The following is a 126,464-nucleotide window of genomic DNA, read 5'->3' on the forward strand; positions in this document are numbered from 1 at the left end:
ATTTCCGATTTCTAAACATACCTATCATTTGCAGTAGATGTCTGATCAACTATAATTCTGTATACAATTTAAAATTATTTAGGTAACTTTTATATTTTTGTACTTATTTTTTAAGTTTTGCTAGTATCTATATTTTATGTATATAAAATATTTATATTTTGATATTTTTCAATAGGGATTTACTTTAAATAGAACCGCAATACAATTTTAACACAAACGATCGTCGTAACTATACGGACGAATATCTTATAAATATCAAAAATCGAAATACATGTACTGGCTGGTAAGTAACGGACTGGCGGATGGACAGATACAACAAGAATATACGTAAGCTGTTCTAAAGTTTAGTTTAGAAATCTAAAAGCAATAAATTTGACTCGATTGTTTCGAAAAACATTTGAATCATATTTTTAATCGACAGAAGACATTCGAAATCTTATTTGTATACGATACACGTCGTAATTCCTTATCAAAAATCGTATTTTATGATAGAATTAAATACGTAAAACTACTGAAATATATGGTAATTTTGCACGCGTATAAGCACCACAATATATATATATATTATAATATCCTAATTACATTTATTTAAGCGCCTTTCACGATGCGCCGGGCATTATTTTTTTATACACTATATATTATCACCGCCATGAATTGATTTATAGTTATAATGATATAATATTATCTCATCGGCCTCGTCCCATTTGCATATCATATCTCTCCGTCGAATCGAACATACACCTACCTACAACTGCAGTACGGACAAACGGGATAACGCACGACGCGCTTGTAAAATATATCGATATATACCTATACGGTCATCTCGCGATAATTACATTTCGAGAAATCTCGTCGTGCCCGACGGGTGTATGTGTGTGTGTATGCTGTGTGTCATTATAAGTTACACAGTTCGGCAAAAACGACCAATACATATAGGTACCTACTCAATAATACCTACTTAGGAGTCTATCCGTATATATAGGGTGTTTCGTGAAGCGCTTGCTACTGCTTTTTATAATATTTATGTTTTAATTGTGCATATTTATTCGAATTCCGATTTTCAAGTACATTTAAAGATCACAGGTTTGAATAATTTGATTTTAATACCATCTAAGAGGCATTATGCGATAATAAAAACTTGATTCTATAAATAATAAATTTCATATATTTTATTATGTTAGGTGCAATACTTTTTATGAAAATTATGTTAAACTAATTCGAAATTTGAATGAGCAATAGTTTCTGAATTTTTAAACTCATCAATACTTGTGTTTAATTCGAAAGGATAATTGTATAATACTTAGTGGTTTTATATGAAATATAAAATAAATGTAATATTTAGCGTATAGTAAATGCAAAGGTTAGGTATATATATTAGTAAACACCAGAATATTAAAATCCAGAATATTTTTAAAAACTATAAAATTTAATAAGTTAATATTAGTCGTTAAAATGTTTGCATGATATTATTGTCCTTATTCTTTATGTATAATTTGACTATTTAGAAACTATTTGTTTAAATTTTAATTTATATACTCGTTTTAAATTTTCAAAAAAAATAAATGTTTAACAATTGACAAGGAACTTAATAGAGTAATTCATAATTAAAAAAAAATAATTTAAATAATTAAATTTTTTAAAAAACATAAAAAAAACTAAATACTTGAAAAGTTACAATTTTAAAAATATATTTAATTAAAAATTTCAATACGTTTATCATTAAAATAATAGTGAGTTAGCTTGACCAACACCCTATACATACACACACGCGCACGTTCTTACACGAGTGTATAATATATCGAGAGCTTTCGCGTTTTGTCGGTAAAAACCGGTCGAAAATCCACGGCGGCGGCGAAATTGTAGCCGAAAGCAAAAACGGCGAAAGTAAATTTATTCCCATTGTTGTCCGTCCGGCTGCCCGCCACTCCGTAGTTCAGGTCGTTGGCATTTGTTTTTATGTTTTTTTCTTCTGATTTTTCTTCCCCTATCAGACATCGCACTATCAGTACGTACCGTAGTATAGTTTTATACGTACTTATAAAAATATAATACTACCTTAGCATATCGATCTTGTCGATCTCGATGCACCCGTAACGAAAGATCTACTCCGCGCTGCTATAATCTAACACGTAGTCGTGTTGTACACTACCTACTTAAATAATATATAAGAGCATTGCCAAGATTTATTTTTAGGGAGAAGGATGTTCTCTTTTTATATATTTAATTATAAAACATAAGGGAGAGGGGTACTTTATCCGTTATAATAATCAATATTCATATTCAAAATATCAAATATACAATATATGACAACATATTTTATAGAAATCCAAACAAAACCTGACCTTATTGGGTGTTTCAGCATCCAAAACGCATCCTCCTCCCCCTAGGTAAGCCGTTGCTCGTACACGGCGGCCGGCTTGCACATAGGTAAATAATATAAGTGAGTATACGCATCATGATTAAACTATCATCATTATATACTTCTATCGTTATAGCGGACCATTCGGGAGAAGACGTATAGCGTAATAATATAATAATGTTAACACAATAATATAAATAATAATCGTATACATGTGAGAAATGATAGAGGATTGCGACATCACCTCGGTCTGGGACTCGGAGAATCACGACGAAATCTCGACCGTGCAGTGATGTACAAATATGATGTATGCGTAGGTATAGGCCGCAGATATAGGTACTTGTGTCCGATGGTCGTTTTTTTCTTTTTCTTTTTCTATTCACCGTACAGCCGCAGGCCGACGATGACGATAAAAGCCGAAGGACGGACTGGCGGCGGAGAACGTTTTCACCGGAGAAGAGACCGCATCACACACACACACACACGCACACATGATGACACGGCGTTGACCCCGTCTCTTCTACGGGAGGAGACTTTAACGCTTCGGGTACCTATATAATATACGTTTATTACGATTTTACTTGCCGAGTATTTACGTCCACGCCCGCAGTAATCTAAGTACCAGGCGACGACGACGACGACGACCTGACTGTAATCCGGTGCATATAACATGATATTAATATTACGTTCTATCCACGCGACTCGGACATTGGCAAATCTCTGCTATTATACGCTATAATGCTCGTACAACGTTATTATTATTATCATAATTGTTATTTTGCCGTTGTTGTGCGCGGTATGCAGACCGTCGTATATATACACTGACGGATAATAATTATTTTCCGATACGTTTTCGTTGCAGCGTGTTACGCGCGTACTAAATAATAATTGCGCTAGTATATTTGTCCCCCGGGCAAATTATGTTGTTTATATATATTTTTTTTAACGAAAAAATACGTAATACGCGCATGTTTCGAAACGTTTATCGTGGTCTAGCATTATTATTTGATTCATTTTGTTTACGTATACGTCTTATAATCCCATTACAAGAACAATAGTACAACATATATTATAAATTTGTTAACGTTATGGGCTTATATGAGTTATAGCAACGATTAGAATAGCAATCAGTATCGTTGTATTTGTCCACGACGTTTTTAATGTTGTCGAATTATCTGCGTTCTATAGTTAAAGTCGTGTCAACAGTTGAACATTTGCTATTTAAATATATTATAGATGAGTGATAATAAAAATAATTAATAAATAGCGTCAACATAACATATAAACATTGAAACGTAGGCAAAGTACCGTTTCTCAACAGAATGATATTATGATTTTTTTTTTTTTTTTGTTATTTATTATAACATCACATTCACATTCACAAATAAATATGATAATTTTAATACTAACTTACCTATTTCAGTCGAAAAATGTCGAGGTGTGTACAAAAGTGACAATAATATATTACGTGCTTCTCTATTCCCGTACGTAGTAGTATTGAAAACCCGAAATCAGTTGAAAACTAGAAATGATTTGTTAAAACCAGTTATCCCAAAGGATATTTGTTGAAGAACAAGTTTTTAGTTTTTACTCGATTTACCTAGTTTTTACTCAAATGCTAATATTAGATGTCGTGTATATTAGAGAAACCGATTTCCAACCACGTAAGATGTAATACTAGTTTTTTTCTATACCTAATATACCTACTAATTTCGAATTTTCATTTACCTATCTTGTTGACTTTTTTAATGTCACTCTAATGGAATACACGTACCTAAATATTTTTTTTTTATATATATATTATACATATAATTTATGTTATTTTTTTCTTATTAATGCCTGTAACAGTTTAACCGTTCGAATTTCATTCAATCAATCATTATCAAGGTACAAATATAGAGTCGTATAAAAAAATTACTATAAGGATCCAATTTATTTACTCGTTGTTAAGTGGACATCGTACGAAGTAAACTCCATCGTGTACACAATGTTTTTAAATGCGTACATATGACGTCCCGTGTAAAATATAAATAAGTATCTTAAATTTTTTAGTAAACAAATATTACGTTACACGACAGTCAACATTATAACTATTTGGTTATACTTACCTAACTATTAGGTAATATTTATTTTAATGAGTAACTGAAATACTCATTATTCGACTATATCGGGAAATTTACTTGTACGTATTTGAAGATGATAGCGTAAAAGTAAAAAAAAAGTCCATTAGAATCGCACCCACACTAAACATATACTTATGTATACCGTATACGCACGCAGAAAACCACACCATTCACAAACACCACACCCGCAAGTTTGCTAATATAACCGATGGAAATATCTGATTGTTGCTAAAAAAAAATGTATAAAATATAATATATAATGTACCTATATAAATGCTGTGTTTGTAATAATAAAACCCACACGATTTCTGAACGGAAAAGGAAAAATGAAATTATTAAGAAGCACCACACAGTCCATTTTGCCACTGCAATTATTATCTATTGACGATTAAACGCACGACGACGCTACAAAGTTGCGTTATTGGTTTCGCAAACGGAATAATATTTTAAATTTTAATTGAAAACATATGGCGTTAAAAACGGTATATTTGTAAATCGAAAAATAAATACGTTTTACTAAATAAAATAAGTATGCAGTCTTCATTTGTCGAAGTCGATTCCATGCCATATTTTTTTTTTTATTCATTTAGTAACCTACCTATACTGTACAGTAACTTTTCATATTAAATTTTCTTTATACGATTTATTCGTTTATTTACGTCACGTGTTTACCGCTGTAGGCTATTTCGGGTCGAATGTCTGTACATTTTAAGGTGTCTCGACGGTCTGTTTGTTATTTTCATAATTTAAACGAAGATGATCTCAAACAAACGAGAACTACTAACCGGTGTGGATCCGGTTAACCGTTAATATTTTTACAATGTGATATTATTTGTATTTACATTTTAGAAAAAAAAAATATATATATAATAAATAGTCTTATACAAACACGCGAGGCTGGTGTACGTACGCGTTATCGTACTCGATTGGAAAAATTATTAGCGACTCGCCCGAAAACGTTGCTCGAACTCAAATATGTAATATTATTATGGTATTATTTATTATAGCTATAGGTACCCAACTCTAGCGAGAGCGTCTCGCTCTTGTTGATTAATTTTTGCGCTCATATTTAAACGTAACGTCCGACTCGTTGAAACCGGTTCATAACTGTAAAGTATTATAATATTCTGTACACTATACGCATATCGCAAAAACATAATATAATATATTACGCACAAAACGACTTTATCGAACACGTCACATGCTCCACCGGGTCCCTGGACCGCATTTTAAGGATTTGGCAGAAGACGAAATTCGCGATCGCAACGATACGTATATTCCAGCAGTGTTCTACCTGTATGGTCGTACATTCGATAATATATTATTCTCTTTCGTGCACTCCGAATACTTAACGCATGTTCTTACTATTATTATTATTTCGTATTTATATTATGCTGTACTCCGTGAACGTACGACTTGTCGTGATGTTACGCGCTTTACATCACGGTGTACCTGCAGTAATGGTGAAAAAAATAATAACGATAATTAAACAATAATTGCTCACAAATAGTAATCAAATACACGCCAATGCTGACGTGACTACGAACACAACGACAGCAGAATTCTCGGCATTCGAGAGATCGGTTAAGCGGTAGGTAACGCGTCGTGAATATCTGTATGGTATGTTATATAACTCACATCATATTATGTGACATGCATTAACTTAAAAAAATAAAACAATACAAATAGGACTAATAGGAATGATGATAATGTGAGTGTGACCAGTTATTCTCTGACCTAACCCTATCGTCGTACTATAATAGCGGTAAAGCAACGAATTGATCGTTATCACCTGCACGGGTGTGTGATATTGCTTATTATACTTAAGTGTTATCAAGACAGCCGCCGCTGCCGTTCCGCAAATAACGAACCAAAAATGTATCCACCATGGTTATTACGATTTGTTTTTTATTTTTATTTTTTAATTCACATGCGCATCGCTGTTATCACAGTTACTCATCAGTCTATACCCGTCACTCGTCGAATTCGGAAAAAAAAGTATTCTGGTACAATGAATTTGATAAAAACGTGAATATGTAAAATGTTACTGAATACAGTAAAATTCATAATACCAAAAATAATACACTTCAAAATTGTAAGTTCACACGAATAATGTTTACAAATTATAACTTAATAAATAACATCGTTATTTATCATTTAAATAAGTAATTTCATCAACATTTCAACTTGAAATTTCTTTGAAAAATATTTGTTTTTTATATATTTTTTTAAAATTGTATGATCTTAGTTTAACTACTATTAATATTAGTAATCTTGTATTAAAAACTAAGATACGAAAAAAAAAGTTTTTATGAATGTCAATCTATTAATGTTATCGTATTTCTAATTTCTATTAAGACCATTAAAAAATTGTGCCAATGTATTTTTGATATTTTTATGCAAATATAAGAATAACTTGCATTTAATTTACTAGAATTTTGGCAAATAGATTTATAAACTTTTATAGAAAAAAAAACTAAAAACAATGTATCGTATTAACAAAAAATGACAATATGAATTACGCATGTGTGTATAGTGTATACGTAAGACATATAACTACTTTTAGTATATTTTAGTATTTATATGTGCTTTTATTGCAATATGTGTAAATTGTATTTTAATAATGTGATACCGAACAAAAATATGGAATAAATTAAAAAATAATTATAATAAAACCCGAAAACTCATCACTCAACAATTATAATAAAAAATGTCTAACCAATATATATAGTATATATATATTATATACAATTATACACTATAATAGATTATATAGATAATAAATAAAATGTATCAAAACGGAAACGCGGGTCCACACACATAAAGACAAAGATAGCACGCAATCTCTTCCGGTCAAAGGCGCGTGTTGCCTAGATACTGAATAAATTATTCGTGAATATCAAATACAAATAAATTATATAATTGACGCTTGTGAATACTCCTGTCTGACATATTCTATAATATTTGATCTGTCAGTGATCATGTCGTCTATGTCCGGTCGTCGTTGACGTTGCACACTTGCACTGTACCCGGAAACTGCTGACATTTTTATTCCAAGCGACTCACCTGTACACTTTTGGCTGTCAACATCACCGTCGTTGATACCTGTGTCGCTGACGTTGTCGTCCATCATACCGGAAATGCCTGCCCACTATTTTCCGTCGTTTCAAGCGACAAATCAGCTGAGCCAAAATTTATTTTTTCTCGTTCATATATCGTTTATGGCATCGGTTACGTATTCCTTTCGTTTCTCATCATATACCTATTGATATTACACAATGCACAAAATATGTACATTTAAGGCGATTGTATTATACTATGTATTATTTTACCGGCGCTATATGGGACTGAAGTTCTCAAAACCGTTATAAAGTTCACCCATAACTGTGATAAATATGCATATGATGGAAAGTAAATATAATATATACTCAATATAATACTATAGCTATTGCTAAAACTAACGAAATTGAGTGTTATGTCGATTTGTATTTAAAAAAAACATTTAAAAATCGATTGGTGACCTCAAAATTGATTAAAACATTCAAAAATAACTGATTAATCCAAAGCAAACCTTTTCCACGTAAATAAAAATGTGTTAACATTTTATTTTTAAAGTTTTTTCAGTGTTATGTTAAAACGTACTATTCTTCAAGTTGAATGGATAGTACCAATATGCCATATTTATTATATAGACACCAATTATTATAAGAAGACGGTCGTCGTATCCGCGTATTCAGCGTCTGTCTATCTAATTCATACCATACCAAAATATATGTTTAGCTTAAATATTAGAGTGAAATTATTTGAAATCAACTTTGAAGATAAGATAATTATCTATGTTCTCTCTTCAATATTTTACGATATTTTAATTTTTATGTAAATTATGACCTGCAATTTTAAATATTTATATTTTACATAATACCCCACACAAAATCGAATACTGATATTATATTTTAGTATGATATATACGTTAGTATGACCTAAACGTACTATTTCTGTACATTTTTCTTAAACAAACTTATTTTTATTCTACACCATAATTGACTAAACGATTTTGTCATATTTAGTTAATCTCGGAGTTTACAGATCCGAACCAGAACACAAACTATTGAAATTTCTCAAGGTTCAACCCACATAAGAAAACAATAACGTATAAACACTACATTTTGGTTCATCCCATCTATATGGACAATATTTAAGGTCACTGTGACAACATATATACACGTCTGCATGTAACCTAATAATATTTTTTCGTTCTTTCTTACCGGAAATAACATATTTTTCTCGACATCACAGAATCCATTATTCATCATATCCATAATAATCAACTGGTTAAACAACAGCAATCTTTCCTCCATTGCAGAAATAACCATGTTGATTTAATTCGTTTAAAGATGATTATTATTTTTTTCGTTAATTGTTTATTGTTTCATTGTGCGTGAGTATATATACATATATAATATGTGTGTGTGTAAATAATAAAATTTATTATTATTGTATATTTAATATACATTTATAAATACAAAAATACTTTTTTTTTCAAAATATTACTTTTTGTGTACACAAAATATTATATAGAAAAATAGGTGAGCCGTCGTAATATGTTTCCGTTTTGGCGTTATAGTGCAAGGTAAATACAGAAAAATCGAAACAAATAGTGTCCTACCCCATACAAGATACAAAAAAATAATATTATACGTTCTTTCGTGTAAATAATATATTAAAATGATAATAGTTTTAATGACATAAACATGCTAGCTATTGAGTTATTACATCGAAGAATTTAGTTGCTATAGTGCTAAATAGTACTAAAATGGTTTGCGATTAGACTTTGCCATTAGATTAATTAACGTTGTTTAAGAAATTTTAAGGCTTGGCTGACTTTTAAATAACTTATTTTTCATTTAAGTCTGTCAAAAGTTCTTAAATCTAAAAAAAAAAACTCATAAATATTTTAGCAGACTACATTTTTTATGTTGGTGGCTATTTGACTGATTAAACACCGTTGTTTTTTCCTGTTTAATCGAAACCAGAGGAGGCTCTATGTGAAAAATTATTGAACTCCTCCCAATATCGAGTATTAATAATAACACTATAACTATATAATATAATATATTAATATTTTTTTGAATATATTTTTAATTTTTACAAATTATAGTATACAATTTGTTACATTCTATGTATACATATTGTACATGATACACTGATAAACACTCATAGGCGCTCGCAGAAATTTTTCTAGGAGGGGGCAATATTAGGATGATTCGTTATGTAATAAATAGTAATTTATCTTTAAATATTCAATTCAAAACACATTTTTGAAAAGCCAGGGGGGAAATGCCAAAGCTTGCCTCCCCTTCCGGGCGCCTATGAACACACTACATATAGTTTACCACCACCAAAAATACACTCTCAACTGTTATTGACTGTTCAAATTATTATTTAATATTAAAATGATACATATGGCAGATAGTGTAACAATAACTATCTACACGAGAATAAACTTAAATATATAATATTATGAACTGCCATCTACACGTTGGAAAATAGTGTAACTATATATTTAAGTATATTAATAATTATATTTTTGTATAATATAATAGCTGACCCCGTGCACTTTTTTGTTCGTTAAAAATACCAATTTTATAATACAATTCAAACTTTGTTTTATTTGTTATTTAATATTCTGTAAAGAATAGTTGTTGAAATCAGAAACTTTTGAAATCTGAATCGATATTTTTGTAGATGAAGAAATTATTCTTGGATAAAAATTGAAATAGTAATTATTACTACTATCATTCTTATTAATTACTCGTTAATTATTATATCGCATATAGGGTATATTATACACATTATAGTTGGTCTAAAAAATAATCGATCTATACAATAATTACTGTTATTATAGTATTATAGGAATTTAATTTTTAAAATTTCAATTTTTTTTTTTGTAATATACTTAAATATTTATTTAATCATAAAATGATAAAACCCTTACCTAACATACTAAAGTATAATTCGTTAATATTGTAATTTAAAAACGTATGGACCGTGGTCAGGAAGTGTAAAATAAAAGCGCCAGTCACAACTATGAAATAACACACTAACTTCGTTGCAATATCGCATGTGCAAGTGTTCGCCTAGCATATTATATCTATGTGTACGGTGTTTAGCACTGAACTAAATACATTATTTACGCTAATTACAATGCGTTTAGTATAGGTCAGCGAGTGTGAGCTCAATCGGCAGCATATTATAATGCAGTGGTCAGGTTTGCCCGACTAATAATATAATGACGATGAGTTAATTGAGTGAATTGTGTTTGTATACGATACACATAATCGTACATGTAGGACATAGCCACATAAGTGTTTTTACGTGTACACTTGCCGTATTACATATTATTGAACACGAGACAATGATATTTCGGTTACAACAATACGGAAATAGAGTAATGAATGATATTCACTAATAAACAATACGGACAATAAGAACCTCGTGACCTTTGTGACTCAACAATCGTAATAAAAAGGTCTATTGATGTATACGATTACATTATATAGGTAGATAGGTTATCGGAAACACGACTTTTACGTGGTACAGCACTCAAACAATTAGCGCGCAGTCTCTTCCTTTCAAAGTTGTCGCATATTATAGTCTTGTAGTCCGTCGGTGGTCATATAATATCGTCTATATCCGATTGTCGTCGAATTGCACCTTACCCGAAAACTGCTACTTGATCGGCAATGTTAACATATTTATTTCTAGCAATACTCACCCGTATACGGTCTTCTGTCAATAAGTCACCGCCATCACCGTCATCGAAGTCATAGGCATCAACCGACATCGTTTACGGCACCGGTCACGAATTCCTCCCGTTTCTCGTCATTTCTTCACAACGCGCAGACGAAAAGCTGGCCGTGACGGTATACTAAAATCGTATCGGCGGCGGCGTGGGATCGAAGTTATCAAACACTAATCGCGTTCATTAATCGCCGTGAAAATATATTAAAACGGTTTTTAATTACTGTATGTAAGTGGCATCTGATTCCGTAAACAAAAGTATTAAAGTATATCTTCAATCTTGTACAGGTGTAAAAATCGACCAAAACTTAAAATTGAACACCCATACATGATAACGTGTTGTAAAGTTAAATCGACCCACTAATTTTTTCATAAAAACCCAAACAATATACTAAATAAGTATTTGGTACCATTCGTCTAGTACGGTATAATATTGCTATGCAGTTATAATGACATTTAAAAGTGTAATCTTTAGTGGTATGTAAAATATAAAAAAGATAGTTAAGTGGTTAACGCTTTACTGTACATTTTTAGTTATCGAATGAGTCACTACTTTTATGGATGTGTTAAATTTTAATTCAATTATAAAATATAATTACAATAATATATACAAAAAACGATTCTGATTGAAGACGGTCAAAGTGTCTTATCAATAAACATATTTTATGATATAATAAAGTAATTTATTTTATTTTTAATATTACGGTAGGTTTGATATAATTTTTACCGAAAATAATGCATTTATTATATTAAATCGTTTATACTACTAATTAAATAATATTTAATAACATTTATTATACCAATATATTATGTCAACTTATTTTACAACTAAAAATTTAATAACAAGTTTCTGTAAATATAATGTAAATAGCATAAAACAGCAATAAAGTATGATCATAGAATAAATAGATAATATCTTAAAATAATTTAAAAAACTTCATTGCGTATAGTAAAATTCATAATGATATAAATGTATAATATACGTATAGGTAGTTGCCACAAATGTTTATAAATTGTAACAAAATAATAAATAATTAAAAAAATAATGAAATTAATACTGTTGTTTACTCTTATGTTTATTGTTATATAAGTATTGTAGCTGCAGTATTTGAGATTTAAATTTATGTTGTATTTATGTATTTTTTTTAGATTTTATGGTTTTAGTATGAACTCATGCTACTATGACTTAAGAGTAATTTTATAGTAAATTCTTAAGACTTATATACATAAGGATAATTTTTATGAACATCTAACTATAAAAAAGTTAAAAATTTGTTTGTGGTTTTAACGAATTTCGTTAAAATTCTTACTTAATAGTAAATATATAACGAAATACAAGTACAAAATATCATAATGCGAATGGATATTTATGAATTTATAACATAAATTTACAAATGTTTTCCAATAAAATTTAACAAAACGATAATAATAATTTTAAAAAAGTGTAGTATTTTGAATTATATGTGTATATTATACGTAGGAAATTATAGCCAAATAAGTTTTAGTATGTGTGCTGTTATTGTAAAATGTGTGTTATAAAAAAAACAATAGATAATGGTATTTTGATAATTTGTTACCGTACAAAAATATAGAAATAAATTAAAAAATAGCATTAAAAAATAATTATAAAAAGAATCTGAAAATTCATCGATCCATAATTATAATAAAAAATGTCCAACCATATGCAATCATATACAATAATACAATATAATAGATTAAATAGATAATAAATAAAATTATGTATCAAAACGGAAACGCGGATCCACACACACACAAACAAAGATAGCGCATCGTCTCTTCCGGTCAAAGGCGCGCGTTGCCTAGATACTGAATACATTATTCGTGAACTATCAAACATAAATAAATTATATAATTGATGCTTGTGAATACTCCTGTCTGACATATTCTATAATATTTGCTCTGTCAGTGATCATGTCGTCTATATCCGGTCGTCGTCGACGTTGTGCATTTGCACTGTACCCGGAAACTACTGACATTTTTATTCCAAGCGACTCACCTGTACACTTTCGGCTGTCAGCATCACCGTCGTCGATACCCATGTCGCTGACGTTGTCGCCCATCATACCGGAAAAGCCTGGCCACTATTTTCCATCGTTTCAAGCAGCAAATAAGTTGAGCCAAAATTTGTTTTTTCTCGTTTATATATCGTTTATGGTATCCGTCACATATTCCTTCCGTTTCTCATCATATTTCATGATGTATAAATGAACATTTTATCGTGACCATATTTTACTAATTATTATCTTACTGGTGCTATGGAACCGAAGTTATTAAAACCGTTATAAAGTTCATCTATCAATGTAATAAATATGTATATAATGGGAGAAAATTCAAAATGTACATTGTCAATGGAATTTTTTGTACATTACAGACTCCGTTATTTATCATATCAGTGTTTGTACTACTAATTTTTCTAGTTTTTGAAATGCGTTTTAATGCATACGTCGTTTACCGCCGTTATATTATATATTTAATGTATACTTGTGAATAATATGAGTATCTATATAACAATTACAAATTATTTGATAATTCAAATTTTACTAAATTGTATAAAAGTTTTAATTTGACTTTTAAATTCCTACAAGAGTAATGCATACATTATAAACTGTAAAAATAAATAAGAGGTATTATTGGTTGTTATAGCCACAACTATTAATTGTATATTTTATTTTATATGTATAATTTATATCGGTTGTTACATTTTACATTTTTCTATGCAAACAATTAATATCATCGTATGCAACTTGTAGACGAAAAATTTACATTTAATGTTAAAATATAAATTAAAACTGTGCTTTCAAAATGTTATAGTGTATTCTGATCGGTAGCTGCAGTTATAGGTCTTTGAACCATTCCTTCGTTTATGATCATTTGCGTTTGTATAGTGATAGTGGTGACATAGAAAACAATATTGTAATAGACAATTTATATTACAAAATAATATGTATATTGTATTTTATGTATTCATTAAATATTTTAGAAAATTATTAGAATGGTTCAATAGATTATACCATTGGTGGGAGTAAATTAAGCCTACCCACGGTTAAATGTCATAAATGGTTAAGTTTCTCGATTTCTACCCACAATTACGAAAAACTAGCTGATAGGGATAGCGTTGTAACTATAAGCTAGGTGACGTAAAAACGAAGATCGCTCATCTTTCGTAACAGCAATAATAATACATTTTTATTATTAATAATTATAATCGCATAATTTTATCTGCATATTGTATTTTATTTATTATTTACGTCACCGGCGTATAGCATTTGAATGTAATATAGTGTGATGGAATGTGATGGAGTACCGCTATCTACCGCTGCTTTCAAGTATATGTTATTTATGTGGGTGAACTTTATATTTGATATAAAAGTTATTAATGCGTATTAAATTATAATATTTATTGTTGGCATTCGTCAACGGGTGCTGTTATACAACACGCGAGAAGGCAATGCTATTAGTTTATTCTTAAATGCATCATATAAAGCCATACTCTTTGTATACTTATATACTATATATGCTATACTTTCTACTTATCGCTAATTTCTTATTGTTCGCACACTGTGTTCTGCAATGTGTTCGACCAAAAGCAATCGTGTCGACGTCATCGGGTGGATAGAAGCTGACTGTTAAAAGAGAGTATCATACTATTATGAACGAACGTAGTATTTGCACTTAACCGCAGTTATCATAGTTAGATGCTGGAAAATTATAACGATTGAGACATAATTTTACAATACTGTCTGTAAAATTCGAAATACTAAGGGAAACGCGGAAAACAAAAACCGACGACCGAGAGTCGACGGCAGGAACGATTACAGACGATAATATTATTATAATATAGTTTGCGTTTTGGTCGGAGACGACGGTTTATTATTGTAGCCACCGATTCAGTTGAACGGATAAACGCCGATGTAGTTTATGTACGCGTCTTCGACTTGTTTCGTCATTCGGAGCTGAGTGAATTCGAATACAAACATCGTAAACTGCGTAAAACCGATCAGTGTATAGGAATCGTTGGAGTGTGCGACGAAAATGCGCACGACCTAATCAAATATACATAGATATAGACGTATGCACACTTTTGTAGGTAGTTTTCGACGGTGACGACATCAGTGACAAAAGCGCTCGGTGTACAAGAGTTGACGATCGAATGCATACCGCAATAGGTACTCGTTTGTGTCGGATAGTATATACGTTATCGTAATACATTATAAAAGAGACACATTTTGGCAATACTTGTGGTTAACTCGGCAATTCTATAGGGACGGTTTTATTATTAATTTTGTTTATAAAGTGTCAAGGACGAGTTTTTTGTGTGTTAAGAGCAAACAATTATCTTGTCGCTGCACTCGTGTTTCGTATTACAATAATGTAATAATATGTCATCTCGACGATTATCGAACACAATTATTATTATTATATACCTATGAAATCAAAATATAAAAATGTCTATATTTTCGACTCTTTTCACGCCCGCCTGCAGACCAACAATATATAATATTCCTTTTCACTATATAATCTTATATTGTACGCGTGTAACACATTTGTATAATGCTTTCGCGTTTGTGTTAATATTGTTACCTAATGAATCGGATTAAGTTAAGAAATGAAAAATAAACAAAAAATTATCAAAATATTTAATAACATATATTGTATATGATAAGAATAGAATAAAGTTAACGCGTGTGTTTGAATACCTTACAACTCGATACATTCAAATTTTTTCAAAATTATAAAATAAATTTAGTGATTATTCAATAAATCGACATGAACTAGAAAGGGTAAGAAATATCTTTATAATAAATTGTCAAATAATATTAAACAAGATTAGGTTAATAATAATACTACTCTCGTACGTGCACAGTAATATTTTTATATAATTCGATTTTTTGTCACATAAAATGTATAAAAAATCCATACTATTCTAATATCATTCATCAAATTGAACGAATTTAAACGTTTCAAGCGTCCCGATACATCACTCCGAATTATCGAGACCCAGGAGACGAGTAATGAGACCGGTATTAAATATTAAGCCGTAAATGGTTTAAAAACGGCCTTTTCCAACAGACTCGCAGGTAAACCTAACCGTTTGCTGTCAGAATATAATATGATGTACACTGGTCTTAGCTAAATAACAACTTACGGTCGTATACATGATATTATATAGTAACATATAAGTATATAATATTATAACCTAGTGCGCTCGTGTACAAGAGGTTTCTCGATCGTTGCCGAACGGATTTTGCGTAACACTATACGTCATAAACAGGCCCTTACTTGGTTTAAAGTTCTCGTATGTGTGAGTATTAAACATAATACATTGTGTAGGTACAGGTACAATGGGTATGTAGGTAAGTACCTATATACCTAAGGCCGCGGTGAGACTGTTTTGAAAACTACCAATTACAGCAGTATTGTATTATATTTGTAACTGTTTGTTTTTGATGTAGTTATATAGAAATGCATTATACGCCAATTTTATCCATAAAAGGGCCTCCTCGAACGACTACGGACATAGATATATTTGGAAAAATATGATTTTTGCTTTGTATAATATGTATGGGTATATTATTTTTATTATATAAATATGTATAATTACGTGACGTTATGTAAGATAACTGCAAGTATTATACGATGACCATCGAAACAATATGACGTGTTATACAATAATATATTATAATTTAGATTCAGGGTGTGTAAAATTTAATAATATATTATTTATATTGGAATTATTTTAAACCGATTGAACGCGTTTTCACTGTGTCACGAGAACAGTTTTGTATTTATTTTTTCAAATCAATTATTTTCTCATTTATTTTTCACGGTTTCGATCAGAACTCTAGGCGACTATACAAGAACGCGAATAAAATCTTTCTACATTAAATAACGTCTAATTTGTATTTTGCGTGGGTGGATTTTTTTTTCAAAACATATTACCTTGTAAATTTAATATATCGTTTCGTAACGAATCGTACGAAAACATACTAGTCATCTGTTAAGTAAATATTTTTCTTTTGGTATTAATTACCACGTATATATTATACGCATACTTATTACTAACCTCTATATGAAGTACTTACGTGTAAAACAAATATTATCGTGTTGTACATATGGACCTGCCCATATTAAAAGGGTCAGGCGGTTACAATAAGTGCATTGTTTCGGCGATACGTGCACATTACGTTATAACATATTCCAATATAGAATTGGTACAATTAGTGTTATTGGAGTCCTTAAAAAATTTGACGGCACGTATTAATATCATGCGCATGTACAGTCAAATTGCGTATAATTAAGGTCAACGACGAATGTTGGATATAGAACCATCTTTGCATTGTAATAGCAGTATTATCAGCGATTATACTTTAACGTCTAGAAATCTCACGACTTCGATAATCGTAATAATTGTTATCATATGCCCACGCGTTATAAATGGCAACATATTATTTTTCATTCATTTGATCGTATTTTTAAGAAGAGTATTTCGACACAATAAAACGTTTTATAATTCATAATGTAAGAAAATACAAACATAATATACTAAGTATATATTATACGTGGAATAAAACGTCCTTTTTCAAAATAACTATACACATCTAAAGTAGTTGTATCATAATAAAAGAATAACTCCGTGTCAGGTTTTAATGTATTATAATATACATTAAACATTTATTGCGCATAATATACAAATAATTACGACATTTATACATAGTACTTTTAAAGATCGTCTTACAAGCATTATGCTCGTTGATATGCGTTTGTTTTTATAATATACATAATATTCTCTAGTTAATTGATAATTTTCGGTTATATGGTCAGTTTATAGTTTTACTTTATAGACTTGTATAATAGTTGTACATTTCGTACGTTGATGGATAAAAAATAATAAAACCGAGATTAGTATAGACGTAATTCATGTCGTTTTCGTGTTACAGCGTGCGATTAATATTTTAATAATAATAAAAGTGAAATACAGGAGTTGGGTGTGTCTATACGGGGCGCGGGTGCATTTCTCTGAATTTGAAAGCAATGATAAATCATTCCGAAAAAACAATTTGGACCGTATCACGTGGTCTATTATATTTTGAAAACGGTGTGAATATTAAAGGGGCGAGTTCACCGCCGGTATTTATATATGTACACTCGGTCACAATTGTCTCGTAAGAGTACAATATTATTATAATAAATGACAACTTCGAATGATCTAGTTATTAGCAGAACGCATTAGACACTAAAATAAGCGTAATATAAAATCTAAAAGTGTATATTAACTAGTGGCAACACAATATTGTTGGTACTTTCGTATAGTGTTTCGAAAATAGGGAAAAAATAAATGTATTGAGTTCTGAACAATGTCAGATGTACATGGTCAGCAAATCTATTATATGATATAGATAGCTCTACAATAAAAATATAGAAAAAAAAAACAAAAAACTAATAAGGACGCGACGGAAGATACGAATATAATATTGTGCGCATAATATAATGTATACCTATATCTACTGTAATATTGACGTGTCCCACAACAATAATAATATATTATAGCCGAGTCCTCGCCAATTCCACACGCAGTCCGCATGCAGCTCCAGTGCTCGCGTGTACAAAGCATATTATGTATATTGTATTATAGTTCGGCACGTCGTTAAGACCGCGTGGGAGACGCCTTGAATCCAAATAAAAAATTATTTACGGCCAATTAATAACGTACGCGTATAGTATACACCCGTACGTGAAAAATCAACTTTCAGTTGCGGCGGCGGCCTCCGTCGGAAACGGGTTTGCCGGCGGGCGGACGTGGGAAATTAGCGTCCGGTGCTGCAGTAAGGAGACGACGACGACCAAGACGACCAAGACGCGAAGATATCGCGTGGGCGTGAAAATGAAACGAGAATTTTTTTAATTCGATATTTCATGACGCGTGAAAAACGGTTTTCTATACTACACATATTATATTTTTTTGTATACGATATAACATTATATATATATATGTATATCCTTTGCACCCTTCATACCTTCTACATCTCACATGGGCGGCCGATTACTCAAATATATATATTATCCACCTTAAGTACTATATAATGACTTGGCCCGCGTTATATCTACCGCCGACGATCGGCCTGGGGCTGATTTTAATTGCATCTGCTTGGACAATTTTTCCTTTTATTATACTTAAAAAATACCCGACTGAGGTCGAAAGACAAATTATTGCAGCCTCCGGTGGCGTGTTATGACCACGCGCAACCGGTAAGGTACCGTATCGCAGGTACCAAACGCAGTATAAAGTTGTCGTCGGTCTATTTATCTTGACGTAGTTATTATACTTATATTATCTTTATAGCACTTGGCGCATAACAATAACAATATATATAATATCCACCTATAATAATAATAATATATAATATACATTGAAGATAATCTCGTGTAATAAAGGTACCTATATCACGAGCGGTGTTCACCACTATTATTATTAATGGTGGTGTACCCCGAAAAGCGGCGCTAATAATCGAACACTTTCTTCGTATTCGGTTCGATATACTTTTTCCCCTTCGACTTTCTATTACATATATATTATACGTAGTACGCACAGGTTTAGGCAAAACTTTTTGGACCATAAATTTTAGTATACGCCCGCGCACACGATACTATTATTATTAATATTATTATTATGTACGCTGACCTATCACACATTATTATTATTATACGATCGTCGCCTATTGTACACACACACACACACACTCGTAATCACCCGCACACGAAATCAACAAACACACACACGATTATTATCAACGAACGCCCTGCGAGTTATAATATGTGCCATTGTTTCCGCCGCCGATTTCACCCAATCTCTTTCATGCCGGAGAGCAACTACGCACACACACACACACCTCACACATTAATATTATATCGTTTTAATATTCGTGAACACGCTGATTATGGGCATTGTTCAATCGACGGACATTTCTGCCGTCGGCCAGACTTCTATATGTATAAATTATTATGAGCCGAGTACAACAACAATATCGTTATTATTGCGGTGCCCCGCGACAGAAAATCTATCGAAATCATTCGTACAATAATAATAATATGTAATACCTATACGACCAATGTTATTATGATATGCGGTACAGACGGAACGATCGAAAATATTTCAAGTCTGAACTCAATGATAATATTATTGTGATACGAACGTTTCTTAAAATTAGTTTATTTTAGTTTTAATCGCACGCGTAAGTAGAACGAAAAGGTCAAAATGTGGCGCGTTCGAAAGTTATATGTATGCGATATGTGGAATATTATTCAACATAAGTCACGGCGGAAACAACTTTTCTCCAGTATTATATACCGGCAGCGACTGTGTTAATTAAAATGTTTACAAAACACATAATATTGTGTTGTCGTCGTCGTCGTTATTATTATAATATAATATAATATATTTTGTGTTGACCACGCGTTACGTTTAAATAGCATATTTTATAATATATGCTCGTGATTTATATAACATATTATAGGTACATTCGGATTTCGGACTATAAACACTCTCACATCAATGATATGGTATTGTGTATGATGTCAGCGTTTATTTCACTATACATATACCATTGTACATTGTTACTGTATATCGTATGTAAGTCGCATTGTGGTACACAAAAGCTCCCTTCTGAAAACAAAGTCTACGAAGTAAAATAAGTTAAGCATAATATCACAACTGCGTCGTAGATATGTATAGTAACTACTGACTGTTATTTAATAAATAACAATACATTGTATAATATAATATATTATATTATTGCAGCACGTTTTTGACGTTATCCAATACGACGACGGACTTTATAATATATTATCATTATACCTACTCTATTTCTTTATAAATTTATATAGATATTTATTTACATTGTTTAATTATTATATAATATGCGTGTGAGACTGAGATGTTGTGTAGATCCGGAAATACATCCGAATTATGACCAAACCGCATACTATATATATCGGTCATCAGTGGCGGACTTTGAAACTTCATATTCCCGTAAAAAAAAATGTATAACAGAATTTGAATACTATGTTATATAGTATACTCCACTCCCTATATCTACTTAATTAAATAGTAACCAATTTTTTATTTTATTATTTTTTATGTTTCGATAGCTGAACTATGGTTAGCTTACAATGTTTTTTTTTCAATACTCTATTGAAAACAATAATTCATGAGATCTGAAATTATTTGAATTTTAGGATATACATGTATCCTTAAACACTATATAGTGTTATATCTATCTATATATCACTACATAACACTATATATTTTTGAAATATAAATTTAATTAACATAACAATGTATGATATTTGATAAGTAATACTTTAAGATTGATTTTAACCATATGTCTTAAATTGCATTTTATATACACCTTTTCTGTATACCACACTTGTCGTGTAGTCCGTAATTAGTTTTGCATTATCATTTTAGATTTTATTGTACAATAATTTGTAGGTACGATGTTTGCGATACGTTTCGTGTATTTTGTATTGTAGGTACTCAAATTGAATTTTAAGAATTTTATTTATTAATATTATTACTATTTTATTTTTATTTACAAGGTTTGCAAATCAGAATTTTAAACAGCGGAAATTTATATATACTTTTTATGTACACAATACGTTCGAAAACTCCATTAACGTATGGAAATCAACAACACGTGTGCTCGCGCGCGAGTGCCCGAAGACCGTATAGTCTGTATATATTATAAAATATATTTTAATAATGATAATTTTATCACATATATTATATATTTCGTATACGTAAGGTCGCATATATAGTGGTGGCCACTAAAAACAATATCACTTGGCATTGAAAGTAGAGGACAAAATTTTATTTTCGTACTCTCGTTAAAAAATGTAATCCGTTCACTGAACAATCGTGAATATACTTATTATTTTATAATACATTACTACATTATCATATAATATTATACACGTGGTGTAAATGAAAACCACACATATTATATCCATTCACACACAAATTCGTACTTGTAAGTTGCTATATTGAGACTATAAACAATAATACATAATATTATATTTCCTCCGATCGGCACGGCGCCATTGTATGTCATTTATCAAATAATCGTACAATATTGTTTTATATCATTGTTAAAATCAATAAAATAAAGCACTATTAACACTACACTCGGTTATTTGATAGAAGTATTTTTTAGGGTACTTGCTACATTTTCTAAACAAGCTTAATTGAATTTTTTAGATTGCTTTACTTTTAATCGGAAAAATACAAAGCCAATAACCATCAAATAGTGCGATTGACTTATGAGGTGATAGTGACTGGTGATATAAGCAATTACCTATACTACCGGGACTTGATTTTCTTTTTTTTATTATTCTAAAGATTAAAAACAATAATTTATGGCAACTATATCAACAGCAATCGTAAAAGTTATAAAACACAACAAGGAAAACGTGTATACCTGTGCACGCTTGAATGAAATATAACAATTGTTATGTCGTGGTACTAAATTTTCCCTTCTTAAAGTTTTAACAGAACCACTACTTGCCATTACTTAGCATAAATTGTGTAGTGGTCAAATACACTCTCAAAATTTCGTGTCATTGAATGCATAAATTTACTTTAACATATTTTCAATCAAAAAATAATCTGTTTAAGGATATTAAAAAGTCTCAATCTAAGAAAAACCCGATTTCTTACATAATTTCTAGAACTGAAACTTGTTTTCAAATCTATTGTATAATAAATTATAATCCTTTGTTTCATGGCATATTAATTCGTGGGCTATGCTTTACAAACCTGCTGCATAAGTCGATAATTTTTAGTGTGTCCTTGTTTAACCAAAAAATTATTTTTGATAAGCAGATTAGCTCGAATTATACTTAACTTCGTTAATATTAATCTTATTGACTATTATTAAAGTTCATGTATATTTTCAAAAGCCAATCTCAAATTTCAAAAATTCCTAGCATAGTTTATAGTTATTTTAATTTGACTTAAAAAGTTCTTAATTATTTATTTATAGATAATTATAATAATACCATAAATATTAATTTACAAATCCAATGAGATATATGTTATCAAATGAAAATCTGATAAAATAAAAGTAAATCATTTTATAAATTTGATTATTTTTATGTATTTTATTGAAATTTAACTTAAATTCTCAGCATTAATTATTCATAATATGTTTCATTTTTTTTTTATTAAATTTTATATAACAAATAAGATCAATCAATTATGTATATATACCATATACCTGTAATCTAACGGGTATATACCTATCTAATCTTAGGTCTTAACTAGTTCTATCACAAAGGAAAAACGAAAGCAATTTATTTTCCACCTGGGGAGTAGATAATATGCGTAATCACTTTTTTGAATCTTTTCGATTTGATATGTCAAAACTTCCGTATCAAATTTCTTGAGTTGTTTACCAATTAGTTGATCATTTTTGCACTCTTTGAATTTACAATCATGTATCAATGTTTCTTCTTGGTTCAGAGTTGTTTATCAGTTTGAGCTAATATAATGCTTGAGTTAATACTCATATTTTTTTTTTCAAATTTTGCTCTCTTTGCTCTCTTATAGTCTCTTCAAACACCATTTTCATGCTTTTGAGTTTAGGCCATAATAGAAACAAGCAAACTGATTTAATATTTTATATACTTAATAACACGACGTATTTAGTTAACCAAACGGGTATAATGTGATTATAGTACCAACTCGATAAAAAATTAATCGAGTCGTGTCGATTTTTCTTGCAGCTTACAAGTCGTACACCGCAACAACCCCGTCGCGTCTGCGGTCTAGCCGTGCAATATTATATATATATTATTATTATTGTTATTTGTTCGACAATAATAATAATATGTTATTCTCGCCAGCGGTCTCTCACGGCAGAGTAACGACTTTAATCGGTGCACGAAAAACGCATATACTCGCTATACGGAAACCACCTAAACATCACAGACGCGAACGCACGTAAAAATAAACGAATAATAAAAAAAAAAAAGGATCGTAGTTTAAACACACGTCGCACGCACATGCGTCTATTATACAAGTATATATAGTCAGTATATATATATGTATCACAAGTATAAATGTGTGCATGCTCTCGTCGTGATCGTCGTGTAAAGGCGACAGCCTACGATGACTGCTCGATGACGACGACGACGATGATGATGTTATTGGCGATGATGAAGACGCTTATATCTACGGACGAGTAGAAAAAAAAAACGTTCGCAATCCTTTTCGACCGCCACGGTACACACATGGTAGCCATGACTTATGCAATTACACACACACACACACACACGATAGTTCCATAAAGATGCAATTACACGTCGTCGTTGCGTAACGAGTCATTCGCACGTATATTATAATAATATAATAATACGACCTGTGTATATATTATTTAATATGTATATACTGTACGGCGGTAGCAGAGTTCGTGCGGCTGCCGAATAATAATGATAATAATGTGTAATATGGTCAACTCGATAATAATAATAATATTATATTATTATTATGATTTATCTCGCGGCCCGGACACGTTGATAATAATAATATTATTATTATTCCCGGCTAGTCCGCGTCCGCGTATATTATATCATATATTATTGTTATTATTACAAACCCGGCGTAAGTCTTGTCATTCGGATCGCCAGTGAAGGGATATTTCATTACGATCATATTGTATTAATATCGCGGGTTGGAAATATAATATAATATAATAATAAAATATAATATAACGGTGAATTGCGGAACCCGTACGCACTATCGTATGCGACCTAACATATTTCACCGACTATATAATATAGTCCGTATCACGTCGTTATAATATATTATGTTTTTAATTTTTATTGTTGTCGTGTGGAAGTTTTTTAAAACTTTTTCTCTCTTTTGAATCGTGTTTTTTTTTTTTTTATCGCCCGCCAGTCAACAAATTCGTATAGATTTTACAATATATAAACGGTCGGCGCACTGTTTGCAGCGTACGCGTATGCTAACGATATTAAGTTTGGCCACTTTCAAAACACATTTGTTTGCAATGTTTTTTTTTTTTTTTATGACGTATGTATATGTTATACACAACGCTCGACTTTATAGGCGAGCGCGTGTACAATGGTACGCCGCTGTCACTTCATTGTAGTACCTATACCGACGTCCGATACAACGATTCTGTTGACTATTATCAATGGTCACTACTATTTATAACAATTTTTTAGACGTTTTTATGCAGGTCTTATTATACTATTCTGCTGTAATATTGCAGTTGTAACAAATTACATTTCACCCGTGTTGGATCTTGCTAATCGATTATTTACTCGAGATAAAATATTACTTTATGTCTAGTATACATTTTATAAATAAAAATAAAAACATCGTGTATGTACTTAACTTAAAGTACGCACTTACGTTTGTTTACTTTAAATAAATTTGTCTTCGTATAATCAACGTCCTATATGCTCTACCAATTCATACTATATCAACGCCTTAAATTTTCTTTATGATGTCATCTATGTTAGTAATTATTTATGGTACTTTAAACACGATAAATTTCATCAGCATATTATATAGACTATATATTATAAGTACAAGAACAGCGGGCTCTTCCGTGTCACGGCTTATGGCTACTGTCTAAATTCAAAAGAAATTGAAAGAATTTTAATTTCCCGTAAATTTCAGATTGATTACAGTATTGATGTCATAATACACAACAATACCATCATCCTTTCTTGGTATTTTTTTTTTTTAAGTGAACTTACCGTGATAACTTTTATTACCTACTTATTACGACCTATCACACTCTCTTTGAAATTCCATCCCATACGATGAACTATGCCTGTTAATGCTCTGTTATATGACGAACAACCACCATCCAGTTTTATGTAAATATTTTTGTTTTTCAGATTAAACTTTTTGGTATTTGTTGATTTATAAATGTTAAGTGAATTCTTGTACATTTTGGATTATGATCTGTATTGGTGTTTTGTCAAAATAAATAAATAACAGCTCATTATCAAGATATTGAATATTCCAGTGTATTAATTTTTAATATTATAAAGATCCGAATAGGCGATTACTTACTGATAAAACTCGCGAATAAAAACTTTGAAAAAATATGTTAGACCCATTATAATACTATAGTAGGTACTCAAAATTCATTAGGTACTATCTACATCTTACTTGATTTTTATCAAAAATAACTATAGTCCATAGAACTATTATCAGCTACAATATTTTGTTAGCTTTTTGTTGAATATTATCATATTGGAAGTATGAACAATATCATGGTTTTTGAGTGCCTAAATTTTATAGCCACACTACAATAAAATGCAAAAGTCTTAAAATCGATTCAAAATCACTTAAAAAATTCTTAAAAATGATATTAAACTATTAAAGACAATTTGAGGAGTGTATTAATTTATTTTTATTAAATGTCATTGAATTTGCCTATACAGCCCCCTTAAATATCGAAACAGTTTCTCAGGCGACTCGATATTCTATGGACACTGTGTAATAGCTAAAAAAGCAACGATTTAAATATAAACAAGTCAACCAAATGTAATCTTTATTAATATTATTATAAAATGCATGAATGGATAAACATTGGTTAGATTAATGCAATTCATTTTTATTTTACAACTACCTATTTATCATTGAATTAAAATGAAATACATATATTACAGTAACTGAGAGACCTATAATAAATGATGAAGTACACTAATATACACTATATAACACAGTGACTCCCCTAACTTTTTATACGATAATATTTTAAAAATATAAATAGCATTGTTATATACATAATATACCTACTGTATATATTAGAATTAAAATTGTATGTAAAATGGTAAATATAATGTAGTATACACATAACATAGTTTTACTACAAAAAACTTAAAAAGCAGTGAGAAAAATAAACATAAACTACTTGAACTGTATAATTTTTATTTTGAATTAAGTAAAAAATATAATGTACTATTATCTTACTATCTATCTTAGACAATAATTTATTGACCTTTAAATTAAATTTGATGTGAAAATATGCCAACATTGGGTTGTGAAAATTTGTATATGATTTGCATACTATCAAAAAATAAAACGTACGTTAAAAATAATTTACTCGATTAAGCAATTAGATAAATTTAAAACATTATACAAAGACTAAACATTATACTACTCACTGTATTTTTCCGCTTTTCGGCGTATAATTTATAACATTATAGGTAACATAAATAAAAACAAACATAAAGATTTGTTTATATATTTTACAACTTTTGCAGTAACCTTGTAGTTTTTAACTAGAATAATAATTGTTTCGCCGCGAAAAGAAAATTCGTTTTAATATTATACTAAGAATCGGCTAATGAATTTATAATGATGGGAATTATTATTTTTTGTTATAGAGTGTATATTATTATATAGTGCGCAAAATATAAAAACGAACATCAATTTATACGGTTTTCATTTCGTACAACGATATATTATTGCTTAATATATTGTTATATTTGTAGTATCAGCAATTAAAATATTGTTGTAAGACTGCATGTCATATTGTTACGGAAGTTTTTCCCGAGCCACAACGATAAACGACACTGTACGTAGGCATGTAATAATACTATACGATGGTATAATTTGTTGTTTCTTTTGCAGTACTCAAGGTTAATTTTTGTCGGTTAATACTTAATTTTCACGTTAATATAAAACCAAAAAACACGCGATACGAATATATAATACAACATCTAAATTTAAGGTTGTTAAGTACAATTTTAAACGTAAAAAGTGAATTTATTCGAGATGTTTGCAGCCGGTATTAAAAATATATTATACACAAAAAATACAAAAATATATGGGTACCTACATAAACGGCACATAATGTTAAAATATATATTTATCGTTGAATATATATATACTTTGTAATGACGTCTTGTAATACTTCTTTTTATGCTTTTACTATAAAACTTAAAAATTTCAAAGTTTTGCGATAACACTATTCCTGTTAATATCCTGATTTAAATTTAAAGTTTATTCAACACAACCTCTCCACTTCTATAAATCGATTTCCACATGATTCGCGTTTAATTTCTCGTACATTCGTCGATCCAAGTTTTTACAAGTCACGTGATTTCGAAAATATAATAAAATACTGTCATAATATTATTCGGATCTCCTGTGGGTGTTTGTAATAATTTATATTTTATAGGTATTTCATGTATACACGAACAAATTTATCACTGACGCCACCATACTATACGGTCCACGGTTGTACAGTAAGACGAAATTATAACAAATCGCATCTGCTGCTCGTTTGACTCGAAGTCATATATTATGCATAAAAATAATCAATTAATATACCGTGTGTATACTCAGGTGGGTGTAATAATGGGCAAAGTAGTTTTATGTTTATCCATTCAAAAGCAGTATTCAGTTGTTCGATTAAATGCGGTTAAGATTTATTTGTTTACAGTAACAATTTACATACAAAAAACTACGTGACAAGCTGTTCTCGTAAAAACAATTACGCCAAGTATACACATACATTACAGTTTACTGCGTTTAGTTATAATACTGTACGTTACCTACCTACTAAACGTTTGTTGCTTTCGGTATATAAAAGCTCTTAACTTGTACCTATTTTGTGAATTTATTGTATGTTTTTTATAATTAACGACGAAACGCGTTACTACTATGAAACGAACATTATATTTATTATTATTTTTATGATTTCGATGTTCGTTGAAACTTGAAATTACATTCTCGACGTATAAGTATTACCCCATCGATGTCTTTAAATCATCCTCGTTAAGATTTTATTATTGGGTACCTTCGATAAAAAAAATATTATAAATTATAATATACTTTCGCAGGATTTACATAAAAATGCTTAATGGCGGACAGGATATTGTGCAGTCATAATAACTTATAGAGGGGTATAAATCTGCTAGGTGCACTTCGTTTTATCACTTTTCTTGTCACATCCACCACGGAACAGTAAGAATAGTGGCACGTTATTGCTATTAGTTTAAAACGAACAGTTTAACGATAAATCGTCACATTATTTATGGTTCTAATAACGCAGCACTATTAAAAATTATTCTCAATTACTTTTCTTTTTATAATTTTAAAATTACCTGATCAAAGCTACACAATCAAGTCGGTATTTTCTTTACAAGTCTCGTATGAACATTTTGGAACTTTTAACAAAAACATATAATAAGTTAAGACAATATTGCGTTAAGTTGGTGACATTTATGATACTTATTAGGCGCATTTAATTTATGCGTTTTAAATGACAGGTGACTTGATTGTAAACTGAACTCGACCGAGTTAAAAAATATCATATCACTAACTTATCAATCATATTGATAATATGTCGCACAGACATAATATTAATATATGCGCATAACGAACCGATTGTGCCGTCTATTGTCTTTACAGTAGACATTTACCCACGTTCGAACACACTAAATAATTAATAATTATCGTATATTGTGCCGATTTAACGACGGAGACTCGGGCGACGTTGTATAGGTATGTACCTATATAATAACGCCTAATTTAGCTTCTTATTTATCGACCGTTTGTCGACAAAGCCCACGGTCTTCGTCCGGTGCCGGTTATATATACGCGAGTACTTACCTAGCCGTATATACGACGATGGTATTACATTATATTATCATGTACCCATTACACACGCGAGAGCCTTTTTTTTTAACGATGACGCACTTGTTCTGCTCTTCTGGTATACACATATCACATATATGTATTGTCATATATAATATAGACCGAACCTACGCCTACTTTTCGTTCTCAACACACTCATGGGCGGTGGAGAAGAGAGGCAGCTAACTGTATTTATTGTATCTTGAACTTGGCTGCGTCGCTGGCGTGTAGTGAACCAAATCGGCGAGTACATAACATAGCACAGTATCATTTCACACATCTATATATATTATTATGTTTATTATATTATAACACACATACTTTTCACCGCGGTTATTGTATTATTATTATTATTATTATTATTACAATTTCCGGTATTATCGGTATCTAAATAACAGACGAAAAGCATATTTTCACGGTCCAAGGTATACACGCAAACGCGAGATGTGTGTTAACAATCCCGACTGGTACTCATTTTTTTCCTCATCGTAGCAATGATTTCGAAAAATTAATCCTTTAATCCGCTATTCGAGAGCTAAAAATATTACAATTCATATTTTTTTTTTCAAGATCTAATGTTTTATGTCTAGACGTTTAAAAAATAATATTACTAATTTTCATCAGGTATTCACAAACAGTTTTGTACACGATTTAAAGATTACGCAAGTAAAGCGCATCCTATAGAGTAGGTGTGGCCAAACAGTCGATCGCGGACAATTTTAATGTCGATCGTATTTGAATTTATTTTTAGGGCCACGCGCCCTATATGTTTCTTAATAATTATAGTTATTCAATAACAAAAAAAAATTTCTATGCAAGTCGGTCCTCAAAGGTAAAGTATATTTTTAGTAAATCATGACCAAAAAGAGTTTGATCACTCCGAGTGTTATCGTTAAATCAAGTGGATACAAGAAAAAATTGTGCCGTTCTGCGGCTAGTAATCTAGTATAATGTTATATATACATATAATTGTACTTTAAGTGCAATAATACAATAAGCCGAAGAGTATTACCGAATTCTACGTCGATGAGCCACTCCAACCCGATAACTTAACCCAACGATAATCTATTATATCTATCTATACTATATATTTACTTGATCGTTTGTCGGGAAATTATACAACGCGGACCCTCGACGTGTTAACGAATCGGCGAATTGTCTTACGTACTTTTGAAAGTCACGGTTTTGGTTCGGAAACACATTATTACCCGCACTGCAAGTCTGCAACAAATTAATGTGCCTATATACAGCTGCCGCGTACAAATATTCTTTTTATGATTTGCGTGGTTTTCTTATTTTTATTTTACAAAGCTTTAGTGGGTATCTCCGCACTTCTTTTCTATACTGTCGGTCTCTCGATTTATTATACAGTAGACGTTATGATTTTTGCAAGTAACGTTTGTTCAATTAGTCCGGTAAAATGTAATATCGCACTCGAGTATGATCTCGAAATTATACTTCGGCTCGGTATTACGCTGTTAGTGTTATACTCGCCCATACATACGTCGATGTATGAATGAAAAAATTATTTCGAGCTTGTGAAAATCATATTACATCGCATGCTGCATCATTCGTATTGCACAATGCCATCATGGAACATCCGACAGTGAATGTAGAATCGTCAAAAGCCTCCGCATTGAACCAACAGTGCTAATCAAACGGAAATAGTAAATAAAAAAACTCTGCAGCCGCGACATTATAGAAAAGCGCAACGACTGAGTCTTTGTCTTAGCTATTAGTATATTATGAACACTATATTATATCATTTTCATATTTTTAAATACTAATTGTTGTACCAATTGTTATATAATAATGATGGTTATACGGCAATTTGTCGACATCGGGCCATCTGGCTGCTTTTAAAATCAGATAGAAGAATATGCTCATCTTGCCACCCCGAAAATGACGCCATTGATTACCGTAGGTTCTTGTATATCAAATGGCCAGACGGTAAAACACACAAACTTCCTGGTGGTGTTCCCAACGCTAACCGCGTTGCAGTGGTTGAACTTGATGTAAACCCAATAAGCCTTTATTTTGTTATATTAGAATTTAGTGTAAAAACACATAAATACAATCTACTTTTTACTCTCGTAAATTATAGGTTTGAATGTATACAATATTGTGTATAAATTGTTGTTTTATAAAAATATTATAATAAAAGTTATATAAATTTATAATATCCGTAGGTATACCTAATTTTGATGCAAACTCCATCATATGGCTGGTTTTGAAATTGACAGGTGGTTTTAAAACTAACATTGAAAAACTTTATAAAATCAAAACATTAATAAATTATTTATGTTTTACTTTAGACAAACATTATTAAGTTTTAATTTACTTTAATTTAAAAGTTATTTAAATATAATTTATAATTTAAAATTATTTTTGATTATTGTTTGTTTTGAAATAGATATCACCAAATGGGCGATTTTGAAACTAAACACAATTCTCCATGGTCAGTTTAGACCAGTTAAAGTCTCATCAATTGCTGTTCAATATTTTTACTGCACTTGTAATAAAAAATAACAATTTAGCAAATGCGAAAAAACCAGTTTCCAAAAAATGCATTTTTGACCGATTCTGAAACTACACACCAATTTAAATAAACGGTTTATTTTCTTATACAATTGTTTTTATATATTTATGGTGGAAGATAGTCTGAGCATACGGTATAGTAGTATTAAGTTTTAGTCAGTAAGTTATTTTAGATGTAGCAAAATTGAAATTAGGTTAAACAATAATATTATATAAGTTAAAAGAATAGACTAATTGGGGTCCTTCAATGGTGTTCGAAGTGATGCGGTCACCTGTGATACTAAGACAATACATACAGTAAATAAAGTGCTATCTTTTAATAATTATTGTGTGTTTTCAATAGTGTTCGTATGAATAAGCGATCGGCATATACAACAAAGTGTCGCTCAACTCGATAGTAATAATAAAATAATTTGATTTAAAAAATATATATATATATCTTATATTGATATAGTATGTAGAATAATATATCTATTTATTTGTAATTCAATTATTTATTAACTTAATTTATGTTTTGTCTATACAAATTAATCGAATTACTAACTTTTTAGAAATGTATATTTTATTTAGCTCATAAACATACCGAAATATTTTATGAAACGTAACTTTTATTACCTACTGCCAATTGTTAATTTTTTTTATTTATAATTGATGTTTACATTTTTGTAATATAAAATTTTAAATTTTAAAACCTTATATAAGTTTTTATTATTATGTTTAAAATTTTTTTTTTTTATTTCAACATATTTCTAATTTTAATATAAAACTATTAGGTAATTCTATCAGTTGTTAAATCGATAAAATTGGTACAAAAGCAAATTATTATTGGAACTATGCATTTATAATTTATTATATTATATGGTTTCTAAATAACTCAATCTTTTGTATTTTATTAGTTGTGTACAAGAATACTGTAAAATTGAACTTATATTAAAAAATTGTAATCATATTGTCGTATTTTTATCTTATGGTTAACTTGAGTTTTATAGATTATTTTATCAATTGTCTAATATTTATATAGGTATACATTTTGCTTATAACCTAGTGATTAATTTTGATATTGACTGTGACGAAATAATAGATCAAACAGGTCACGAGAGATTCAAAATACTATCCTCAATTGTTCATCATCGAACTATTATTAAGTTTATTTATGGTTTCTAATTTAAATGTCAATTTGTCGGATTCAAATTGTATGTAACATATTCACTCACCTATGTTTAATGAACTGCAGTATGTGAATAATTGATTATATTTATTAATTTATTTTATTGATTTTGTAAGTAGTTTATTATCATTTATGGGTCATTATAATATTAATTTGCTATCTTATATTAACTATGTTATTAAACTTGTCAATATTTTAAAAATATTAAACATTTAATTCAGCCAACCCCGTTAACCTAATAGAAAAATAAACCCCTAAAAGTAAATAAGAACTCAGCTATATAATAAGTGTCTACATGTACCTCGTCATTAAGTACTTCTAAATCACTGTTACGATTTGTTCAATTTGAATTCAAAGAATAATCATTGTGTAAAATGTAAAAATATTCTGGATGAGGCTGGTCTTATTTGTTGATAACAAAGATTACCGAACAATTATATAAATAATAATATTATATAATTTTAGCAAATTTTTTTATTTTTATAATTTTACGTATAAAATGTATTTGAAACCGGAATCCATAGATATCCAATCCCATAACCAACTAAAATTATAGCGTTATTGATACTACAAAAACCGCCAATCACATTTATATAATTTAGTTAGGTAGTTATTATTACATTAGTTAGGTTAATTTAGGATGTGAACAGGAATTAATAGTTAATAATACAATTGTATAAACATAAATTCGTTATACACACAATCATGGATTTTTGATAAATATTTAATAATATAATTAATCATTATTTAGTTTATCATTCTCGCGGATTAAGTAAAATTATTTGTAGTAATCTATATTATGATAAAATATTACAATTTTTGTTATTCTTATAGGTTTGTATAGATTAGTTTGTTGGTTCGATCGCGAAAGTGATAGTTGTAATAGAAAAATATATTAAAAAAAATCTTATTAAAAAACATATGATTTACCTATGGTATTATATTATTTATCATCTATGGCAAACGACAATAATCGTCATTATTCCTAGTAGACGATAAACTATGAACTATTCTACTATTCTTAAATGAACAGTCGTCAGATAAAGTACATCTTTAATATATAACAATAGTATTCTCAATATTTGTTCATAAAATACTTCATAATTACTTCTATTTTGAAGTGTGATGAAGATGAAAAAATAACTGTTTCTTCGGCGTTTATGCAGCACGTCTGGACTGTAGATAAATGGCAAAGATTTCACGGGAAGTTTCGACGTTTGCGTAAGTTAAAATTTTCATATCGTTCATCCAATTCATTAGATAAACTGATAGAAAAAAAAATTAAGTCGTCAAATAAACTTTGGATTCTGAAAATAGCTATCAATGTATTGATTTTACAATAATGTATTTTTTTCTGTCTGTCACGATTTTAAACTTAAGATGAGGGGCTCTTTGTTAATCAATAATATGATCTATTTGATATTTTAAGAGATTAAATGTAAAATTAAAAAAAAAAAATCAGGTGTTTTATTAATAACCGATAAAAAAAAATTAAAGAAAAACTAAATTTTTAAGTTGAACTAGTGTCATTTTCATAAAATTGATTTATTTATTTATTTTATAACTCAAAAATGACAATCATAGAAATTTTTAATCATCATCAATAACTGTCTACATTATAATTGCCTATGTATTTTATAATTTTCAAAATAATTTAACTATTTTTAGACAATTGATATTTTTAATTTTTTTGTAAAAGCCGAAAAAAAATATCAATAATCAAATATATGCTTAAAAAGTGAATACGAAGTTCCTCATCAGTTTTTCATATACCAATTTATTATAATCAAAAATATATAATAGTAATATTTATTATACAATTTTAAAGTTAAAATTTTGACAAAATTCATCTAAATCTATAAAATGCACAAATTATTTTTTAGCAAATACTCTATAAAAAATGTCTTTATATCTAAAATTTAAAAATGTAATATAAAAATCCTTGTTAGTTTTATATATACCAAAAATAAAAAGTTGACAGGAAAATAACAATATTTCTTATATTATTTAATATAGGTACTTTATAATTTTACGATATATTGAATATTTATAAATCACTCAAAAATAAATATTTCTTCTCGAACGATTTTGGTGTTTAGTTTTAATTATAAAACGAATAACCATTAATTTTTTATGATAATATTTTTTACACATAGTATCATTTTCAAAATATTTTGTGTTATTAATAGACATTTGAATTTTTCAATATAGTCGTATAAATATATGTTTTTCTATAAAAGATGTTAAAACATTATTCGTTGGTTTAGTATTCTTAGAAATTAAATAAAAGTTTTAACACTAGTTGTTATTATTTTTGAATAAACATTATGAAAATATACACATTTTTTTATATTAATTTAAAGCTCATATTTTTTAAAAAATCGTTAAGATCTAAAACATTTACAAACTGCTTTTTAGTAGAAAAATCTATAAAATCGTTAGGTAGCTTAATTTTCTCGTAAGTTATTTTTACTGGAACTAAAATATCTAAAAATATGTGTGTAAAACGAACAATTTTTTTTTAGATCTAGTTCAAAAAAATCATATATGAAACTGTGTATACGCAAAATTATATTTTTGAAATAATAATATGTAGATTAATTTTAAAATATTTATTTATACTTACAATTTATTCACTATGTTATATGAAATGGGTTTTATTGACTCAAAAGTTAATAATAATATTATAAAATGGTATAAATTATTTTTATTCTTAATATAATAATATAATAAATTTAATGTTTTCCGGTAAAATTTAATCAACTTTTCTAAGTATTTTAATAGCAATATCAATAAACACAATAGGTACTATGACATGTTATTATACTGTGTAGGTCGAGTTAATATAATAATAATAATTATTATTATTATAATAATGTAGAAACGTAAGGCTATAATATTATGGGACCAATAATAATTTTTTTTTTTTTAATAATATACGCTTTATTTTTCTATAGTTTATCGTTTTCATAGCATAAGTTAAATAATTTGTACTTGGTAGTCATCCAAATATCACAAATTTTGCTATTTAAGCTTATGGTCTAGTTCGTATAAATGTTTCAATTTAATATGTGTCAAACAGCTGAAATAGACAAATAGATTCTATAAAAGCATAGAGCTTAATATATACAAAAAAAAAAATATATGTGGTTTATATGTTTTATAATATGTATTATCCATGGCAAACGACAATCGTCGTCATTCGTTGGAGATGATTAACAATTTTAATAGTCATAAATGAACTGCAGTAGCTATAAGCAGTACATTGTTAGTTTATAATAATTATTTTCATTTTTTGTTCTTTTGGTTTATTTTTTATAAAATATCTCAATATTTCCATTTCTTAACGTGATAAAAAAGTACAAATTACTGTTTCTTCGGAGGTGGTGCACCGCTTTAAAGGCTGTTGACAAGGCACAACTCGGGTTTAAGGAAAGATTCGACGACTACTTACGTAAGTTTATTTTCTTATTATTTTTTTTTTATATAGAATTTGTTAGGTAGTATTATTGTATTAAATAAGTTTTATGTATAAATATTGTTGGGGATTGTCTCACCATATTCGACGTGTATAAACTATAAAGTATACTTCGTACGACATCAGTACATCACTAATTGTTTAACAAAATATCGATTTACGATATTATAGCGATTATGGTACTGGTTTGTTATATAGCCCCACCGCGACAAGTTAAAACTTTATCGCCACACCATTCATATTACAATAAATACAACGTATAAATATAAAAAAAATAATGAGTTTATTTATTGATATTCATTAATTTAATAATTCGACGATATAATGATATAATATTAAAAATAATTAAAACTAAAAAATGGAATAATAATAAATTCAATGATAAGAAACGTAAAAAATGTATAAAAGTTCATTTTAAACACGAACAAATGACGGAAAAATACGTGTATAGAGTAGAGATGTTTGATCGATATTATATTACATCGATCCATATTATGTGATAAATATCTATGATAGGTACTATTTATAGTAATTGTCTTTTACGTTGAATTATTTGATTTTAAAAATTGTGTACGATGTATTTATTATTATGGATAGCGGGGCTATATCCAAGGCTGTAAAACGTCATTCAAAAATTCGCATTATTATTTGGACGAAAATAAATCTAGTTTAGATATTATGTTTGAATAAATTAACTTGAAGTTAACACATTAATCTTAAAAAAGCAGGTAAGTGGGTACAGTTCTGTTACACGCCTGTACATTAGATGCCGTGTGCTGTATTATATATTATAGGAGTGTTAAATTTGAATCCAATGATAGGTATCATTGTATATGAAAAACGATTCTGAACGAAGATGATTTATCAGCCTAGGATATAATTTTTAGTGGTTAGTGAAAAAGATAGTTTATGTTTTAATGGCTTTAATAGGTACACCAAAATTTAAGTTATTTTATAATTATTATAAGCTAAACTTATGGAAAATCTTGTATTAAATTTTTAACTACTTATACAAATATTTTTATGAATTAAACCTATAAAATAATTCGCTAATATTCATGATATTTGAACTTTAAATGCTAATTATTGCTAAATTGCTAAATTGTGCATATGTATTCTTATAATTTTTCAATCACTATAAGAATAACTTATGAGGAACTTTGTATTAAATGTTCAAGTATTTTGACTGGGCCAAAAAATTTGTATTGACAATTCAAAAAAAAAATATATCAGGTATCATGATACAGGCGTATCATTGTATACGAAAAACGATTCTGAACGAACATGATTAACTGTCAGTTTAGGATATATATTTATTTTAAGGTGGTTTATAGTTTAATGACCTACACACCTCAAAATTAAATCACGTATAGATAATGTCAATTTAAATTTTGGTGTATGTTTTAAGTCTCTAAGACTAGTAATTTTTATTTTAAACTTAAAATTATTGTACATTTTTCATTTTTTTTTATAATATTTATGCATTTTTAAATTAAAATCTAAAACTATTTGATTAACGATTGTAAATAGGTAATTGTTATTTTACACGTGAATATTTGATTTTATAAAAATTTAAATATTAAGTAAAATTGTTTTAATTGGCTAACGCTCAACTTATTTTATAATTATTGTAAGCCAAGCGCATGTAAAATCGTGTATTCAATTTTCAACTTTTAGCCACTTATACACAATTTTTTTTATAAATTTTTAATTACAAAGTAATTTGCAAATATTCACGATTTTAACGAATTTTGTCAATAATTGAAATTCAAACACTAATATAAAAAAAAATTATTTCTTTGTATTCTTATAATTTCTGAATCACTATAGAATTTTAAATTTTTACGAAATTGCGTAACGATAACGATTTATTATTATTCAAAAAGATTAAGTCGTAGATTCGTAGATACTTGAAAATGTCACCAGTTATTTGTATTGGCATTTTCTTTATATGATTTAATTTTAAAAATATTTCGTTTATTTTAATGCTATTAATAGGCATTTTAAATTGAAATATTCGTTTTTTTTTTGTTTTTTTTTTTACAATTATTGATAACATTTTTTTGGCTGAGTCAAAATACTTGAAAATTTAATACAAAGTTCCTTATAAGTTAGTCTTATAGTGATTAAAAAAAATATAATAATACATAGACACAATTTTTTTTTATTACCATTTGATGTTTAAATATTGATAACAATTCGTCAAAATCATGAATATTTGCAAATTATTTTGTAGGTATAATTCATAAAAATTGTTGTATAAGTAGCTAAAAGTTTTGTGCGCTTGAGTTTTTCTACTATAAATTCAGTTCATCAATTTATTGTTAAATATAATACTGACTGTTTTTTACTTTATGGATGATAGTCGACAATGCAAACGTGCTTAACTGGGAATCAAGTCTTTTAGCTTTTAATAGTTTAGATTATAATATTTACATAAATAGATTTTTGGTGAATATTTTATAGCAGATTCTGATTCGAACTTGACGTCAAGGATCAATTAGTTAGGATTTTTATAAACATTATTTATTATAATTTGTAATGTATGCTCCATAAATGTAATGTATTATAATCAGTGCTATGTATTTTTTTTTCAGTAGGTGTTTAATTATTTTCTTTTTTTATATTGTTTATTGATCATTGGATATTTTAATCTATAATATGTCAATAACCTATATATTAATTTTTATTATTATAACTTCTGGTATAACAATATATACAATTTTATATGTTATATCTATATCGTTTGTACACACGTATTTCACGACGAAAATTCTAATTATTTTTGACAGAAATCATTTCTATATCAATATAAATGTTGATATAATCTTTACAAATAGAAAAATTGTATGTACCTTAATTTGATTTATTAATTTTATAATATAATTATATTTATATAAAATATAATTTTTTTTTAAATAATAATAAATAATTTCATGTTTAGAAATTTATATTATGTTGCCTTGGAATTTTACAGCAGTAATATAGCATGGATGATCCAATTAGTCATGGAACCAAATTCAGATACCGACGTCAGTTGAAAACCTTTAAGAAAAGCCAAATCTTTAAACTATTTAATAGAATGTTCAAATTAACCAGGTAATAATTTAAATGTATATATTTTATTTATAAACTAGTTACTAGTATAATAATTATTTTAACCAAACGTAGATTATTTACGCAAAATCCATTATCCCATAGTCACATTTACCCGGTTTTAAAAACAAAACCAATTACCAACTATCACATTTACCCGGTTTTGAAAACCACTATACCATATACCCGGTTTTGAAAACAAAATCTTTTACTTAACCACTATAACATTTACCCGGTTTTGAAAACAAAACCCTTACCCTATTATCACATTTCCCAGTTTTGAAACCAAAACACATTACTTACCCACTATCACTTTACCCGGTTTTTTAAACAAAACCCTTACCCCATCATCACATTTCCCAGTTTTGGAACCAAAACACATTACTTACCCACTATCACATTTACTCGGTTTTGAAAGCAAAACCCTTAATCCATTATCAATATTACCCGGTTTTGAAAACAAAACCCTTAATCCATTATCATATTTCCCGGTTTTTAAAAAAAAAACCCATTGCTTACCCACTATCACATTTACCCGGTTTTTTAAACAAAACCCTTACACCAATATCACATTTACCCGGTTTTGAAAGCAAAACCCTTAATCCATTAACAATATTACCCGGTTTTGAAAACAAAACTCATAAATCACTACCATATTTACCCGGTTTTGAAAGCAAAACCCTTAATCTATTATCAATATTGCCCGGTTTTAAAACAAAACCAATTACTAACCCACTATCACATTTACCCGGTTTTGAAAACAAAACCCTTAATCCATTAACAATATTACCCGGTTTTGAAAACAAAACTCATAAACCACTATCATATTTACCCGGTTTTGAAAGCAAAAAAAAAAAAAATCCATTAATTCCATTAACAATATTACCGGTTTTGAAAACAAAACTCATAATCACTACCATATTTACCCGGTTTTGAAAGCAAAACCCTTAATCTATTATCAATATTGCCCGGTTTTAAAACAAAACAATTACTAACCCACTATCACATTTACCCGGTTTTGAAAACAAAACCCTTAATCCATTACAATATTACCCGGTTTTGAAACAAACTCATAAACCACTATCATATTTACCCGGTTTTGAAAGCAAAACAAAAAAAATCCATTAAAATCCATTAACATATTACCTACCGGTTTTGAAAACAAAACTCATAAATCACTACCATAATTTACCCGGTTTTGAAAGCAAAACCCTTAATCTATTATCAATATTGCCCGGTTTTAAAACAAAACCAATTACTAACCCACTATCACATTTACCCGTTTTGAAAACAAAACCCTTAATCCATAACAATATTACCCGGTTTTGAAAACAAAACTCATAACCACTATCATATTTACCCGGTTTTGAAAGCAAAACAAAAAAAATCCATTAATCCATTAACAATATTACCCGGTTTTGAAAACAAAACTCATAAATCACTACCATATTTACCTGGTTTGAAAGCAAAACCCTTACCATTAACAATCCATTACAATTACCCGTTTTGAAAACAAAACTCATAAACCACTACCATATTTACCCGGTTTTGAAAGCAAAACCCTTAATCTATTATCAATATTGCCCGGTTTTAAAACAAAACCAATTACTAACCCACTATCACATTTACCCGGTTTTTTAAACAAAACCCTTACACCAATATCACCTTTACCCGGTTTTGAAAGCAAAACTCATAAACCACTATCATATTTACCCGGTTTTGAAAGCAAAACCCTTAATCCATTAAGAATATTACAAGGTTTTGAAAGCAAAACCCTTACACCAATATCACATTTACCCGGTTTTGAAAGCAAAACCCTTAATCCATTATCAATATTACCCGGTTTTGAAAACAAAACTCATAAACCACTATCATATTTACCCGGTTTTGAAAGCAAAACAAAAAAAATCCATTAAAATCCATTAACAATATTACCCGGTTTTGAAAACAAAACTCATAAATCACTACCATATTTACCCGGTTTTGAAAGCAAAACCCTTAATCTATTATCAATATTGCCCGGTTTTGAAAACAAAACCAATTACTAACCCACTATCACATTTACCCGGTTTTGAAAACAAAACCCTTAATCCATTATCATATTTCCCGGTTTTTAAAAAAAAAACCCATTGCTTACCCACTATCACATTTACCCGGTTTTTTAAAAAAAAACCCATTGCTTACCCACTATCACATTTACCCGGTTTTTTAAACAAAACCCTTACACCAATATCACATTTACCCGGTTTTGAAAGCAAAACCCTTAATCTATTATCAATATTGCCCGGTTTTAAAACAAAACCAATTACTAACCCACTATCACATTTACCCGGTTTTGAAAACAAAACCCTTAATCCATTAACAATATTACCCGGTTTTGAAAACAAAACTCATAAACCACTATCATATTTACCCGGTTTTGAAAGCAAAACAAAAAAAATCCATTAAAATCCATTAACAATATTACCCGGTTTTGAAAACAAAACTCATAAATCACTACCATATTTACCCGGTTTTGAAAGCAAAACAAAAAAAATCCATTAAAATCCATTAACAATATTACCCGGTTTTGAAAACAAAACTCATAAATCACTACCATATTTACCCGGTTTTGAAAGCAAAACCCTTAATCTATTATCAATATTGCCCGGTTTTAAAACAAAACCAATTACTAACCCACTATCACATTTACCCGGTTTTGAAAGCAAAACCCTTAATCCATTATCAATATTATCCAGTTTTGAACACAAAACTCATAAACCACTACCATATTTACCCGGTTTTGAAAGCAAAACCCTTTATCTATTATCAATATTGCCCGGTTTTAAAACAAAACCAATTACTAACCCACTAATACATTTTGCGGTTTTGAAAGCAAAACCTTTAATCTATTATCATACTTCCCGGTTTTAAAAAAACCCCATTACTTACCCACTATCACATTAATTACCTGGTTTTCAAAACAAAACCCTTTACTCATTATACCTTTTACCGGTTTTGAATACAAAACTTTAACCCATTATCAAATTTACCCGGTTTTGAAAGCAAAACTCATAAACCACTACCATATTTACCCGGTTTTGAAAACAAAACCCTTCATCTATTATCAATATTACCCGGTTTTGAAAGCAAAACCTTTAACCCATCATTATTTTTTCCGGTTTTAAAAGAAAACCTATAACCCATTCATAATAATTATCAAAACACATAACCCTTTTACAAATTTACCCGGTTTTGATAACAAAATCCATTACATTCAAATAATTATTATACTTGTATTCAGATAAAAAGCCCTTTAATAATATTGCATCATATTTTGAATACATTTAATTTTATAGTTATTTAAAATATTTTAACTTCATGAAGTTCCCCCGATTTGTAACATAATTTAAATACTTAAAATATTTTAGTGGCAGTATCCTCTTTAGCTTATTATAAACTATGACATAGATAATGATAATTTTAATAATAGAAGATAATGATGGGGTTTTGACAAAGTTTAAATTATTCATTAAAACCAAAAGATAAGACACATATTATTTTAATGTGTAATACAATTTTGATTTGTCTATATTGATATATAAGACGTTTTATTCACAACAATTTAATTTAAATAATATAAATTATAATTACTTTATTAATTATACATGGTAGTTAATACTGGTTAAATAAATTGACTGTTCAACATATAATTTGTTTTATATTGGATGGGGTAGAATAAATTACTATTTATTGTGTTAAAGACATTTTTTTTAAAACGAATAAGGGAACGAGTTATTGAAAATCAATATTATCCCTAACAATAAATAAATTAAAATTAAACAATAATTTATAATAATTTAGAATTTAGATAATAAAAAAGTGTTTCTATTTTTAAGCAAAGAAAGATTGATACATATAATAAAATACGGATTTAAATGAAATATCAGGAATTCTATAAATATTAAAGTTAAAGCAGAACAATTAAAATATTATTTATATTTCAGTATTTTTAACTATATATTTATTTTGTAAATGATTTTAAATTAAAATTTTTTTTTGAATGATTTACATAACAGCTATAAATATAAAACTAAATTAAATTAAACTATTTTAAATTTATTTAATTGAATGAGAAGACCGTAGTTAAAAAAAATCAATATGATGAATAATTATAATAAATATTATCAAATCTATAAATTAATATGAAAAACAATTGGTACATTATTATTATTTAATTTTTTTACATAATATATTTAACCATTTACTTATAAAGTCTAACATATAATATTTTATAATTTGTATGCTATTAAGTAGGGGAAAATTGTATTTCTAAATAACTCAAATAAGAATTTGTGAATTAGTTAAATTAATTTATTTTACAATTTTTGGATAGTAATATTATTATTTATGTCACAATTTCTTATTTTTTTTTGGGTGATCTCTTAAAGAAATTAATTCATTTACTCAAGACCTTAATCGCTGCAAAATAGTATTATGTTTATAGTTTATACTCGCCTATAATGGGCTAATCACGGCATTATTTTCTAACCACACTTTTTTGCATATTTTTAAAACCCGATTTCAAAATGTATTACTTTTATTTTATACCTACCTATTATAAACAGTTTGTTATTAGCTTAATTTCTACATTATATTCTACAAGATTTATATAAATCTATACTTAAATTGTTTTTAATGAATTTTCAAAATAAAACATCAGACAATACTATAATATTTTGAGTGTTACTAATATGTGTCCAGAAACAATCGTTTATGTCAGTATAGTATGATGATTTTTGAAGTCTTGTAAATTATTTTATTAAAAGTTAAAATTTATCGTAAATAATTATTATAATTGAACAATTTATTATAACACTATTGAGTATAAATTAATCAGTTATGTATTAATGTCTGTAGAGTATATTATAAGGTAAAAATCATTTTGAAAAAAGTAAAGGTAAATTAAAATTTTTTTATATTTTAAACTTTAACTAATTTAAAACTGTATCTACATTTTAAATGAATTTCAAACTATGTTTTTTTCCTTTACGTAAAAGTAAAAAAGTAATAAAAGTAATAAAAATATAATATTTATTATTATAAATACCTATATAATAATACTAATAACAATAACTGTTTATGTTATCATTGCGCAATGCTACATTGGTAGGTACTTATTATGTATGTAATCTAAACATGACGAGTAAAAAATAAAATCCTCTTATACTTATATAGGTGGAAAAATCAAAGATTATATGGGTCAGAGTGTAGATTGGATTTTTGATATTTCATGTTCATAATGATAATGCTAATATTTGTTGCCAATTTTATTTTTGGCACCAAAAGGAAATATTTAAACCAAAAAAATCGCTAGTATTTAACGCTTGTGTGTGTTATTCAGTATTTCAATAGGACAATGTTCAGAATAAAAAAAAAATCTCATAAAAAAAATGAATGAATTTCCGATTTTGTTATTCCATTTTTATTTTATGATATTTTGTTATTATGTCTTCATTATATTATTGTTATTGGTATTATTAACATGTTTATTTTTCGACTGTTAGAATATTAATAAGGTCCATAGAATTTATAACAAAGTAAATTAGAAATGCTGAATATTGGTACTTTTCAAAATTTCATTTTCAGTAGTCCTAAAATACTTATAATGTTTATTTAGTTTTAACAAAGAACCATTCGTCAATTATTTTAATTTAAATAATATGTTAAAAACAAATAATTAAAAAATAATAGCAGTATTATAGTATAAAATAGTCAATCAAAATAAACATATAACAGAAATTCATAAAAAGTAACAGATAAATAAAATAATTGTAAAATAATAAATAAATAATATTTATATATAATTTATGAACAATAATAATTACTAATATTTATACATTTAGCTATATTACATACTTTCACTGCTCTCACGTTCTTTGTGTAGTTGATCTTGCTTTTTTTTTTTGAACTTTTAGGCGTTAAAATATTGTATACATTGAATTAAAAACGGGGTTTTTCAATCCGCGTTGCTTCTTCATCTTGTAGTTAGGTGATATAATTAACAACCATGATAGATAATTTGTTCCTACAAGTTAATTGAAATAGATATTCCACCCTTAATAAAAATTGTTTGTTTATTGACATAATTTAAAGTGATTTTGTGAATGTTTTATAAATGTCAGTAAAAAAAATTAAAAATAAATATTTAATTCTTTTTAATTTTTTTGATTTTTAATTTTCGCACTATACGTGGGTAAGACTGGCTTTATATATTATGAGTCTATTTTATTTTCATAGTTTATGACTGTTGAGACTTGAGAATCATAACAGTAATCCACGTTAATAATTATCGTACCAGTTTTCTGTCAAAAGCAAAAGATTTACATACAATCATTTTTCTTCAACTAAATTGCATCCATTTATAAATTTATTTTTTAATTAATAAAAAGCATTTCATAGTAGATACCTGATGTAGTATACAATAAGGATACAAGAGATTTCGTTTCTTTTTAATTCGTTGTGTTTTGAATTGAAAATCAATGTCTTCGAATTATATTTATACTCATAGTATATATACGAGTTGCATGTCGTTTACTTTAATATACAGTCTTACTATAGTGATATATTTATATACATAGTACACAACCATACAACATATATTTTACCCTGAAATGATTTTTATTAAAAAACCGTGTGTAATACGCATATATTTATATTCGTACAATCGTACTTTTACCCGAGTGTGTATGCCTGTTAAATCTGGGCGGGTGATCAATCAATACAATAAAACCGTATAGCAAAAATCAGAGTAAAAACACCATCTTATGCAACATAACCGTGCCTCGTGCAGAAAGACAGACTTTCGAATTACTGTAAACAGAAATATAGGTACTCAAAGTGCAATGGCTTTACATCTAAACTCGGACGTGGGTTAAGCTGTGAGGTCGCCAAATAGTATCGCATATTGTGATACCTACGAGTGACCGACGTCGCCGTAGTCCGAAAACCTATAATTATTGTCATTATCGTCTTTTAACTTCAATCCTATGGACGTAGGTCAGACATACCTCATACTAGTGCTTAGAGTAGTAAAGAAGTTGTGTAATAATTATTTGCGGTTTAATTATAAATTGTGGGACGTTTATACGGAAAAGCAGACCACATGTCGCGATAATCTATGAGCTAAGTAAATCGTATTCTGCCTATACCATTATATGCGTTCATCGCATAGAAAACTAATAAAATAGAAATTTGTGCGACGATAATTAGTTTTCCATTAAAAATATCAGAGAATGGGTTTTTTCATTATTCAATTTGCGAATCATAGTACCACAGGCGATTTGATTTAGAATTATATTTTTCACAACACTAGAATGCCGTTATCGTATTAATGTATAATAGGTGTAGTACCTATAATGTTTAGTATACTATATAACTATATATAAAATATAAAATATAAAATATACCATGATTAAAACTTTTACTCAGTCATTTGATATTAATGTCGAATGGTATTTTACCTTTACTTAGACTAAAAACAAAAACCAAACTTTTACGAAATACTATAATATAATATATGAGTACGTGGAAGGTTTGTAATTTTTAAAATACCTCTAACGCATTGGACATGTAACTATAACTTCTCCGATTTCAAAACATTCCACTTATTGATATATTATACTATACAAAAAAAAAATGGTGACCGGTGGGAAATGATAAAATAATCAGTGACTTGTGAGATGTAATTACATCTTACAACATTTATGATTCATTTATTTTTAAGAAGTTTAATTCACGTAGAATTGGATCTATGATATTCGATTAAGTAATTAATAAGTAAGATTAAACCATGTATGTTGTCACAGAGTAAAATATTAAGGATATTAGGATCAAAAAGGATTATTATTGAATTAAACTTTGTAAGAGTATGTACGATTTATGCAACCGATTTTAAAATTAAATTCTATCACGTGTGTTGATATAGTGTCGGTGCACATTTAAAGCACTTGTAGAGATATAACAATATTACATTTTGATGTTTGACAGTGTTCAATCTAATATATACAGTACTGAGATATTTAAATCGGTTGAATTTAAGTATAGATGTCGATCAAATTACGTATGCTGCAAAAATTTGCATAACTTTATTGACAATCGTTTTTTTTCGATTTCGTGATCACCAGCTAGCTGTTTAATTAAATTAAAATCTATTTTAGCGATGAATTTTTAATGATGTTTACGACCTATCAATGTTGTAATTGATCGACCGAGCCGAGGCGGATTCGCAACCATGAATTTAAAAATTAGCGAATCATGCTTACACCGACAAACCAATTTGTTTTAGTATGACTAATCAAAATAATGAAATTTAATTTGATATGAAACCAAATAATATACTATAATATTATTTAATACAAACTAAAAAAAAAACACTTACTCGGCTGCAAAATACGTTAGGTTTCTTCGTTGGGTGGAAGGTTAATTGTAGGTAGGTACCTATAATAACTAATAAATATATTAACTACATAACTCTATATAATCTTCCAATGAAACTAACCGAACCTACTCATAATATATAACGCGTAAAGTACATAAAATCTTAGTGTACAAAACGGTAATAAGCACACTTATATTATTTATCGACAGATTGTGTTACAACTTAGTTAATTTGCTTACTACTCGTATGCATTTTGAAGTATAAATATGTATGTAATCAATCATAAAAAAATAGTTAGTAAACAATGTTTACACTGAATAATATCACACAAAGTTGGAAATAATAATATAAATCTAATATTACAATAGTTTTAAATACTTATGTATTCAATTTCATAAAACGTGTCAATTATAATTTTGTATAGCTATACTCTAATTAAATTCTTTATATATTTTACATACATCATATATCTGACACAACAACGGACAAAATTGTCATCATTCAGTTGTTAATGCACAATAAATATTGTAATAATATTCAGTTTAAATTTAAAGTATCTGAAGACTGTAAGTGTCATCCTAATCATTACTTTAATTCACATGAAATCGACATTATGGAGCATTTGTTGTTGAACCACTTTAAAAACTTGTTATGAATATAAACATTATTTTCTATTAATTTAAAATTATATTTTACTAGCTGTCACCTTCGTGCTCCATCCCTGTGGATAGAGTTGTTTGCAAATTGTGGGGCTGTTTTTTTGTCTTAATAATATGTATTTATTTCGAATTTCGATTATAAAATGCTATAAAGTGTAAGCATAGCTTATATCTACGCAAATAATTGTAATTTAAGGTGTTTATAAATTCTCATAAATACACTTATAAATAATAAAAACAATACAATTTTTTTTTCACATTAATATCATTATTCTTATACCCGGGAAATATATAATAATATTATAAAGTCGTTAAATGAATAACAATAATAATGATTATTAAACAATAACATTGGGAATAACATCTCTGGGTCTTCGTATCATACAGCCAATCAAAGCGCTACTAACTTATATAGGTACTACTTTTCTATTGGTTATTATTATTATTGGATACGTTTAACTTATCTTAACTACTCTAGTCTCAAGATTATGTTCGTCAGTTGTAGTTAGAACGCAGTGATCTATACTTCAAATCCCGTAGGATCGTTCAAAGCACCGAGCCGTATTGTCACATCTCATATACGTCGATATATTATCGACAATAATAATTGATTTATCGTCGATTTTATATACACATTCTGAAGTGGGTCGTGGGCGATTGCTTAACTATAGGTACGCTTTAAACAGTTATTTTAATATATTATACGTCGAAATTCAAATTTAACAGGAGAGACACAAAACTTATTTTGTGTAACTATTATTATGTTCCCTTTTCGAAATTAATAAAACAAAGATACACATACTCTAGTTACAATATAAGAAACACGTAGATATTATGTTTCATTTTCACACTTAGGTAATAATGTGTTTAGATACAAATAACATATTTCTATAAAAATTTGAAAATGTCATAATATTATAGACATGTTTCCTAACAAAAGTGGTACTAAAACCTCCAGCAAACTTTCTGGTATAACAATAAAAAAAATGATGACGATACGTTTAACGGTGTGGATTTATATGCGTGATAAAAAATCGGGACTTGCTTTTATACTTTTATAGTATAGATTATTATAATGTATTGTAAAAAAAACATATCTTAATTTTGGATGCTTATATATAACAATTTTAAAAACTATATGTTTTTAATCAGTCGGTCGATTATATTTAGCGAGTGATGAATTTCGTGATGAACAATTCGGTTTGTATGGATAATACTGCGTAAATCACGTGGGAAGATTTATCGTTTATCGATACCAAGTTCATCTCTGGTTAATATTTGAAACCTTTATTATACTAGTAGTGCGTTTATTATATTAAAGATCATACTCGGACAGTGTGCCACGTTTATGAGTACACATTTTTGTATTGTTATAGACTCAGTGTCGTGGTGAAAAAAATAGTTTTTTGTTTAGAAGTAGTTACCTATTTAAAAAAAAAATTAATTTCAGTTTGAATTAAAAAAAAAAATTGGGGAATAAGTTAAATTCAAACCGTAATTTTAATACGAATAATATTTATCTTATGTTACTAGTATATTAGTAAAATCTCATATCTTTTTTTTATACTCAATCTTACTATTATATAAATTATAAAGAGACTTGAATTAAAAAGAGTTTGTTTGTTTGTTTGTTTTAAAAGATCTCAAAAAGTACTCAATTGATTTTTGTACAGTTTTCACTTATAAATAGGTCTAGACTCATTCTCTATAATTTCACACAACCCTACTTATGTTGATATTATTACTAGCAACATCTACAGTAAGATGTAAAATCTAATTTTAACATTTATATCCAATTACATAATTAAAATAAAACTAATTGTTTTTGCTATTAGATTTAATTTTTACAGATTACATGTTAATATTTCAAAAGGTTGTCTCGTATATATGTATGTTTATATATTATATATTATAATAGTGCAAATGTATTAAAATATTAATATTTTGCAATACAATTCACGTAATAACAGGTTGTTTTTCGGAGAATTTTGATCCGTTCGATTTATGGTATATATGATATTATAGTTACTGTAAGATATAGGTATGATGTTTAAAATATAAAGTTTCATTCAACATTCTCTTATCATAATTCATTAAATGAATATTATGATTGTCCATGAAAGTAATAATTATTGAGTTATATTATTAGATATTTTTTTATTGATATCATTTTAAAATAAAATCAAACTAATTTTTTTTCTTTAGTTACTGAAAAAAAATATTTTTTAAAAATATATATTAAGTACACTTACAAATATACTTAGGTAACTATTACTTATAACCTTGGGTAGTATTTTAAATACTTAAATATGTATTGGAATACTCGGTAAAAAAACCGCATTAGACTATAAATACACATGTTCAAAAATTATTTAAAGATAATTATAAATACTTAATTTTTTTAATGATATTTTTTTCCTATAAATCAATTTTAAACGGAGTGGTAAGGCAATTTGCCTGTTATACATTATAGTCTTGTCGAGAATTGTTTATCTATTATTTCACAATAAGCTACCGACTATTCCAATCGACTTATTACAAAATTATTGTCTTATTACATTTCAAGATATCCTCCAAGACGTTTTAAGTCGTAATATTGATGTAGCGGTTTTGAAAATTTAAAATGATATTAGAATTAGAGAATTATCGATCCACTAATTTTAAAATCGATAAATAATATAAAATAGTTTATAATACATTTTAAATAAATTTAAAATCAATATACAACCAGACACCCGTTTTATTAAAATTTTGTTTTAAATACGTGTGAACGTTTTGAAATGACGACCAATAGAGCAATAAGTAGGCCGTATCTCAGTATTTGTTGCAGTCTATGGTTTACAGTAAAATATTACGTAAATAATAAGGTTTGCATATTATATTATATAGATGCGAAGTGTTTACCAACCGCAGAGTATACGTATAACTAAAACGTCCATAATTTTTTTTTTTTTAACATTCTAATCGGAGCGAAGCGGCGAGCGGGATCTCATTAAATTATAAAAAGGCATTTTTTTAACGTTCCATGAAATATTGATAGTTTGTTTATAGTATTATTAGCTGAGTGCCTATACCGTCCGCGTACTTCAATCATAAAATAGTGTGCTAAAAAATGTTTATTAAATTAAAGTTTTTCACGTATAATAATATGCATTTTATTGGGAAAAACACAATTATTGTTCATTTTTAAATACGTCAGCCATAGATCTGAAAACTATTAAACAACATACGTCATAAAAATAGAAATCGGATAAACGAATTGAAATATTAATAAAATACTATAGTGATTAGTTCTATAATTATTATATTAAAATATTTAGACGTCACATTATATATCGTTATTTATTTCGACAAGAGTTGAGGATTATCACTGTTGGAGTTGTGATTTTAGGAAAAATAAAACTGGTTTTTAATCTGGCCCTTGTATAATAATATTATTCATCATATCGACGAATATAATATTATTATATTTGATATGAAATTGTGTTGCAAAAGAGATTTTGAATGAGATTTACCGGTTGACTGGATCCGAATGCGGTGTTTCAATGGAACAAGTTAAATATTAAATTACATGTTAATTATTTAAAACGTATTTATTTATATATTTTTAGATTTTAATCAAAGCGAAACTAGATGCTTTATCTTTTGACACCGTATATTATAGTATAAGTATGATGCCTGTTTTTTTATTATCATTTTTTTTTTGTTCCCTACTCATAGTTGTTAATTGCAATCACGCTGAGAACTTCCTCCGATTACATTCATTTTTCTATTATTTTTGAGATTATAACGATTTTACGCCGTGGCCGAAGGAAAAATTATTGTATTCTTATTTGCCTATAGGTACTTAAAATTTCCCGCACATTAGTTTTTCAACCAAAATAATATATCAGTGTCTAAAGACCTTCAAGCACTTGAACACATTAATATAATAATTGATTTTACAAAATAATACAACGTACCGCACACAATACTATGCTAGTAAATGTGAATACAATTAAAAAATTATCTAACACAGTCAATAGTTACGCAATTATAATGTAAAATGTTTACATTCTATATCATTTCTATCTTGTAATTCTTTGTACCGACATGTATTTATACAGTGACTTGAGAATTAATTTTCTATGTAAGAATAAGACTTTAATCAATCATGATTTGATTTTTTTTTTTTTTTACTTACAATTTTCAAATCATGAAAATTAGTATTATGTCTCGATAAGATTTCACCTGTCTTGTAATCAAAAACGTACGCTGTAGGTATTTTTATAGGCATTGTTGTATTATAGGTAGTATATAAATTAGTTTTAACTTTTAATTTTTTTTTTTTTTTAAGTTACGTTTCGAGAACTCACATTTTTACCGTTAACATTAATTATATAAGTATAGTCTTACTGGCTAATAAACTTGGGGCCTTTGATTTACTTATTTTCCACGTGAACAATAAACAATAATTTAAATATTTAAATTTACATAACATAGGTTGTTAATTTTCACTGCAATCTCTGATTTTACATTGCAAATTAGTTTATTGTGTACATTTTCACAAAATATGTTGTGCACATTTCAGTCAAATATTTTTTTTACTTACATTCTCTACCTGTATAAAAGTATCACCATAGAACAATAATTGTAATTAATTATAGAATTTTTGACATTGACGAATAACGGTCATTACCTAAATATTATAATATAAAAGTAAAGCACGTGACACTGTAACTAGTGTAATCTATACGCACCGGATACATAGAATGTGCTCAACATCGAAATGTGATATAAATTTATATTTTATCTAGGTACTATTTATGAATGCATATGACAAAATATTCATCTTACTGTAGTATTTAAAAAAATATAACAATTTTTAATCGTATTAATTTGTCAAGTAGAAGATATTTTCAGTTTATTAGGAGATATATTTTTATATTTTACCGAAATCAATGAACTCTGTTAGGTCAGTGTTTATAATTGTTAAGTAATGGACTAGTTAAATAGTAGTAGCGCGCTGCACCTAATCATGGAAGTGCGCCTTGGAGGCAGCTGACAACAGGTGCACCTAAACTTCTACTCGTGTCTGGCAAACGTGTCAGTGGGCCAAATTATGCAGGTTAGACTGCCAGGAATTCATATAATATCGGATATTATACAGATTCTGTGTATAAATCTAAATTTTTTCACGCTCGTATTATGTATTTTAAAGATTCAGTTATATTTATAAATTATGTAAAAGCAATTAAAATCAAATCATTTTTATTTTCTACAACAAATACATAGACATTGCCGCATAAGTGAATATTTGGTTGAATTTTTAGGGTGGCTAGAATAATCAAAATACAAAATATAACAGTAATATTAAGTTATTATAACATTTCTAGAATACATTTTCAATTTTAGGGATAATCGCACTTTCTGGGGATGTACTTCTCATCACCGCTCAATGATCACCTATAGACAATATATAATATTATACATAGTTACCCGATTATTTAAAATATTCTTATAAATTATATCTGCTACATCTATTCAGATGCACACACATCGATAAAAGTTTATAGAAATTTATAATAAAAACATTTGATAAAATACAAATTATAATACATATATTTTTTTGAAAATTGACAAAACTTATTGAATCGATTTTTAAATCGTTAAAAATGTTTTTGATTATCACACAAATTATTGTTCTAATGTTTTCAATTTCTTAGTCTAAAACTATGACGTTTACTACAGTTTTCCCATAATTAAAAAATAAAAAAATGATTGTTATCATCAATTTAGCCTGACGGTAATAATTAAAATTGAAGGACAAAATTGTATTTCTTCAATGTTAACTTAAATAAATTACACAGTACATTTAAATACATTATTATAAAAAATTATTTATTATTGTTTTAAAAATGTGTATTATTATTATTTTTTTAATTGCATAAGTTTCTAATAGAATAAATTATTAAATAAGTTTCGCGAAATTAATTGCAAATTATTTTAATTCTTATACATTTGAATTTATTATAAGATACTACATATATATAATAATTCAGAACATAAAATTACTTTTATACCGATCGTCTATCAATAACAATTATCTATTTTATTAATTAAAAATATTATTATATGATTACCTTTAGTAGAAACCAAACAAGTAACAAGTTTTAATTTATAGGGCGTAGTTAATTTGCGAGAATAACAAAGATGCGATATCAGAATTCGGAACGCATGCTTCCTTTTGATAATATTATGCATTATATTTTGCGCTTCGTCAAACAATCACACCCATATTTTCGTTTAATATTGTTGTAAGCATGTGCAATTTTTCGGTGTCGTTGTTATTCATCGGGTATCGTCTAGAAAAACAAAATTCGTCAAATAACGTGTTCAATTTACTGTTCGTGAACACTTTTACAACATTAACTGCGCGAAGATTTGAAGACTTGTAAAACTAATTATAATAACCAACAACACCTTCGTGGAGAATAGGCTGCACAACTTAAAATATTTTCGATAATTGTTATAATTAAAATAATACATTGCTCTTTGGTTGCTTTACGTTTCGTATAAGCGTAGTTTGGAATCAGTTTCTCGTGCATGACCAGATAGATTAATAAAGCGATCGCTTGAACACGAGTGTCGTAGATCCTCGTTCGGGACGCAGCGCGTGGATCACGGGTTGAGAAGTGTTGATGTACTGATCATGATTTTCAAAATTCTGTCGAGGTAGAATGGTCAGATTAATATATTTGATCGTTTGAGGTTTTTACTCAAATGTCGTGATACAGCCACACGTTTAATTTTTTTTCTATACATATACATATTTTACGCACTTCTGAGATTAGATTCCAATAACGCGTGTTTGCTATAATTAGGGCCAATAATCTACACAGTGCGAACCGACATATCATATGATAATAATTATGTATGAACACGAATTATTAATAAATATTCTTCGGATACGATGCCGAGTAAGAGATGCGGTACGGTAATATGACCGTTATACTTCCCGCGAGGTTAATGCAGATTTTATGGACATCTTGACACACACTACACACAAAACGCTATTGTCATTGTGAAACTTTTTTTTCGATTTATGTTTTAGGCTAACAGCTAACAAACACACTCACACACAAACACTAATATAATATAGTAATATGTGTATAAATCTAATTAGAATACATATGCATTCTTCGTGTAAGTAACAAAAAAAAAAAAAAAAACAACGCGTGAAAACTATTGTTGTCTCGTTAAAAAATGCCATCATGCATATGACACGTTGAATATTATATATTATACAAACACACGTCCGGGATATTATAATAGGTAGGTATGTGTGGAAGTGCCGTAGTGGTATAATTTGAGAACGGGTGTCTTCTCGACATAAACATTGAACTGCATGCAGATAGTGTAATAATAGTTTTTGCATTTATTTTTTTTTCTGTGTTTCTTATTCGATATGAGAAGTAGGATGGAACAGTATAGTGGAGTATATTTTTTTCATTTGGAAATATTATTTTCGCAAAGTGAATTAAATTGTTGATTTTTTCAAGCATTACAAATGTGTAATTTGAACTCGGGTATTTTAATTTCCAAACGTTTGCTAAAAGTAAACTTCAGTAAAAAGTAGATTGAAAAAATGATTTTGCATATATTAATTATACTAAGTATTGTTTTATTTATATACAATATTATATAATATCTATTTATATAGTATTATTTAAATTTATAAAACAAGGTTACAATTCTTGTTTGACAAGAGTAACTAAAAAATAACAGAAATGTAATATTAAATAATAATGTGATTACCTAATAATACATAAAAAAATATAAATGATATAACTTATTATAGTGTTCAAAGTATTTATAATATTTATATAATTATCTTACAAATTTAATTTATTGATAAATAACCATCTTTGATAACAACTTAAAAATGAAAGAAATGATTATTTTTATAATTAAAGTTTGAGTTCCACTTAAATTAAACAATATTATATTATTATAGTCTTAAATTGTAGCTGTGGATATAATTTTTTATATAAAAAAAGTACTGGATTGATTTTGACTATTCGAGATTTAATATAACAATATATTAATCTAGTTTTTTTTATTGTTGTAATTATGGCTTACCCAATATTATAATAAAATCATTACCAAATATTAATAAGTTTGTGCTTGAAATTCGCATTAAAAAAATGTACTTATTCATATCCGCTGCAGGTTAATTGCCCATCTCGGTGTTATTTATGCTCGGGCAACTCCCGGTAATGCAACAACTAAAGTTTATAGGTATTAAATATTTACGTATCTATTACTTTAAAATACTAGTTATTAAGTCTGTTTTACTATGCGTATTCCCATTCTTCGATGTGTTTCATTTAGCGAACGATGCGAGAAATTTATCGTCGCAATTTAACGTTTTCCAAATATTTTCCCGTGAAAAAAATCCATCGCAAAATATATCACATTACAACGCCGCCCACGGGTATTATCGTTTCCGATGTCGACGAGTTTAAGTATTTAGTATTTTAGTATTTAGGTACCGTGGTTAGATGACAAAACATTTTACACCGCCGCCGGTGAGATCTAACCCTGCTATAGCTTCACCCAGTATACAAATTGGGATCTGCGGTACATCCGGCTCAGAGTTTTGTCCTCTGAAATCTTAGATGATGGACATAGGAATTAAAAAAAAAAGATTCTTGAAAAAATAACGACGTGGGTCATTGACGATTTCTCCGGATATAACGTCTCCGCGGTGGACACTGCCGCAGCAGCAGTTTCGCCGGCACGACTTCACGGCGGAAATAAATACATAATATAATATTATTTCATTAGTATACTATATTACAATAACGTTATTTCAAAAACAATGACTGTACATTATATTCTTCGAACGATTCGGGCGCTGCGCCGACCATCGGTCGCTGCAGTCGCGGAGAGGCGCACGGGGGGGAGGATGTTGCAATTTCAAACCCGCCGACAATACTATATTATAACCTTATACACACACATATAAGTGCATTATAATTGCACACATTCGTTTGACGGACCGTTCACAGATTATAGGGTTCTTTTCGTTTGCGCGTGTGTTCGCCGAACGCCTTTGACGGACTCGCCGGGTTCGCGCCGACCGCAGACAGATCTGCGCCCGACGCGTGTAGTTGTATCGTGTGTATATAATAATTATATTTGCGAGTTTTCTTCTTTCGTAATATAACTAATAAGCGGCGTCTGATGGCGACGAAGACGTACCCATCTCACACGGCGCATTATAATGACGATAATTACAATAATATTATAATAACACACACAGTACAAGACCCGAATTATTGCCGTCCGGCGCGTAATGACCACGTATCATGTGTGTGCGGGGGATTCCGCCGACCGGCGATTATCACGAATTTTACCGTGTAGAAATCGTCTGCGCAGACGACCGAAAGTGCTTAAAAATATTTACTTATTTATTTTTTTTTCCCCGTTTGTCGATGAGAAGTCGTTACGTAAGCACACGTCGTCGGTACGCGCGTGTATTTCGTTCGAAACAAAAAAAAAAAAAGTAAACGGAGTCTCTAGGGCCGTTGCTCAACGAAACTTTATAATATATTATTATTTTACTGTGCACCGCAAAAACGATGATATTTCAGTATTGTACACGGCCGATAAGAACGAGCTGAGAAACACCATATACTATAGCGTGATCGAATCGCGTTTATTATTAGTCGCTGTTGTGGTGGTCAAATTAAATAATATATTCATTACATAATACGACGAATTATGGAAAAAAAGAGATTTTTTAAACATATTTTACTGTTTTTGTACATTGCCGCTCATGGTTAACCCTTGTTAATATTGTTACATCGTTATTTTCACTGTTCATTTTATTCCGTTCACCTCTCCGACGTTTTACATACATATTGAGTGTTTTTAAGAACGCTTAATTGTTATTCTTTTTTTTTTTCTGTAGTCTGTTGTGTAATGGGTTTAGGTATACAACGAACATAATATTATTATATTATACACACATCATGCGCAGTACTTCTGCTTCTCAATATGGAAATCCGTAACGTATGTTACAAACCTATGTAATATTAATTATTGTTAATTAATAATAATATGAAAGTTGCAGTCATGTTTACTGCTTTGGGTTATAAATTGTGTGCAATATTCATCACATTTTATAACGCCTATATGAATATTGTACATTTTAACAAATTATAGCTTACGAGACGTTAAAAGAAAAAAGTCGATATCGTGAGTATAATTTTTTTTATAAACACGGTATTTGTATCTTTAAAATTAAAAATAACGATAAAAAAGATGTAATTTTTCATACTCCAGTAAATAAAACCCATTTACTATTTTTACAATATAAACTAATGACTTTTTTCCACGAAATTAATTAAAAATAATAAAATTTTCCATCATTTCGATTTTTCAAGTATACATATTTTTACCGGCTATTCTCAATCTTTTTTCCTTTTAACATCCAAGTACATTTTGAAAATTCTCACTTCCCACTTAACCTATAACAACACTCGAATTGTTTACTTATCAAAAATCAAATATTATTTAATGATAATAATAATTACAATTTTCTTTTATAAGCGAGATTTTTTTCGCGCACAACCTATGAACTTTCAGCAGGTTGAAAATCGCTGCCCTTGAGACACGCGTAGTTATTGTTTCCATTGAATCGAGTGAACTGCTCAAAAAACAAAAAAATTAAATTAAACTCTGTGTACCGGTCCACGGCAATAACGCGTGACATAATAACACAATATCATAAGATATTATATCGCAATATGCTGTTTTTAGAACTTCGATAAGTAAAAAAATAGCTGTACCGGTCTTAAAAAAAAAACCCGTTTATCTTGGAGGTCCGACGAAAAAAAGATGTTCGAAAGACGCTGCGCTTCTATATATCATATCGAAGATGTTATCGTGCTGTATCGGCACATTACGTATTATATTATTATGTGGTACATAACATTATAGGTGTATTATATCAACATATAATATTATTATTATCGCATTGATAGCAGGTAGGTATAATAATATAGATAAGTGTGGCGTCTGACGTTTCTGCGGAATAGCTTTTACGTCGTTGACGAGATCCAGGAAATATTGCGTCCGACCCGAAGCTACGTATTATAATAATATTGTGTATATGGATATTAAAATTATTACACAGTATTATAGTTGCGTGGCGTGACATTCTCGTTTATACACGAACGGTACGAAACTATGCTCTGGAAAGTGATTTCACACAAGTCTGATAAAGTCGCGTGTAAGCGTCTGTTTAAGTGTAATCTATACTTTGATAAAGATTCAATTTTTTCCTCGTCTCGATAGTTCAGTGATGCGTTTCCGAAGTGCATAAACCCATACACGGCACGTGCACTATATTATACTATATTATATTATTATTATTATTATTATTATTGTATGTAGACTATACATAAGTCCTAATTAGGAAACGGTCGTCTCGTTCGGTTTTCGAAAATGGTGCGATAATACATAATATTATTTATATTACGCGTGTCATGTCGTTATAGTAATTGTCTGCCCGAATATAGAATATTAGAATTATTACGACGGTCGTTTAGGCGGATCCTAACTTTTTTTTTTACCTGAAAATGGATACAATATTATATCGTTTGGGCGAGTTTCGTAACACCATTGATGGGATAAAATATTAATATCTTATAGATCATAGATCATCTGGGAAAGTATTATAATCTATACACATGTTTTTAACACCAAGTTTTAAGTTGTACAACGGTTGTAGCTGTATAGACTATAGGTAATAGTATTTATTTTTAACTGTCGCGTAGTTACACATAATATACCGTATTATATTTAATATATTATGATATTTGAAAGCGCTAGATCATTATCGACAACTTAAAACAGTGGTTGGAAATTTTTTTGGACTCTGAGGTCACATTCAAAAATTAAAAATGTTTAGTTTTATTTTTAAAAAAAATTTTATTTACCATGTAAAAATATTGCAATTGAAAAGATACAAATTAGATTAATTTGTTTGATTTATTGTATTTTTTAAGTCTTAAAGTTTTACAAATCAAACAATTTTTTTTTTGAAATATTCCAAACTCAATAGTCTTAAAAATTCATTAAAATTGGAATAAAAATATCATTACTCAAATATGGTGTACTATTCTTGTGCAAAAACTGCTTTCCGTATATTATAAGAACTAGTAAAAACAATATTTAAAAATTCACTTAAATGGTAAGCACTTATTTAAAAACGATTCGCTCAAACGAATAAGCCACTGATTATGTAGGTATATATTATTTAATTATTATGGCATTGTAATATTTATTGGATACTTTTGATTTACTTCGATGATTCAATCATAAGTTGTGTCGCTTGCATATAATAATTTTATTGGACTATTTAGGAGTATGCGATTAAAAATGTTTTGAAAATACGAATTCCGAAACTGTTTCCAAGGAATTTATGGAAAAATTATCGTCTCCTTTCATGCAAATCACACTTATTCCAAAAATTTGGATTTATTATTTTTTAGATTTTAGCTTAAAAATATTTACAAGACAGTAAAGACGTGATATTCAACTAATATATTCTAAATATTTTTAATAAAAATGTTTAAATTTCAACTAAGTCCGTCATATAGTTCCCTCAATGTGATTAATACACTTACTCGTATAATTATTGCATCACGTAGTATTCGATTCAAAGCGTAACAGTACAACGCAAAGAGTCGACATTTACAGTCAAAGGCGATATTTAATTGTCGTCATTGTGTATCTATAAGAGTACATTTAATTATTATTATGGTATAAACCTATTTTTACTAAAAAAAATGGTATTTCGATCGAGGAGTAATATCATTTCTGTTGTATGAAATGCGTTATATTATTGTAATGTCAACATTGCACATATTATATCTAGCTGTTTCGTATATTTTTCGACTATGTTTTTAACGACATTTCATAGATGACTCATACTGCAACTGGATATACGTGGGGCGTAAATATTTATGTTTAATATATAGCCGATAATACGTCATTACGTAGATATACCTATATGTATAATGTATATAAACTGTGTTATGTTTTGAATGTGTTTTGCTCAATTATTAAAACGGACCGTATAATTTTCGTACTTACATAGAAGCTATAATATTATATTATAATACGTATAACTGCGCTGTTAGCTGTTAGCGTATTGAAATAGAACGGTCACCGCAAAGTAAATTATACTCGAAACGTATTGTAATTTATCTGATTTCGAACGGTGTATATCATTTTACTATTTACCTTGAAAAAGATATAATATTTTGACACCGACACTATACGGCGAGTGGATCGAAACTAATAGTTATTTCCTTGGGATATATATTATATATTGTATACTATCAAATGAAATATCACCTTTTAATGAGAATAATATGTACACAATTATATTTTTCTGTGGGTAATTGTGTTTTACAGTTGTACAATGCACGTGCGAGATAATTTATATTATAGCTGCTTAATATATCGTTTCAAGTATTGTTATTATTTGCTACTTTAAATCGATGTTTTGAAGGGAATTGAACTTAAATGAGTTTTATTTTTATTAATTTTAAATAGTTATACATGTCGTTCTCAACGAACGTTAGTTATTTCTACGCGATCTTAAACTTACGCGCGTAAAATATGTGTTCTATTGGTATGTATTTATGTTATTATGATTTGTAAATGTTTTAAATTTCTTTTTTATATCCAAACAAAAAATTTAAAACTGCAATAATATTCCACTAAATTGATATTTAAATATATTCTGTATACAATAATACAGTATTGTTTTTATTCAATTGTTTCTCAGATTATCCAATGACCAATTTTAACAGGATCCTCTCTCCACCAATAAAATCTCACTATTTGTATTGTTCCTTTGATACAGATTTATACAATTATGAATTGTATAATCTAAACTCCACTAGTTAATATAAATTTGACTTTAGTTAATTTAAATTTGTATAGCAACTATAAGATTTGATTTTTGACGTGATTTAATTTTGGGAAGACTTTGTGTTCCAAAAACTTCAGTGTAAATATTAAATTAATGTGTCGGTTTTAATAGAATATCGTTAGTACTAATTATCATATTACTGTAAAACGCATTTTTAAACAATTTTTTGTTGAATTGCATAAATAATATTAAATGAGTACTATTGAGATCATCAATAGTCACAACCAATTACTAATTAGTATTTTACTCATATTGTAATTATTGTAAATTATCTATGGTGTCAACTTCTATTAGCGAACGAACGATAAGCAACTACTTTAAATCTGAAACATAAAATGTTTTCTAGAAAGCGTTTAAATCAGCGTGAATTTAAAATTTTAAACCATTAGTTTATTCTTTGTTTTATTATAAAATAGATGTTTATCGTACTCTTGCTCTCGATTGGCTCACGGTAAATATTTTAATTCCGTTTTTGTACTCAATTAACTATTTAATGTTTGTTTAATATTTTGGTTTTATGTTTATTTTTTACGAATATACATGCCATGAATAATATGCGTATGGTTGTTATTACTTGTCACTTGTCAGTTATAAATAATTATAATGAACACGTTTTTATTATTGTACAAGTATAATAACACTTCTCGATTTTGTAAAACGAAGAAAAAATGTATGGTATATTTAAAAAAGTTATTTATTATTCGAGTATAAAATATACACTGCAAAGTGAAGTTAATACTTTTGATTTTTAACACAAGTTGTATTATATTGTATAGTCTTTAACACACGGCATGCATAACATCGACATTTTTTATACCTGCAGATTATCGAGATGTTTTTGTTCAATAAGCTAACTATTCTTCTTTTAACTTAGGTTTATTTTTCTTAGCAGTGGTCAAGCCCCCCTCCCCCGTGAAAAAAAAGAAAACATAAAAACGCTTAACGAAAACAACGTACGACATACCAATAGAACATCAAGTCATACTTTTTCAAGTCACCTATGTTTGACGTTTACATTTCGGACGATAATCGTATTACAATAACAACGCGTCGTGTTACCGGAAAAATTGTTTTTTAATCGGATCGTCATCGCCCACATGCCCCCCGAGGTACACATGTAGTCGTATTATATTATACACAAACACCGTGTATATACCGATACTTGAGGTCAAATGTCGTCAGCACCAACAGCAGCAGAAATGTAATACTTCAACGCCTATGACCTCCCCTTCTCACCAGAGCGAAAAGCCACCGTTTATATCCTCCGAGTATACCTACGCAAAGCGGTTTCGATGAAATTTGTTTTAGTTTTAGACCGTTTTGTGCGGTGGTCGCCAAGTGTTTCCACAGATCGTACTTAATTATACACATTATATATTATGTATATACAATAATACTATGTATATAATATATTATAGGTAGCAGTCACTCGCTCCCGTACTATATTATATACTTGTGTTAAAAAAAAAAAAAAGTATACAAACAACACGCGACGGTAATTCCCGCAAAAGTGCGATGATTTCGTTTTGGACGCCTCGGGGAGGTGGCAGTGGCGGTTAAGCTGACCTTGTTTGAAAGAGATAGTGAACGTATTGTATATACATATAGTCTCTCACACACTCGCGAGCGCATAATCATCATTGGATTCGAATTCTCTCTCTCGAACGCGTATTACTTATAGTACGTCAGATGATTCTAAAAGTGTGCGCCTGCCTACCTAAATGCATACGACAGTGTGTTTCACGTAGAAGCGGTGACGACGAGGGGGCAATTATTATCACTGGCAGGTAGGTAGGTAGGTAAGTAAAAACCGGCTGGCATAATATCATTATGCGTACTGTATCGGTGAACGGGTAGGAGAAATTTTGAGCGACGCGTGACCTACAAACGAGTCATAGAACCGATGCGCCGCAATACGAAGCGATACGACGATAATATATAATATATTAATATTATTATTACTGTATACGTATTTTATACGCCGGAAAAATGTCTACCCACGCACGTCTCACGTCCCGATGATTTTTCTTTTTGACGGATTTTACTTGTGTGCCGATTAATGATAAAATTATTGTCGTCCGTCGCCGTGTTCCATCACGATTGCTCCTGCAGTTCTACTCTGACCTATTGTTTTTATTAGTGTTATTGTCAAAGGGTTCCCCGCAGAGTGCCTTTCGACGGTTCGTACGTTGCGTTTTTCGAAAAAAAGTATACAAGTGTTCCAGATACTTATAAAAAGACAATATTATACTGTACGACCTGCAGACGGTTCACCCGGATTTTAGATTTTCTAAAAAACCTATTTTAAAATGTATAACGGTTAAAAATAAAAAAAAAAAACACTATACGTGAGTAATGTATGAGCAGTGTGTTTGATACTAAAGAGTTACGAAACGTCAATATCAGTCAACATTTTGAATTTATGAAATTAAAACATTTTTAAATATTGTAAACATTATTGGTATTGTGTTTACCAGTCTGCAGAGCTATTGTACTTAATGTTTTGATAATAAAATCATCATACGACGATGTTCTTGGCAATTGTGAGAGGGAATTAAATACCTATACAAACGATAATTATTACGACATTGTTTAAGCTGCATATTATTTAGAAAACTATGATAACACGACGTCTGACTATGGTATTTATACTACGACGGTATTATTATTTTTGAATGAAAAAAAATCATTAGTATACTTATACTCGTAATGTTTTTGTCTTTTGTTCTTACACTATCCAATTCTGTTTAATGTTGTCTTCCATTATAAAACTTGACATTCTAACAAATTACATTCGAACAACTGACCCCTTTTTATCGAATAAATAATCAAATTAGGTTTTCTAATCGTCGATTATTGACTATCGTTCTATCGGTCATTATATAACTATTCTAGTATCTAAAGAAAATTATATTAGGTATTGCTCTGAAAAACTGGATAGATGAATATTTTGAAATGTAAAAGTTTGAAAGGGAAAATATATAAATACGAAACGTATATTATAATATTATAGTAGTAAATCTAGATAAAACATAAAAATATTTAAATTATAATATTATTATTATTATTATTATTTGAAAAGCTTTCAGAATTGATAAAGTTCAAATTTTGACATTTTAGTCGTAAACCTGTTTGTTTTCTCTCATTAGCCAAATTGAAGTAAATCGAAACAAAATTAATAAACTGTTTAATTAATACGGTTTATAATAATAATTTTTGATGACTAATACATACCACACAACGAGTAATTTTTTTGAAATATTTTATTACCTTACCTATAAAGATAAAATATTTTAGATATTTATCGTTGAAGATCTCAATTTTATGTTCAAATAGGTATGACTTCAGTACGTGATTTAAAGCTTACCTGTATATATATTATTATTTTTTATGTAAAACGTATTTAATAGTAAAAACAGGGGAAGTCGTTCTGCTGTCTTCTAATAGGTGTCGAGTGTATCTCGTTATTGAGTAGGTCACTGTAATGAAAGTGTTTAATTTTAATTTAATTATAAATCATACTGCAAACTTACAACGATTCTGAGGAGCAGAAATGGTTTGTCAACTTGTATTTTTAATGATTTTCATTATTATATATTTAAACATATTAGTTTACATTATTATACTAAGTATTAATATTTTTTTTTCTATTTACAATGCGGTAAATTGTATAGGATTTTTTAAAAAAACAAATCGCGTTTGTTGCATTATATAATAACTATCATCTTATGATTTCATGTATAATAACTATAACTTATTATTATGCGTTGTAGTATGTCGATACTAACATACCATAAAAAGATAACAATACGTCCGTAGTATAAATATAAAATAGCTGCTTAAAATGAATATAAATATTTTGAAAATGTCAAAGTGAATTTAGTACCTAAATAATAAAATACATAATAATAAAAAGATTAAATTAAAACTTTGGTTGAGTTTGGTCCCTATCAAAATATATTTTTTTGAATTCTCAAAATATTTTACCCAAAAACAAAAATCGCATTATACCTACATAAAACGAAAAATTCTTGAAAATTCGAAAGATTGAAATATTTGTTAATAGTAAGAAGAACCAACAGTTTATTACTTTATTATGTTTATATAATATATATATAATGCTAATTGTATGCTTATAAAAATTTAGTCAAATTTTCAAATCTCAACTGTTATACATTATTGAATCTTTTGAAAAGCTTAAATTTCATATTATTTTTAAAATGACTGGGGATTTTTTACTTTTGACTCCTACCCTTACTCCCAAAAAATTAAATAGATTCAATTGTACATCAGAAACCATCCTTTGGCTGGGGCAAGATACGACGTATTACGCTACTTGTGAAATGCTGTGTTTTCCATCAAATTAATGGTTTATATCGGAGTAACATATTATATACGACGGATGTAATACGCTGCGTTTTCATCCTCAGCGGAAAATGCCAATCGGCTTGCGTTTTAGCGTGCGAAAGCCGAATTAATAAAAACGCAAACTCCTTATTTTATATTGAATTAGGTTGGGCTAAACTGATGACGGAAAACGCAGTGGATAACCCTGGCCTTTAAGTTACAGATCAAAGCGTAGGTATTTTGTAATTTTCCAAAATGTAATGAGTTGTACGAAAATAAAACCCATTATTGAATCAATATAAATTCATCGCCCTAATCAGAATCTAAAATAACCCATTTTTGTTTTTATTGATGTGTAAAATTATTTTTAACTTTTATCTAAACTATATCATTATCGTATTACGTGTATAGTTTTTTAGCCATAAATTAAACCATTTTTATATTTTTATAACATAGTTAAATTTAATGTTCGATTGCAGCATCCACGAGACTTTCCAACTCATCGCGTCACGCGTATATGGTTTTTACAATATTTTAAATACTCATATATTTTATGCTAAATATTATACGTACTATAATAAGACCCTTTCGATATAGACCGTTGTTACATGTGACCGATCGTTGGTCATAATAAACGGTTATACCGTTAATTATTAAGAAAAAATAAATTGGCAGAAAAAATGTTAAACATAAAATTGATTATTTTATGCGAGAGACTATTGCAACCTGCTTTATAATAATTGTGAGGTCATAGTACGATATTATTTACAAATTTTTGGGATGAGTGCATTACAATCGAGTCTCAACAACTCGAAAACCTCGATAACCCGAATTTGTATTTTTTTGTCCCTTGCAGTTATATAAATGTTATAAAACTCGAAAAATACATAGTTCGAATGAAATCCGAATTATCGCAATGACTGCGTATTACATATATTTTCAAACATACAATAATATGTATTATGCATAAGCGATGTAATATAGGTATGAGCTATACAGTCATTGTACCTGTATAATATTCCTATTATATTCCTTCTGCAGCGTAAAGTATACATATACCGATATACCCTATAGCTATGTAGAATTATTACAATAGTTGTAAGTATATTATGCGAACGAGATTCATGTAGACATCGTCGTAAATCGTAAAACGTTAATAATATCACGGGCAATCGGATTTCAGGAAAAAAAAATTAAAATACAATTTTTCAGAACGAGCGTGAAATCAACACGTGCAGTCGTGTAAAACAATCATAACGATTTAAACGCGTTTATGTGGCGCATACGTTTCGTGACGGCCAACGGTGTGTGCGCTATTCATTTATAATAATATTATTATAACATAATATATAAGTAAATAGTAAATAATATATATTATCATTATGCGCGATACGACAACGCCACGTCCGGTCAGCCAAATCGTTTATTCACACTCACATATCTGGAGTCCATTACACTTCACGATTTGCGAATTAATTTCGAATGAAAACGAAATTTGTTTTTTTCTTTTCCTCTAAACGTGTTTCCGCTGTGGCGTGTGCAACAGAGACACATTCGCTTATACGACGTATAATATTATATTTCCATAATAGGTACCTTCGTTCACTTCGTTGTAATATTACTTCTGTGAGTCGTGAATGCGGATTTAGGCTGCAGGGGGGCTGCGATTATTTTAGACAAAAAAATTGCCGGTGAAATTATCGTAAATGCGATTAATGTCACGAGTATTACACATTTCATAATTTCAAAACATTTTTGTAGCATCTCGTGTCGGTATATTCTCATATCGTAGTACATCATTGTCTCGACTTTACCTTGTCAAACGTTCATTTATCGTATTACAATGTGATACACGTGACGTTATATGTGATCGAGTGAAAGAAAAAAATAAAACGATTTCATGATAGGAATTAAAATTCAATAATTGATCTTTCAAGCGATACAAATATACAATGTTGTACAAAAGTATTGAGCTCTATACGTATAATTTCTTCTTAGGGATGCTCGTTTTTCGGTGTTATCAAAATCACGCGGAACAGTGTTTCCCCCGAATCCGTCAGTGGGTTAATGCAAAATCGCGACACGGTTATGCGGTCGCTGATTTTTAAGCGCTACGAAACCTAGGCATCGTCGTATAATATAATATAAAATGAAACATATTTTATTCGGCTACGAAAATAACTGATCTATAAACGGTTTTGTGGTTTTACGAAAACAATATTTTTCCGACCAATATTCACACCTAAATACATACAAATATAATGATTTACAACTGATTAAGTGATAAAATTGACAATAATATATTGTTATAATATTATGGCGTTGTATCGAAATCAATATCTCCTCCCCTTCCGCTTTTATATAATAATATGTTATACTGTAATACTGAATATAGTTAATACTTATTGTGTTTCACTCACAGGTGTATGAACAGGTGCAGTACATACGAGTTTTATTTACTTATAACTAACATCTTTACGTTTTTTTATTAGTAAAAAAGAAGACAGGTCGACCCACCCCCTCCCCCTCCCCGCCACCACATCAACTGAGTATATTAATGATGATAATCGATAATGATTTATATGATATTATTTAATTATTACAATATGTGATTGGTGGATACACTACAATAAAATTACAGTAGTGCTACACCGATTTTCCAATGGCATTGTCTTGTATTTTTTTATTTTATTTTGTTTTATTATTAACAGCGGGTGTCGCAATAAGAGCGATAATAATAATATTATTATTATTATGTATACGTAAATACGGGAACCGAATTAAAACGAACCAATTATAAAACAATAGAACAACTTCGGCCTCGCGATAATAATATATTCCGCATACACCACTTATACGTACATATCATTATATGCCTATATATATTGTATATTTGTGTGTAACTTAACACTATATAATGTTATAATACGGTCGTTTAGAGTGGTGTACACGAAAAGCTTACAATCGAATTCATTAAAGTATCAAAATATATAGAATTGCCGACGTGTACCTATCATTATTTTTTAGTGTTTCACACTTTGTATAAAGTATACGCCGCAGTGAACCAATACCTATCGTAAATAAATTATAATGGTCTGATGATTAATTATTATTACGTAAAATATGTCGTTGGAAACGCCCATTGGTTTTTTTCCTCGCACTGGCAACAAGCGATGGCCAAAAACACACTTACCTATCATGTACGCCCCCATTTTCAAAACCTAATTTAGCAAATCTTTCCACGCAAAAATAACTAATGCTCAATTTCTGTGAAAGTCTGACTAGCTTTTTGTAATTTCTGGTTTAGGTAGGTACGTGATTGCCGAAAAAAGTCATTGACATCTGCTCTGATAATTATTTTCGATAATATTTTATCGAAATGCTATTAAAATTATTTAAATACATATTATACTACCATATTTATTTTGATAACTAATATTAATATTGTACAGATAAATATTGAGATCCATACAAGAATAAAGTTTACAAAAAATAAATGTTTTACAACATTATCAAATTACAAAATTGTATAGATATAGACATTTTGGTAGATGACTTTTTACTTTTTAGCTATAATAATTGTCAAAGTATATATCACTACTAGCATTTTAATAATCCTTCATATATTCATAGATATTCTTCTTTAAATTATAAATGAAATATATATATTATATATTTATAAATATTTTTTAAATTATGTCAGATACGTTAAATAATTGTTTAAATTAACTACTTTTATTTATTATAATACTTAGTATAATGAAGAGGCCGTTTTCAACCTACGTAACAAAATTTAACACCACTATTTTTAAAATAAAGTTGTTTGGCATTTCAACTTTTGTGTTTTGGCATTCAACGACCCAAAGTTCATCAAAAAATTAAACTGATTGACGTTAAGCTGATATAACGTAAGCAAAGAGGACTTTAAAGTTAAGAATTAAACGATAACCTCAAGAAAATTCTTAAATCCAAGTTAAGCGACAGTCAGTAATGCTTGTCTAATTTTCATTTTATTCAGTATATCAGTATAAATAAAAATTATTTTGTAAACTTTGTACGAGTATCTGAGCATAAGAATATTTAATACAAAATAAACTTTTACTTCTATAGAAGTTATTTAGAGAAAATAAAAGACGTTATTAAACTGATATTATAAAATTATATTTTTTTTACGAAATTGGTAAATATGAGTAGGCGCATAACATATTATTATGTATAATGCTTTATTCTTAGAAAAAAAATGTCTGCTGTGCCACTATAACCATTACTCGACCGTCGTGGTCTTCACACGTCATTTAACCCAATAGAAAAGTCATATTCGAGAAATACGCATTGTTTAATTATACATATAAACTTTATACAATATTAGAATAGATAATAATATGTAGAATTACTATAAGTATTCACTATAAAAATGATTTTACTTTTCTTTTATTCCTTCAACACGAATGTAGGTAATTGGTTGCACACGTCATGACGTATAGTATTATTATATATACTTATATAGGTACGCGTTACGCACAATAAAATTATTGGTATGGAATAACAACAATAAACAACATAGTAGGTCTAGAACAAATTTATATATATCGAAATATATATCGACGATATTGATTCATTCCAAAGGATTATTTCTGTCAGTCGATATGATTATGAAAATATTATCGTTGGATTAAATATACACTCGCATATTGTGCGTGTTTCAAACTTTGATTGACAGCTCGAGTTGTATACATATAAACGTTCGATTTAGACTACACGAATAATTCGTGTGTGAGTAAAAGAATAAAAAGTATTTTATACTTTCAAGAATCGAAAAAAAAACTCGCGAACGAATCCTCTTACGCAGATATTTATATACTCTCTCCAAATATTAACATCCTTCAAACGATCTACATTCTAATTTATTCTCACTATATCTTATAACATTATAACCTATACATCATTATATTATAATGCATAGGTACTTTGTAACAATATAATATGATATTGTACTTTAGACGTAGTAAAATACACGGAGCAAATTCGGACCGTACGGAACGTTGTGAATTAACTCTGATTTACAAAATTGTCTAGCAAAACGATGGTTTTGGGCATCCTTATTAAGTATAGTTGGGATAATGAAATCGATGGAAGTACTACGCCATACGTACTACTGTACAAAACTCCGCAGCAGCTTATTACTGAAAACCAGGAAATAATATTCCAATAAAAATATCATCGAACAAAATAATCCACCGAGTATAATTGAAATGAAAGAAGGATTTAAAAAAAAAACAATTTATGAATTATTTCATTTTTTTCACCCTATGTAAGGACTTGTTACTTACCTTGAGTTTTTATTATTATTTGAACCGGAGGTCTCGGAAGATTTTTTTAACGTCTTCGCTGCAGTAACTCTCACGTATTGACCACAATGTCGTTTCAAAACTGTATAAAATACTTTTTTTTTACGTCTTTGGCTGCAGACATAAGCACTCTGATTGGTAATTATTGTCGATCATAAAATCGATAAACAATTCATTAATTTATATGTATATGGATCAAAGGATACAGTATACTTCATCAGATGTGCTCACCTCCTTTATCTTCTTCAATATAATTCAGTTATTTAAAATCTGATTTTTAGAGTTTTTTTATATACTTAAAGACCATAATTTCAAATTCTTGAAGTTTTACTGTCTAATGTTTGAGTGTTGTGTAGAGATACATAAACTGAGAACTTATTTTTCTACTATAAATTATTTTTCTGAAAATGCCTATGTCCTGAAAATCTAAATTTGAACAAAAAGTCCATGGTGATTGTTTTGAAAGTTTTCACGGGCTATGGTGACTGGAAAACTTTAATAATTAAGATGAATTGATCAACATTATTTGTAATATAATATAGAATTTTGAATTAAGTATATTTTCAGAAATATTATCCACGTAATAATTTACTTGTTTGCAAAACGGAAGTTAATATCAATCCCCACAAAACACTTCTCAAGTATTCAAAAAAATCTCAATTATTTATGGAAAAGTATATTTTAAAATAGAATTTAAAATATAAATCTACTTTTAAAGGGGAAAAATGGGATCATGTCGTTGGTGATTCACACCTTAACACACACACAGCAAACACGTATGAATTTATTATAATTAAATACACACATATCGTATATTATATGTACCTACCAGCTAATATAAAACCTATAAAAATTAAATGTTAATCACCGTCGAGCGGGATAAGACACGTTCGCCCGCCGTAAAAGTGTTCCCTCTGCTCGATCTGTTTGCACTATTATTCGTATTTTTTTTTTTTGTTTTACGATTGTTTATCAGCGTTTTGAAGATTCTTGAATATTGTTACCGAACTCTCCTCGGGTTTCCGTACACCTTTCTCCCGGTGAAATTACGACTTTCATTGTTTTGCGTTCGCGGCGTATACCTACAGCACTCGCGGCTCACTAATATTCGGACGTGGATATGACCATGACGAATCGTCGTCCGAATAATATTATCTACAACGCTAATCCGCACCCGACAAACAGCGCGATATTGTGTACCTAATACCTAAGTAATAATAACCATAATATATTATATGAGCGTTCGCAGGACGACGGTGTATGACGGCCGTTGTAGTTATACTCATTAGGCGTTCTCGTATAGTGTCGGTGCTCGTACATCATACTTTCAACGAGTATTATCGTTTTGGTTTTTAATTAAAATATTTTCCGTCCGCCACATTCGAAAATTCTTGTGTGCGACAAGCGTCACAGTACTATTATACCTACTCGTATAGTACACATTACGCTCGCCGAACGATTTTTTTCAACCATACCGCAAAGAACTTGAAAGGAAGTAGCGCCGCAATGAACACATTTAGAATGATTAATGATGGACATATTATATAATTTATATATACATAAGTAGGTATATAACTTTTGGCCGGTGTGTACAATAATATAATAATTAATATTACTATAACTGCAGATGGAGTCAACGCGTCTAATTTATTATGTAGTGCCTAGCAATGTAGTTTTATAAAAAACACCGTTCATCTCTGTTTATCTTTTTATCGTATATAAGTACAATTTTGACCAAGCATAGACTTAAAATATTAAACTATTTCAAACATAAAAAAAATCTGAAACTTTTTAAATGGGTTCATGATTTAAAAGAACCAATTGTAAGTAGGTTTATAGGCACGGTGACGAATTCTTTTTATTTTTACTTAGTACCTACGCACAATGATTAAGCCGTTGATTATATCATACGAATTGCACTCTCAATACTTACTTTTGAAACTATGTTACATTTCGTCATAAACCACTAAATTATAAACACTATAAAAACCAAACCGGATTAACGAGTGTGTAATAAAATTAAAAATTTATTATTTCATTATTATTTTTGTTCATTACTTGTGCGTTATCATTATTATTATTATTTTTTTTTTTTATCTATTAAATGGTCAAGTTCTTTATGAATTGTAATTTATAATATTAATTGTGTTTTTTTACTCGCATACTACATACCTAATACGAGGAAATTCATATTATTGTGGTAGTGTAATGTTATAGTCATTTGATTATTTAATTGATTGGAATAATTTTAGAAATTTTCAACAAAAATTTTATTGTTGTTGGTAAATACTTACCTTAAATTTTAGAACCAAATATAACACAGAGTGACATATATTACAGGAACAGAAAGTAGTAATGTATCGTCGTTTTTACTTAAGACGACTTCCTGGATGAATTATCAAGCAGTACGCAATACGTGTTACTTATAATACATTTTCAGACTATCTGGTTACGAAATCTGCATTTGTTTTTTACGATCTTGGTTTACGAATACATCATACATGTGAACCAGTGTATAGCACATAGATACGAGTCAGTTGATGTAATAATCCGGTTGTTGACAGATCGACATTGTTTATCACCGTACGTGGTTCACATGACTTCTTATAAGGAAAAAAATTCGAAAAGGAAGGGAAAAATACTTGGTGTTGGGTCGTTGGTCGTACTCGCACCGAAAAAGTAATAATAATAATAATAAAAAATGTGTTTATATATCTTGTAATGACTGGTATAATGTTTATGTATATATTATTTTGTATTTACACGGCATAACTATACATGCACATTAAATTTTATAAATAAAAATACAAACAATATCGGTCCCAAAAAACACATGCAAATACCAGCTATCTATGATGATTGCAGCGGTGTCGTTTTTTCTATGTTATACAGAAAAAAAATATAATATGTAATTGATAGATATAATAAGAAAATTAAGTTATACTCTTATTGTCTACAATTAAAATTTTGCGTATATAAGTTAACTTAATATATAATATTCAATAATATACGCGCCAGCGATGACATATTAAATAGGTAATATATAATATATAATATTATATAAAAAATATATTAGTATTTCGTTTAATGAGCAACAATCTGAATAGTGAATAGCTTTACTAGAATATAACGCGAACGCGTAACGGGTAAGAGGGCGTAATATTCGTGAATGGCTTGTCGTTAAAAACATATAATAGAATAATAATAATAATTGATCGATCACATTCTCAAAACTAGAACAACAATGACGTAATATTCAGTAGTGCAACACATATACATAATATATAGATTATAATATAGGTTTACGGTCCACTGTATTAAAATAAACATGAGTTGTATTTTAATGTCGTTTCCGTCCGTTTACTATCTTCCGGCCGAAGATAAAACGATGAAACAATCGTAGGATTCCCACGTAAAAGGAAGTAGAGTAATTTAACGATGAATACAGTCGTGTCTGGGGCCCAGTTTACAGATGCCTTCGATGACGAAGACACGAACTTGACCTCTTAATACAATGACCGATGTGACGTGCGACCATAACGATTTATTAGATTTCGATTCGATGATTGAGTTTTTGACGGGAAAAGAAAACGAGATTTGGAACGAAATATGTATGTTGTGGTGCTACGATTGTTTTCGTTATTAAAATGAAAACAAGGCGAAATAAACTGTCATTAAAACGTTAAATATAGACATTTATTATTTGCCATTTTTATAGAATCGAATCGCCCCACAACCAATGATTGATCAGATGTTGATCAGACATTGAGATGTATGAAGTGCATAACAGTAACATACGTATTAACGTAAGTGAATTTGAGCAATTATTTTTTGGTAATGTATATACTACGCCCTATTGCCCGACAGGCGGTCAACGTGACCGGTTAAATCTATTGGTAACACGACGACGACTGACGTTAAATAACACAAGTAAACTTTGTATATGGTACAACGAATGTAAGGGGAAGGGGGAGTGCCTACCACAGTTAATCGACCACTTGAACAGTGGCGTAGGCGCTGAACGTGACCTTTTTGGGTTCGTCGTAGGTATGCTGATAGAGTTGGCTCTTGTTGTTGTTCTTCTTGATCACCGACTTGAGGTGTCCGCCGTTCTTGGCCTGTTGTCTCTGTTGCTGCTGCTGCTGCTGGAGCTGCTGCTGGTAGAGCTGGTGCTGTTGCTGCTGTTGCTGGTATTTGCCGTGTTGATGGTGGTGTTGATGGCTGAAGTATTGATAGAAGTTGGCAGTGACAGATTCGCCGACGCTGTTGCGTCGCCGGAAAGTCACGGGCTGCAGGTCCTGGAGCGGGGGTGACTGATTGCCGGAAGTTATCTCGCGAAGTTTGCCGAAGAAACGGTTGCCGAACGACGACGGCTGCTGTTGCTCGACGTTCGGGTACCGACTAAATGCCACCGGTGGAGGGTGCGATGGCTGTACAGCAGTCAGCTGCAAAGGATGCTGTTGCCGGCGACCCGGTCCCGTACTCCTGCTCCTAGTCCGACTGTTGCTGGACCGTCTGTGTTGTTCGTACCGGCCGTCCAACCTGTCGTAATCTGCCGTCGACCACAGCCGGTCCGAGACGACGGTCGTCGGCGACGGTCCGGTGGTCGCCTTGGCCTGCGACTCCTGCAGACCGGACTTCCTTTCCGGTTCCGGGCTGGCCGGTGGCACCACGGCGCTGTGGTTGACGTTGACCCTGATAAACTGACCCCTGACCACCTTTTGTTGCCGCCTATAGTCTTCATTGCTTCCGTCACTGCCGTCTGATTTCACCTTGTACTTCCTCCTTTCCGGTCGCTGCGGAGGCGGCTCGACGCCACCGTCGCCGCTGCCGCCGTCGTCTCGGTCACGGTCGTCCTCGTCTCCGAACAATCGGTCTTTGGCCGTCGGTCTCGGCGATTCAGGTGTGCTTATGCTTATGATAGACGAGTCCCTGGTGGCTGAGTTGGCCGCTGCCGCCGCCACTACGGGTCCCGCCGTGACTTCGATGTGCGTCACCCCGTCGGTGTCGGTCCGCTGCACCAGGTTGAAGCGGTTCACTTCGGGCATCGCCGTAAGCGCGACGTGGCCGTTCGTGGCACCGCTGACTACGCCGCTGCCGGTCTTGCGCCTCTGCGACGACAGCGGTCCGCCATTTGCGTGGCCTGATGCCCAAGGCTTGGGTTCCAGCTTCAAGCGCCTGCTGTGCTCTTGGTAAGCCCGGCACACGTCCTGCAGCCGGTTGTCCCGGCTCCGGACTACGATGGCTTCCAGGCCCGCGGATGGCGTCCTCCTGGTCTTGATCACCCATACCGCGATGCCGGGCAGCGCGGCCGCGTCCGTGTGACAGAACGCCACGTCGGTCAGTCCATACGCCTCGCGACCGGACCCGTCGGTCGGCTCGACGGCGATCGCGACTGGCGGCTGTCCGCCTCTCAGCGAAGCGGCGTCCGCGTCATCGCTGTCTTCGGAAACGCCACTGCTGTTGGCGCTGTCCGACGACGCACCAGCCGCAGCCGACACGGCGGCCAACGTTCCCGTTTTCCTCTTGGCAGGATCATCGTACGAGCCCAGGGACGCCAAGTCCTCGTCCGACTCGAAACCCTCGTCGTCCGGCCTCTTCCTCTGGTACGGCACGATCTCCAGACCGGCGTCCCGGCTGCACGATACCGTGCAACGTCGTCCCGGCAACCGTCCGCGCTGTTGCTGCTTCTTGCACAGCTGTCTGACCAGCGTGGCCAGGCTGTCCGAGTCGGCGGATCCTTGAACGGGTCCCCGACCCAGCAGCTCGCAGTCGGCCGTAGTCGTTGTTGTCGCGCTCATCGTCACCTGAAACGAAAATTTCATTGATTTTTAATTTTCAAACAATTACAGATTTATAGAAAATATGTATTATCCGTAATTCAAACAAAATCATATCGCAGTAATTTAAAATAAACATTTTTTTTTAAACTTATCCTTGATATAATTATACCTACATAATATACCGAGTGATAACATATATTAAAAATTGTTTTATTTTGGCTATAAATTATACAATAACATATTTTAAAAATAATTAATAAATTTTGAACAATGAGTGTTGTTCGATTAAAGAATTACCTTGTATTATATATTTATTTTTAATATTATTTCACTTGTTTTTCGAGTGAATTAATTATCATTCTTATTTTTACCTCTGAAGTTAATATTTAGTAGAAAATGTAATGAAATGGATATCAAATTATTTATTCTGAATAGAATGAAATATAAGGAAATTGTTTTTGATACATTATTTTTATCTATCATCAAGCATTTTTTATGGTTGACCGATATAACTATTGATTATTATACATTTAATCGCTGCACAATTTTAGATGCGTACTAGACGATTTGAAGTTTATTTCTAGTGACTAGTTTTCAATACCGAAACACGTCAGTTGTAATTTCCTTAAGAATTAATGTATTTTATTAAAATTTTAAAATTCGAACACTGATAATATTTGAAAAATATGATTCAGATATTATTTGTTGGCAGTGACAATAAGTTGGTCTTGTAGTCGACACCTGCGTACCTAATGTTAATTTGATGAAGACTTATGTTTGGTATAATTAATTTTAAGCGGTTTAGGTGTATTCTATAGTCGGTAATAATAAAAGAGAATGTGTCATTGGGCAGAGAATATATGTAAATAACCTTCGGGTGGTGATTGATCGGTAAGAAAGTGCCCCACCAGCGAATAGAACCGTGAAACGTACAACGACCCACAGATAACCGTTTGTTTTGTCGGGAGGGGTTCTCCTTGTATCTGCGAAGGGTATAGAAACTGGAAACTGGCACTGTTTTCCAGTGACCCAGAACAGCATAGAGTAATTTGTTAGAAATGTATACTGACAGTGGTTTCTACTAATTTAAACATTTTTCAAATTCCCTGTGTTGCACTTTAAATCATTATGGCCAATAGATGAGTTGTACGTATAATTTATGAGTACACGGGTTTGAAATGAACGAGTAATGTGTATGAAGTATTATGATTTAAAATGCAGAAGAAAAACAACTTCTACTAATAAATGCTTTAAATGTATTAAATGGTTTCTTAAATTAAATAAATAATTGAGTAAACGGTCTTTTATTGACCTATAATATGGATTTAAATTCAGTTTTAGTTTTAATACATAAAATATTTTAGTATTATTTTTAATGAAAATATTTGCAAGATAATCGATTTCTATAATATATATACATTTTTAATTGAATACTTAAATCTTAAGTAACTCTTAAGTAATTTCATAATACACTTTATGTTTTTAAGGACAAGGAGTCATATAAATTGAAACAAAAACAATCGAAGTAAAAAACATGACAAATAACAACTCAAATTTTACAATAAACACAACACCAATGAAACCTTTATTTATAATAAAAAGTATGTCTGATTTTCATACAATTGCGTTTGTGTTTACCTGCTGTAATTGCTAAAATAATGAAAATGATACTGATATACACTTACATCATGTAATGAATATATTTTTTTTCAAATTTAAACGAACTTATAGTTTTTTATATTTATAGATTCATTTTAATGTATATTATTCGTGTATTGACATAGTTTATAGACGTATGAACGATATGCGTTGCATCGCTGCAAATCATCGGACGAATAGGTACTTATCGGTAATAGTCACGTTTGAAAATAGATCACATTATATCTTGCAGACAGTTAGTCGGACCTGGATCAAAGCAACGGTATTGACTAGGACGTAGTAAATCCATTAAGTCTCCATACACGGCAATAACAGCATTTCGATGATAGGTCACAAACACGAGTAAACATCGCGGTGGTAATCCATTTCGGTATTCGCGTACACTGTACATCTTCCTTTCCGGTTGACATTTTTATTTGTATTAGTCGAACAATTCTTTTCTGTTTGTTCAATGGATTAAAGAAAAAAAAACGTGTTTCGAAATACTTGTTGACCAGACGACAATTTAATTACAGTTTAGACTGGAAAACTGGAACGTTATGTAACGCCGTTACAAAAAATAAAATAATAATGCATGAATCTACCTACCATAATTCTCTCTCTGTTTTACTGTGTCACTCTTTCTCTCTTTCTATGACCGTTTATTTGTAGGTGTGACCAAAAGTAAGCCATCGGTTTTTTTTTTTATCGAGAAACATATTAAATTATACACGTTAACTCGACTGCAGACGACGTCCACAATTGTATTTTCGTATAATATTATATATTCAATTGTTTCACGTTTAATACGTTCGTTCAAGTCTCTGGTCAATATATTTATACACTCGTTATACCTACCGAATTTATAAAAACCTGACGGCATTTGTATTGTGAGATTTGTTTTCTAGATATTCTAATTAATGTATGCTTTTGTTCTCGTTTTATTTTCTAAGGAAACTCTTTACTAATACCACGACGAAGAACTCAACAATGACTTAAAGGTGCGTAAAAGACCCTATAATATAGATCTAAGCATTTCGTTTTCGATACCTAACACTTAGGAATGCCAAGGGGAGTCCTCAACTATTTGCGTGTGAAAAAATGGAGAAAGTCTTACGAACGTACGGTGTGCCCACTGCAGTGTGCAGACAAAAATGTATCAGCCGCAGGTTTCCATTAGCAAACAATACACGCTTTTAGGGCCTTGATAAGTAGTTTTTTGTGGTGTTCATGGTCCGGTGTGTATTTAAAAGTACGACGAGTGTAGAAATATTTAATATAAATATTTTACTAAATCGTGAATTTGAAGTGAATCTTATCGTCCGTCTAAAGATCGTTTATCAATTATATATTATATAGTACGTATTATACATTTTAAAACGATTTCTCCATCGGAAGGAAGGAGGAAATCGGACCGTAGTCAACTGACGTACTAACGCTCACTGATGCGGTAGAGGTCAAAAGATACATCATCAAACAAAACGATCCAGAAGGAATCACGTACCGATTGTTCAAAACCCAACATCGTTTGTCAATAACGCGCATTATAACGATTCATTTCGGGACACCGATGGAGGTCGTACGCTACTTTTAAAGATAACGCTCGTGATCACATTTTAATCGGTTATCACTGTTTATTTAACGATAAATGTTGGCATGGAATCGTAATCTTCCATTCTTTAGCAGGTCTCTTCGGAATATTAAGAACGATCGAAATCAGTCAAACCAGATTAAGAACATTCCTCGTTTCAAATACGCGTGTATATCTATGATATATATGTACTTATATAGGTATATTGAATAAATAAAAAAAAAAACTGTCGGTGGAAAATTGTAATTTATCGACCGATAACATTTTAACTGCACCATAAACCGATCGTTAGCCGTGGAGTACAATTTGTATAAAACCGAACGCTCATACATAATATTATAATGCACACTGCACAGAGTTCGCAACAATTTCAAGTGTTAGTGTATATGTATAGTATAAAATGAGGTTTTAAAATACATCGATACACAGTGAGATTATTGATATTATACCACGCATATCATTATATTAATATTATTCCCATACCTGATGAACTTAAATATATATATACTTATATGGGTTTAATATAATACAAAGAATTATGGTGAATGTAAACAAATTCGAAAACATCGACTGAATAAGTTCCGTGGCAATCGAATTTTACCGACTACAATAAACCTATACATAATATAATATTATATTTATTATGCTAAACGATTCTTAAACATATAAATAATAATAATATTGTTCGTTTTTCACGAAATCACTTTCGTCGTCGCTTGTTATATCGACCACCTATTATAAACTGTATTAAGTCGACGTGATTGCGACACGGCTAAATCTTCTTCTCGCGTACATACTTCTTGCGTCGTGATCCATCCGCTTTCATCGTGTCATCGACGAAATATATGTCTTCAGAATGACGTAGTTTTTCAACACGTAACGGCTGCGTTCTCGTTTTATTTCATTATTATATTTTTTTTTTTCACTTTTATTATTTTAAGTAATAAATGACCCGTGAACACTGCAGTGCTCACGAAATCGTCACACACATATAGTTCGAAGGTTCTTAAATTGCTCTTATTTAATTTTTAATTTTTTTTTTCGAGCGATATGCTCACAAACGCTCTATAAATGGCTTACGTGTGTTGTAATTTCGTCGCCATATACAAACACGCGTAATTAGCCGTAATTGTTCATCGCCCACCATGTTACGCCATCTGAATAATAATTATACACCGTAAACCTGCAGTACAGATTCTAGACGGTCCGTAATAGTATCACCAGAATCGGGTCGATATGACAGATCGATTGTGTAGAACCCGTGTTAATTATAACGTACTGTACAACTATCGCGTGTTATGTTCGATGTTTTGCCAAAGATTTAAAAACAATAATTTGTTTATATCGTGACGACGTCATAACAGTCGTCTCGTAACGATGACACAATTTCTGTACACATAGGTACGACAACATAATATAGGTTTCTAACATTTATGTCATTTTCTTCGATATTTTTAAGGCGTTAATCATTGAAAAATAAAATATTTCGCACTAAACGAGATATAAAATAAACACGTATGCGAAATAACGAACGTTTTTAGGAACTCGCGCTTAACGATCATCTGCAGCGTAAACAATATTTAACAATAGATTTTATTAGCCGGCTGAAGATTTTAAAAGTATACGAGTGAAGTAGTTTAAGAATGAAGTGTGAATTGTATGAAAAGCAATAGAAAGTGTTAAGAGAAATACATACAAATAACCATTTAAGCCCACACATCAGTTAACCTGTCGCCAGGGATTCGTCAGAATTGTGAAATTTGCGTAATCCCGTGCATATATTTTATATTAACCGCCTCCGGCTTTTATACATATAACTTTTTACATTTGACTGTAAACGAAAATCTGGGTTTTTTGTGTTTAATATTCATAATGTATATTTTATTATTTTACGGATTCAATCATAAAAATTTATGAAATATATCATATTATATTATCAAGAATATAATAGCTATAAAATACTCCAAGTTTTATTGTTGGTCATATATAAAAAAATATTGTTAGGAAATATTTTTGATTCGAATACATCACTTTAAGCATATTTGTAACAACGAATTTAATTAAATATATAAGAACTATTTATTCAGTATTGAAAAATACTTACATATATTGTATTGGATTGTCTTTGGACACTTGCCATAGGGTCACATCTAATATTCTACCACGTAATGTTAATAACACATAAAATATTTAGACGTGTTCATTGAATAATATTATATCATATTATACACTACGTTTTTTTTTTTTTATTTCGTTATGTAATTTTTTTCATCTTGATTATTATATTTTATTATTTTTTAAATTATGTTTCTGGAACGATTTTTCAGTCATAATAATAATAAAAAAAGTTATATATTATTATAATATTTTAGGTGATATATTTCAGACATTTAATTTTCCTTATGAAATACTTTATTAAGTATAATCTCATTTGCAGAAGTAAATTTGATCTATAGGCATCCCTAATTTCGATTAGTTATATAATTTCGGCGAGCCTAACGATTGTCGTCTAGTCTCTAGACAAGCTCAAATATAGAATTACGACTAGATATCAGATTTTCTCCATCTACTGCAATGTCTACTATTATTATTTATATTTTTCAGTTGGTGCACGAAACACCTAGTGCACTTGAAAAGTGCACTGTAGTACATTTGTCGAGTACAGTTTAAGTACGGTACTAAATAAATATTGCACTTACTCAAAATATTTGTTTATAGATAGTTATGTTTAAATCGTAAAGAGAAAACAATATGCATTTTTTGCAGTATGGATAAAAATTAGAAATATGCGTACGTTGTGAAAGTTCGGCATACTTATAACTACTGCGGCGACGGCGCCGTGACTGTAAATACATATTTTACGATCGAAACGATACTGAGCTTTTTTTCACCTTTGCGGACTACCGGCAAAGCCGACAATATTAAACGTATCGGTTTTTTTTTTAGACGGCCGTTATCGTCGGCTGCATCTAAGGCGTTGCGAGCGTGTACTTGTAGTGTAAAATATATTCTGTAAATACTATAACTTTATCCAAACACAATACTTTACTCGCCGCGTACGATCGTATTTTCTATAGCAATATCATTGTGAATATAATATAACACGAGCACCTATAGCCGTTGTACAAAACGGGCTGCGTGTCGAGAGCATACACGCATATTAAATTATTACGTAAGAGCAATAGGAAACGATTCTACTTGGACCGGAAACAATAATACCATCATTATACTATACAGGTGTAATCGTCTTCGTCGTCGTCGTCCAAGTCGTTTGGGAATCTTAACCTACAGCAAACGTTTCCGGAGCGATTCGTGCAGTGTACGGCGGCGTATCAATCATCCGTCGCCGAATGATTCGTCGAACGCGACCTTGAACCAGTTTCACGGTCGGCGATCATTGTTCCTTCCCCTCTATACACGCACATACGTTAGTTAGGGTTTATCAAATTCTTTACCTCTATAATGACGTTTAACGTTTTTACACACGAATTATATCCAAATACATAATATATATATATATGTAATCGATACGTTCGACGGTGGTGAATCAAAAAATGTGCGATCGAAAAAACGACGATTAACACCGGAAAAATCTTCAGCTTCCCGTCACAGATTCGGATTTTTATCGTTACGAGACAACTCGTACACAGTATGTCGAGTATTATCAGCTCTCCTCAGATTCCATTATCGTCATTATACTACACTATATATTATTATGTATTATATTAAAGCACGATATCGGCCGGCACATGCACTTTCTAAACGACGTGTGTTTATATACATATATTACAGACCCGAGTTAACGAAATAACGTCATTAAAATCACATTTGTGCCGACGATGTGGTGTTATTATTATTATTATTATTATTATTATATAGGTAGCCGTAGAGTGCAGGTATATGTCTGTTGCAGTGAAGACAGTCACGGTTGTCGAATTTCCAGCTCAAATAACGTCACATAGTCACAATGTCCGGCTTACTGTCGGACCCCAACCATATTATTGTATAACAGGTCGACTGCAATTTATAGAGAAATATTAAAGTGCAGTCATATGCAAATCCGAAGTCAGAAATCCCGATTTATTATCACACACTCCGATTATGGGTTGGATGATCGAATGCAAAGTGTCATAGATCGTCCGTTAAGATTATTTTTAAAAGTGACACATCAAAACGCTGAATTTTTTCTGCGACAGTAACAGTCGACGGGTTTGTATGTGTGTGTGTGTGTGTCCATAATGTCCATTCGTGCATCAAGAGAGATAATATAATTCCTTTTGTTGAGAGAGAAAGGCAGCTATTATAGCAAATCTATAACCATAAATAAAATATATGCGATATACAACTGTGGAAATGTATAATTATAATTTTAATAATACTTTTGTTTTTGGTTGTATCCGTGTTGATTGTTCGTATTATGTGTGATAGATTTTGAACATTGACTATTCCAATATTTGAGTTACATTATATATGTTACCTTTTGAAATTATTTAATTTTCTGTCACGGCAATCGTTGAGGACTTGTATAATTTACAATATATCCATGTAGTATTTAATATATGTGAATATAGTTGAAATTCTCCGAACATTTGTGTAAGGTGCTACTCACTTCCTCGCCATCACCGTTACCTGCACCCATAATTTTGGCCCAAGTCGGTCAGCTGCATGTCATTCACTATACGTATAGAAGGCGTTTCGAAGCTGTGCGGACAAAAGCTGCCATACGCAGTCTTGAATCCATTAAAACATTTGTCGAAAAAACAAACAAAGTGCTCGCTGCACAATATATATGTGTATCATGTACGTTTTATAAATGCATCTAAAATTATCCTGTATTGTGTTCGTGTGAAACGAAATACCACTTGTTCAAACAAACACTGCACGTGATGCATTTTTCTAGACAATGTTTGAACAGCGAAGACATCGGGTGTAAAATAAATTTAAATGCGTAGCAGTTGTGCGTTATTGAAACCGTACTATCGTCTTTATGTTTTTTAAAGACGTAATAATTGTACCGACATTGGTAATATCGTGTTAATCGTTAGACACCCAATATCCGTCGTTATGACGCATCAAAATAATATATTATAATAATACGATTATTTGTATGAAAAGAACACATAATTCAATATCGCACAGATATTAGATACACGATAGCATTTGTAAATTGTTATCGTATTAAATTCGCCAGTGAATGCAGCGCGCGTACAGCGCATTATATATATAAAACGACCTACTTATAAGCGATATTGTGTGTCTGACAAGCGTTTTCGCGGTAAAGCGAATATCCAGTAGCTTCTGTGACTATACTGTAATAACATACTATGATATACTATAATATTACCTACATTTTCGTTTTGTGCAAATCGTTAGAACAATGCTCGACAATGAAAATTCTGAATTATTCATCAAATTATAGCTAACATAAGTATTAACACTACAATAATTTGCAAGCAGTTAACGCAGTTTTACTTACTGTTTTATTTTGTGAAATTACTATATTATTATTAAATTCACATGATGTTATCGGTGGCATTAAAAAACTCGTGTTCGAGTGATACGCCCATGATACATCACACAATAGAATATTCTTAGTAGGTAAAAAAATAGTAATAATTCAAAAATAATATGTATAGAATTGCTGCAAACAATACATTTTTTATCGTATTAGTTAACAAGATAATGACGAATTTGAGCCGAGAATAATAGTTTCGCTTGTTAAAACAATAAACAATAAAATAATAATCATACAACTATCTAAACTACGTTTTATGTCATATTTTGTTGGATAGTACTGTACAATATTATACACAGTGAAAAAATGAACCTTAGGAGAATCCGTATTGGCGAGTCACTTGTTTTTCGACGTCTAATTCGATGGCAGAAAGTTAAAGCAGGAATGTACATCGTGTGTCCAGCATGTATGAAAGATTATATAAAATTCTATAATGCATTTTACGTTTTCGGACGTTTCACTGTAATCCACTATGAAACATTGATCTAGAAACGTTTTTGATTCATTTGTAACGCAGACAACAAATGCATTGTACGTGTAATGAACAGACAATATAATATGTGATGACTAGGTCCGTCTGGTCTGGGTTTCGTATGTGATGTTTGTCGAATTCTTCGACATAATAAATCGTCTCCAAACGACTTTCCAAGATGAAATAAAAACACTAGTAACGATTGTAATTTTGAACGTTTTGTTAATTTTAATTCGTTTTAATTCTATTAAGTTAAAAATATTTCGTGTAATACCTATTTAATATAAATTTACTGAATTCGGTATTTTGAAAATTAACTACTCTGTATTGAACTTTCGCTTTTTGGGCTAATGTAGACTTTTTCTAAAATATCTACCTGTAATCTGTATATACCTATACCTAATACGATAGCTGACCGTTATAGTATAATATCGAAATATTGTTTGAAACTTATGATTTTCTTATAAGTTTTAAAAATAATATATTTATATATATATATCAACTATGTTGGATTTGAACGTTTGTAAGCTAATGTCCAATAGCATAATATTTTGTTATTAAATTATGATACACATGTATATGACATATTGTGGTATTGGTTAGAATATTTTGCCACAATAGGAATAAACATTAATAACCACAAATAAAATTCAAGTTAAAATTCTAGTGCAATGAGCTACCAACCCCATAATTGGAAATAATATAAGTTAAATGTAGAATTGATTAAATTATTTCGATCTTCCAAACTATTTTGAAAATAATTTCCGACTATTTACAAACATTATATACTTATACGAATTTCAGACCGTTAGAAAATGGAATGACCATGCTTTTAACACCGTATACGGAATTATTCTAGAGGTATATTAAACGGTATTACCAGTATTTCCAGTAATACACAACGGTTTGCGGATGCAGACAAAAATCTACGAAGAGTTATTGAATACCGCTCGGGAATAAAGTATTGTTTCATTATAAAAGAAATTATAATTTGATTTTTATCCAGTCCTTAAAACTACTTTAGTTACTTAAATTATTCACCAAAAAAAGACGAAAACCTCAATAATTGTATGAAAAAGTTAGTTTTAAGTTAGTTTTTTGTTTTCAATGTTTGACAAGAAAATATTTGCGATTTTTAGCAAATATTATACTTATATTTCATGAGGATATACTCATGGTTTTCTGAACATACAAATATTCAATTATTATATCAAGATAAAAACCAATTAATCAAAATGTTTTAAATAACTTTTTACAAACGAGAATATTATAAATTATGCGTTGAATGTTGAATAAAATATTGTACTTTGATTGACATACTTGACGATAATAATCATAAAATATTCAAAGAATAATCAAATTATTATAAAAAATAAAAAATACTATACCAGTATTTTGTTCACATAATAATATGTAACACGAATATAGTACAATTCAACTATACGCTATTTAATTATTATTATATTATTTACTTTGATTACTGACTGCACACTACAAACTAAAAACAAAACTGGGAAGGCATAACGATTTTTAGTTTACATGATGTTTGACGTTTTAAAAAAAAAAATAAATAAAAATAAAAAACTGATTAGGTAATAATGTGTTTATAAAATATATGCTGTCTTTTTTAAACTAAATGACTAACTATTTCCAATTTACACTTAAGATAAAATAAAATATACAATATTAAAGCACCATCAATGTATGAATAAACATATGATAATTATTGAGTTTCATTCGAAATTTTTTAAACATTTGGCGTGATTTTTAATGATATATTTTTAAACGATAATATTTTCACCCGAAAGTAATCTACTACTCTAAAAACTGGTATATTTATTATAAATTATAATAATATGTAGGCATCTACATAAGAAGTATTTTAAATATTTTAATTCGATAATTTCATCCCATATAACCTAGCCGTTTATGGTAGTAATATAATACGAGCAGTATTTATCGCCAATAATATTGTCACGATCCGTTCGAGCACGAGAATTAAATTTCAAATTTATTCACGACGATATAGGATAATATAGTGCATAATACTGTATGGTACCATTATATAGCAGATCAGAATATTATCAGATATAAAACCGTACAATTTGCTTTAAAAAAAAAAAAAATAAATAAAAATAAAAAACTGATTAGGTAATAATGTGTTTATAAAATATATGCTGTCTTTTTTAAACTAAATGACTAACTATTTCCAATTTACACTTAAGATAAAATAAAATATACAATATTAAAGCACCATCAATGTATGAATAAACATATGATAATTATTGAGTTTCATTCGAAATTTTTTAAACATTTGGCGTGATTTTTAATGATATATTTTTAAACGATAATATTTTCACCCGAAAGTAATCTACTACTCTAAAAACTGGTATATTTATTATAAATTATAATAATATGTAGGCATCTACATAAGAAGTATTTTAAATATTTTAATTCGATAATTTCATCCCATATAACCTAGCCGTTTATGGTAGTAATATAATACGAGCAGTATTTATCGCCAATAATATTGTCACGATCCGTTCGAGCACGAGAATTAAATTTCAAATTTATTCACGACGATATAGGATAATATAGTGCATAATACTGTATGGTACCATTATATAGCAGATCAGAATATTATCAGATATAAAACCGTACAATTTGCTTTAAAAAAAAAAAATGTAAAGCGAGCACGCGTGCACCTCACTGCAACAGACATGCAATCTATTCGAATATTATAATAAATGAGGGCGACGGTAAAAAATGAAAGTGATATAATTTCTCTCTTGATTACAGGATATCCGTCGACGATCACGATTGAAGTATGGGAGTACGTTCATAAATACGGAGGTAAAGAGTCGCAAACCTACAGTAATTTCGAAAATATGAGCACGTGGGCGTATGCAGGGTGGTTCGTGAAACCATCCCTTGCAGAGGATTTCAAAACAACTCGTCCGATTTAAATTTTTCGGAGAGTACCTATTATAACTTATAAGTACAATGTTTTTTTTTTCAAAACAAATTAACGATCTCATTAGGAAATCTAAATAAGGAACTTCGTTTCAATATTTGCTGAACGACTTGAGCTTTACTAATTGTAGGTGATCACATGCGTCGTGGGTGGACGTCATAGCAAGGACGTCATAATATCGCTTATAAATAATTTGCATAATTTATAGGTAGGTCAGGTATAGACTTTTAGTCAGGCCACTGACGAATGGCGATTGTAATAAATTACGCGTATCTATTATATCGTTTGGCCACTGTGTTCACAATAATAATATTATATTTTCGCGACCGTGGCGATGGTGGGTGGTGGCGGAAGCGGTGGTCGAGTACGAGGACTTCCGGAGAGTTTCAGTCGGATTTCCGTGGCGACGGTCCTAAATCCCGACCACAGCGGATGTATAACGACGATCGACGCTCGTCACGTCGCACCCGTACACGATTTACAATAAGCGTATATTATAATATTATTATTATGTACAGTACCGATATAATACGTCTCTCGTCAACCGCAATCGAATTCTGATTGTTACTAGCCGCCATCGTCTCTGTTTTTTTTTTCACCGCGTCACCATCGCATCGTATGCATACACAATGAATATATTACGTACGACGGACGGTCATCGTAATTAAATGCATTTCGGTAAAGCAAAAAAACAATATTATCGTTTATACTATAATTGTAATGGCCGTCATTTTATCGCGTAAGTCCGCTTACGCACTTATAGTCTCCTCATATTAGTCGGTGTACTATTTTTTCATATCATTTTTTATCGAATTGTGTAATTAAAAAAAAATTTACTTTACTCGCAAAAAAATACTAAATAGTCACATATTTTTAAATACATCGAGAATCGGGGTACCAATAGTGCGTATAGGATGCACCCAACGACGCTTTTTATTTCCTATATTGTTTACATGACGTTACTTTTCTTACTTAACCTAACAATACAACCATGTAGGTTCTTATGATTTCATGGGGTTAGGCCGACAATGAAAATTTTTATTAATTATTGTTAAAACCTTTTATTTTTGAATCGGATATACTCACTATAGACAAATTTCTCGCGTAAAAGGCCGTATGAATACTGAACACTTTTTTTTGTCTTGTAGCGAAATTCTAGTGAGCCAGCCACACACGTGTCTCGCCTGAAAGCACTCGTATTGTATACGACAAGTGTACGAGCGTATAATATTATATACTACCCATACACAATATTATGCGCTTAAAAGCGAATATACGTACAGGCGCGGGAAGGAGGCCAGTGTGTCCGAAGCCTACATACCGACGCGGACGGTGCGGTGGCGGTCGTCGGCGGTCTTTCACCGGAGCCGGTGGACACGCGCGAGTTTTATTACTTATATTAATACGTTATTTTTTATCATTTTCGTAAAAATAAGTTTTGACCGATCGATTGCTAAGAGAAAGGGACACGCGCTGCCACGTTTAACCCGCAGAGGCTTTTAATCGGCAAAAACCGTCCATGTGATAAACGCGATAACAAGTGAATGTCATTCCGTACTAGAGTATAAATATTAAGCCAATATTTTTGACGAAGATAACTTATACTGTTAAATTATAATATTATAGTATTATATTATGATTTCGTTTAATCACAATTAAAATTTATACTGCATTATTTAAAACTTTTTATTTATTTTTCAATTTTTTTTTTCCATTTATTATCTATAAATAATATAATATTGGTATATATATTATATACACTGCAAAAAATGGTAAATTCCGTATTAATTAGTAGTCAGTACCTAAACCTATTATCATTTGTCACGTTATACCTTGAACTTTTTGTAAATATTCGTCCTTCGTTGATATAAATTATCGTTAAAATATAATTTATGTGACAATGCTTATACAAACAATCAATCAAGTTAATTATAATTAAGCCATATATGCCAAATTATCTTAATCTTAATTTAACAATGCACCACAATACAGTCAATGTTATTAAAAATAAAAAAATTATTATCTGTTTACGACGATGTAGAGACTGCTTAAAACTTACAGTGATAGGTAAATATTTAAATTTTTATAAACTCATCAGTAAACGTTTATTTAGGAATTTATTTACGACGGATATTAATATGTCTTATTCGTATTAAATATTGAAACAGAGTATATCTATAATCTATAATCTACATGTCGATATAAAATCCTACTTCCTACGTCATTTGCAAAAAAACAACATCGAAGTACATTGAAGTCGTGATATCCTAATGTTTGCCAATATATAATAGATACATCACGCACAAAATACATTCAAAGTGTAACACTGTAACAATAACTTTATAATAAGATTATGCTAAACGTAAATAGTATACCTAAACTAATATACATATTGTAATTTAATTAATAATATTACCATACGTCTATGGACTATGCGTACTGTATAAATCGCGTGACCATCTACGGGTTGTCCGTTCACGTTGATTGGGAACCAACGACATTGGTCTTTTCACTTTTTTTTTTTTATTCCTTCAAATAACAATAATTTTTCTTTAGTCAATTTTACTTAACTTTTACTGGATTTCTAATCTTATTTGAACAAAAAAAAAATTCATATCAACAGATATCAATTATAAATGACAATCGTTATAATAAGTATATTACCGTCCTCAAAACTTAAATTCAAGTAAAATATTTAAATAATCAATTTCATTCGATACTTGATTCCCATGTTGAGCTAATTATGAATTAGGATGAACAATCAATAAATTCATGGGTGCTAGTTAGAAAAAAACAGTGAGTATAGATACAACTGTAGTATTACAAGTATAAAATAAATATGTTTTATTTTTTGTTCCCAGAAAGAAAAATGAACAAATATTTTACTGAAAAAAATAAAATAAAAAACGTATTCAGTGCAATGTTTAGACAAAAAAACTCTGCAATGATTCACATCGTGGTAAGTTTGTTTAAAAATATTCCATTGTAATAATCGTATAATAATAATAATACGAATAATTCATACGCGCGTACTTGTTTATTGTGACAATAATATTTCCGTTTATGCGTATTATAATACTACAGAAGGTACCTTATACCAACGACTGAAAGCAGTTTTCTGTAGTCCCAACGGTGTGAACGTTTTTTAGTCGTTTTTGTAACTATAGTGTACAATGTACTATAATACATATTTATATCATATCTACCTACAAAACAAAAACCTTTGAGCTTCAGAATCGATAGTCATCGGAACCAGATACCAGTATACCGTTATACCTTCGTCTTGGCCAAATTGTTGGTTATTGATTATTTTGGTTCAAGCTAACTTCATATTTATTTTTAAATGGGCGATCGGTAAGACCAAACAATAATGACACAGAAGAATACAATTAAAAAATCTAAAATTTGATAAGTCAAACAACTAAAATAAATTTGGGTCACAATTTTTTTCGATTCCTAATTAGTTGGAATAATTATTCACACATTCTTGTATTTCATCAAGGCTCTCTATGAAGGACCTTTTATGCATTTTCGACAATCGTTTATTGTGACACATATATACATATTATACTAAAACGACAATGACAAACGAATCTATGTTGTTGTTTTCATTTATTATTATTATCATGTATTTTATTCTCTCGACCAGTTGTACTTGTATAAAAGTAGCCGACCGTGGGTCAGGTCTGCTGCGGGTGGCTGTCACCCACCATCGCTTTTTTTTTTTAACAGGAAACTGAACTTGTATAATACGACGTCGATAATTATCTACATCCCTATCCGGGAGGGCAGTTGCCAGTGATGTATATCATTAGGTATAGAAAATGAATCCGAGAACAAAAAAAAAAACAGAAGTAGGCACTATAAGACCACCGACAAGGTCTACTGTGTCCTACACACTAACACCATTTGTTTCGATACAAGTGTTAGCCGATAATGGATTTTTAAATCTTAACGCATTAAAAAATAATAATAATAAAAATCAACCAAGCTTCATTACTACGATCGGTGAGTTTGCATACAGAACGTCAGAACCAGTTTACAAAATGTGTATCTAATACGAAAATGAAAATGACGGAGAACTCTTAAAAAATTCACAGTATTGTGAAGTTTCAATTGTTGTTCAAAATAATATAAAAAACTATATTATCATTCAAGGACGCCCTTAATTATTATTACACTACTTAGAGGTCGATTTTATGTACTTTATTTTCCATTATTTAACCTTCAAATCGTGTAATATAGTATACAAATTAAATTAATTTATGTTATTTGGTCGGAAAAATGTTCCTTGATTAATTTAAATATCCATACAACCTTTCATTTAATGTTTATATTATACTTATATCTCTATAAATTATCAAAATGTTGGAAAAAAAACCGACATCGTCATGCACTTGAATAATAGCAAACAGCAGCAGGAAAACAAATAATATGGCACTATAGAAATTATACACTGCATTATAATACGTCTGTAACCATTAACCAATACTGGTTTAGAGTTTGAATTCTCAACTATCGGTTCAATCGTATAATGAATACCATACTTCAAACAATAACTAATAAATATGAATTAATTATAAGCGATGATAGGGGGTGTGGACAATAATTAAACTGGTGCATGATATTTTAATAATAATAAATAAATATATGGCTGTTTATTATTAAGCTTCTGAGCCGCGAAAGTGAACAAAGTATACTGATTTTATATAGTTTATATGAATTGACCGAATGTCATTATATAATTATTATGTTTAATATAATAATTTTATTTATTTGTTCTTTCGAAAATTGCACGTTTTCCTGGCAATTGAAGTCAACTTAAAAATAATTTTATACTTTTAAATGTAATCGAACATCGAAAAAACACCTTCAAAAGTATAATATAAGCAGAGTTTTAAATTTGCAATACGCGCATGTTCTAAAACGTATGAAACACTGTACGTGTATTACATTAAATAATGCTTGAACCAGCGATTCGGGCTCGTGAATTTTATCATATTTTATAAATTATGTATTCGCATATTACAAAACATAATGCACGTGTAAGAGAATAAAATATATTAAACATATTTTCGTACAGTCGTACATAAACGGAAACATTAAGGAACGCTCACAAACTGAATCAGCACGTCACCATTGTTGACGAATACATACCTATAAATAACACAACAATTCGTATGATATTATAATATATTATTATGATATTAAAAACCGACTACACGCCGCTGTTTCACTGGTCAGTGACTTCAAGTATTAAACTGAAAAACGATATACTCGATATGTGAGAGGAAATAATATCGAAACCCGCATTTAGCAGCGCGCCATAATATCATAACGTGTCGTGTATAATATATATAATATTATTATAACCACAATGGACCGGAATCGAAGGTTGGACGGTCGGTTTAAGACGTTTTTTCCCCTGTGGTTAAGCGCAAAACGAGAATTTAATACGTTAATGTATTTTGATCGTTCGCTAAACGTCCAAGTGTCGAGTTTATGGTTATTATTTTTTGTTTTTTTTTTTTCGGATATGCATATAATAAGAAAAAAATACGTTTCGTCTTGACTGCGTGCGATACAAGCCATGCACCGTGTATCAGCATCTTGCACACTCTTGTGCGTCGCTTTAAAAGGCCCCGTACACGGAATACTCTGCAGAAAAACGGAGTCTGTGTGACCGGGGTTACTTACGTTTTATTTTTTTCTACTTTTTTGTTATTTATTTGGCCTAGAAATCGGTTTTGGGGAATTTGTCACGCACGTAAATGCATTGCAAACATGCGCGCATTTCGCGGAGACAATATAACAATAATAATATAATAATCATAATAATAGAACTATACCTATATACTGTAGCGGTCCTCGTGGATTTCGTACACACAGTTTTTTATCGTTTAACGACTTCGACGTCGCCGCTTTGGTGTTATGGCGGGCTATCGGCGTTATTGTATATATTTTTGTCTCGGTCATGCGCATATAATAATATATAATAATAAGTAATATCCCACCAAAATGACGGTCTTTCGGCCTCGTTATGCGATTATGTACGATTGCCAGCTCGATATAACAATTTATTATAATATAATAATATTATGATAATATTATGATATCATAATAATGTCACACGTGAATGTTGACGTCGTGAAATCGCTACCGCCGTATAATATTAGTGCGTGTGTTACAATGTCATTGATTCGGGCAATTCATCGAAATGAGCCTTAACACAAATATGTCTGTACCTTTTATTTATCTTTTGTTTTTTATTTTTCTAGCGTGTTCACAATATCGAGTTAATTTATAACTCGTTTTCAAAATGTTCGCAGTAATAAAGTGAAGCGTTAACCACGTTCCCACGAGTAATAATATTGTGTTTGTGGTGTTAAAGGAAATCGTTTTTAAAAATGTTTTGTTTCCATTTGCAAATGGTTGATCTATACTTTAGAGAAATGTCCTTCTCTCGTTTCTTCGACGACTCAATGCAGTGCGTGAGCAATACAGGTCACGAGTTGCTCAATTTAATATCTATGTTTAAAATTGGTACAACAACTTACGTTCACTGTAAAAGTAAAAGTCGTGAAAAAACTTTAAAAAATGCATTTAAATGTGGAATCTGTCAAAAAAAGCTAATTTAAAGATTACATTAATTAGTAACACTCGAAACCCGAATTTTCTACTAAAAAATCAACATAATAATATTCTCTGTGAAAATAAAACGTTCGATCACTTAATTGGAGAAATATAACATATATTATAAATATTGGCCCGGTCAAGTTTAGCGTTGTCGATAAACGTTTCGGGGAATGTCCGCCTGAAAGGGAAAACAGCGGTTCGAGAATGGCGATCCGAAGACCGTTTTCGATGTGCACTCCACGGACCGGTCTCGGCAGGAGCCGGGCGAAAGCATTAACGCTTCGACTTCAAGCCGCGTATATTATGTATTTATGCGCGCAGATACCCACTTGTAGGTACGTAAAATGGACATTAAATGTATAATGCGCGCACGACTACCGTCCGGTTTTTGGCGATGTGTTCGAAAGTCAAGGCCGTGATAATAAGATCGCAAAAATATAATTTCCCTTTTCTGCTGCAGCGACGAGCGCGTGGGAAACGCCGTCGTACTTCGTAAGTATATTCAGTGTATAATAATTATACTGAATAAAATTTATTCTGCGGACAGCTGCAGACTCGAAATGAATCATCACTCTCCCGGTCTTGGCGAGTGGTATAAACCAATACTTTTCGGGTAAATAAGATTCGAGTGATATCGGCACCCACCCGTTTCGTTCACAAGCGTCTTATATACGTATATTTGACAAATAAATATTATTGCGTATACTTCTTGATAAATCGTTTACCCATATTTTAAAACAGCCATCTCACCGTCCCCGAAATCCATCGGGTCACCATATACCACTGACCTTCATATGGTATATTATATTATTATATAATATTAGATGTATGTAGGTACCTAGGTATTAAATAATATTATGTTTTGTGGTCACGTCGTCGGATATTGTATAATACAATATTATTTTTGTGACGAGCATTACATATCATTTTATGCAGGTACTGCAAAATCGACCTCCCAGCTATCACAATATATTATTAGGTATATGAAATATGTACCAACATGGCAATATTGTTTGTATAAAAAATTCTGTTGCTTAATTCGTACTCGGTAGGTATATACTGTTATCGGTGCACAATAACCATAAATTTGGTACACGATGAGATGATACGATGTGTTATAGGCCGCGTGTGATATCATTTCACAATATCAAATAATAGGTGTGATCATCACGACGATTTGGTCATTATTTATTAGTGGCGTCTACTCTTGGTGGTATTGTTTTCATGACATTAGAGGTATACACGCCATAGACTCGCCGAGAATCGACCGTTGGCCAACCGTAACACAACGTTATTACATCAAATTATATTTTATACTTATCGTCTGAGGTAAAGTGATTATTATTATTATTATTATAAGCCAGTATAGCTGAGCACTATATGAATTATATTCTTCTTCGCAGTAACTATAATACAGTGCCTTGTGGTATTATTGTAAATATTATGCGGAATTTCAATAATATATTCACCGTTGCCACCGTATAGGTTTTCACTGCGCGAAAGCGCATAAATAGAGCACACGCGATTTAACGCGTTTCCGAGACGATACAGTTCTATACGCTCGCCTAGATATATTATTATTATTATACACATGTAGCATACTGCATACTAGCAAATTGTTTTTCCGATTTAATAAGACGTATGGTATACTCGTAAGTGTTTAAAATTATTTTAATCGTTCAAAGTACCACTGCAGATCTCATACGCGTATGTATCCGTTTAAAAAACTATATGACTTAACGGCCGTCTTGTTTTCCGACTGAAAAAATCTCGTGTATTTTTATACCTACGCGTCTTGTCTTGGTTAAAATGTCCGTTCGGTTCCGAAGTACCCGTGTCATATTTTTATGCTCACCAAGCGGCGGCGTTAAAATTTTTTTCACCTCAAGTCGGTTTTTTCTTATACAATTTATATTTATCTCTAACTCGAGTAGTCGCATTCCTATTGTCTGGACCTCCATATTGGGAATCACGGGGGAGGCAAAAACGTCGTCTCTCGGAACGTATATAATTCCATCAATATTTTTACGACACATAGCTCTATAACAGATATAATACGAATCTGTACAAAAACGGCCGACACAATAATACTCGTTTATTTGTTCTTTCATCATTTATATATATATACAGTTCTAGATTATTATTGTTATTTATATATATATATTTTTTTTTGCTTTTAGATACGACGGCAACGACGTGAAAACTCTTTTCTATATAATATACTACAACTACCATTTTCTTATTTGCCATCGACACACGTCATTACGAACGTGCCCGACCGTCCGTTTAAGTGCATTATGATTACACTGTTATGGACTGAAATATTATTATATATATTATGAGGATCATCTCCCCACTCGCGGGCTGCGTCGGATGCTTTCGCCCAATTTACCTTTGATCCGTTTTGTTAGCTTGTAATACATATTTTTTTTTGTTTTCAGCACTCGTTGAAAATAGGTCCTTGGTCATGCCATACAGGTACATTTTTTCAGACATCGCGTTTTATCTCGTTCGAAATATATTTGTCCGAAATGTCATTGTTGATATAATCATCGTCGACCGTTCCACAATAATGTTCCCGTGTTGTACGACGTTAATCGTTACGTTCGAAATTAAGTAGTTAGATAATACGTGACGCTTTATCATCTTTAATCGTAATCGGAAAGTATACATCTGATTTAAGCCGCTGCCCAAACGATGAAAATATTTAAATATGACATATTATGTATTTAGCGTGTATATGAAATTCAATATTGACATTTAGATCATATCGTTGTGTACTGCGTGGAAAAAGTATAAATTATGCATTTCAGCAGGTAATATTATCTACCAAATTGTCGAACATTTGAAATACAAAAAACGCAAAGTTCCCTCGCCGATTATATGAAACACTGCTTGTCAATGTCAAGGACAACATTGCAGAGTTAACGAACAATTATTTTAATTCATAACGTTGCATCGCACACGCAATCATTTGGCACTAACATTCGTTATTGCATTGCCATTATATAGTTAATATCATACCACGATTTTCGTTCTCAATATCTTTCAGATGCAATTATTTCATAAATCAACTGACGTTCAATATACTTTTTTCAAATAAACTGTATGATTTATTTGATTTCATAACATTGCTCTGGGCGCTGTAAATTAATTAAACTTCATACGTCTTGTCATCATCGACTGTAGTCAAGTAAATTAATATTATACGCTTATTTTAATACACTCGTGTGTATTATAATAATACATAATGTAATATATTATATTTGTATGGGTTTATTCGATTTTTTTCATCGGTTTGTAATTTTACTCTTTAAATTATATAATATACACAGTACGCGCGTTGTGTACATTATAAGATCATTATCGTATCTCGTAATAAGGGTGATAATCGTAGGTTAGTAGTATGGTATACAATCAATACAGACAACTGAGGTAGTTTTTTTTTTTTGACCATCTGTCGTCAACCATAAAACATCTTTTCAAATTAAATTCATTCAAAAAGAAAAAAACGCATACACGATACCTATACATTATAAGTCTTGACGAATCCGTTTAAACGTATACATGGGTACCAGAAAACCATAAAACATACGCGCATGTAAAGGTTACAGTTGGTTGCGTATTTTCATTCTTTCTTTTAAAACCGTCGCGTCGTGCACACCAAACAATTAGTAAAGTAAAAATTACAAAACAACGTTTCGCGCGCGGCGGACGTCCCCGAACGCGCGCTGCTGCTGCATTATACCTACTCGTAACAATAATACAAAGTAGCGAGTGGTTAGAGACTATTATATAGGTACATAAAACACGGTTTATTCAGTAGAAATGAAAACAAAAGCGGAACACACCTGTGTATTGAGAACGGCTCGGTGGCGGCGGTGGTTAGGTAAACACGGCCTATTTCCGATATTATATATAATATTATATCGTATTGCTCTATACGCGCATTATTAATCTGGCAATTCGTATTGAATGTCAAACCGTGTACAGATGTGTACGTGCGCGCGTGTAGTATATTATACTGTATTAGGTATATAATATTATTATTATTATTATTCTCTCGTCCACCGACGTTCACGGTCTGACATCGTACCTTCCAATACGTTTATTGTGTGTATAATATTCCACTAACGGGGCGAAAACGTTTCAAATCATGCGCGCAAACGGCTACAATAATATATTTATATATATATATTTCTATCAATACACACACATATATATAATATATAGTATAGGCACACATTATACTGTTGTTGAATCGACAAAACGCTGACCCACATATCATCGCGTACAAATAACACACACACACACGCTTGTTCAATTCCGATTTCCGTGGGAACTATTATACGTTATCGAGACGGATTCACCGACGTCATTCGACTTGTCGCGTCGTAATAACGAATACGATGTTTCCGATGTACAGCAAGGCTTAAGGGTGCGAAACGTAGACGTCCGCGAGGACTTACCGTGAAATCTCTGAGTGGTACAGTATTTGTTTTCCATGAGATTTTAATTTTCGACTGACAGAACAAAATTTACAAAAATCGACCGAGATCCGACCGCAATACATAACATTATAATTATTAGTGTTGTCGTAATGTCACACAATACCGTATCGTACTCCGCGGTTAATCAGCCCGCGTAATTATTTAACCACCGATTCCGGTTGCGAAATACGTCATTGACAATATTTACGTATACCTATAATATTATTGTACATTTATATATTATCCCACATGAAGCGCATTATTATATAATGCCTAGTAATTAGACTAAAAATTAACCACTCGTAATGCCACGAGAGTAATGCCGTCGACCAGGATAACATTACAGAAAATCTATGTTATATTGTTAAAAGTATTATACATTTAGTGGTGAAAAATCCTTTGTATTTAAAAACTATAACTGCAAGTCTAAGAAAATATGATATTTAATTGAAAATTAAAATTTACCGTTAACAAATATTATTAAAAAAACTACCCACCTTCCTTCTACACAGAACCGCGCCCAAAATTGTATATAGGTACTCAAACCGTCTTTGGGTGGAACGCGATAAGAAAGTCGAGCCGGACGAACGGCTTATCGTAAGAATAAGGGCAGAAAAAATAATGGCAATGACTAAAAAGATTCTTATTTTTCTCTCGCGCTTTTCTAAGAATATTGCCATGAGATATACACAGAACACAAACACTATAGCGCATATAAAACGATCCACCTCGTCTCGGTCCGGAGACTTCTTGCGCTAAGCCCGTACGGTTGCGCAACGTCTGCAGCTATATACACCTACACCGTAGAGTCAGCTGCAGCGACGGAGATCGTGTTTCCACCGTCTTCAAAAAGATATGCCAGCTATAGAGCAGTATAATATACACAGATCGCGTGTGCCGCGAATCTCTTTCCCTCGCTTAGAAACTGTAACACGCGGGGCGCATCGAGCCGTTTAAAAATAATCGAATAACAACAACAACAAACACCGTTGCAGTATATACAATAATACGCACGTATAATATTTTATTATTTATTATACACGTCATCGCGCGTATACATAATGTATAATATATAATGCAACTGCCATTAAAACGACATTAACTGCACTGCGGAGGCGGTGGCGGCGTATGTGTATACGTGTGCGACTACCGGCTATATCGAATGGAAAGTAAAGTAAAAAACACAAAATCGTACCGAACACGACTACTCGTACTACACACTACAAAATATAATAAATTATTTATGTATAGGTATACGTATAGCAGTGTGTGACTTCTGTGGCGCGTATGCGTCGTCGTAGCGTTATGCGACGGAGATTTTCGCATAGCCGTCGACGTAATTGCCGTTTATTCGGAGCAATTTGCATGTTTATTCTGTTATACGCGAGCGCAGACGTATGTGTGCTACACATTTAAGTATATGTATTATAATATTATATATGTACACAACGTATATGGACATTTAACGCGTTCCCATAGTTCACGATTGGTCTCGGTCTGTCACGGCGTTAAATTCTCTACGCGTATGTGTGTGACCCACATCGGCGGGCGCGCATTGGCATTCGGGCGCGAGCATCGCTGAACGAAACGCGAACCAAATCCGCGATTCTGCCCGCCACACCGGGGTGTATACGTATTTTACGATTATTATGAAAATCCGTGGGAAATTACGATAACGAATAGTAATCATTTTGTCGGGTGCGTCTGTGTTCTATATTGATTATACCGGCTGCGCGATCATAATAGTCTTATATTATACCTGCGAGTATTATAATACCACGTTCGGGAAATCGTGTCCAATCGGTGGGCGCACGCTTTACACGCGGTCTTAGCGAACGTTTGTTGTGCCACCACCGCGCCGCCGATATGATAACGTTATTATTTGACATTATATTAATAATAATAAAACATAATAGCCTTATATCGGGCTGTGTGTACGCGTTCGACAAGCTTGAGAGAAGAAGCGCTCGAATCGGATAATATAATAATAATACGTTACCCACTGTAATAATAATATACGAAAATAGTTCCGTCGACGTGATGTTCGGTGTATAGAAAAAAGTTTTTAATTCGCACATCGTCCGTCACGCGTATATATATACATGTACGCATGTGTGAGTCTCGACGAGTGCGAGAAAGTTTTATGTTTATTATTATTATTATTATTTTCAATAATTCAGTCAGTAGGTTACCGTAAATGAAAACTGGTAATTTCACATTATGTAAACCCGATAAAACTCATCGACACATGTATTGAATGCTAAAACGGATTTTAACATTATTTTATGCACTTTCATTCAATTGCAGTGACAAAATATACGCCCATACTCTACTGTATCTATAGTGTCGCAAATCTTTTCGTTATCATTTATATTAATCGATATAGGTATAAATGAAAATTAATAGTTCGTTTTCGACAACTAAACAAAATATTAAAATCAAAAATATAATATGGTATAACTATAAACGCTGGATCAAAGGAGAATCCAACTAAAAACGACTCGGAGGTAAGAAATCTAAATATGTTTGTATGAAAACTGGGAAAGATTAAACAAAATACTGATGTATACTTATAGATATGTTAATCAAATAGTGGACGGGGAGAGCTCTCATCACTGTGTCAGATGATCAAATGATATCTATCAAAATATATAATATAATATATGTATGATTAATGAATTATTATTCTGTGTTTTTATGACTTGTGTGGTGTAGTGTAGGTACATGATTTGTAGCGTTATAAATTATAATAACTGCATTTCAAAATCTAACCTTTGAACATGAACTGTAAAAGATTTTCAAAACGAGCAAACAACATATTATAGGATAATCGAATCACAGTCCAAACCCAGCTCAGCACTGTTTCTTCTGATTATAAAGCGATTATTTTCCTGTTAAATTAGTATGCATATTGTAAATCTATACGTTTAATAATATAATACACTAGTACTTTGGTATAGCATGATGTTATATTACTGTGTACCGCACGTTTAATATACGGTACAGCACAAAATGTTTTTTTGTGTAATACATTCTCATAAACGACATAAATATGCGAACTGCACTAACGAACCGGTGATATCTGATCTTAATCGTCATAATTAGGTATATGAAGAGTAAGATTTTTCGTTTTTCACGGCAATTATACTAGGTACACTATGTAACTTATATAGTCGAGTAAGAATACGTCTTGTAAGAAGACATTTTTTCCGGCAAACACTCCGGAATTTTGAACCGGAAGGACGTCGCTCGCATATTATGTAGATGGCGTCGTTTTTACATAGTTTACACACGTAATATGATAATAATTATACGCAGGTTTGGTGCGTATAGAAGCACCCGCGTGTGCCGTGCAAACGAGAACGAAACAAATTATTACGATGGTTAGGAATTTCCGTGTCTATCATTTTTGAAGCGCGATTCACCTTTTAGAATTTATTTAGACGACGATCGAACAACACAACGTGTATAATAATGATAATATTTTAATTGATGACCGGATTAACAGCGTTCTATCATTATTGTTTCTAGGTTAATGCTATAGCAGTGTCTTTGCAGCCTCTCTGGGTTTACATTACACGCACACACTCACATACACACAACACATTTGATATTATATATATTATTGTACACATATTATATTAATTACGAGTACCTATATTATAATGAACACATTTATAATATTTTTTCCAACGTATAATGTAGCATTTTTCTGCAACGAACGTGCCCATGGCGAATGTCAACATAAACTATAATATAAACACCAGCTATATAACATAGACCTCGTGTGCATTCCCGTCGCCGTCGTCTCCCCTGGGCTGAAAGGAGAGTATATTATAATATTATTATAAACACGCTCGACATTGAGTGCGGCGGCGGCGGCGATTTTATTGGAATCTGAGGACGTCGACGGGTGAGCGTCGTATATAAAATATATATATACCCAATGCACAGCTCTGCGGTGCACACGACTTACGTGATCGAAAGTGTCTGGTCGGATAATAAAAAAAACGACATCGAAACTGCAGAGTTATTGAAATCTACATTATAATATACGAGTATACCTGTATTATTCACACTATAATATAGTTTATTATACGGGAACAAATGAACGATGCGGTTTTGCGGGTATCGACTATCGAGTGGCACAGCAGCAACGTATAGTCGTACAATGTATAATTTTGTAGATATATGCGTAAAAATATAGGAACTGCTAAGTATCGAAATCACAGCGTTTGAGATCAGTGTTAGATAAGAAATAACAATGATAAAATCCAAACACTTCCGAAGACCCATTCTTTTAAATTTTTTGCAATCGAAATAGGTATTATATTTTATAGGTTGCACTGTTACAAGTGGTTTCGTATTTTTAGTTCGAGTTATATAGCACGTTTCCTAGTCTCGGCAAAAGTATATCGTTTCTAATTTTTATGCACACTTTACCGCTGCTAATAGTTACATAGTAATTGTTTTAACTGTCACCGGATACCGTCGTCATAATTTATATTTATGTTTCTCGCGCGTATTGTCACCCGATACGTTTTGTTGTTTTCAACCGTCGAGTAGTTAGTAGTTACGACATAATTCTACAGTAATTCAAATTTAATTTAATATTAGTAAACAATGTTTGCAAAAAAAAAAATTATTTATTTAATAATTTTATGCTACTGAAATAAATATCAACAAATATTTAAAAATAATTTAAATAATCAAAGTAATCAAAATGATAAGCAAACACTTACGCAAAAATATAAACGATGACATAAGACAATTAAAAATGCGTCGTTGGAGGTAAAACACCTATTTATTTTTTTTTTATCGAAGTCCTCTACACAATACATCATTAAATATTTAATTTTTAATCGAAACAATAAACTTATGTACCTACCTACGTCTTTTTGATTACATTCGAAATAACGAATGTGTTCAATATATTATTTAAAACCTAATAAATAAATAAAAAAACTATTCTTATATCATCCCTATATGCACTTTCATTTAGCTACTCTTTTATTTCTAAAAAGTACCTACTGATTAACTGATATGAATATAAATGAAGCATAAAAAAATATTATTTACCTGTTATTGTTATTAGGGTTTATTACATTAGCCCCAAAGATGTCCTCGTTAGCAGTAGTAATCACTGTAAGTCATAATATTTCGAAAAACGATATTCCATCCGAGGCGGCGATCACCGAGCACTGTTCATCTGTGTGTTACTTAAAACGCGAAAAATTAAAACTATGAAAATAAATAATAAAAAATTTAAATAGTATTAAAAAAAAAAAAAATGGACACAATCGACAAAGATTAGTTAATTAAAACACCGCACACTCCGATAATAATAATTCCGAACGGATTGTTGTAAACGATAAATTACGCAAACGAAACGATATCGACAATATTATATTTTATGTATACGATAATACTTTAAAATATGATTATGTTGCGCCGCACCGGGTGATTGCACGCGGGTCGACACCTGTACGAAAACTGAGCTCGTCTCTGGCAGTCTGGCGGTTCTTTCACTCGCCGCCGTCGCAGTGCCGGCACTCTCTCCCGGCGCAACCTGTTCCGCGAGCGCGCGCGCCACACGGCGACGATTATTTATTTGTATTCGATCCGAAGCGGACGGATGGACGGCCGGCGGGCGCTAAAGAAAGGATTACACGCCTATGTTATAGGCTATAACGTCGAACTGTCCACCGTTCCGACTTGAATCGGTTAAAAACGAGTCCTTATTGTGGATTAACCAAAATATTGTTGTTTTTTTTTTTATGTGTACACTTTAGTTTAAACGGTAAACAATGTTACCGATCGATTATTTTTAAATGAGGACAGAGAAGAAGACGAGTAATAATATAAAATAGCATGTATGAGAAAAGTTAAGTTAAGTGAATTATTGTGTCACCTCATCACATACGACGCGGTTGTGATGAATAATACATAAAAGGGAGCTATATATCGAGAGAGAAAAGATAATATATAGTGCTGCCGAGGGAGAAGATTACGACCTAGGTGCACACGGGAAAAAAACGACAGGTAAGGAATCCGACAGATGTAGGAAAATTTATGTGAATATCGAACTGCATCAACGCACCATTATTCGTTAATAGTAATCGACATTCGCTATTCTAGAACAAAATAGTGCTTATAAAAATTATTGTGTTGCATTTATTTTTGTTGTTATTAATACTACGTATAAATATCACCATAGTAAGTATAAGTATAAGTCGTAAGATTTAATTTAAAAAATATATATTTATTATTGTTTTGAATACATGCAAATTAGTATTATATTGATGCGTTTATCTATGTTTATTTCATAATTAAAATCAATTTTTGCCCAACGATTTCTATTTATCATATAATAATGTTGTATTTGCATAGTATCTATCATCCATTTAAAATCCATATACCTACGCATCTGCTAAGGTATAATAACCCGATTACATTTCGCATTGCACTCTTTTAACTGAATTATATTTCTTCAATCAAATTTTCCAGTTGAATTAACTTCCGCTTTGCATTAATTTACACTATTTATAGTTTTCTTCATTTCACTGTGCATTGTATATAAAACATTGTTGATGACCGATACTAACTGTATCTAATTTAGTGTTTTGTTTTTCACTATAGATTCATTAATTTATTTATTCTTACTTACTTCATGCTTGATTACTTATTTACATATATACATATATAAAAACATACTTATTAATACTTTTTGATTTAAAAATTTAACGTGGTTCGTCAAATTATAACATACAATTGTATGGGTATTTATTTTGGCCTATGTTTTGTTCTCGGAATGTGGTATATGTGCAATCACATCAAAACAATTAATTTATTTAATAATGACTAATGAGTCGGCCAAAAAACTATGAAATAAATTTAATCTATTTGCTGTCAATGAAAAGAATGTGTTTTAATACTTGCTATTATAATTAATATTAACTGCAGGTGTATTCTTTTCTGACATACTATATTATTATAGTCTTATAATAACTGGTTAACCGGATCTAAATAGTAAATATGTATCCTGATTAATGATTACAGTGTGTTGTAGAACAAAAGTCCGTGCAAATAATATCTTAAACAATTTCAATACGAATACGTGAATAGAATACCTAATATCGAAATCAAATAAACAACTTCTATATCATAGTGGTATATCAAGTATTCAATTTTAAAAAGTCTACAGATGTGTACAATACAAAAAAGAAATAAACAAATTTAGTTATTAAATAGATCAGTTTTAAGATCATTTCAAATTAAAAATTAAAACATATTATATTCGATCACAAGTTTCTAACAAAGACTGAAATGCACAATTAATTCTATTTTCAAAAAAAAATTAAATTGTTAACTGAATTATTAACCATGTGTGTATGATTAATTGTGATCTTTAAGAATTTTATTGTTACCTATTGGTGTTATTTTATAAATTATAATTATAATTCATCACAGAGTTTAACCTAATATCCAAGTGTAAATGTAAACGTACCTATCTTTTATCTGTTAAAAATATTGTACTGTAAAAATAATTTATAATATTTATAGTTTGATAACTTTTCCACCAGAAATATAATACACATTATTTTATATTTACAGATTAATCTGCAGTTGACTGATTTCATGAAACAGCTTGAATGATACGAAATGGAATATTTTAAAAGATATATTATAAAAACAACGATGTCAATTATTAATCTTTCAGCAGTTATTATAAATGCAATATAATGATATAAAAAGAATTTTTTAACTTTACTTTTTATATTTGTAGTCACACGACGATAGTCAAAAATATAGTCACAGCCAATGATATACGACGTTTCGAGTGTCCCTATTTCCCCACGGTGTATGACTTTTCATCAGCCGAGTACGCGGAAATATTTGTCCGGCTGTTTGGATTGCTGCCCACACTATGCAATTCGAATGTTCTTGTATGCGCGCAGCCAAGGCACGAACAGTATCAATGTCATCCAATAAAACGTAGGTACTGACCGACATTGTCACGGACGGCGATATATTTGAGTTTATTGGCTTTAGCGAGTCAATAATAGTGCACACGAAATCGTTTATAATATCATTCTACACTACATACCTACCTTTAATAATATTGGTCATTGCGTTTTTCCGTGGGAAGTAAGTTCGCTGTTTGGCAGAAGATCAAGTACCTGTACAGATGTATTGTTTTACAATGTAGGCTTACTCTAAAGGTCCTACGGAGTTGAGTTAAAAAAAAAAAAAATTAAAAATCCGACAATATTTATCTGTTTTCTATTTTTCATTTCTTCGTATGTTTCATCGGTGAATTTATAATATTTAGTGAAAACTCAACGGAAGTTTATTTGTCGAAGCTATTCAGACCGTTAAATTATTGTTTCATTTGCCATGTACTATTATATACCATTACTGTACAGAACAGATATTCATTATCGATCTATAAAACTACAAAAAATGATCAATAGTTTTTAAAATTTTTTTTTTATTATTTCATATCTGATTTTATAATATGAAAGTACTTCCAAACCATCTAATTGTCTAAAATTTTGTGTTACTACTATTTTAATCTATTGTATATTATTGTTTTATTTTATTTTATGGCGTGTACAGAGATTTGCGATGATAATTAAAAACAAATATCTAAAATATCAGGTAGATTAATGAATATTTTTCACCACGTTAAATGAATAATATAAATAATATAATCAACATAATACATATATTTTCAATGAAATTCAGCATATACATATATAAATATATTTAGGTATAATTTGTGTATATTTTTTTATACATTATTACCATTATTAAACGATTCGCTTTTTCTGACAGCCGTCCGACGATGAAGACGATATTAACGCAATATCGGTAACTACATATTATTATATCATCATGTGTATTACAATAATATAAAGTATACAGATACAAGGTGATATTTAACTTACCGTGTACCGAGCAATGTTTACTATGTCGGGAGATATGAGGAAACTTAAAATTATTTTTCTAAACGATTAAGACCCATATGTATTATATTTTAAAATTGTTCGTGTCGTCTTAGTATTTGTTCATAAAATTAAAATGTTTTGATTAACCTCGCCCTGTTAACGATAAAATATAATCACCCTGTATCTACTTGCGGTATGTGCGGTATGTTATAATGATATACAATATGTACATTATATACACATTACTATATAGGTATACTCGTAATATTATGTTGTATTGCGCGTGTTAGCTCCGGACCGAAAGGAGTTTGGACGCGACCAGTAATGGAATCATCAACGTCTACATTCCTGCGAGACTGCAGCAGCACCAGCACCAGCACCAGTCGACTTTGTGTCGGCGAGATGCATGGTATATAGGTACTAGATAGTATATAGAAGCCATTGCAGCACTGCATTATCGTACTATATACATGTTCGTACAATATTATTCTTAATGAGATGTACTCTCGTCCGAGCATAATGCCTCCTCTTCCACACCGACGCGCGACGTCCGCAACTATAATAGTGCAGTCAAGAGAAGGAAATTAAAACCGATTTCTAGCAAAATTTCATATTATTTATTTTTAAGTATTTCCAAATTCAATGGTCATTATAAAATATTTTTACTGCTACTTCTAGAGTCCATACATATTGCAGCGATTAAGTAATGTACCTACGGGTCATCAATCATCCACGCAAATCATATTATTTTGCAGATTATATTATGTATATATATAGTTACACATTTACAATTATAGGTACAATGAATTATATTATTATGTAAAATCGATCAAATTCGATTAAACCCAACTTTGAGGTTAATTTTTACACACGGGTAATTACATTATTTTTCAATTTATTTTTCACTTTTTCGTTTATTTCAGACTTTTTTTTGTCGTCGTTATTCATCATCGTCTGGTGTAATCTTTACAAAAACATTATTGCTATGATTATGTATATTATACCTATAATAATATCATATATATATATATGTATTGCATTTACCTGCATAACATTATGTCCAAAGACTTTGGGCGCGATCGGTTGCTGCAGATTATCGTTATTATTTTTTTGACGATCCTGAGGGCTTTTATACCTACCTATTATATCCGACGAACGCCCGAGATGCACGTTCCGCCAATAGTTGCGGATCGGTATCGTAGTTGATCAAATTATTTATAAAATCATCATTCCGACTAGCCTTAAAATATGCATGCTTACAAATTATCATAAAAAATCGTTGCGATCGAAACCGATATTATACACAAATGGGTACATCTTATATTTATATGCAATAGTATAATACACTGCACGTCTGGTTAGGTTAGGTTATAATGACGACTATACCTCGCTGTTATGTCTCGTTATATACGTCATTGCGATATGCGCGTCTATCGGACTTTTTTATCTAAAAAAAATTAATATTCCAACGCCAAAAGGGAAGTAACAATAAGTTGAAATATGGAAGTTAACGATCGTGTACCTACCCATCTATTACAGCTATAATTAGGGTAGTTAAGCTTATTAAGTGATATTTTAATTTAATATAATGGGAAACAGTTTTATTTTATCGTGTTGAGAGTAACATTAATACATACTTTTTTTTTTTTTTAAGTTTTTTAGGACTTAATTAATTTTCTTAATAATATTATGCAGGCAAATTAATTATTTAAGTACAACTTTTTAACTGTTACATTTTAAATAAAACGTTATTTTTATGTGATTTTAATTAAATAAATCAATATTACTTAAATATTTAAATGTATATTATTATTATGTGCTACTCATACCAATTTATTTAAATTTAATACTCAAAATAATGTAAAATAACATAAGACATAATATAAATTTAATATTTTCGTAGAATATGCTACAATTTTGTTTCAAATAAAAAATTATAATTACATAGTACTTCTAGAACTAATAAAATATTTTCGCTTCAAATTGTCACGGAGACGTAACTATAACGATAATATAGTTATTATTAGCATAATAACATGGTAATATAGTTGTCAAATCTGTCATATAATTGTCAAGGTTTTTTTTTACCTGTTGAACTAAATACTTTATTCTATTATTTTATATAAATAAATACTGCGAAATTAAACTAAATGTAAAATATATTACTATTATTTTAATAAAACTATTCGGTTATTTCCCTAAGCTTTCGGATTATATTATATTTCAATGACATTTGCATTTTAAAGTATTTTTTTTATAATAAATAGTTTTATATTTTATTAACTTTATAAATTAGTACTTTTGATGTCAATTCGGAGAAAAATATTTAATACGCTCACTCTTATTTCAATAAACACAAAATAATTGGATGTAGTTAATAAATAATAATATAATTATAAATTAGGTAAACATTGTAATTGGTGCACTTTCCCTCGAATAAAAGATCACAAAACAACATGATATAATAATCGTAAAAATAATTTTTCTACTACCTGCTAAAAATCAACATTAAAGTATACAATTCACATAGATAATTGTTTAATGTTATGTAATTTACTTTTTATCGCAATTCATAATAAAATAACATTTTTAAGTAATAGGTACGTGCTAATACATCTGTAACTATAATTAGTCTACTTTACGTCTTTGCATTATAAATATTATATAACAATAATTTATTAAATATAATATTAGATGCTTATAGCTATGTATCACCTTTATAATTATTAATTATTTTTGATAACATAAAATATTAAGTTATCACTAAATTCAAATTTTGTTACAACAATAATATGTTAACTTCGGTTGTATTCAATTATTTTTAGACATGTTTGTATACAATATAATATACTCGTATATATGGCTTATGAGATTAGTTAATTGTATAAAATAATAATTTAAAAAAAATAATCTTATTAAAAAAAATGAGTTTTTCTTTAAAATATCGCCTTGTACCGTGTATATAACCCACATAGCATATAAGTACTAATGTACTATAATACTATATAATATTATGTAGGTACTTTATCATACATCAAATTACTATAAAACAAAATACATATACCTATTGTAATATATTCATAAAATTAATTTACCCATTTGTCAGATTGAAGGTCTTTTCCTTGGTCTATGGTTATTTATTATTTATGAAAGTTTTAGTGCGTATCGTAAACTATATGACTTTACATAGCTTTGAAAATTAATTCAGCCGACAGTGTAGTTAAATGATTAATAAAATATAATAATTTAGTTTTTATGTATACCTTTACTATATAATTGAAGAAATATTAAATTTATACTATACAGGGTGGTTCATTTAACATGCCAATTCCCTATTTTCTATATATATAGGTATATATATATATAATAACGAATATAATATTATATTCAAATTATTGATATTTTTTGTACTACCTATTTAAAAAGTTCACTGTGGTGATACAAATTTATTTTTGACAAATTAACCTCATCCCCTCCCTTTAAACAAAAAAATAGCTTAATGGATAATATCTTTGAAGATTGTGTTATAGGTACCTATAATTCAAAATCCAGGCGCGTATAGCTTTTCAGTTATTAAAATGTTTTTAATAATAATAATAATTTTACAAAAATATTAAATATATAAAATATTAAATCTTATGTTTATTATACTTCAAGTTTTTTTTATAAATTATATATATATATATATATATATTGATAAATCAATTACTAAAATATTCAAATCACCATAAATCCCTTATCGTCCAGCCAATTACATCATAATAGACCTAGCTATTACTTATCCTTAGTATAAAAAGTTAAATAACTTAAAAAACATAATTAATTTCAAAATAAGATGATCTTTAGATACGTTTAATAATTCCAAAAATCTGATTTTGAATAGCTACATAATAATTAAAGAAAAAAAAAAAGAAATGAGGATGATGAATTACCCTGTATAGTGTATATAATGTTAAAAAAGTAATGCTATAGGCTATAATGTCGAAATCAAATAATGGTTTGATTGTTCAAGAGGAAAAATGTAAACTATTATTGATTCTATAATATGTAATATTATATTTAAGTAGTTTCACTTTACGTGCAGTCTTGTTCTTTTAATAAATACATTATTTATACTAGCTATTTTATTGTTTAAAGATATAAATAATTTATTATGTATGTATTTTAGAAATTGCAGTGTCCTTTAGAACAATATCAGATGCAAGGAAGTACGATTCATATAGCTTGTATAATAGGTACATGTTATTAATTATTATTAAACATTTAATTAAACGCCCAGGTACGGGTGGTGTTTTATTGAAAACTATCAAGTAGATACTATATAAGTACTCGTATTATACAAACACCAATTTCCTGTATAGAATACAATTTATTTTTACACAAGATCTGAAAGTATAATGTACCTATGCACGAACATGTTTACCGATTTGTTTTTACTCGGTGTTTTAAATACCTACCAAATATTTAAGTGGAAAACAAATATTAATTTATTTTTCGAAATCTGCACAAACAGAAAATGCACATATATAGGAACACTATAAATACCTTATTACGCGATTGTATATTATATTATGATCACCTTGACCGTACGTCCCATTTTCCGCAATATTCTTAGGTATGCATAACCGACCGGAACCGTACACTCGTTGAAATCCTGGATCACGTGGTGTTTAATTTCCTCTTTTCTTTCTTAATCCACTTTTCACGGCAAACGATACCGAATTTAATATATATTTTTATAAAACCAAAATTTAACAGAGCCAGACGCATGTGCCTATGCATAATTTATCTCGTTTTATATTAGCCCATTAAACAACTGCAGCAACATATTTTTAACCATACTCTAATAGTCTTTAAGCCTTAAAAAAATCGTTACAGTTTATCAGAATGTGTTACACGATGGTTGTAAAATCAAGAGGGTTTCGAATAAGTATATTGAACTTGGGATATGGTGACAATATGATGTATAGCTTTGATATAAGTTAGTAAGTTCTATACATTAATATATACTCACATTTTATTTCAACAAAGGAAAATAAAATAAGCTTTACAAATTTGTTCACGATTGATTACCGATTGAGCACTGACGACTACCTATAATACAATAATGTCAGTGTAATATGTACATTGGTCAGCCACAATGTCCCGTTTGTTTGTGTGTTGACAGTTTAGCACCGAAATAGTACGGTAAAACTGCATATTGTTTTGTTTTAGTTTTCGGAGCCTCGTGGATGGATATTTTCGGATGATGCGCTAACGCGGATCGGCGAATCGTGGACGACGAGAAAACAAAAATATTATACTATTGGTCATGATGATTATCGGAGCGTTGTTAATTAAAAACATAAAAAAAAAAATAAAATGTTTTAATAATATTATTATAATAAATAAAAGTCCGACGAACTGCGAGCCATCATAATAGCACTGACCGCCCTACGCATATAATGTATACCGTGTGCGTTTATGATTATAATTATTATTTGTCGGTATACGACGACGGCCGTTATTATATCTCGAGATTGAGATCATACGCACAATATTATAATATTATTATTATTAAACGCTGCAGCTGATATATACCTATATGTTTATTATACAGTATATAGTTATGAGTGTATAACGATAATCAGCGGTGCGCGTTTATAACATCGTTCAATACAGATACTTAACTACATGTACTTCAGCAACAGCAGTGAGCAACGGTACCTGTATATACAGGATTCGGGGAGTGGGTGGAAAAAAAGAGTGACCGAGTCCTGTATTATAAGGTGCGTAATATTCCAATGTATAGATAGATTGTTATTATAATATAGGTATAGTGTGGGAATCGTTAACTGGTACTTATCTCTTTCGTATAAAATATATTATATTGTATTTAAACGGTGCGATCCATTACACTAATTTTCTTAGTCAATTTATGCGTTATGAAATCAAAAAAAAAAAAAAAATTAGTTTTATGCGGTTTTAAGTATATAGATACTATATTTTTAATCACAACGGATATTTTATAATATTAATTAAAACGATTATTATTACCTATCTGTATATTATTATTAATTTCATATGATTGGATGTCAAATAAATAGTTTTTGATTTATGAGCGATAACAATAATAATGTCTATAATAAGCATTATAAAGATTTTGTGAGCAGAGTAATAAATCAAAACTTACTGTTTTGAGGTACCATTTGACATTTCACAACAATATTACTATTACGATTTTGTCTAAATTTATTTTTCGTAGGTGGATCTTTATTTTATTTTTTTCTTTAAGATATTAGGTACAAAATATGAAGATGCAGTTTTTAAAAATATAATTTAAAAAGAAATTGCAGGTATAATTTATAAAGTTATTTTATATGTGATTGGCAGAATTACAAAATTATTTATAAAAATAAATTAAGAGGTCTATTATACTTGTAGTAGAATATAACAACAAATTATTTTTGGGTTCGGTAATAACTAATAAGATCAAAAAACATATTATTATAATGCAGAACAGGTGAATTATTTATGAATATAATCGTACTAGAATAATTTTCAAACATGATTATTTGAATGAAAAATCATAAAAGAAATATTTGAGCACTATTAATTTTTAAAATTATGTTCAATTAATTGAGTTTAAAAATTATTTAAATACCTAAACTGAAAAAAAATCATTCGAATAATTATTTATATAAAAATTTGTCAACTTTGGGTGTTTGAACTATGTTTAGGTAAAAAATAGGTATTTTATATTTAGAAATTTTATTTACTTTTATAAATTATTTTATACAATGTATCTGATACTAGTATTTAAACGTAAAAGAAAAACGTATCTAGTATATTTTTCAATTTTTAAAAATATTGAATGTAATATAATATTGTATCTAGCTTATATCTAGATATTAGAGATAAAAATATTTGGCGTACTCGTATCTACTATCTAATTATATCTAAATACTTTTTTCATATATTCTGCCCATCCCTGTTCGCATTAATAAAACAACTTATTATTTTTTCAATATCAGCTGCTATATTTTATACAAACATATTTTTAGAAAAGTATTCAGGTACTCTGATTAAAAACGTGGGCTCTCATTAAAAAAAAAAAAAAAAAACCATAGACGTGATTATATATAATATATATATACATACAAACAGTTACAAAATTAGATTTTATCAGTGAAATACTCGAGAATCGAAACCTATCTAGAAACCATATATATGAATAAAAAAAGTTGTTTGTATTAAACACAAAAATTGACTTGGTAAACATATTAGTGTATTACTCGTATATACCTATTATATTATTATAGTTGAACGGTTCGTTCTGCATAATACCATATCTACGCGTATACCACGTATATATTATTATTCGTATATTATCCGTGTAACGTGCTTACTGCGCGTCTTATAATAATTTTATTTTTTATTTTCACCGTGTGCTTGTTCGCTATAATATTATATGTGCTTGTAAGACTACGTCATGATGGGTACACTCTTTGGATACCGCGGGAGGAGTCGTCGTACGAATAGTTTTCGTCAAGGGCTAGGTCGTCCTACTTGAGATGATTATCGTCGTCGTATATATAATAATAAATATATTATATTCACCGGGTTAATAGGGTTAAACGTGGTCGTGGCAACAATGAGCGTGGCTAATGCGGTGATTGGTTCGCCCGTGATATCAACGCGAGTGCGGGCTTTTGTTGTTTTTCCGACCGCGTATATACCCGCCCGTAATATAATAGATATAATATCGTACACGCGGAGACGACACTTTTTTCTCTTTCGTTTCGTCGTCGTCATTCTTACGATATTATTGATCTTGATGATGTATATATATATACATGTTTCTTTTCGATTTCGTCAGTATAGTAAGTTATTGTTGTCTACAGTCGGTCAGACGGATAGTCGATCGACAAATATTGCGTATGCTGTGTATACTGTAGACGAGTGATGGAAAGGACCTGTATTGTATGATTTCAGCGAGTGGGGAGGTTTCGATATTAGTGGAATTACCTTATTTTTATTCGACATCGTAGCAGCACTCGCCAAGCATATTACGTGTTTACGTATGAATGAACAATAACGATATAGTGAAAATAATTCGTAGCGATTATTAATTTATGAATTTATGGTGGAGACGGAAATTCACAGCACAGTAACGTAACTTATTAATAAGTAATATGTACCTATCGTATAATCATTTAATGACTGCATCGAACCGTTAAAAAGAAACATTATATACGTATGTAAATATAACAAAGCATATTGTCAACTAAAATGCTTAAAAAGGTAATCTTTAATGTAATTAAGTTAATATTCGCATTTCACTTTATTGTCATTGTATACAATTCAGTACAGTTATTGTATCATTTTTGTATAATTATTCTAAATAACTTAACTTATTTTGTTTGTGTTTAGGTATAATACATCGTATCATCAAATACTCATTAAATTAAAAAGCTGTGCTTATTTATAATTATACGCATTACTATCAATAAATTATTACAATTTATCTAATTTAACGATAAATAACGTAAATCTTAAAGGTAAAATAATTTATCATTTGCTATTAATACTATAACTGAACAAATAACATTTATACATTTCTGATTACAATATGCGTATGTTAAGAATTATTTTACAAGTTTCGCCTAGAGTATTTTTTGTCGAAATCGCTCATATGATATCAGTTCCATCACTAGAAAAATTATTTTAAAAATTTGTTTAAAGTCAATCGAAATTCGAAGAGTTATACCAAAACCAAACACTTGAACTCGCCTATACTAGTATTAGTAATAGTCTTGATGTGAAATGTAAAAATAACTCATTGATATATTGTTATTTTGTATAATTTCTAAATCAGCATAGGTATAACAATATAATGTTTGTATAAAGTGTTACAGACGTATTGCGTTTTAGATTTAAAAGAAGCTTCTTCAGACGATACTGTTCGGACCGGTTCTGTTGGGTGTATATAGTTATTAATGACTATTGCTTTTTTAAATAATAATAATTATATTTTTACAATTAAAATACTAATATTTTTATTCAAACTAGTTTAAAGATTTTATATTTATTTGTTTCAATAAAATTTAAAATTTAAAGTTTACCGAGCTTAAAAAATCTCTACTTTTGTCATTAGACCACATATTTGTGTAGGTTCGATATGAAATATATATTATTGTTTCAAATTATAGACATGTAGAAAATATTATTTTTTTCAAAATTAGGGTCAAGAGCGTATTTATACCAGTAAAAACTATTTTAATGTAAACATTTATCTTAAATCATTTCTCGTCGTTTCAGTCATCTTAACCATGAGAAGGTTCACACAGGTCATAAACCTTAAGTGGTAATAAGTAAGTACTACAAGATGATGCATATATGCGCAACGACTAACATGAACGAATCCGTATAGTGGTTAGAATTATGCATAAATCATTTTTAAATAAATTCTCTGGATAACTTCGCATAATAAACTGCAACTTCTACACGATTATCATAAATACAATTTAGCCATTTAACTTTACGATATTTTCTAGTTTTATCATTATATTACTGTTGTATTGTGTTAATGTATTTTACAATTGCTGTTAAAAATGACTAATAACATAATAGTTTATTTAGATTTAGTGTAAATAATTAATATATTTTTGTTTTTTTATAGAGCTGTTTATTTACCGGAGTCAAGTTGCTACCATAAATATTATACGGAAAATAATAATAACACGTATATTTAGTAAATAATAAAACATAATATATACTTGATATGCATACATTGTATAACATAATTTATAACTAAATATATGTACTCATATATATGTATGTATATCTTAAGTGTAATCGTTTGTATTTTACCAGTCAAATACCAAGGGAATAAATTGAACATTTTTACTGTCAGTCAAGTGTAGTTTAATTTCTCAGATTAATAATTAATGCATTAATACAGTCAATAATTTTCACGTATAAAAATATTCCTAAGACTTTATTGTATTATTTAGGTTTTCGTGAATACATAAATTAGTATAAATAATGATATAAATTATAAATTATATGTGATCAGTAGAACTATCGGTCAAATAGCTAAATTTATTTTATAGGATTTCAAAGTGTCACTTATAAATTGTATTGTCTTTTCTGTACTTGTAGAATTGACAACATTGGTATACTTTTATAGTACTAATAAATAATATTATATATATATTGACGAGGCATATTAAAATGTACTATTTTCGTACACCATATCTCACTTATAGTTTCTACAGGACTTTCGCGGCAGCAGTGGAATTCGGTATAGGTCCTGCGTCGCCTGTATAATCAAAACAAGTCCTGCAAACGTTTGTTTAGACGATAATGGTTTCATTACGCGGACGGCGTTCAAATGTGAGCACCGCTGCTACGTGTAGGTATTACTCGCGAGCGTCACACGAGCGTCACACAAGCTCAGACGCACGTCTTGTTGTATACATTATTATATGATATTATTATGTACTTCGCGGAAACGGTTTGACGATATAAACTCGTAAATATACTAACCATGTGTGTACCGAACACACCTTTTCGAAAGCGTTCGCGCCTAGAATATAATATATATATTGTAGGCATGCGTATGTTATAACAAGCCCATATCGTATACCTATACACTTGTTTTTGCCTCGTCATAATATTATATACACGCGTATAAAGTTTTCAAAAAAATAAGCACGAACTAAAAATATTGTTGTTTTTTTTTTACCGCACTTTAACCGGATCCGTCACGAGTTGACGACAACGAAAATTGGGGACACACGCGCCTATATGCGTAATATTATTTTATTCCCCGCGATGACATGTCATATGTGCATAGATTTTCGAAATCGTTCGAACCCCGCGTGTGGTACGCTTTAGAAACACTGAAAAAATGTTTGAGTTAACAGTATCGTTTTTATAAATACTAAATTATTATACATTTTATAAAAAAAAATTAAAAAATTTATTGAAAAAATGCACACATATTATTATTTCAAAAAAGATTTATTTAAGATTTTTAGTTTGATGAATTTAATAAATTAATAATAATATTATACAATCATATAAAATAAATGTATAAGACATTTTAAATAATAGAACACATTGTTTTTTTTTTAATATATATAATAGAAATAATCAACTTGCCTCTATAATAATTATATATTTCCATCAAGTATTTATATTAATGCTTTATTGTAAGCAATATGTAGAAAATTCAAGTTCCTTCAATACATTTTATACTAAAATATTAGAATATATAAGTTACAAATCATCAAAATTTATTTTTTTTTTTACAAAAATGTGTAAGCTGTAAATAAATTATTAGTAGTTTCATTTTATGCGTTTAACAGTTCTGAAAAAATAAAAAAAAACAAAAACTGATAGAAATTCACTGATTATACATGCGAGTATACAACTTTTAAAGAACTCTTTTTATTTATACGAATAATTAAAAATGATTAAAAAGTAAATCAATGTAAATTCGATAATTTCATATCCTTTGTTTTTCTCAAACTAATAAATTATAAAAATTATAAAGGCGCACTGTATAGGCTACATATTACATAGTGCGGTAGTATTACTGTATGGCGTGAAAAGTGTAGTAAATAATAATAATGGTTCATTTTAATCAGTAATTAAAGTAATATAAGTCTGTGCATGTAACCATAAACAATTTTTTAAAAATATAGAATTATGCTCATTAAAGTATCACACTACCTATAATACTTGTGCGTACAAGCATGCTGCATACTACACAGAGTGATAATTAACTATAATTATAACTACTTACTTATTATTAGTTTATTATCAATATTTTTTTAATTTAGTGAAATATATATTTTATTTATGATCATATTACAATAATATTATGTATTATACATAATATAATAGATTAATTATTAAACTTTTTTGTTAAATATTTTTGTGAAGTAAATTTAAGTTATAACTATTTCAAAATTGCGACTTTTAGCACTACGAATTAATTTACATATTTTATGTTAAGTAAGTATAATAATAATTTACATTATTTAATTCTAATTGATAATAAAAAAATATGAATACGAAATCTCGCAGAAGATAAGCAATAAAAAAACTTAATTCTAAAAACATTAGTTATTTTCTTCATACCAAAATACCGTAATAATTATTTATAATTTCAGTAAAGTTTAAATCAGGATAATTATAAATACTGCAATTATTACTATTACCTCTTTATCTTGTATCTTAATTCTCAATTGATAAAATATAGTGGTACTAGTGGTTTTAAATTTCCACATCCTATTTTTTGCAAATAAATTTACTTTACATTTACTTAAATAGATAAAAAAAATATGATATCAAAGTTATTTAGCCAAGATAAATTAACAAATAACATTTTTTTATGATCTAAATTTTATAAAAAAATGTATAGTTATATTATTTATTTAGATAATTATGGGCAAGCTTGAATATCATAGCTTTGGAAATTTAAGATACTTTTAGATTTTAAGTGGATTGATAAATATATATATTGATTTAGTGACAATGATTATACAGATAATTATTTTTTATGTATTTCTAGTTTGAATTTTAACAAAATTACGTATTCCAACAATGAATAACGATTTTGTAATTATTTTATTTATAAATCAATAACATTATTTTCATGGGCATAACACTTTTATTTATATTATAAATTTTGCTTTACACCATGAAATGTTGACAGTACCTATGTAGATTAATTTCAAGATATTATCTTTTTATATAGGTAATATAACCCTATTCACACTGTTGTATGGTATTTACAGTAAGATATTAATGATATTATTAACTCAAAAGTTAATAATAATAATTTAATATTATTTTGTAAATGTGTATTATTACAATAATATAATAATAACAAGGTTTTGGAAAAAATATAATCTACCTAACGTAATTCTAAAAATAAAATAAATGATCTAGCTACACCAAAAAACATATCATGAAATATACTTAATAATAAATATTGACAGATTGTCTCCTCTTAGAATCGTTTTTTGTATACACAATAACATTATGTCATTGAAACAATTCGTGAAAATTCTCAAGTTATATTTTGTTATTTTGGTCCAAAATATAATGTCGATCAAAAACAGACAATAAGTTTTCATGTACCTACTCTAAACACAAATGTCGGTTGAAATTGAAGTACATTATAAATTTTAGCTTATATTAAAAATATCTTAAATTAATTCAATTTGTTAATTAAGTATTGACACATATTATTATTGATTCTCGCTTATGACACTTCTCACAAAAATGTAGTAATATATTTTTTATTTGTATACTTTGAACTTGATTAGTGTTGGGTCTATAATTATATCGATTTGTTAAAATGATTCAACTAATATAGTGATTTACATTATGGATATTGTTATTATTAAGTGTTTATATAATTGTATCTTATATAAAGTTTTGGATGTAAACAATTTTTATTAATTTGAACTAACTATGGTTAATCACAGTGACCTTACAACAATTAAGTCAATTTAAATTATGCGATTATAAACAAAAAATAATTAAATTACCACCGTTTCGGCGATTACAACAATAATATTTAGTTCGTGTGTTGTGCATAACACTTTTGAAATAGTAGAATGTATCATCTGTTTGAAATAATATTATGTGTTGATTGATATGTAACTTTACCTAAAGACAATGGTTAAAAATATGGTAATAACATTGTTATGATTAAAATTAAACATCAATATAGTACAAAACAAAATAATAGCCACGTTTTATATTCTGGTAGTATAGCTAGTTATAATTTATAAGATAATAATATCAAAATCAAATAAATTAATAGCTGGTTTATGTTTATATATTTATAACATCATCTGGCATCTACTAACTAAAAATTAAATTTTCTTTAGAAATGCTTTGTATTTTCTGATCTTGGACGTATATTAAGTTAAACCTGATATGCAGAGGGTAGCATTCCCTGACATTCTATAGTAGTGACAAATACATATATCGATCACCCGCCGCTTCTATAAAGTTAAATAAATAATACATTTTACTTTTTTAATTATCCCTTAGATTATACTTTATAATTATTATTTATTGCATGTATGGTATATACATATATTTGATAACTACTTTATCATTAAATTTATTAGTTCATCCTATTATGAATTTGTATAATAGACTGGAATTATTGGTTTGGTTATTATTATAATTTTAACGTTATTGAATCATTTAATTAAGAATTATTTATCTGCTTATACTTTTATTTATAAGCATAGTCTTCAATGTGAATAAATAAAAAAAATATTTAATTAATTTTAAATTTTAACCAGGGATATAAGTACTATACTAAAAAGCTAAATTATTACAATGTACTTAAATAAAGTTCTTTTTAACTAAATTACTTTCTAGTTCAAATTAATGCCCACTTTTTGAGTATAAATACATTTAAAATTACGCACATTATAAATTATAATATACGAATAGTACTAATTAGATATGATTTATTATTGGTAAATTATTTAAAGGGTATAAATTAGAAGGATATCATCTCTTCTTCCTCTATACTTTTAGATAAGTACAATGGATATAGAAAGTATTCTTATATTTCCTAACTTCCTAGTAAATAAATAAATAAATAAAATAATTTCATTTCATGAGTAATAATTAATTATTTTTTTATAATATGATTTTACTGTATGTTTATTATATATATTTAATTCTTTATTGATGGAAAATGTTAAGTTTTTTTTTGGAGGGGGAATGGAAGATAGGTGCTATAGTCGGCCGATAAGAATGGTGTATCAATTAGTCGAAAACAAGAATCTCGGTGTCTCACTCAGTGGCCACTCAGCCACTGGCCAGTACCCACTTATCTATCTAGGTTGTCGATACTACTTATAACTATAGCTAATGTTTTAACATTAATTTTACATTTGTAAAGAAATATGACGTACAAATCAATTAATATTACTGAATTTTAGATTTAAATTAAATAATCTTAAAACGACGGTTAATAATTTCCAATTAGTAAAGTGATTAATAAAATTACGGTTAATCATTGAAACCGACTCGACTGAGTCAAAAGAAAAGTTGACCGACTGACATTCTACCCAGGCACCCAGCCTTGAATCAAAAATTTTTATTTTTTGCACTTAAATCGGCTGAATATATCTAATATAGCTATATATATCTGGTACGCATGCTACATAAGCCATTGGTCAAGGTGACTGGACAATGTCATGCCATACACACATCATAATACAAAATATAATGTGTTTAAAACTATATAGGTAATTCGTTTTTCATTGTAATGTATATAATATTATACGAAAATTATAGATAATATGATTATCGATTAAGAATATTAGATTCCTTCGAAACAGAT

The 126,464-nt window shown here is 29.8% G+C and overlaps 1 protein-coding gene and 1 long non-coding RNA gene across 11 annotated transcripts; one reads left to right on the top strand and one right to left on the bottom strand.

Moving 5' to 3' along the window:
* Nucleotides 1–34,685: 34,685 nt before the first annotated feature.
* Nucleotides 34,686–109,848, top strand: LOC126549666 (uncharacterized). Of its 9 annotated transcripts, XR_007603786.1 has the most exons (5): nt 34,686–34,740; nt 34,817–34,916; nt 37,056–37,149; nt 40,151–40,272; nt 80,309–80,551. It is a non-coding gene; the product is annotated as an uncharacterized LOC126549666 (long non-coding RNA). The 9 variants fall into 9 exon arrangements; XR_007603779.1 differs by having other exon boundaries at nt 34,697–34,916; XR_007603783.1 differs by having other exon boundaries at nt 34,697–34,916; nt 37,079–37,149.
* On the bottom strand, nt 75,745–107,649 carry LOC114126661 (uncharacterized). Of its 2 annotated transcripts, XM_050199577.1 has the most exons (3): nt 107,217–107,649; nt 93,428–93,540; nt 75,745–78,845 (listed from the first exon to the last, which is right to left on the bottom strand). In XM_050199577.1, exons 2-3 carry the CDS (start codon nt 93,428–93,430, stop codon nt 77,025–77,027), a joined length of 1,824 nt encoding a protein of 607 aa, XP_050055534.1. In that variant the 5' UTR covers nt 93,431–93,540; nt 107,217–107,649; the 3' UTR covers nt 75,745–77,024. The 2 variants fall into 2 exon arrangements, with proteins under 2 accessions (XP_050055534.1, XP_050055535.1); XM_050199578.1 differs by lacking the exon at nt 93,428–93,540.
* Nucleotides 109,849–126,464: the final 16,616 nt, after the last annotated feature.

Source organism: Aphis gossypii, chromosome 2, assembly GCF_020184175.1.
Source record: "Aphis gossypii isolate Hap1 chromosome 2, ASM2018417v2, whole genome shotgun sequence".
Classification (NCBI taxonomy): domain Eukaryota; kingdom Metazoa; phylum Arthropoda; class Insecta; order Hemiptera; family Aphididae; genus Aphis; species Aphis gossypii.